The sequence below is a fragment of the Callorhinchus milii genome, unplaced genomic scaffold (genome assembly GCF_018977255.1).
Source record: "Callorhinchus milii isolate IMCB2004 unplaced genomic scaffold, IMCB_Cmil_1.0 Scaffold8, whole genome shotgun sequence".
Taxonomy (NCBI): Eukaryota; Metazoa; Chordata; class Chondrichthyes; order Chimaeriformes; family Callorhinchidae; genus Callorhinchus; species Callorhinchus milii.
Window position 1 is genome coordinate 19,079,992 of NW_024704749.1, and position 140,714 is coordinate 19,220,705.

Sequence of the window (140,714 nt, forward strand, 5' to 3'; positions counted from 1 at the left end):
GAGTGTACACTCCATTCCAGGTAAAGGGAATATTTCCAGGGATAAGTGGTACTCAGTCTGGTTTGGAGACTCCTCAGCATGGCCAAGGGTTTCTGTGTATGTTAGACACCCGGCTGACTAAAAAAAAAAAAAAAAAAAATCAGTTCCTTTGCAACTTGCCAATTTAAAAATATATTTATGTTTACTGTGCCAACCAGACATGGAAATAAAAAAAAAAAAAAACTGGGTTTTCTGGCAAAGCATCAACTGTAATGTGGTCACAGCACTGGCTGCGGCTGTCTGCGGAAATGAAAGAATTAGGCTCTATCAATTCAATGGGATTTATGAAATATTTTACCTGACTGCATCTCCAGGCCGAGCGCCAACGTGGAACAGCCGATCCAGGAGCAGCACACAGCAGGCGGTCTGGTCTGGCCACGAGGCTGCGGCAGGTGCGTTTGAAAAGCCCGCGCTCCGAGGTGCGAGCGACGCAGGCGCAGTGCCTGACAGAGGGCGGGGCGGCGCAGACTCACTGCGCTCCGGGGTAAAGCGGGGAAGGGGGCGCAGGCGCAGTACGTACCCCGGAGCAGCACGAGGAGGAGGAGGAGAGGGGGGGGGCGGGGCCGGAGCGTGTCTGCGCGCGCAGGCGGGTAGGCGGGGCGGGGGCTGGTGGCTGGTGGTTCGGGCGGCGCAGGCGCAGTTCGGGGCGCGGGCGCGGTGCCGCCGGAGGGCGGGAAGGGCTGCGCTGGGCGGGAAGTGCGAAGCGGCGTCAGCTATAAAATGGGGTATGGAGCGTGCGGCCGGCGGCAGCGGCAACGAGCGAGGCTCCGGGACCGGCCCCGCACCTGCGCCCCGGGCAGCCCCAGCGAGTACTCACCTCGTCCGTCAGTCAGTCAGTCAGTCACAGCCGGAGGGGGAAGGCAGGACCCGAGGTACCGGCGGCCATCGTGTCCGGTGGCGCCCACGAGCGGGAACGGTGCGGTGCGCTCGGCGGCCGTGTGTGTGTGTGTGTGTGTGTGAGAGAGAGGGAGTGAGAGAGAGGGAGAGCCGAGTCGCTGCACTGCACTGTCCGGGGATCCAGCGTACAGGTGAGTGCCAGTCGGCTGCTCGCCTTGGCCTCCCCGAGCGGCCCAGGTGTAGCTCAGCGCCCACTGCCCGGTCTGTGCCTCGCGATGGTTCTCTGTCTGTCTGTCTCTTGAGTGTCCTTTACTCCCCTCATCCTCACCCCCTCACCCCCTCCCCCTTATAAGTGCAATTCGCTCCTCGAGTTGAGTGAACGAGGAACGTCGCGATCCTGGAGCTAAATATTGGTACAAACGTGTGTGTACCGGTACTTAAACACACTCTGAAATACAGTGAGAATGTCATAGGCGAATTGTGTTATATGTGTGAAAGACACTGTACACCACCCACCAGCCTCCCCCCCCCACCACCAGCCTCCCCCCCCCCCACCACCAGCCTCCCCCCCCCACCACCAGCCTCCCCCCCCCACCACCAGCCTCCCCCCCCCACCAGCCTCCCCCCCCCACCAGCCTCCCCCCCCCCCACCAGCCTCCCCCCCCCCACCAGCCTCCCCCCCCCCCACCACCAGCCTCCCCCCCCCCCACCACCAGCCTCCCCCCCCCCCCACCACCAGCCCCCCCCCCCCACCACCACCTCCCCCCCCCCCCACCAGCCTCCCCCCCCCCCCCCACCACCCCCCCCCCCACCACCAGCCTCCCCCCCCCCACCACCAGCCTCCCCCCCCCACCACCAGCCTCCCCCCCCCCCACCACCAGCCTCCCCCCCCCCACCACCAGCCTCCCCCCCCCACCACCACCTCCCCCCCCCCCCACCACCTCCCCCCCCCCCACCAGCCTCCCCCCCCACCCCCCCCCCCCCCCCCCCCCACCAGCCTCCCCCCCCCCACCAGCCTCCCCCCCCCACCAGCCTCCCCCCCCCCACCAGCCTCCCCCCCCCCACCAGCCTCCCCCCCCCCACCAGCCTCCCCCCACCACCTCCCCCCCCCCACCAGCCTCCCCCCCCCCAGCCTCCCCCCCCCCCCCCCCCCCCCCCCCCCAGCCTCCCCCCCCCCCAGCCTCCCCCCCCCCCACCAGCCTCCCCCCCCCCACCAGCCTCCCCCCCCCACCACCCCCCCCCCCCACCAGCCTCCCCCCCCCCCCACCCCCCCCCCCCCACCAGCCTCCCCCCCCCCCACCAGCCTCCCCCCCCCCCCACCAGCCTCCCCCCCCCCCACCAGCCTCCCCCCCCCCCACCAGCCTCCCCCCCCCCCACCCCCCCCCCCCACCAGCCTCCCCCCCCCCCCCTCCCCCCCCCCACCAGCCTCCCCCCCCCCACCAGCCTCCCCCCCCACCAGCCTCCCCCCCCCCACCAGCCTCCCCCCCCCCCCACCAGCCTCCCCCCCCCCCACCAGCCTCCCCCACCCCCCCCCACCACCCCCCCCCCCCCACCAGCCTCCCCCCCCCCACCAGCCTCCCCCCCCACCACACATACACATAACTCGAATAAGTTCTCACTGTATTTTAGAGTAATAACTGTTTTGCTCATGGACTCTTTTTTTCACAGGCACCAATGGTCCCAGACCAGTGCAGTACCGTTACACTGCGACTTCTAGTGTTTTGGTTAATGTCCTGGGCGCAATTCTCAAGTGGTATTTTTTTGGTTACAATTACTATTATTACTATGCAGTCGCTGTTTTGCTTAAAGGGTTGCAGGAGCTCTCGACATGTCTGCCCCAGTGGCTTTAAAAATGATGTTCCTCAGCTATTTTTGGCCGACACTGTCCAATTGAGGTTGTAAAACGTTTGTTTTCATTCTTGATTTTATTCCTAGAATGTCTGAATTTAATCAATACCAGGTGCTCGTGTAGTTTTAGCCACCTGCCATCAGGGCTCAGTTGTTGCCAGGAAATCGAGAGTGTTTTACATAAAGCAACCTTATTCTCTTTTTAATAGACTTTTGCACTTATCCACAAAAACTGATTGTAAGAGAAGGGTTGTGTATTATTGCAAAGAGTGGTGCAATGCTGTATTAGATTTTAAAATCGATACCGCATTTTGATATTCCCTCCTATGTAATAGCAGTTTAGTGCTGTTTAAAATATGAATGAAACTTACCGAGTTATCCAATAGCATTTGTTGAAAAAAATAAAGTGAATCCACTCTGAGCAGCAATGTTAGCTGACTCTGCCCTCCCCTCCGAAATAACTGTTCCAAGTAATTTCCTCCATTCTTGTGCTGGAAATGCCCCAAATAGGTTGTGACTGTTCAGGGAGTTGAAGGAAGCAATTAATGACTGGAAGTACAGTAATGAGTTGCTTTCTGCTTTTTGAATTCTTGTCTCGTCTTTTCATTGTGTTGCCTCTCGCACATTGGATACATTTGTTGGTCCTGATAATAACCGTAATTAAAGCAAGAGTCCTCTAATAGGTCTCAGCAGTCGTTGCTCAGACGAGCTGTGTGTCTGTTCCTCTCGTTGCTTGATGGAACAATGGAAAACATAGCTGTGTGGTCCTGATCTAAACCACGCAATGTTACCAGAACAAGGTGCCAAGTGGAAGGGAATGAGATGCATGTATTTCCCACAGAGGGAACAATCTGAGGCTGATTCAATCAGTGCGACTGTCATACAACACTTGTGAGACATTAGTTACCGTGTTCAATTTTATTCCTGATCAATGTAAGTATTGCCAGTTTCTGCTCAATACCGTTTGCTGTGAAGCAAATTGCTGAGCTGGAGTAAGAATGTTCTGTATTTTTGATTTCTTTCCAGTATGACGGTAGCTAAATGGAGTTCCAAAGGTGTTTGCGGCTGGGATGCAGCTATTTACGTGCACTACCTGATCACGGTTGCATTATTTGTTGAAAATCTTGCTGTCATTGCCGTACAAGTAAGTCATTTCTATTTTTGGGATGTGAAAGGCGTTTTACAAATGTAATATTGTAGTTGTTTACGGGGAGATATTGTGCAGTAATGTGTTCTGTTTCTGTGAACTGTTTGTATTAAGACTGAAATGTGCTGCACAATACAGGTGCTGTTCCTTTCTGTGAAAATGTGGTTTATGAAGCCAATGCACAATGTCACAAGATCTCCTGTTTAACTTCTGTCCTGATTTTCTGTAACCACTGCCCCCTCAACTAGAGACCGGAGAGTAAACCTCACTCCACAGTTTTCAGGCTGATTTGCAGATTATTATTAAGGAGCTGGTGACCTGTAGGGCAAGTATTTTCAGATACCTCCACATTGGGGGATATTTTGACTGGATCCTCCACCACTGTGGATGATGTGCTACAACCGTCTGTGCTTTATTGCTGCTTGCTGATGACCTTGTCACCCCATCATGGCATTTTCGAGAAAGATTTTATCCTTTGCTTCAAGATCTTAGTCTTCTGCAAGTTGCATTAATGTGATTTTTTTAAAAAAACCTTAGCAAATTCCAAAATGCAACCTATTCTAATTCTGTCATGCCAAGAATTTGTCTTGTTTTTTTATAAATGAAATTATTGTTTTATTAAGAGTGGGTGTGGGACAGCAACACGTATTTTTTCCTGCTTTAGTGCTTCATGTTGTGTTCACTTTCCTCCATCCCAGTGGGAAGTGCCTCCCAGACAGATGTGGAATTCAGTGTTTGTGGGACAGTACAGGAAAGCTCGCCAGCTGCTTTTATTGAAATTAAAATGAGGCGGTAATCTGCTTACAGTGGGTGGCATGATGGTGACTGGGTTTGTGTCTGGTCCCAGGTCTGTTTATGAGGTTACGTGTTATTGTGAGTGCACTAGTTATTTGGCACAATCTTACCTGCCAAAGTATCCTCACATTCTGCCTGCATAGCGCACTGCCGATTAACACAAAATGGCAAAAGCCCGACATTAATATAACGTGTCCACGATGGGATTCAGTGTTTTTGAAACCAGATCTTTGTTTAGCCTTTGTCTGTAGTTCTATGAGATGCCTAGTTAGATGTCTGCTGAAGTTAGTGTTGTGCATGTCCGTTGGGCACAGTGCCCAGCCCCAGCTGTGCCCTGCGGGACACTTGTTTCTGTTGGTTTTTGCAGACGACTAATAAACAACAATTTTTGCAACTTAATAGAAGGGAGGATGGGCGCAGTCGTCTGGGAGAGTATTTGTTCTTCATGGTGTAACTTTATTTACACTTAATGCAATTTGGTACAAACCAGAAACCGCTTTCATGTTGAACGCCAGAAGCTGTGTGCAGCTAGAGGAGGAATTTGTAGCCATTTGAAAGCTCCTGCAGTTTTTGCTGTCCTCTGTTCCTCACGTGTTTACTGTTCAATGGCTTCTAAAACTGGGGAAGGGATGCTGCTCACTGCCCCCATCTTTGGTACGTGTTAAATTCAGCAAGCACCATTTCCCCCTCATCATCTTGAACATTTCAAAAGATTCACGACGGAATAGGGTTCAAAGGTACTTTCCTCTCAGCAGGAGGCCCAGGCATCCAATAGTTTAGAAGAAGCAGCGGACAACACTGCCTCCTGGTGGGGTGAATGGGCCAAATGGACAGGATGCACCGGACCTGCGGAGGTGGAGTGAAAACGCAAGAAAGGCACTGCTTACGGCAAAGGTAGAGTGTTATAGTATTAGACTGGCACAGTGGGCAGGGGTGGGTTACAGTATAACAGACTGGCTGTAATGGGGCACCTTTCATTGGAGCATCTGTGGGCATGGCCTCTACCTCACAGTTCCAGTGTACTGTATATAGACTTATTTATTCCACACTGGACTGAGACAGCAGGTAGTTTGTTGCCACCCAAATTGTTTCCTTCTCACATTGCATGTTAATGTCTAGTTTGTTCTTTCCCTCCGTACTTAAAATACTACAATCCAGCTCCCCTGCTGTTGGGGAGAAGCGGAAGGGGGGGAGAGAGGAACTCGATGTCTAGCCTCACACATGAGTGGAATGTCCACTTTGTCTAGGTATTTGAGGGTGGCCGAACTGCTCCCAGCATAAGCCAACACCTTCAGCAGAGGAAGGGGAAATTGAAAGGAACAAGCTGAAATAGCAGAATTGACATTTATCCAACTCCGTAACTACAAACTGAAACTTTGTGGTACAATAGAAGAGCTGCACTCTGTCTGAATGTGGACTGTACTGCTTACTGCAGTCACACAGTCTGGAGCTACAAGGGGGCGTTGGCACTTTTCTCTATGCATGACTGAAGGAGAAAGAGGGGGATTGAGGACAGAGAAACTGATAAAGACAAATGTGTTTTAAAAACATAGTGACAAATGTTTATTTGTCCCTGTTTACATAGGGAAACAAAAATGACACACCCCTCCCCCATCCCTCCATTTAGAGAGGAGGGATGGTGAGCAGAAATGCGCCGAGTGTACATTCTAGGGAAAGCGAGAAACCTGACATTAATCCTTGCCAAAAAGATGTCTATCGTGCCAATCATTAATAAATAATTCTTGCATTTGACATGGCGCCTTTCACATTTGGAGGGCACCTAAATTGCTTCACAGGACCTACTGTAAAGTGTAGTTTGAAGTGATTGTACTTTGTAGGCAAACTAACACTGGACACCAGAGATGAAACAAAATTCCTTTTCTCGGCATAAGATGAATCTAGCATATTCTAGGAGAGTTGGCAATTGTGTAATGTTTTTCTTACATGGAAATAAATATTAATATTCTCAGTCACTATGCCCTCTCTCTGGAACTCTCTCTCCCCACCCCAAAAAAAACTCTCCTCTGCTTACAAAACTTTTCCATCTTTTTGACCCTGCCATAGGTCAGCACCATCCTATTCCTGCCCCCAAGTCTCATCTTTTGTTTTGCAGAGAAGTTAGTACGTGGAATACCCTGTCTGGAGCAGTGGTTAAGTGCTTTGGGACGTCCTCCCAATGTGAAAGGCATTCCAGTCCATGTTCTTAGGACCCTCTGGCGTGAAGAGATATTTTATCGTCTTCCCCTTTCACCAGTAGCTCTAATTTTGAAGGTGTTTCTTCTTATCCAGGATTTCCCAACGAGAAGGGAATGGTCACTGACTATTGACTTTGTCAGTGCCCTTCACTATTTTTAAAATCTCAATCTGATCACTGCTCAAATTCCTGAACATGTATTAATCCACCTCTCTTCATTGTCCAGTCATATCATCTTGACAAATTCTCTCTGAATTTCCTCGGGTTGGGTGTGAAGTGGGTGATTTATATTGTGTGTACCAATATGCTACCGATGACCACAAAATCCTTTGATATAATGAATGCTTTGTTTGACAGGAAAACCACTATAACAAGAGCTGGCAACCAGACGTGTACAGGAACAGCCAAAAGATATCAACTCTGCGATGTTCAAGTAGGTGGGGGCACTACTTACTGCTGGAATCTTAAGAAAGTCACTTTGGATTTGGTAATTTGAACTAGCACTGATAAACTAGCCGCAAGACTGTGGTTTTAAAAACCCCACTGGTTCATTAACGTCCTTAACAATGGCCAACAATAATACTTGCATTTATGTAGCGCTCTTCACGCAGCGCATGGTTGACTTTTTGGCAGGGTCAGCTGGGTGTCTGATGCGTGTGGAAACCCATCACCCTTCTTAAAAGTATCCAAACTGAAAAATCCGTGCATTCCACCTACACGAGGAGATTTAAGAGATGTTTGGTGAGCCTGGCGGGGGGCTGCATCGTCTACCTATTGCCACCAAGTGGTGCTGTTACTTTAAAAACGGTGACAAATGGGTCCTGCAGTTCGTGCATTCCTGTTTGAAATACCGGAGATGTACTGAAATCCACTCCAGTGCTGTTTTAAGTTCATTCTAAACAATAGCACAACGACCCTCTGGGTCAGAAAGTTGTGGGTTCCAGCCCCATGTTGGGACTTGGGCTCGCAATCCACACTGGCCCACTCCAGTGCAGTACCAGGGGCTGCTCAGTTTTGTAACGGTGCAGAGGCTTTGTCCACCTGTTTGGCTGTAAATTGTAGACCCCATAATGTTATTGAAAAAGTGATGGGAATTTTCCCCAGTGTCCTGGCTGGCAATTTATTCCTATATATTCCTTATCACACCTGTATTTCTGTTGGTGGGTTGAGGCAGGCTTTGTTTCAGTTACTGGTTAACAGAAGCAATGCAGAGCAAGGTTCCTAGCCAGGGCATTTTAGGACACTCTGGACCTGTTGCCAGCCTTATTATTAGCAGAGTGAAGTTGCTCAAAAATGTACTAATGTTTCCTACTAATGAAACCTGAGTATTGAGCATAAACACAGATTTGACCATTTCATCTAAAATTGTAATAATGGTTTGCCTCTGCCAGCAATACTCCAGTTGCCCTTGTTATTTCAATTCATCTTATTACAAATCTATCAAACAGAATCCAGTTTAGGACACTCTGATCTGTTTCTCTCTCTGTTCCAGGCCTCACTTTTTAAAACCTTGCTTGTGTTTTGGAAGCTGATCTTTGTTTGCATGCAATTAAACTTGTTGCTGAAGGCCATGGCTCATTTAACAGCAGCACAATCACATTGAAGCAACCCCTGATCCAGTGCTGTAGTGCTGTTTGTTGAGATAAACCATTGAAGGATGAGCTGCTTCCACAGAGCTCTGCAATCTGCTCCTGTGGGCCTTACCTCCCTCTGTCATTGTCCTGAGGGAAAGTTCTGTGCCAGACGCTCTCTGATCCTGATTGTTTATTAAGCAAAACTTAATATTCATAAAATGTTTCAGCCTGAAAATGGGCCATTTCACCCATAGAGTATGCGGTGGTGTTTTTCTCCACCTGAGGCCCTTAATCTACTCCCCCTCTCATGTTCGCTTCCTATATTCTTTACTCTTCCTCTCGCATTTGAAAGAATTGATAAGCTTTGTTTTATTTTCTGGGTTGTGGCAGAATTCTAATGTTTCAATTACTCTCTGTGTAAATGTCCATTGAATAACATCCCCTTTAATTATTTTTGTGATTATTCCCTTCGCGCCTGTTTGTGGGACGTTGCAGTGCGTAAATTGGCTGCTGCATTCGCCCACAAAATAGTCACAGCGCTTTACAGTTAATCCTGTAAAATTCTTTGAGACATCCTCCCAATATAAAAGGCAATGTATTAAATGTAAAGTTTGTGCCTCGTGTTGGCTTGCTGCCCAGTGTAAGTTAGTTACTTGCAGTGTACATTATTGAATGGTCCTTTATAATTCTGAAGACTCTTGTCAGGTCATCTTTAACCATCCTTGACTTTCTTGTGAACAAAAATCCCTAATCTCTCTCAACTCAACTGGTCTGTGCTGCTAGCACAGAATTGGATGTGATGTGCATATTTGAAGGGCTGGGCAATGTTTTGTCCTGTAGCATTTTGGTTAGAGTACTCGCCTCGCAAGCGAGAGGACCTGGGTTTGATTCCCAGGCAGGATGAAACCTGAGGCTAGTTTCTTTATTCCACAAGCCTCTGCTTACCTAGAAGTAAATAGGAAAGATTTGAGACGTCTCAACGATGTGATAAGGTGCTATATCAAATGCAAGTATTACTATTATTATTAATACTTGGACAAAATCCTTCTCCCTTCCCAGAAACATAAGGAATTGTTGTACCCCTGGGTAGTTGATCACCTCTGCCTTCTCCAAGCTGCGTGTTATCTCCTCTCCAGCTATTGCTTTTGAAGGAGTTAATCATTGCAGCATTAGCTGCTTTTCCTGAGTCTTCCATCAATTTCCTAGAATCTGTGGGTCTGTATATTTAAGAACCTCAGCAGCGTGAACTTAATGGACCCTTCATTGTAAAACCACAACAAAGAGCCCTATTTTTAGCAATCGGCATATGCTAGACTTTCCTCTTCAGCGCATCTCCAGAATTCTTGCCTACTGACAGCAAGCAAGGCAGAATTGGATGCTAATGGCTTTGATAATATGTGCTGCTGAATAAAATGGCAAAAAGTGCCTGCAGCCCTCATGAGACACAGGTCTCGGCACCCATGTTGACATACTGTGAGGAAACGGAGTCCAGCCAGCTGGTATTCTGTATTCTACGGGAAAGCTTATAAGTCTGTTCTGCACATAAATGAATGTTTTAGACCGTTCGAGACAGTATAATGAAATACTAATAATCCTTACATTTGATGTAGTGCCTTTGATGTTTCAAACAGCTTTACAAAATATACTTTAAAATGGAGTGACTGTGCAGTGTGTGGGCGACTGTATTAGGCAATTTATGCACAACATTGTCCTACAAACAGCTATGAAGTGAATGACTATTTTTATTTGGAGTATTGATGGCCAAGAAACTAGGAAAAATGCTCACTTCTTTCAATCAGTGCCATGGAATCGTTAACATCCACTTGAAAAGGCAGGCAGGACCTCAGTTTAACATGTCATCCATACGGCAGCACCTCCAAGAATCCAGCACACCCCCAGCACTGTACTGGAGTGTTAGCCTAGACTGCATGAGTTTCAACTTCTGACGTGGGGCTTGAATGATTTTGACTTGAATGACCTTCTGACTTTGAAGTGAAAGTGCTATCAACTGAGTCAGGCTGACATGCAAGTAAATGGACAGACACCTCATCCTAGGAAGGAGGGTTTAGAGAAGAATTCATTCAGATGATGCAGGATATGAGATAATATCCATACAGTGAAAGTGTTTAATTCGGGGCTTTTTCCAATGGAGTTGAGTTTGAGAGGGATATGAATTCTAGATATGAATTCTAATTCATTAGAATTCATTGTCACAAATTACTATTGAAGCCAGATCAATAAAATCATTCAAAAGGGAACTTTAAAAGCATTACAGCAGCTAATTATTTAAGGGATATGTGGGAGAAGAGCGGGAAAGTGAGATTAATAATACAGGCACAGTCTGCCACTTTCAGGATGAGTTATCCACAGACATGGGGTCAATTTCCCCATGTAGGCAGATGATGCCCAAAACTACTTCATCTCCTTCAGCTACAACCCTAGGTCCATCATATTCTGTTTACTTCTCGTCAGACATCAAGGGCTGGGTGAACACAAATGTTCTGCCACTGAATGTTGACAAAACAGAAGCAGTCCTCCTTGAGTCCTGTCAATAGCTTCTCACCTGCAGTTCCTACTTCCTCAGCCTTCCTAGCCTATCCCGCTTACCCGTATTCTCCCTATAACTCCACTATCTGCATGAAGGTTATATAAAGGCAAGTTTTGAGTCTGTTATTCATTCACTCTAGTCTGTTATACTCTTGCTCTCAGGACGAGATTGTTAAAACTGTTATATAGTCTCTCTGTATGACACTCAATATACAGGATATCTGCTGATTTAATAATAATTCTGATTTTACACTGGAAACATGATTGTTATGTTACCTGGTTCAGGAGTGTCCACCGAATGGGCGCAGCTTTCGTGATGAGCAGTGTTCATCATTCAACTCCCGTGTGTATAATGGATGGACGTATCAATGGAAACCACTGTACCCAGGTGAGGCGAGGAGCCATTTGTTGCATTGTCGGCGTGCTTTTTTACAGTAAGTAGTAATGCACGAGAAAGCATGCATTTGTGGTGATCTTTAGTGCCTGTGGGACTGCACGAGTACAAGAAGTTGCAGTCCTTTAATTCCCAGAACTCTGAGCTCTTTTGTTCCGTTAACACTTGTGTCAGTTCTCATTGAAATTCTATGTGTTCTGTTGGTTGGGAATCTGAACAAAACGGTGAAAGTGTTGAAAGTCAGCAGCATCTTTTACCTTTGCCCATATTCCAGTAAACTATATTTTTAGCAAGAGGGTTAATTTCCTTACGTTAAATGGGCTGAAGAGCGTTCTTCATATCGCACGTGTGATCCTGGGACATGTTAGAAAGGATAAAGGCTACACAATTATTTCTACACTGTAGATTAATTATTTATTTGAAACCGGTTTTCCTTCTAGTAGTGTTTGCTGTAGACTGTAGAGCTGTTCCACAGCAACTACAAAGTTGCCCAACAACAACAAACTATTTATATAGGACGTCCCCGCAACAGGCAGCACAACACAGGGTTATCGTTTAAGCTCCACTCCTTGCTCCCCACCAGCCCAGGGCTTTGCCTGAAAACTGTCCTTCAGCCCATTGTATTTTGAATGTGAACACTGCACGGTAATGCCAAGTGCAGCTCCGTCAGAGTCGGCGTTCTGTGTTACCGATTATCTTTGAGTTTCAGTTCAAAGGGCAGATTAATTGTGAAGCTATATCAAATGCAAGGATTATTATTATTAAGTCTGAGGTCTGTGGCTTCAGAGAGGGTTATTCTCTGTATTTGCACTCGGCCAACATTGAGAGGAATATCAGAGGTTGAAGTGCCTCTGAAACCAAGTGCATGGTTCAGGTGTCGAGCCATGGCACAATGAAGTGCTGCAGTTCAGACTTGTAGTGTGCAAGATGCGTATGGTAAATTAGTAGGATGTGGTAAAATTAATAGGAACAGGAGGAGGCCATTTGTCCCATTGAGTCTGTCTCACCAGTTTATTTAGATCCCACAGATCTTTTAATCCCACTTCCCTGCCTTTTCTCCAAATCTACTTAATAAGATTACTTTCCAATCTGTTACCCTTTTAAGCTTTCCAATTGATCCCGCCTCTACGGCCTCCTCGCCTCCACATTCTCATCACTCTTTTTTTTTCACGTGTTGTCTTGCAGATGATTATGTGCACATTTCAAGCAAGCCTTGTGACCTTCAGTGTACCACAACGGATGGACAGCGGCAGCTAATGGTTCCAGCACGAGATGGAACGTCTTGTAAATACAAGGCATACCGAGGCGTGTGCGTCACAGGCAGATGTGAGGTTGTGAATGTAATCGCAATACACATTCCTTTTGTCAGTCCTGCGAATACTGTGACCGCTCCTGATACATACCATCTCTGCCCTGCAGCCCATTGGATGCGATGGGGTGCTCTTTTCCACCCAAACGTTGGATAAGTGTGGCGTGTGTGAGGGCAATGGGAGCAGCTGTATACGGATTACCGGCAACTACAGGAAAGGAGCATCTCAACTGGGTAAGAATGCAGCCGTTGCTCTAATTTTAAGCTGAGTGAGTGTACAGTACCCTGCCCGGGTCGGGGATGGGGTCTTTGAGGTTTCTGAGCAGTTCTGTTTTAGAACAACCAGATCTGCCCTATGAGTCTTGTGAGGGCAGACATGAGGGTTTGGTGCTGTGGGTGGGAGAGGGTGCGGGTGGTGCTGTGTTGCTGTGTACCGGGGGAGAGGATGGACGGATGGACAGACTGGCTACATGTCGCTATTTTCAGTTCTCTGTGCTGTAGAGTATTTGGCTTCACTGACTCATGTGAAAATGCATCACCCGGTTTCCTAGGTTACTCCCTCATAACGCACATCCCAGCTGGTGCCACAGATATCCAGATAATCGAGAGAAGGAAATCAGGCGATGTTTTAGGTACGTAGAATTTGTTTCCGCTGTCCAAGTCTGCTGCCTAATCCAATCCGCCCACTCCCCCACGCCAATTACTATTCAAGCATGCTCTTCAAGCTTCGAGCTATTGCCTTTTAAAGGAATCGGTGGGCTCAGCAACACTGAGGCAGACATTCCAACCACCCTCTGTGTAAAGATTTCAAAAACATTTGATGATTATCGTATGATTTGCAGTACTATTTCAGATTGTAACTGTTTCTAGCTTGGCTCCATGACTCTTGTCGGACACTGTTGTGAGCACTTGGCCTCCGAGTTTCGCCCGCAAAATGCAGTCAATCCACTTTACAATAAATTCTGTGAAGCGCTTTATGATGTTTCAGCGACATGATAAGGTGCTATATTAAATGCAAGGATTATTACTATTATTGGATCTTCTTGTAACTGTCGCACTTCATGAGATCACAAGATTGATTTGGATGAAGAAGTCCCTATAGCCCACTGAATCTCTTCCCTTCAGAATACCTACCGTACCGTACTGCCACCAGAGTATCAAGCTGCTTTTTAAACGAGTCTTGGCCTCAACCACCCTTCCTGGCAATCTGTTCAAGTCTAATTACTTGCTGAGTAAAAAAACATCCTGAAATTGCCTTTTTAAACTCTAAAACTGTGTCCTCTTGTTCTGCTGTCTTGGTGCATCCTGGGTTTACTTTACTTTCAATCCAGTTTAACATTTATATACCCTCTATGGGTTACTTTCTATGAAGAATGAAGAGCCCTAGCTTTGGGTCAGAAGTTTGTGGGTTGTTCAAACCCATGTCAGGGATTATGATCTCAGAATCCAACCTGATATTTCAGTGCAGTACTGAGTAGAGCACTAAATTGTTGGAGATGCTGTCCTTCAGATTAGATGTTAAACTGAGTTCCTATCTGTGCCTCTTCAGGTGGATATTAAAGATCTTGTGCTGCTATTGGAATAAAGAGAAGGCCGTTCCTTCCGGGGTGTTGGCCAACAATCCTCCAGATAAAATGGTTATTCACTTCACCTGTTGATGGACCCTTGCTGGAGCATACGGCTGAACATTTGATTCTTAAAAAAACATTTACTGCACTAGTAACAGCAATTAGCTATTAAGTGGTTTGGGATGTTTTAAAGTTCTAGGCAATGTATCAAATATAGTGATTATTAATGTATGTAGCTAGGCAGTATATACATTCTCACCCCTAGATCAGAGTATGCCATTGTTGGTGCTATTCTCATCCATACTTCAGTGTGCCAATAGCTGGAGTGATTTCCATTTTGTTTCCCTTTAACCCATTTGCAGCTATCGCTGACGAGTCCGGTACCTTCTTTGTCAACGGCAATTTTAAAGTAGACGGCCCGAGGAATTTCCACCTGGCTGACACAGTGTTCAAATACAGGCGGCCGACGGACGTTTACGAGACAGGGATTGAATACATCGTCGCTCAAGGGCCCACCAGTCGGGGACTTAACATCCTGGTATACCTTTCACTAACTGCCGAATGTTTCTGCAGTGCCCCAGAGGGTGGTGTGGGATTGCTTTTCCTTTCCTTTACTCTGAGACTGATCATTTGATCTTTTCCTACATTCCTTTATAAGCTTTAAGAAAACATGTAGAGTAACTGTAGCATTGCCACTTGTAAGATCACGTTTAACCCCTCTGTCCAGTTTGATTTTAGAGTTTGTGCCCCATTATTGATTTGTTTTTATTATTTTTTTATTATTCTTTTGTCCTACTTAAACATCAGCCTGTCGACCCACTAGTGGCTAACCAAAAAAAAAGACCAAAAGAATAGTCAGGTACGTTTTGAGATGTTCCTTGAAGGAGGGAGGGAGCGAGCACCTGGAAATGGAGTTCTGGAGAGCTGACACCAAAAGGCTGAATGGTGGTGGGGTCGATTAAAAATACAATTTACATTTCTATAATGCCTTTCACATCAGGGGAACATCTCAAATTCAGTCTTAATTTGGAAGCGGTTTCTTTTAAGAGATACAGAAAAAAGACTTTAAAGGTTTAAAACAGATAGAATTTCAGACTTATGATGCTTTAATTTTCTTTGAAATGTTCTCAGTTCTGCTGCAGTTGGGTTCATTCATTATCTAATCAGCATTGTTTGCATTGCTTTCTTAGTTATTAATTCAAAGTGGGAAGAGACCTTATATTACCTATGAGTTCACAGTCCCTCGGAGCCCTGAATTCAAGCACCTTCAGCCCTCTGTGGATGCCTATTATTACATGCCGGGAGCAGATTCTCACAGCAGTGAAAATGACGGTGAACTCATTGTCGAAGGCTGTGACTTGGAGAGCAATCGGACTTTCAACGGAAAACCATCCAAGGAAATCACAGAGAGCGCTAACCAGGTGCTGGAGAAGATGAGGAGCCTGGATGAGTTTGATGTCAGCAAGTCTCAGGATAGCAATGCCATTTATGGTGAAGCAGAAACTCCAGACAAAGAGCAAGTGGGAGGTATGTAAGCTCTCATTGAGGGTGTAGTAAGCTGTTCCTAATCTGACCGAGTGTCATAAAATACATTCCAGTAGGTTTTACCTTTCTTCCCATCAGTCAGCTTTGCCCACAACGTATACAGTCTATTCACTTTACAGTATATTCAATGAAGTGCTTTGAGATGGCTCCGTGACGTGATAATGTGCTATATCAAATATTATTATAATAAAGTAAAACTATTTCCTTTATCTGGGGAAAAGGAGGGGACCACGGACTCACAATTATTAGCACAGACACAGGACCAAAATGTTTATTTCGATTCCCTCTAGTTTCTTCCTCAATTTAATTTCTCATCTGCGGTGCACTGGCAGCCAAACTTCAGATTATTAACATAAGCCAACATACCTCCCCCACCATCACCAATCAGCATTTATATAGTACCTTTCACATCGGGAGGATGTCCCAAGGCACCAGACAGTTGAGGGTTTCCATCAAATGCAGCACCTGCACAGCCCATTAGCCTGCCTGGCACAGCCTGCAGTAACTTTGATTTTTTTTTGAAAAAAAGGCTTTCTACATTCAAACTTTGCAAAATAGTTGCTCAGCTTTTGTCTGGTTTCAGGCTGTAATGTTTGCAGTTAATGCTGACTCCTCTTCATGCTTTGTCTCAGACACCAGGAACAGCAGCCAGCCCAACAGTGTGGAAGACAGTGATTATACCACTATAGACCTGCTCTCACGGTTTACTTCCCAAGAATATTTATTTATGTCCAAGCATCAGCTGGTAGACGCATTTAAAAATGAACATTCCCCTGGTGTCAAGGGACCCGTTAAAGTGAGTGTTAATGTGAGTGAAAGCTCACTGGCCTCCTCTGCAGAGTCCAGCGCAACACACTTCCTGTTGGATTATGAAGACGGTGAAAGATTGGACCAGTTTAATATAAATGACACACTCTTGGAACTGACTGTTAACAGAGCATTGAACCTGTCAGCAGAGACCCCGTACTCCAATGAAACGCTTGTGCAAGTTATTCAAAGCAACCGGACACAGAAAGTACGGTACGTATCTTTATTTATCGTTTGGAATTTCACATAGTGTTTTTTCTGGATAACAAACGAGCTTAAACTTCTTCAGACATGGAGCGTTATGTGTGGTTTCCATTCAAGGTCACAGAGAGGGTTTGATTTTTGTTTTTTGCCAGCTGGGTATCTTACATACGCAGAAACCCATCACCAATCTTAGGATTCTCCAAACTAGTTGAGAGTTGGGATGAAGTCCCTTTGTGCCATTTTGATCTCGTCTCAAAATTAAACTTGTTTCGTAAATTAGTCCAAAAACCTGGCCTCAACCACCCATAATAACCCATTCCTGTTCATGACCCTCTGTGTTCCTGGTGTCTCTGGGACGCTACCCTGCGTGAGCGGCGCTATATAAATGCAAGTTGTTGTTGCCTGGCCTAAAGTTGCTTTCACACCCCCTAACCCATACCTTTTTGTCCTGCAACCTTGGTGTATTTAAAATGTTTGGTTTACTTTCTCAATCTGCTTGTATACCTCTAAAAGGTCCCTCTGAGGTGCCTTTCTTTTTCTAGCTCACCCCTCTTAACATTGCGCATTGTTGTCATTGCTCTCCTTTGTACTGTCTGTACCCACCCAGGAGAGAGGTAAGCCCAGCAATGGCTCCTGGGTGCGCAATGCTGGGGCTGTCTTGCTGAGTTGATGTTGTTTCTGGACAGTAATGTCAGATTATAGCTGCTTTGCACCTTCATAACGTCATTGAACGTGGATTGCCAGCCCTGGCCTAAGAGCGGGAGATGAGGTTAATAATACACGAGCAGTTTTTTCCCAAGCATTAGAGTTTTTAGGGTAGTTTTGAGGATAGAGTTCAAAATCCTTGTCCTCGCCTTCAAAGCCCTCCATGGCCTTGCTCCTACCTACCTCTGTGACTTGTTAAGTCCCTATACACCTGTCCACTCCCCTCTATTCATCAGACACTGGCCTGCTCCATGTCCCCCACCTGGCCCGCCCACCATCGGCGGTCACGCCTTCAGCCTCTCTGCCTCCACCCTTTGGAACTCCATCTTACAGTACGACGTGCTACACAAATGTAGTTTGTTGTTGTTTTAAAAGACTGGCACGTTGTACAAGTCCTGTGTGCAGCATAGATCAGGTTGCTGTGTGCGTTGCAGAGCAGCAGCAATGTGCGGTTATCTCATGGTGCTTTAACAATACGGTTCATGTCAGAGCTTCTGCTGCCTAGAGATGAGCAGCTGTAACGCTAAACCCACGCAGTAACAACTGGTGTGATCTAATATATGTGGCTGAAATATTTTTCATATTTCAAACAGTTGAAAGACATCTGCACAGAACAGATCATTTGCTGGATGCATGTTGTGTTTCGCCCACAAAATATACAGTCAATTCACTTTACAGTATATTCTGTGAAGCGCTTTGAGACGTCTCAAAGACGTGATAAGGCGCTATTTGAAATGCAAGTATGATTATTATATTTAGCCCAAACCTTTTACATCAAAACGGTTAAAAGTGTGTTTTTAAAAAAAAAATACAAATTGCTTCCTGTTGGGCTGGTGTTTAAATATTGCTATTGGACTTTCTGTCAGCACATGGTGTAACACAAGACATCTGTCTGATACTCAATGCTCTTCTCTTTAAAGCTGGCAATCTTTATTCCATTCTCTCTGTTTCTAGCCAGCTGAAGCTCTGCTTGTAACAAGTCTTGGGATCCTACTTGGTCAGCAGGACAGGTAGGTTTGTAACTAAGCTGTTTGCGCAGAGCTTCACGTGTCTCTCAGCTGCTGGGGGGGGGCCTGAGCTCTTTCCTTGTTGATTTCTTTCAGAAAGCGACTCAAGCTGCTGAGGAAAGGTGTGGTGAGCGCTGCGGACATGTACCGATGGAAGCTGTCCTCTCACGAGCCCTGCAGTTCCACGTGTACAACAGGTGCCTCTTCCCGTTTATTCTGCTGTGCGTCTTGTATCTACAATACATGTGATTTGGGACGGGGTTGGTCCCCTTGTGGAGAGACTGCTCATTCCATTCAAAGTAAAGCAGTTTCCATGCATAGTTGACATGGATGGATAAATAATTCACAATAATAATTTGGTCACTCAATCCGTGACTATTTGTGGGACACTTCTGTGCGCAATTAGCTGCCCAAGTGATGAGGCGCTGTATCAAATGCAAATATTATTATTAAGCCAACGAGTAGTACGATTTCAACTAAGGAGCAGTTAACTGAAAACCACAAGCCCTGACCGAGTGAGTGTCAGCGGTCTCAGTGCGTTGGCCAGTAAATGCCAGCGCCTACCCCCAACACCCTCAAGTGTGGATCGTATGCAGGGGACGGTTCGCTAATAGCAGATAGTTATCTTGTAAAAATGTATCAAGGTTGATAGTATTTGGGACTACGGCTAAAATAGATGACTCCCCTGGGCTGAGGATCGAACGATACACAGGGGCAAAGGAAGAAAAGAGATGAGGGAAGCTGCATCTGGAATTTAACTCTTTCCTTCTCTGCGCAGGAGTAGCCACTACATACGCCTTGTGTGTGCGTTATGATGGTATTGAAGTTGACGATTCGTACTGTGACTCTTTGACACGACCGGAACCAGTTCATGAGTTCTGTGAAGGCAGAGAATGTCAGGCGAGGTAAGCCATTGACTTTTTGTTCAGATTGGTGCTTCAAGGTGTCAGGCTGGCCCAGTTGCTCACACTCTCTTTGGGCCAGAAGATTGCAGGTTCAAGCCCCACGTCAGGACTTTGAGCTCACAATTTAAGATGACATGCCAGCCGAGCTGGGGTGGGGGGTGGGGGAATAGAGGAGGTAGATTGCATTGTTTGAGGTACTGTGCTTCGGTTGAGATGTCTAAACCAAGTTCCCATTTGCCATTTGTTCAGATGGATGAAAAAGAAAAGATGATTTCTCCTGTTTTTTTCGGCCAACAGTCCTCCAGATAAATTTCATATTTACTTCATGGCTGTTTGTTGAGCATTGCTGTGCCTTCACAAGCTGATTTATTTGCCTACAAATACAGTCATTACACTCGGTAGCAATTTCCAGAATTAAGAAGTTTTGAAGTTTATAGACACTATCAATGAAAGGATTATAGATTGAGTATAAACCATTTTATTTTGATTTAAAAGTGCCTCATAAAGCCCTGTAATCTGTCTGGTGAGGCTGACTCATCTCTATGAAGCCCTGTGAAAAAAAACTGCAATGTAAAAATGATCAGAAAGCTCTGCATGAATTTTGAGTGAGAAACTGCATTAAATATTCTGGGGGTTTTGTTTTGTTTTTTAAAGAAAAATAACAATTTGAGATATATGCTGTATAAAGTGCCTGTGGTGTGCAGCTATCTGCTGCGTTGGCGTTGAGGTGTGTGCTGCTCTATTTGCTGTTACCTGTTACAGGTGGGAGACCAGCAGCTGGAGCGAGTGCTCGCGGACCTGTGGGGAAGGGCATCAGTATCGGATTGTGCGGTGCTGGAAGATGATCTCTCCCGGGTTTGACAGCTCGGTGTACAATGAGATGTGTGAATCAGCTGACCTGTACCGACCCGCACAGCGAAAAATCTGCAAAAACCCAGTCTGCGGGCCACAATGGGAGATGTCGGAGTGGTCTGAGGTATGGTTACTGTATCATCGGAGGTGTCGTCCTTCAGATGAGACATTAAACCGAGGTCCCGTCTGCCTGTTGAGGTGGACTTTAAAGATCCTATGGCACAATTCGAAAATTGAAGGGAGTTTCTCTCTCTCTCTGTGTCCTGGCCAACAATCCCTCAAAATAAAATTGGTCACTCACTCCATGTTTGTAGGAACTGCTGTGCGCAACTGGCTACCGTGTTTCACCTACAAAATAGTCCGTCCAGTTTTATTATTGTTATTTAGATGTGTTTGGGGGTGGGGGGGGTGCGAATCCTTTTGTGAAACTGATTTTCAGCCACGGAAATTGCTTCCACCTGCAACTGAGAGTCTTGGAATGTTATGGCACAGGCCATTCAGTCCGTCAACTGTGCACTGGGGAAGCAAGTCACTGAAAAGAGCTTGAAAACAGCAAAACAAGGCAACAATCTGCATCTTCATTTGAAATCTGGCACAACGGAAATGGAGGAAGCCAAAATTAAGCGGAGAGATGTATCACCAAGGTCTAAATTTACTCTGCTCTATTTTTGTTTCATCTCAAGAATTGAGCAAATCTGTCAAATTGTTGAATTCAGTCTTAGCTTTGAAGTCGTCTTTCTGTCGAGTTTCTTAAAAGTACTTGAATTTTAAAAGAATTTGCAACATTTTAAAGTGCTTCATATCTAGGGAGATATTCCCCCTGATTTACTCTTAGCAATGAGCAAAGACTGTATGGTCGTTTAAGGAAGGTCATCAATAGGAAGATTGGAGAACGCTTGGCCCTTTTGCTTAATTTCCCCTTTTCTTGCCCAGTAAAAATTCCCCCTCGTACCTAGAATCGCATTCCTCTTCCCACTGCCTATAGCTTCCCATTGCCCAGCACCGGGGCTGCTCAGTCAGTGAGAGCATGTCCCAGGGTGTGTTCTGCAGAATTGTGATTCACCTCTGGTTTATTCTGCAGATAATGTGCTTTAACGTGTGATGCAATGGGACTAATGGGTTTGCACTCTCCCCAGTGTACAGCAAAGTGTGCGGAAAGGGTGACTGTGACCAGGGAAGTCCGATGTTCTAAAGAAGAATGGTTATGTGATGAGAAAACCAAGCCGCCCTCGGAGAAGGACTGTGTGGGAGCACCTTGTGATCGACAGTGGAGCATTTCAGACTGGGGCCCGGTAAGTGCGACTGCTGCATTCTTCCCGTTTCTCAAAAATAAATGTCAATTTTCTCCTACCTTCATGGCTAACAAAATATGAGGAATCATTTTTAAGTGAGAAAGCTTTCCAGAGATGGATTGTCTGGTCAGAGTGATCCAGAACCTTAGATCACTGTGTACTTGGCTCAAGCTTTGTGTGTGCATGAGCGTGCTCAGATTGTATCTTGGTGCTCAGGGCAATTTTGAGCTGACGCTAAGCTCTCTGTGTGTTTCAGTGCTCAGGCCCGTGTGGACAAGGCAGAATGATCAGACATGTCTACTGCAAAAGCTCTGATGGACGTATAATGCCGGAATCCCAGTGTAACTCTCAGGCCAAACCACTGGCCATTCACCCTTGTGGAGCCAAGCAATGCTCTCCCTATTGGCTAGCCCAGGACTGGGAGCGGGTGAGTAAAGAAACATATAATATTGGCTTCCCAAACGAATGCAGAAATGAATATTTATACTGAACAGTTTCACATCAATTTATCATTCTGGTTTACAGGTTTGAATAATTGCTTTGGGATTTCTGTCAAATCTGTACATGGAACAGTCAATTTGTATTGTGTTGTCCTTCACTCCCTCAACCCAGACTAAAACCCTGCGCAAAACTATTGTATAGCAAAGATTGAGGCTGATGCATGCCTCAAAATTTTCGTGTTCTTAGCCGCAGGCAGTTATCTTAAAATTTTAGATTGTATGGAATTGGGAATTTGTAAAATTCAGCTTTAATCAGTCGTACACTCGTGTCCTCATTTCTCCTGCATAGTGTTCATTCCATTCTGTCTGCATCTCGTCAATACTAAAAGTACAGCTTAAATCATGTGTGCATTGGGCCAGCTGCTAGACTTTAACCAGCTAAAATCGCATAGTTTACCACTGAGAGCACTCTCTGGGAAACTTCCTGCTGCTCGCCTAGCTAGGACCAGTCTTGGCTTACAGGGTTAACAGGCGCTGAGTGGGAAGAATCCCTGATCCCAGTGTCTGTCCCTCCAAGTCCTGCAGCTGAGCCAGGCTGGGAGTGTGAGTTATCAGAGGTTTCTCTACTCAATGTAGGTATTTTGTTGATTGTGCAGCAAACACTTACAACAGACCTTGCAACTAAGCAAAGCTTAGTGATCCCATTACACTTTGAAAAGAGAAGGGAGTCACTCCTGGTGTCCTGGCCAACAGTCCCATGGTAAAATTGGTCATTCACATTGGTGTTGCAAAGTGGCAACTGCACTTGCCTACAAATTAGTCACTACACTTTACAGTAAATCTTGTGAAGCTCTTTGAGATCTTCTGACATGAAAGATACAGTATCAAATGCATGGATTGCTATTATAATTAGGAAACAAGAAACAGATGTTACAGTATTTTGAGACTTTCTAAGTTGTTGTCACCCTGAAGATGTCCAAGTACCATGTTATAATGATTATTAAAGCCGAAAAGCTATTGCCCTAACAAGGTTGCCGTCTGCTCTATTCTCTGTAGTGTAACACCACGTGTGGCCGAGGCACGAAGACGAGGGTGGTGGTGTGCGCTGGCATAGTGAACGGCAAAGTGCAGATGTCCGATGCTCAGGATTGTGATGCTGCTCAGCAGCCAATTGACGAAACCACCTGCTTCGAGCGGCCATGTTTCAAGTGGTTCAGCACTTCCTGGTCTGAGGTAACGGTACCAACCCATTAACTATAATAAATCAGCTTTGGGGTTGTGAGTTCAAGTCCCACAACTGGACTTTTCAGCTCGGTCTGCATTGCCGGAGATGCCGTTCTTCGGATGAGATATTAAAACTGTTGTCTGCCTGTTTGGGTGGAAGTTCAAGAACACGTTCTATTGGAAAACAGAGGGGAGTTTCTCCCAGTGTTCTGGCCAACAATTCCCCAGATAATGTGTTTTATTCACTTCATAGCTATGTGTGGGATATCGTTGGCTACAGTTATACTTGACAGTAATTATCTGTGAAGTGAAGCTTTTGGACTTATATTAGGAAAATAAGCTATTCCAATCATCGAGCCTGTTCCATCAATATGTCAGTTCTGTTAATCCCAATGCCCCGCACTTTCACCATATCCCTTTCTACCGCTACTCCCCAAGTCTCTGTCTGTCTCTAAAATATCTCTATTGGTTTGGATTCTACAGCTTTCTGGGGCAGAGTGTTCCACATCTTCACAACCCTCTATGTGAGGAAATGCTTCCTAATCTCAGTTCTAACTGTTATGTTCTGATTTTGTAACACTCTGTCCCTTGTAATAGATCCTTTTTCCTAGAGGGAAGAGTCGTCCACTATAACCTGTCAATTCCGTTCATTATGCTAAATCCCTCAATTAAAATGACCCCTTACCCTCCTCGGCTTTAGGGAATAAAACTACAGTCTCTCATCATAGCTCAGCCCCTTCAGCCCAGGTATTAATGTAGGGATCGTCCCTGGAAACCATCCAAGGCAGCTTTATCCTTCCTGAGATTGGGTGCCCAAAACTGAACACGCTATCCAAATGATGTCTGACCAGTGCTCTACATAACTGGAGCAGCAACTACTTATTTGTAGATTTCTGACCTCTTGTCATAAGAACCCTTTTCCCTTATCAACAGCTTTTTGCAATGATAAGAGGCTGTAAAAGGGCAAGAGTTCTGGAGCTGATGTCTCACACGATTACAGTTGAGCCATTTGGTACCCAAGCAACCGTCATGTGCCGAGGCAGAGAGTGTTGGCAAACAGTGCACCAGTGGACGGACTGGACATCACAGCCAACTTCTGTTCTGTCCATTCCTACAGGTATTGGATCCCATACAACCCTGAGCACTGACGTATACCCTAATGCTATAGAGCAACGAGTAAAGCAGTGCTGGAGGTTACATTTAATCCCGGCTGCCTCAAGGGCATCTCCAGCCCTCGCCACTCAGTCCGTGCTGCCATCTTGTGGTGCGCCTTGGAGTCACAGCCCAGCTCCGCGCCACCATCATCCAACTCTCGGTTGTCGAGAGTAAAAGTTATTGCAATATTTCAGAAATTGAATACATGTTCTGGTTGGATACCAATATTGCAGCTGCAGAGCATTCCTCTTGAAATGAAATGATGATTTTCAAATATGAAATATTCCAAGATTTTTTTTTCCCCCCCCCTTTGCCTCAGATTTGTGATTTATTTTCGATCTCTTTAAGAAAAGCTGATGATGTTTTGTAACTTTGTGTCCAGTGCACCAAGACCTGTGGTGTGGGGGTGAGAACGAGAGATGTCAAATGTTACCAGGACAAGGAGATCATCCGAGGCTGTGACCCTCTCCTCAAACCTGTGGCCAAGCAAACCTGTGACCTGGAGGAATGCCCTACCCCAGCCCCTGGTAAGGATAATGAGCATGTAACTTGCAATGCGCTGGTGACTGGGACTCTCACTGTTTGAGGCAAGGGCCAAGATAATAATAAATACTGATCTTTGCATCTGATATAGCGCCTCATCACATCTTCAAGATGTCTTAAAGTGCTTCACAGAATATACTGTAAAATTAATTGACTATTTTGTGGGCGAAACGCGGCAGCCAATTGAGCAATTTCAATTTGTAAGATAGTCGGGGGAAGAAGTGAGGGCGAGGGGAGAGGGATGCAACCAAGTGGGAAGAGAGGAGGGAAAAACGAAGGGTGGGATAGTGGAGGAGTGAGGTGAGGGAGGGGTAGTGTTGGGTGGGGGGAGAGAGAGAAGGTGCAAACCAGGTGGTTGGGGGAGAGTTCCAGAGGCGCTGGCTTCTCTCCCACTGTCCTCATCTGTCTGACAAGGTTGCTGCAGCTGCTGAAGCAATCAGAGCCTCTCTAGTGATCTTTCTATTCCTCCTTCACACTTTCCTTTACTGTTCAGCTTGTGCCTGACTGGCCTCTGCCTGGCAGGCATAGTCAGTATTTTCATTGAATCACCTCTTCAAGGCAGACACAAAGTGCCACGTGGGTTTGAAATGTGATTTAAAGTGACCTGAGGTTGCTTGAGCAAACTGACGATCAACATTCTTCATCCACAGATGACGCTTGTCAGGATCAGCTGGGGACAAACTGCGTACTGGCCATAAAGGTCAACCTGTGCTCTCACTGGTACTACAGCAAAGCGTGCTGCCGATCCTGTACCACTGCCCATTCGTAGCAGCGACCGGCCAGGTAACTCCATCTCCCACACATGGACATGGGAATGGTGTTAGGCCATTTAGCTTCCCACCAGGAATCCAGAGACTGCACCCTTTGGGCACTGTGCCTGCTCATGGCACAGCAGTGGGTGCAATGGCAGCAGCAGCCTGTGCTTTGCAGCGAGTTGACCTAGCACATCGAAGCAGTCACCATGTACCTGCTCATGTATAGTGCTCTCTCTCCCGCTGGTGTACAGTTCAGCCAGTCTGTTGTTTCTAAGCTTCAAACTTTCATCTCTTGCAATAAGTAACGTCAAGGTTGCTATGGTGATAGCGCCCTTTAACTTAATGTGACAGTGTGACTGACGTCTTAAACGTTAGACTTTGTACATTGATGTAAAAATCTGCCTGAGTCTTCCTGTGTTAAACACTTGTGCTGTGAATTGTACTGATCGCAAACAATTTTTCGCTTGTAACACAGATAATCTGAGATGCGGAACCCTGTCTCCCAAAAGGTGGTGAGGGGGTAGCGCTAGAGCCTGCCTGTCCATCTCGTCCCCAACCTCAGCTGCTCCTGAGCTGTTTGTACCACCACACCTCCCTCAATCTTAAATTTTAAGCTTAACAACATAGGGTATATATACCAGGTGTCTGTATATCACAGTTTAAACTGTTCCAATTCTAGCAGTATTCCAAAGCACGCTCGGAGGTCTCCAAGCATTGGCTCTTGTCAACATGCTGGACTCTCCAGGGAGAGCATGACCACTCCTCTCTGTACCAGACGGACGGAAACCATTTGCGTGTGCAACTCAGTAGTTCGGTTTGGAGACTCTTAAGCACGGTGATAGGTTTCCGTGTGTGTCAAACACCTAGCCGACCAAAACAAAGTGTTTCGGGGCTTCTCATCTCGAAGTACTCTGTTCCTGTTGTAATTGTGAAAATGCAAAGCGTGGATTGCAGCTGCTCCCGGTAGAATGTCGGATGCAGCTAATTTTTGTGAAGAAAAAACTGTTTGCCTTCTGTATCCTAAATACTGTACAGTCCTGTGTGTCAGCCCCTGCAGCTGAGCACTGCAAATGTTCTTATTGTGCCAGCTTTTATTCATCCCAACTTTTAATTTCATAATGCCATTAATTGTGGACTTTAATTTTGCTGCCAGCTGTGAATGACTGTTCCTACCCCACCTCGAGCATTAGCTGCGGGAAGTGGCTGCAACTAGGAAACGAGAGGTTAATATCGCTGTACAGTTTGTATATACTCTAAATTGTGCCTTTTCTGATGAAATGAAAATACTTGATAAAGAAAAATTTAAACCCCAGTTTGTTCCTCTTTGTCACGGGCACTATTTTACAGGTTTTTTTAAAAATAGTATTTCCTACTTAGTTGATCCAACTCCCTTCTATCCCCTCCTTTTTCTGACCTTGCTCCCACTTTGTGTGAAGTGCTTAAAAACACCCTATGTGAAAGGCACTATAGGCGTGTGAGGTGCTGTTTCCCTCAGAGAGCCTTCTCTTCTGCAGCTCCTTGCTTGCGCTCTGGACTCTAATTCTTACTGCCTTCTAAGATACCCAGCTGCTGGAACATAGATTAGAAATGGGGTTTAATGTTAGAGGAAGGTGTTTTACCGTTAGATCGATCAGTCTGTGTTCAATACAATTAGCCTGTTTCAGTATGTTAGCCTGGCTTAGTTCATAACATTCTCTCCTCTGAATTGAAGGGTTGCGAGTTCAAGTCCAACATTGGGACTTTGAGCTCACAGTCCAGGCTGATGCTCCAGTGTAGTGATGGGGAGCTCTCAATTGTCTTGTTTGGTGGAGACGTTAAAACAAAGTCTTCCTGCTTGTTCAGGTGAATTTTAATGTTCCACCAATGTGATTGGAAAAGAGTTTCTTTTGGTGTCCTGGCAACAATCCTCCACAAACTCCCAGTTCACCCAATCTTCGGTATGAATTGGCTGCTGTGTTCACCTACAAATACAGTTCCTACACTTCAGAGCAATATCCTGCAAAATCCTTTGACATAGTGCAGGGATTTGATTTTATCTTTTAGTACTCAGGGCCCGGCATGTGTCTGAACCATATGTGTGAGCACCAGCCCTGCCTCAGGACATCAAGCAGTGGCTGTGCTGCTCCTGTCACTTCAAGGCACTTTGAGCAATGTCAAAGCGCTTCACAGTAAATTGTTGTGAAGGGACTGTATTGTAGGTGAATTTAATATATATACTTGAGGGATTTATTGACCAGGACACCAGGAACGAGAAACTCTTCTCTTTTTGAATAGTGTTGGGGGATCTTAACACCCACCTGAATAGGCAGATGGAATGGTGTTTATGCTTTTTAAATGAGCAGTGATATCTAGTGAGGGGAGGAGTCTTAACCCTGACAGTATCAGACAAAGGGGGCCTCACACATTAGATGAGGGGAGGGGGAAAAGAGTAGAGTACTACCTTCTCTCTCTGGCCTCCTCTCTCAACGCAGTGCCCAGTTGTGGCTGCTTCGTCGCTCACTCACTGCACGACCTCATGTCTGTCCTCAGGGGCCAGTGACACAGATAGACACGGACACCTCAGGCAGCTGCTGAGCTGGGAAATGATGCTCCAGACGTCTGGTGCTTAACTTTTACCTTTTATTTTTCATTCACAAAACATGATGCAGTTTCAAAGTGAGACGTGATCCATCAACCGAGCTGGGATCGACCCTTAGAACCAACAAATGCAGACAATGACTGGGTGCCAGTAACACCTGCTCCCAACGACATTTGGCAAAACACGTACAAAATGATGCATTTAAAACACAATTTGGCTTGTTTGAATTTTATAAAACCACTTTACAATGTACATTGGGGCACTCTTTAAAAAGATGGGTGCGCTTGAAAACGTCCACTTCATCAAATACCTTGTCTATCAAAAGATTAATAGTGAAATATAAATACATTCAGAATTTCCTTGGTTTCCACCTTTACTTATATTAAATCTATTAAACCTCCTTTGAAATGGAAGCCCACTCACCCCCATACATAAGCCCTCTGATATAGAAACCCATTCCCCCTCCCCAATACAGAAGCCCCCCCCTATACAGTACCCTCCCACCCCCTTCCCCAATAAAGAAGCGACCCCACCCCCCCACCCGATTGGGACAGAATTCCTTCCCTCTATGTATTGATATAGAAAGCCCACCACTCTCTCACCGGTAGAGAAGCCATGTGGCTCTGCCTCTCAGACATCAGTGCTGATGCTCCTGCTGCGGCTGAATGCCTCCCTGGCTGTTCGAGGTCTCCCCAGCGGCAGGCTCTGAAGACTCGGCAGGTTCTGGACACTCAGCAGGTTTAATGGCATCTCCAGGTCCTCCTCGCTCAGCGTGTTGTAGCTGACCCGCTCGCCCCCATTGTGCATCTCTTCCAGTTGATGGAGGAAGTACGGCTGCTCGTAGAAGGAGCAGCTGGCACACAGAGTCCTGGAGTGCAAGTGGTCCCGGGCGTAGGGTGAGGCGAAGATATTAGGTCCGTTGCCTACATTGTAACTGTAGTGACCGGGTGGGAAGCGGGAATGCATGGCAAAGTCTGGCTCTTCCTCATCCTCATCTGACTCCTCTTTCTTGCAGCAGTAATACTATCAATGGAACAGAAAATGACTTTAACACACAGCTCCAGGCTTGTTCCCTCCACAGATCATTATCAGCCTTTTCCTCTTCCCAGCTACAGCTGACACCTCTGGGGATTCCAACATCGTCCAACAGGGTTACACGTAGTTAGTATCAGGAAGAAGTAGACCATTGCTCTGTTTCACTACCCAAGGCTTAAGACATGAGGCAAGGGTGAAGTCATGAGATTGTCTTCAATTCTATATGTTTTAAGTATTGGGTAGGAAATTGCTTGGGAAGCAGGTGACGGATAATAATAATCCTTGCATTTGATATAGTGCCTTATCACATCATTGAGACGTCTCAAAGCGCTTCACAGAACATATTGTAAAGTGCATTGACTGTGTATTTTGTGGGGAAAACACGGGAGCCAATTGCGCACAGCCGTGTCTCACAAACAATTGTGGATTCATTGAGGAATTATTACCCCTGGAAAGCGATCCGCCAATTGACCGGGTTCCTACGTACTGCTAGGTAAATACACAGCCCTGTGGAGTAAGGAAACGTGCCTAAGGTTTCGCCCCACCCGGGAATCGAACCTGGGTCCTCTTACTTAAGAGGCGAGCGTGCAAACCACTACACTACACGGGACTCCAGATAAAAGGGACATTCTCCAATTTGTAGCAGTGACAAGCTGCATCTGCCAGAGACTAGTCCTTGTGCCTGGGGCTTTTCTCCCATAAATATAAATGATCTGAATACAGGAATATAGTACTGTATCAGTGGCAAAAGCCGAGTTCTTCGGGGACCCCAGAGTTACCTTGTTGGGTGGATTGTTGGAGTTGAACCCGCTAAAAAAAAAGAGGAGAGTCCCTTTGCAAACCCTGGCAAGCTTTTTCGTTACTTGTCCAATGAGGACCCCACTATCCATTAGCATGTTGGCTTGCAGGGTTTCTGAAAGGGACAACAGATGAACTGAGGAAGAGTTCCTGGCACTGGGGTCTCAGCACGACACAATGTATGCCCCATGCAGAGGCAGGGAAATCAATTCACTTGCACTCACGTGATGGTGGTGGTTGTATTTTGAAAGCTAGCACCGGCGATGTTTCGCCCTGAGACTCACTCACCTGCAGTCTACAGTAGCACAGCACGGCTATGATACACAGTAGGATCGCTGCCGCCAATATTCCACCTGTGATCACTACGGTGCCGGCTGTCATTCGACCAGTTCTCCATTAACAGCCTGAAAAACAACAGGAGTCATCAGGGACGTCATCACCCATCAACAGTGATCATTCGCAGAGTGAACATTAAGACGCTGTGTGTAACCAGGCACTCCCCACTGAGCCTCTGATCACCCCACTCCCGGCTTGGATTGCGATCAATCACACAACGCCCTTGCTGTCAGCTCCTGGTACTAACAGTTACTTAACAGTTATGCACTTTGCGATAATAACAATCCGTGTATTTGACACAGCATAACGTCAAAACGTCTCAAAAGCATTTTGCAAGGAATTGCTGTCAGTGCGGGATTGTGTATTTTTTATAGGCAGACGTGGCAGCCAATTTGTGAAACAGCCTTGAAGTGAAACGACGAATTCATCTAGAGGTTCAGTGGCCAGGAGCCTGAAAGAATTAGAGTATCCCTCACGCAGGGTAGAGTCTGAGAGTGCTCATGCCATCAGACCCATAGCTGGACACATCTCTCCCATAGCGTCTAGCCCCCGAAGCGAGCAACAGGATAGTGCTGCGGGACGCTACCCCACGTGAAAGGCGCTATATGAATGCAAGTTGTCGTTGATTACGCTCAATGTCTTTGACCTTTGCGAGCAGCACAAAGAACATCTATCTCAGGGGAGCAATGTGGGGTAACGCCTCTGTAATTAGGGGAGTGCTCACACACACACATCAGCCATTACTGATCTTGGAGTGGGAGCAGGAAATATTTCCTACACCTGATAGAACAAGCCACCAGCCTGAGCTAACACAAGGTTCCAATATAATAATAATAATGATCCTTGCATTTGTTATAGCGCCTTATCATGTCTTCTAGACGTCTCAAAGCGCTTCACAGATTATTGCTGTGAAATGAATTGACTGTATTCTGTAGACAAAAACAATTTGGAGAGCGCAATGCTCGTGCTCTCCAAACTGTTTTATTCCTAAGTTCCACCCACTCTTATCCCACAAGACTGTTTTGTCTCAAAATTTAAGATCACGCAGCTTTGACAGAAAATTCCTATTGAATTCGCTTTCAATTTTGAACCCTGTTTCATTTGTTTTTAGGAACTGCGGAAAGCATCCAACAAATCAGCACCAGGATTGATGCATTTTTCTACAATTCTGGACAGACTTGAATTTTAAGACAGAAAAAGAAAAAGTCTCGATGAATTTTAGGGTTTGAGGGTTAACAATACAGAGAGACATCTCTCCAACTATGGTGGTGGTACACCTGAGAGGGAGTGTGTGCAGTCTCTCTCCGCACTCGATCCTGCCTCTCACTGGTACTCAGTCGTTACTCTTGGTGTCATTCACTCCCTCCCTCACATTGTCTCTTTCCTACACTTACAGGTGGCGTTCAGCTTCCAGATCAATGCTTTTCATGCATGTACACGCAAGGCTACTTTAATGCACCGAGCACTCCTTCAGCCTGTCATACTCAGCCAGTCGCCCCCACTTAACACTCATACACACACACACACGCAAGCCCACTCACCATCACACTCATACCACCCCCCTCTCTCCCCACGATCATACTCGCCTGCTCTCGGCTCCACAAGCCTCCCGCATGTTGCTGGGATCCACATTTTCCTTGTTAAAATGCTTTGAGATGTTTTTATGCACTGTTCGCATTCATCTCTCTCTCTGACTGTGCCTATCTGTGTGTGCTTGCGTGCGTCTCTCCCTCATCATGCGTGTCTGTCTGAATCACTGTGTTTGTGTGTATCTCTGTGTGTGTGTTTGTGTATCTGACATTGTGTGTGTGTGTCTCTGTGTAGTGTGTGTCTCTGTGTGTGTCTCTGTATCTGGTGAATCTCTTTCTGTGACTGTGTGTGTTTCTATGCGTATGTGTATGACTCTTTGTATCTGTGTTTCTATGTGTGTGTGTGACGGTGTCTGTGTGTTTCTAAGTGTGTATGTATGTTTCTATGTGTGTGTGTTTTTCGGTGTGTGTGTGTGTGACTCTGGGTGTGTTTCTATGTGTGTGTGACTGTGTGTGTGTGACTGTGTGTGTGCTGCGGCTCCAGAGAGATAAGCGATTAACCTGTGAGTGCGGGATACCCATTGAGCCGGTGACCGCGCACCCGGTGTCGGGGCAGCGGCTAAAGCGCGAGGAAGATGTTTCACTTCTTATCCGGGGCTCCATCCCGCTGTGACCCGGGACAGAGAGGGTGGGGGGAGCCGGAGGGTCCCGGGGGGCTGAGTGGTGGGGGGGCTGAGCCCGGCCAGAGGTCAGAATCTTTACCAGCTCTTAACCTCGGGATTGAATCGTCCTGGGGTCCCAGTGACGCAAATCCCAATCCCTCTCCCGTTAATCAGATTCTCTCCCGGGGGGGAGGGGGCGATCAATTTGGGAAAAGTGCAGTAAAAACGTGAACGGTTCTGTCCAGGTCTGTGGTCAACCCTCCCTCTGCCTCCCCCCTCCCTCCCTCTGCCTTCCCCTCCCCCTCCCCACCACTCTCTCTCTCCCATTCCCCACCTCCCTCCCTCCGAACAGTCAAGGGCAGCAATCAAACTCCAGCCACATAGTCAACAGGCAGGTCAACAGCGCCCTGGATCCCTCTCCCACCTCTGCCCCCAGTCACAACCCCCACCCCCCCCCCACCCACACCCTCCCCAGCACAGAAAAGAGATAAAGCCAGTGGATGTGGATGAGCGCTCTTTCTATCACGACCAGCAACTAACCCACCGATACGCTCAGATAGCAACAATAATAATAAATAATAATAATCCTTGAGTTTGGTACGGAGCCTAATCACGTCGGAAGGACGTCTGAAATAAAGCGCTTCTTGGGATTTCACCCCGTGAGACAAGGGAGCGAGCGTGAGCTTGCCGGCAATCGCAGCTCCACCGTTGCACACCGTTCCCCGCCGAGATAGACTTGACGTGACTGTGTCAAGGCACCGACCCGATCGATCACCCGCCCTCGCTCTCCACATCAATGCAGGGGTTAAAAAGGCTGCTTTCAACTGACCTTAATTTCCATCCACGCCTGGACTTCACGTGAGAGATTTAAATCTTTCCTTCCCTGCAGAGTACACAGGCTGTTTTAATTGCCAGCCGCCCGCTCAGTCTCACCCAGAAGCTAACTCACAAGCTCCATGTGACATTCGCAGCCAGTGACAGTCACTGTTCAACAGTCAGCGGTGGAGACAATTCCCTTTCAAACCTCTTTCTTACTGTGGAGGAGGAATAACAAGTAAACAAGTAAAGACTGTGGGAGTTGCAGTGATGTGTGCGTCGAACACAAGTTTTATGGCCGTTGCGAGACCAAGCGCTTTCTTCCCTCTTCAACCCTCCCATCGCTGTGCTGTGCATTACCTGACTCAGTTAGAGGAAGGTCAGTTCACCGATCTAAAAGTTACACATCTCTCTCTCTCTCTCTTACCCCAGCTGTTATCCCATCGCATGTTCCTCATGTCTCCAATCAGGTCTCTGACAGACCGGACAGGCTGATACTCACCCCCAAGCTAACACATGCATCCAGTTCCTTCCCAAAGTGAAGTAGGCTTTAATCGTATGAATTAATGTATTTCATATAGCCCTGTCGCATCATCAGGAGGTTTCAGATAACTTCACTGTAAAGTGTAGTGACTGTGTATTTGTAGACGAACCAGGCACTCAATTTGTGCACAGCAATGTCCCACAAACAGCCTTGGAGTGAGTGACCAATTTTATTTGGGAGATTGTAGGCCAGGACACCGGGATAAACTCCCTTCTCTTTTTGAATAGCGCCACGGGATCTCGAACCACTTGAACGGGCAGAAGAGATCTCAGTTTAATGTCTCATCCGAAGGACGGCACCTCCGACAATGCGACACACCCTCCCAGCAGTGCATTGGAGTGTTAGCCTAGACTGTGCGATTTGAAGTCTCAACGTGGGGCTTGAATCCACAACCTGCTGACTCCAGAGGCGAGAACAGTCAAAAGTAGGTGTAGCTCATAATCACATCAATATTTTCTCCAGCAGCTCTTCGTTCAGACTTTATCCTTTGTTACAGAAAAACGGGTTCCATTCTAAACAAACGTGACGTGGATTGTGGAGGCAGCACTGACGGACCGAATGTGATGTGCAGTGTTAATAATAACTCACATTTCTCCCCAGCGCGCCTTTCAAATAAAAATAAAGGTCTCGAAGCACTGCACAAGCAAAGTTGATCAGAAATGAACTGAGTGTTTACAGACCCTGCAAGCCAAGGCCTTTATGGGTAAGGTGGTCTTAACCACATGAGCAACGGGAATCTTGCCAGACAGCGCCTTCGATGGCAAGCTATCTGGCTTTAGCCTGGTTAAACTCCAGCTGTTACCCCATCCCAGACTCTGGGGTCCAGCACTGTAGTTAAGCATCAGCCTGGACTGTGAGCTCAAAGTCCCCAACATGAGGTCTTGAACCCACAACCTTTTGACGGAGCGATGAGAGTGCTACCGACTGAACCAGGCCGACACATTTTGCTATGTCTGCCCCTTTAAGTGAAATGAAGGCAATGTAATCTCCAGTCTAAGAAAAGCCTGCTGCTTACACATGCTTACACATAGCTGAGTGTGATTATAACAGAGAATGCTAATAAACACAGGGATATCTGTCAGATTTGTGATCAGTCAACTTCCTTGCACAGAGGAGGATTGAGCATTACTCCAAATGGTTTTGTGCGGCCCACACACTCGATTCGGAATAAGTCATACGGTTATTATTTGGCTCCTTTTAGTCGGTTCCACCGGCTGATAACTGATTCCACTTGGCATTTACTGGGCTGAAGAGCGATGCTTAAAAATTCGCTGTTAATTTGTGCTGCAAAATGCGAGTGCGCTATTCATAGTAAAAGTAGCTTGAACATCGAAATAGCAAAATAGCAGTCCTGAAAACACGATGATTACATCAACTTGCCTCCGTCTGTTCTAAACATCCAACTCAAAGTCAGCTCAAAATAATCCTTGCGTTGGATATAACCCCTTTACCACTTTGAATAGTGAAATGTAGTGACTGTATGTTTGCAGGCAAACACGGCAGCCTTTTGCACACAGCAATGTTCCACAAACAGCCATGAAGCAAATAACCCATTTATCTGGAGGATCGTTGGTCAATTCACCGGGAGAAACTCCCATCTCTTTACCAATAATATCATGGATCTCTAACGTCCACAGGAAGAGCTAGATGCGACAGACCTTGGTTTATTGTCTCATCTGAAGGATGGTACTTCTGAAACTGCATCATTCCCCCGGCACCGCACCAGAGTGTCAACCCAGACCGTGAGCTGCAGGTCTCAATGTGGGACTTGAACCCACAAACTTCAGACCCAGAGGGGAGAGCGATCCAGGCTGACACCATCGCTGATTTCTACAAGCATTTATGTTTATTATTAATTCGACTTTCAGCTATAATTCACTCCCTGCCTTATCAATCATTTGTGAGGAAATTGCTACAGATGTCACACAATAAATACAGTGATCGCTTTTCCCTCGTTCTCCCATTGTCCCTGTCACTAATGGTGTATGTCTCATCCCACGCTCTCTATACCAGCCCCTCTTCACATTTACTCTGTGTCTATCCCATACTATCGCTGACCTGAGAGTGCTGGATGGAGGGTACAGAGGGAGCTTTATCTAATCGATAATAGATTTACAACAACAACTTGCATTTATACAGGACCAGGATTATCACAATGCCTCAAAATGCTTCACAGAAAAATCCTGTGAAGTGCTTTGAGGCATCAGGATAATCTGATAAAAGATGTTGTATCAAATGCAAGGATTATTATTATTATTATTGAGTTGCAAGCCGGTTTATTTGTTAAGACCTGCAGAAAAGCTCCTTCCAAATCAGGTCAGAATTTAAGAAAATGTCTAACATGTCACCAGGTTTCAATTCGGAGACCGGGTTAAGGTAAAATCTTTTATCTTTCAGGATCAGATAATTGCTCTGGCTCCAGGCACTGTGTGAGATGATTAAATTAATAAAGCAGAGTGGCGGAAGGCCTGCCCGCCAATAGTGGGGCGAGCGAGGCGGGGGACGTGAAGCAGACTGGAGCCCGCTCAGCGGAGGGGCCGAGTGAGGTGGTAGGGGGTAAGATAAGCACCAGTAAATGGAGAGGTTAGTGAATTTTTTTNCACACCCAGAGTGGCTAGGTCACTGGGATATGGAATGTCCTCCTGGGAGTGGTGGTTGAGGCAGAATCCGTATTAGCATCCAAGATGTCTGTCCATGTTCAATTGGTGTTTTATTAGTTTATTCCTGATTGAGTATTTCTTGATTGATGGCATGAATCAAGGAATAATCAAGTAAGAAATACTTATTTTGTTGGCCGACCGTAAAGGTTGGCCACCACTGGTGTAGAGGGAGCTTTACTCTGTATCTAACCTGTGCTGTTCAGAAGCATCCCAAAACAGCCAAAGAGGCCAATCGACTAAAGGACTTTTTAAGTTGGATCAGGAAAGGCTGTGGTAACTGATGATCTTATTCCACAATCTTACAGATGCCTTTCACACTGGACTGGAAGGTTAGAGTCACAGTGCTGCCTCCAGCAAGTTCCCATCTTGAGATGAGGGTGTCAGTGGCATATGTGACCTCCTGCTGGGGATGTTATTGTTAGGAATCACATCCCGGGGAGCGAGCGAGTGAGTCAGTCTTTGAACCGAGGCCTGTGCGTGTTTCAGCGAGTTAGAGTCAGTGCAGGGAGCATTGTCAAACCCGTCTTTAGTCCAAAATTCCTCGCAGTTTCAGCCTTTAGAACATGGTTGAAAAAATTCTACCTTGTCCAGAATTCTGGAAAATCCACAGAGTCCTTCATCCATGGTTTTAAAATCTTACTGAAGTCCTAATAAAGATCGTTATCCTGGCTAACAATTCTGTAAACAAAAAATGGTCGTTCGCCTCATGGCTGTTTGTGGGACGTTGCTGCCTGCAAATTGGCTGCTGCGTTCACCTATATAATAATCCACAGTCACTGCACTCTACAGAAAAATCCTGTGAAGTACTTTGAGGCATCGGGATAATCTGATAAAAGATGTTGTATCAAATGCAAGGATTATTGTTATTATTGAGTTGCAAGCCACTTTACGTTTTAAGACCTGCAGTAAAGCTCCTTCCAAATCAGGTCAGAGTTTAAGAAAACGTCTAACATGTCACCAGGTTTCAATTGGGTAACCGGGTTAAAGTAAAACCTTTTGTTTTTCAGGCTCAGATAATTTCTCTGGCTCCAGGTATTGTGTGAGCTGATGGTGAGTTGCCAGGGGCTGGTCACTGTTCAATGTCACAACAAGGAAACCAGATTCACATCCAGCTATCCTCAAGTTTTGTATTTCTCTGCCTTTGACTCAGGCAGAGGCTCTCTCTCCAGCCGCCTTCTCTCTCGTTCCCACCTACCTCGATCCTTCCTTTTTCCCAATCGCTGGCTCTTTCCAATTCCTCAGTTCCCGTTCCGTTTTCTCACCATTCTGGTGTCAGTCTGCGCTCAGCTCAGTCACCTCCGCTGTCACTTACGCAGCCATGTGAGCAATACAAGTGACTCTTTCATGACCCAGACTATCTGGTGCTGGATGTGACTCAAACAGCCATGAAGCATCCGAATAGTTTTATTCGGGGGATTGTTGTCCAGGACAACGGGAGAGAGAAACTCCTTTCTCTTTTTGAATAGAGCCATGGGATCTTCAACGTCCTCCCGAACAGGCAGATGGGACCTCGGTTTAACGTCTAATGTTTAACAAAGGATAGCACCTCCGACAATGCAGTCTTCCTTCCCAGCTTAGACTGTGAGCTCAAAATCCTGCCGCGAGGTTTGGACCCACAACCTTCTGAGTCAGACTCAGAATTTTATTTGGGGAATTGTTGGCCAGGACACCGGGAAAGAGAAACTCCATGTTTATTACAAATGTAATTTGTTGTTGTTAATACAGTGAGAACGTCTCAAAGCGCTTCACATCTCATCCAAACCATGGAGGATGTGGGAGCGAACAGGAGCTGGGCTCCAGGCATTCACTGTGCTCTCTGAGCTGCTGATGGAAGCAACGAGCAAGTCACGTCCGTTCTGAATGATCCTAATCTAAAGCAGTGCCGCTGGCTCTGCAGACGTGCAGCTCTGCTGACGTTAACCCTCCTTCAGATGGATAGCAGTGGCTGTGACTGGTGGCAGCTTGAGGGCTTTGGGACTGGGTAGACAGCTCATTGCCAGCTCCGATTCATTATCTCAGGGGAGGGAAATTGGACATCTCTCATTCAATGATTGTCAATGAATGTCAGCCTGGTTCAGTCACTTACACTCTCGCATCTGAGCCAGACGATTGTGGGTTCAAGCCCCCACTAGGTCAAGGACTTTGAGCTCCCAATCTAGCCTGACTCTCCAGTGCAATGCTGGGGGGAGCAATGCATTGTCAGAGGTGCCGTCCTTCAGAAGAGACATTAAACCAAGGTCCCGTCTGCAGCGGTGGATATTTGTCTTCCAGATTAAATTGATCATTCACCTCTTGGTTATTTCTGGAACATTGCTTCATGCAAATTGGCTACGGCATTTGCCTACAAAATACAGAGTCACTGGGTTTAACAGTAATTACTGTAAAATGCTTTTTTGATGTGATAGGCACTGTATCAAATGCAAGCATTATTATTATTATAATTTGACTGAAAGTAATGAGCAGAGCAGTGGGTGAGATGCAGTATTTGTGTGCCTCGCACCACCCTAAGGGCAAGACAGTCCGTGCAATGAGCTATCAGTCAATAGAGTAAGGAGGAAATCAAATGGAGTGGTTAGAAGGTCAGACAGGCTCTGAGTGTGTGTGTGTTGGGGGGGGGGGGGGGGCGGAGGCGGGGTGGTGGGCGCTGGTGAAATCTAATTTCCAGGCAGATGCAAAATGTCGCTCAGGAGAATAAAGGTAAATTAGATTGGAGAAATTGGACAGAGTTTCAGGGGCGCAGGTTTAAAAGCAGACAGAGCGTGGCACTCCACACCATTCCTACTTCCAGACCGTCTAGGATGAGGGGCTCAGGATGTTTCCCAGCGCTGCGGATGCGCGAGGCTGTGTCCATCTATCTGACACTTGTGTTGGTGGTCCTGGGCATCCTCGTGGCCTCGTTCAAGCCCCCGGTCCCTGAGGAGAGGCCTTTCCCCTACCAGGTGCCCCTGGACCCCCACGGTCGCATGCTCCTGGCCTGGAACGTCAGCTTTTCCCGGGAAACGGTGTGCTTCCAGCTGCTGGTCCGGGAGGTGGGCTTCGGGCTGGTGTTTGGGATGTCGGACAGAGGAGAGGTCAGCAACGCTGATCTGATAGTGCTGTGGAGCGATGAACACGGCTCCTACTTTGGGGTGAGTCTCGGGGGCTGGTGGTGGGGGTGGGGGGAGAGGGAGACACCATCCCAGACATAGCCCCGCGTTGAGGCACGTGTAACGGTGCGTTTGTGGCAATCGTGTGGTGTGCGTGTGTGCCGGGTGCCTGGCGGGCACAGGTGGGGGCTTCAGGGAAGCCAGGCTTGGATGGGGGCGATGGGCTCATGGAGCTTAGTGCAGGAGAGGACACGAGCTGCTGAATTCTGTGAATAACCTGCAGTTTGCGGTGGGAAGAGTTGGGAAGCCCAGCGAGCAGGGAGTTAGCGTAGTCAAGCCTGGACATGATGAAAGCGCGAACACTAGTTACCTGGATATTGGCTAACTCTGCGTGAGGGGCGTTATACAAATGCAACTTGTTGTTGTAGTGACCTGGGTTGTGTGTCTGGGTTAGGATGCCTGGAGTGACGAGCGAGCTCAGGTACACCTGGATGAGCACCAGGATTACCAGCTGCGGGAGGCACTGGATGGCCCTGAAGGCTTCAGCCTCATCTTCTGCAGAAAGTTCGATACTTGTGATGTTCGGGATTACCTTATTGAGGTGATGTCTCTCTCTCTATATATCTCTTTGTGATAACACTCTGTAAAATAGAGCCTCTCTCATTGTAGTAACACTCTCTCTGTGTGATAACTTGCTGTTACAGTATAACACTGTTTTTCTGTAGTAACACGCTCTCTCTTTCGCTGTAGTAACTCGGTCTGTAAATCACTCTCTGTAATAAATCTCTCTGTGATAACACCTAGCAGTTTACCTGAGGGTAAGTTGGAACCCAGTTGTTAGTCGATGGGCTGATTACTTTCCGGGAGTAATAATCCCTTCAAAATGAGATAAATAAATATAGAAATAAAATAATAATTTGGTCACGCAACCCACGACTGTTTGTGGGAAACTGCTGTGTGAAATTAGCTGCTGCGTTTCGCCCACAAAATATCGTCTATTCACTTTACAGTATACTCTGTCAAGCACTTTGAGACGTCTCGACAACGTGATAAGGCGCTGTCTCAAATGCGAGGAATACTGTTTGAGTTGAGCTGACTGTTGCTCTGCCTGCAGGACGGGACGGTCCACCTCCTGTACGGGTTCCTGGAGAGTCCGGTCCCCTCGCTGGCGGCACTGAACCTGGGGGCGGTGGGGGTGGGGGTGCAGCGAGTGCAGCTGCTGAAGGCTGAGATGCCAAAACCCCACCTGCCCCCCGACGTCAAACAGCTGGAGATCCTGGCCCCCAACGTGAACATCCCTGAGCAGGAGACCACCTACTGGTGTTACATCAGCCAGCTGCCACGCCACTTCCCCAAACATCACATCGTCATGGCAAGTACTCGGACCGTTACACAGTACGACAAAGTCCTGTTACCCCCCCCCACACTCCCCACCCCATGCTTTTTTGAGACACCTTCCTGACGTAAAAGGCGCTGGTACCTAATGTAAGGGTTATTCATAGAATCAGGATCTTACAGCACAGAAGGAGGCCATTCAGTCCACCAGTCTGTGCCGGCTCTTTGAAAGAGCTATCCAATTAATCCTACTCCCCCGCTCTTTCCCCATAAATATCCAATTCCCTTGTGAAAGCTACTATCACATCTGCTTCCCCCACCCTTTCAGGCAGCGCATTCCATGTTGCAACTCTCCTCGTCTCCCCTCTGGTTATTTTGTCAATTATCTTAAATCTATGTCTTCTGGTTACTGACCCACCCGCCAGTGAAAACAGTTTCTCCTTATTTGCTCTATCAAAACCCCTCATAATTTTGAACACCTCTATTAAATCTTCCCTTAACCTTCTCTCCTCTAAGGAGAACAATCCCAGCCTCTCTAGTCTCTCCACATAATGGATGTACCCTCAGCCATGGTTATTATTACATTCTGTATCTCAGCCTGAGGCTAAGGATGAGACTGTGCTCATTAGCCGCAGTGAGTTTGGGTGGAAAGCCTTATCCCCAGTATAATAGACACCCACAGGAACATCCCTACACACACGCGCGCACACACACACACACGCACACAAACAGAGGCTTGGGGTGGGTTATATTTTGTAAACCAATTCCGGGGACACATATATTAAAAAAACTGAACTCACCACAATTGCTGAAACTGGCAATACAGTTCCTGGAGAAGCTTGTTGGATTAATGGCTGCATTTCTGTCTTTGATGATCGGATCTGGTTTAGACTGTGATTGTTCTTGCTCAGATGGTCGATGAACTCAAGGCAGGGCAAATTTTGGCCCCAGGGACACAATAGCCCTTCCGGGGAACTGTCCATGGAAATCGGGGATGTATGGTCACCCAAGGCTTGGACTCACTCCCTCACCCACCATTAATCTTTACTCGGGGCATAATTAACAACTGGAACAGAGTTGCCAGGAAGGGTGGTTGAGGCCAGGACACTGGGACTCAATTAAAAAGCAGCTCAACGCTGTGATGGGGGGAACGTTAGGATGGGTGTCTGGAGCGGGGATGAGATCGGATGGGCCGAAGGGCCTCCTTCATCCAGACTGTGGCCCCGTGACCTTGTGAGGTCTTGTTTGCCTTCCTCAGTACGAGCCGGTGGTGGTGAAGGGGAACGAGGCTCTGGTGCACCACATGGAGGTGTTCCAGTGCGCTGCAGAGTTTGACACGATCCCAGCCTACAGTGGGCCGTGCGACTCCAAGATGAAGCCGGGGCGTCTGAACTCCTGTCGTCACGTCCTGGCCGCCTGGGCCATGGGGGCAAAGGTCAGTAATGGGGCGGGCCAAGAGACGTCAAAGGCCAATGCTTTGGTTGGAGCAAGGAGAGGCCAAAGGTCACAGTGATGGAGGAGAGTCTGGGAGGGTCAAAGGTCAGTGACAGCGCATGCAAGGCGGGGGCGGGGGGCAAAGGTCAGCGATGGAGCGGGCAAAGGGGGTTCAAAGGTCAGTGAGAGAGCAGGGAGAGTTAGTGACAAACTGGGTCAGCAACAAAGTGAGAGGGGAACAACAGTCAATGACAGAGTGGGGGAGAGTCAGTGACAGTGTAAGTGACGGGGAGGGTGGGGGTGGTCCGTGATGGGAGTGGTGTGGGGGGGGGGGGGGGGTCACTGATACACTAACCAGTTTCATGGCCGTTGTAGCCGTTTTATTATCCTGCTGAGGCCGGGCTCGTTATCGGTGGGCCGAATTCCTCCCGGTACTTACGTCTGGAGGTTCATTACCACAACCCTCTGCTGCTACGCGGTAAGTCTGTGTGACCCCTGTGTAACGCCTGCGCTGGGCCAGCACCGCGCTCTGCCTATTAACAGCCAGTCTCCCGCCTGCTATGGGACTATGGGACGATGGGAACTCTCTCCTCGTCGGCCTTCCCGGCCCTCCCTCCACACTGCAGGTCATTCAGAACTCTGCAGCTCGTGTACTGTCCCGCACCAGACACCGCGACCACATCACTCCCACCCTCGCTCGCCTCCACTGGCTCCCCATCCCCCAGAGGATCGAATTCAAGATCCTCACCTACAAGGCCATTCACAGCGTCGCTCCCTCCTACCTCTCCGACCTACTATCCCCCTACCTACCTGCCCGTGCCCTCCGTTCCTCTGGCTCCGGTCTGCTCCACATCACCCGCCCCAACCACCCTACCATCGGTGGCCGGGCCTTCAGCCTCTCAGCCCCGAGGCTCTGGAACTCTATCCCCCAGTGCCTTCGCCGCCTCTTCCCTTTCCTCCTTCAAGGCCGGTCTCAAGACCTTTCTCTTTGACCGTGCCTTCAGCTCCACTCTCGACTCTCTACCCCCTCCTCGCTCCCTCCCTTCCCTCCCCTCACCATTTCCCCCCTCCTCTCTCCCTCCCTTCCCTCCCCTCACCCTGACCATTTCCCCCCAATGCTCGGGTCCTGACCCAACTGTACAGCGCCTTGGGACGTCGTCCCGACGTGAAAGGCGCTCAATAAATGGAATCTTGTTGTTGTTGTTGCTGTGTCTTGTTCCCAGGCCGCAGGGACTCCTCTGGGATCCGCCTGCACTACACGCCCACATTACGCCGCTATGACGCGGGCATCATGGAGCTGGGGCTGGTCTACACACCCCTGATGGCAATCCCACCGCACGAGGCTTCCTGGGTGCTGACTGGGTACTGCACAGCACAGTGCACCCAGCAGGTGAGCATTGCCCTGGGTGGGCAGGGCTGGGCTGGGTTGGGTTAGGCTGGGCTAGACTGACACTCCAACGCAGTAATGGAGGTGGGGAGGGGTTTGCATTGTCGGAGGTGCCGTCCTTCAGATGGGACGTTTAACCAAGGTCCTGTCTGCCTTTACAGGTGAACGATAAAGATTCCACGGCACTATTCAATAAAAGAAAGGAGTTTCTCTCTCCCGGTGTCCTGGCTAACAATCCCCCAGATTCAATCAATCAATCAATCAATCAATCACTCACTCACTCACTCACTCACTCACTCACTCACTCACTCACTCACTCACTCACTCACACAGTCACTACACCTTACAGTATATCCTAGGAAGCACTTTGGGACATCCTCCGAACATGAAAGGTGCTATATCAAACACAAGGATTATTTTTATATTATTATTATATATCAAGGCCCCCACCGCCCCTTTTTCAGTGTCACTACAACAACAGCAAATTACATTTGTATTGCACCTTCAGGTCAGGAGGACGTCCCAAGGCAACTGGACAGTCAGGGATTTGGACCCGAGCTGAGGGTTGGGATCAGGAGAAGTGGAGGGCAGGGGGGGTGGGGGCAAGTGAGTGACCCGAAAGCACAGTCGAAAAGAAGTCTTGAGACAGGCCTTGAAGGAGGTAAGGGAGGGGGCGAGGTGAGTTCTGGCGTTTGAGTTACTCAGGCCTTGTTGCTTTGTGCTTTGTTCTCACCAGACTCTCCCGCCATCTGGAATCCACATCTTTGCCTCACAGCTGCACACGCACCTGGCGGGGACGGAGGTGCAGACAGTGCTGGTCCGGAACGGGGTGCAAGTGCAGGTGGTGAACGCCGACACACATTACAGCACCCACTTCCAGGCAGGTCTCCGTAGCCGGTTGTCCTCTCAGCCAGATGCCGGTCAGCGGGCACCAAAAACGAGCCGGAGTCAAAGAGCGCCTTCGCATGGGATATAATAATAATAATCCTGGCACTTGAGATTGTTCCTTATCCACCTTTGAGGTCATTGAGACATCTCAAACGCTTGACAGAATATAATGTAAAGTGGATTGATGGTGTATTTTGTGGGCGAAACACGGCACGCTAACCACTACGCCATAGGTCTCCACAAAGAATAACGTCTCAGAATGGGTCACAAAGACCAGCAAGGGAGAGGAGTGGGGAAGTGACTGTAGGTGCGGTCAAAAAGGTAGGTTTTTAAGCGGGATTTAAAGACAGATAGCGAAAGGCAAGATGGCGGGATGGAGGGAGGGAATTCTGACTCACTGGGATCTGTCACTGGCTGAGATGCCTTGCGCTAAGTAATTGACATTTCTGTTAATCCCCTTTAAGAGGATGATATGAAATCAGTTCCAACACTCGATGCCCTAACTTTACTTCATTTACTTTGCGTTCAGGAGATCCGCATGTTAAAGTCGGAGGTCACAGTCCGTCCGGTGAGTATCACCCGAGCGCCGTGGAGCCTCATCTTTTACACGTTTACCAGCCTTGCACAGCGATATCAATGCCGAGCTATGCAGGTTTAGCTGGTTAGACTCCAGCAGTTATTCCAGCCCACACTCTGGGCTCCCCCAAAGCCTTTGCTCTTGCCAACCTGCGCCTAAGACTTTGCGGAATTAGGTAAACTGGATGCATCCCTCCGGGGGGGGAGAGAGAGAGAGAAAGAGGGAGTGCTCATTCCATTCCAACAATTTATTTTAGGGATTTCCATGTGCAGGATGCGTGGAATTCTCAGTTTGCTTTGGATACTCTTAAGCGTTCACGGTGATGGGTTTCTGCACGTGTCAGACACCCGACTGACCCCAAAACACCCCAGGCCTGCGCTGTACACAATTACCAGCTTTACACGCACACACTCATGCTCTATGGTTACTTCTTGTAAACTAAAGCTGATTTTTCCAGTTTATTGATGTGTGTAACACAGCTCACTGCTCTCTGCTCTCCTCCCCACACCCCCCCACCCATGCTCGCCGGACAGGGAGACGTGCTGATAACATCGTGTACGTACAGCACCAGTGCTCGCACACACATCACCCTGGTAAGGAACCCCCACCCCACTTCGCCCCTCCTGGTCCACAGCTAGTGGGGGAGGAGGCAGGCGCTGAGCCACAGTGGTGTGGGGGGGGCGGGATTTGATGTGGGGATCAAGGTTGGAGTGCTGGTGGGAGTGGGGTTTGGGGAGTGAGCTTGAGGTTGGGGGTGTGGGTGGGTCTTGTACATATAGTTACATCTCCGCTCTGTCTCTGCACTGCGCTTGAGTTGCTGATCTTAGTCGGGGTTGGGGGGATAGGGGGAACAGTAGTTGAGGCTACAGGTGGCCTGAGTGCCCTGAGTGCTTCCCTGCTCCTGGTCTCCTGAGCCTCCCCACCCTGAGAGAGGCTGGCAGTGCGCAGGGGTTGAGGGTCAGTAGATGGGGATAACGTGTCGGGGTTGGGAATCAGGGCTGCGAGTCGGGGGCTGGAGGTCTGATGTGGGGGGTGCGGGGGGTCAGATAGGAGGGATTCAGGATCTGGGATTGGGGCAATGTCACCAGTTTCTCAACCTCTCTCGGCTTCTCTGATTCAGGGCGGTTTTGGGATCCAGGAGGAGATGTGTGTGAATTACGTGCACTACTATCCTCAGAGCAAGCTGGAGTTGTGTAAGAGTGCCGTGGACCCAGACTCGCTGCAAAAATACTTCCGCTTCATCAACAGGTGACGTTAAACCAAGTTCCCTAGCCAACAATCTGCGCCTGTTCAGGTGGACATTAAAGATCCTAGAATCCTAGAATCTTACACCACAGAAAGAGGCCATTCGTCCCATCGTGCCGGTGCCTGCTCTTCGAACAATCCAACCAGTCCCACTCCACCCCCCTCACCACCTTTAACCCCCGTAACCCTGCAAATTGATCCTTTTAAAGTACATATCCAATCCTTTTGAAAGCTACTATGGAATCTGCTTCCTTCAAAGTGATGACTTGTGACCCACTTGAGATATTTTGACGAATAGGCTCACTTCTCATCAGGTCTTCACTGGATCCCAATCTCCTCCAACCCCTTCACCCCACCCAGACTCCAACCAGTCTGTCCCTTGTTCTTCACTCACTCTCTTTCCCAAATTCCCTTTGCCTCGCTCCTCTCTCCCTCTCTCCAAAATCCTATGAAAAAACTTAGGCCACGATTTTGTGGGACTGCCTTTAATCTCTCCTCCCTGCTCGATGCTCCCCATCCTGTCGGAGTCCAGCTCTCAGACCAGTCCCTGCGGGCAGGGAATCCTCCCACTCTGTTCTTGTTAATCCTGCAAGCCAAAGCCCTAACGGGTAAGGTGGTCCGAGCTGGGCAAGCAGTGGGAAAGCTTGCCAGACAATGCTCTCATTGCCACACCATTTTTATCTGGTTAGACTCCAGCAGTTACCTCCAGTGCAAGCTCTGGGGTTCGCAAGCCTTGGCACTTGCCAACTTGCGCCTAAACCTTTGCAGTATGCGTCCCCCCAGGGAAAGAGTGTGCATTTCCATTCCAACAATCTATCTCTGAAACCTCCATGTGTAGGTGGGATGCATGGAATTCTCAGTGTGATTTGGGGACTCTTAATCATGGTGATGAGTTTCCCCGTGTGTCCCAAACTAAATGCTGAGAGGCTGCGTGTTGTGTCCCTGTCCTGCAGTCTGGCTGAGGACAGTGTGTGTAGCTGCCCCTCGGAGCCGGTGTCCCAACAGTTCCAGGCCGTGTCCTGGGATTCCTTCAGCAAACACGTGCTCCGCCTCCTGTATGCCTCCGCCCCCATCTCCATGGACTGCAACCGCTCCTCCGCAGTTCGTTTCCCGGTAAGTGCACGCTCGCTGCTCGTCCCTGCTCACTACTACTCCCTGCTCACTACCCACTCCCCTCCCCGCTCATCACTATCAATTCCCTGCTCACGCCTTCCCCACTCCCCAAGACCTACTAGTCCGTGCCAGCGATTATATTCCACACAAGCCTCCACCCCTCTATTCCCCTTCTCTCCGAATGTCTCAAGTTTCCCCCGAAATACTTTGATGATTTCTGCTTCAACCGTAGCTCTCGGCAGTGAGTTCACATTCTCACCATCACCTTCATTAGTGTGAAGTGTGAAGAAGTTCCTCCTAAACTCCCCGTTAGATCTGCTGCTGTCTCTCGTTTATGTCACCTTCTAACAGAGTCACCAACAAGTAGAAACAACATATTAACATCCACCCATATTCGGAGTGAAATTTGGAGGCAGTTTTTCACCCACAGGGTAATGAAAATCTGGAATTCTCTCCCACAAAAGGCTGTGGATCCTGGATCCATTCACATCTTCAAGACTGAGGTGGATAGATATTTGTTAGGTCAGGGTATTAAGGGATATGGGGCTTGCACTCAAATGGAAAGCACTGCATTGTCAGACGTTCTGGACTTCTGTACTTGGGGAGTGGGGTAGGTGTGAGACATTCAGACGAGGCAATAAACCGAGATCCTCCTATATCTATATATTTAACCCACAAAATACACAGTCACTCCACTTTACAATGTAGTCTGTAAGGACTTTGAGACATCTCAATGACAGGATAAGACGCTATATCAACAACAACAACAAGATTACATTTGTATAGCGCCTTTCACGTCGGGAGGACATCCCAAGGATTATTATTATTATTATATCTGAGTCCAGATCATTTATGAGCACAGTGAACGTTAGCGATCGGTCCTAACTGATCTTGAGGAGAAACTGAGGTTGTATTTTTATTGGAACAGAGAAAGCTGCGAGGAGACCTGGCTGAGGTGTCCAGAACTCTGAGGGTTTGAAACCATGTCAATTTAACAATTGATAATTTAAAGGGTAATAATCCCTGCCAAAAAATAATAATAATTTGGTCACTCAATCCACGACTGTTTGTGGGACGCTGCTGTGCGCAATTGGCTGCCGCGTTTCAACCACACAATGTACAGTTAATTCACTTTCCAGTATATTCTGTGAAGCGCTTTGAGACGCTTCAATGACGTGATAAGGCGCTGTATCAAATGCAAGGATTAGTATTATTATTGTAAACGGAGAAAAGCTTCCTACTGGTCTGTGAGTCGGTGAGATCCCCCTCACACTGAGGACATTTCTCTCTGTGCAGTTTGAGGCTCAGAGGCTTTCCCGTAGGAACAAACTTTAGTTTTCAATTGTTTTCAGGGAAACTGGGAACGGCAGCCTCTGCCGGTGATCTCCTCGGTGCTGCCAGAGCCACGGCCTCTCTGTGCCGCTGCCCCTCGCCCGCCCCCCGCGTCACCAGGCCTGGTCCAGGCCATCAGCCGCACCTTCAGTAACTAAAGGTCTGGAGTCACCGGAGTTCTCAGAGCGACTGGAATACCGGAGCTGCCAGAATTCCCGGAGAGACTGGAATACCGTAGTGAACAGAACACTGGAATGACCGGAATACCAGAGCCATCGGAATTCTCAGAGCGACCGGAATACTGGAGTGACCGGAATACCGGACGCAGCAGGATTTACCGGAACGACTGCAATGACCGGAATCACTGTAGTGACCAGAGCGACTGGAATTACTGAGTGACTGGAATACCGGAATGTCAGGAATGCTCGACTTGTTCCACACTCATTGTGATAATTTCGGAAGCTTCAGTTCGCACTCTGAGAAGACGCTTCGGATTAATGAAGGTTTTAACACAAAGCGAATCACACTGACATTTCCATAGTAACCGTTACACACTCCTGTTCTGTTCTCCACCCAATATTCATCTCGTTCACCCGCTCTGTGTAACAACAAACACAACCAATCCTCCATCTGTGCCTGGGAATCACCAGCACTCACCAAACTGTGCCAGGGAGCAATGGGCAGTCACCAATCTGTGCCGGGAACCCACTCACCGATGTGCCAGTCCTCTCACTTGTGTTTTACCCACCGATCAGCCTGAAATCTCTGTTTCCGATTTGTACGTTGCAAATCCTTTGAAATAAACGTTGAGCTGTGTGCCGAGCCAAGCTGGGAGGCAGTGAGGTGGTTTTACTGTGTGCTATCTCTCCTTTACAACATGCACAGTTACGTTCTTCACCTGAACCCCTTCCCACACAGACACCCACTCACTCACACAAATAGCAACTGAGATTCAGACAGCAAACACTGCACGCAGCTACGCACCACACAGCACGATGACTAATCCAGCAATTTTACTAATCATTCCAACATTCGCAAGCTTCATACAGAACCAGAGAACAGGGAGTGAGCTACAGGCTTGGAGTCTAATCCCAGGGTTTGGAGGTGGGTGGGGAGGGTGGGGGTGTATATAGAATAATGTGTCCCTGGGAAGTGAGTTACAAAATGGAAATTAAACCAGAGGTATGGGGAGAGAAGATTATATGCAACCAGGTATACACACGCATTCACTGAGCCAGTTACACATACACATACACTGCCAGACATTGCCTGGAACATGGAATAAATAAAATCACAATATTATTGTAGTTAAAAGCAGGGTTTATTACATTAATGGGTGTTTATTACATCACTGGGTGTTTATCACATTACCGGGTGTTTTATAACACTGGTTTGGTTTGGGCTGCCATTCAAAAGGGAATGTGTAGTCAATCCATAGTCAGAGGAGGCGTGTGTGACACACCACTGTGACATGGGACCCAGAGGAGGCATGTAACACACAGTGTCTGGTCTCTGACCACTGACTTTCTCCGCACCAGGAGTCTGCGTGAGTCTGACCTGCTAAGATTCCAGGATCCCTGATAACAACAAGAAGATTACACTTGTATAGCGCCTTTCACGTTGGGAGGACCTCAAACCTCATGGAGCAGAGCTCCTCACAGAGCAGTGTGTCAGGACAGTGACTGCAAGAGGCAGTAGGTGATCTGCGTGGAGTAACATATCCAGCCTGGTCACGACAGAACAGCCTCAGCCATGGAGAGAGGGGACAGTGGAGATTGGCTGTGATGAGGCTGATTATGTGTCAGCTTGGCGTGGTGGTAGCACTCTCGCCTCAAGAGTCAGAAGATCATGGGTTCAAGCCCCCACGTCAGAATTTGGAATCACATAGTCTAAGTTAACGCCCCAATGCAGTGCTGGGGAGGGGAGCCCTGCATTGTTGGTCATGTCTGCCTTTGGATGAGACGTTAAACTTAGGTAACATCTCCTCGTTCAGGTGGACGTTAAAGATTCCACGGCGCTATTCGAAAAGAGAAGGAAGTTTCTCTCTCCCGGTGTCCTGGCTAAGAAATCCCCCCCCCCAAAAAAAAACCACGGCAGTCAATTGTATGCAGCAATATCCCACAAAGAGTCGTGGATTGAGTGACCACTTTTTTTTGAAGAGATTATTACTCTCAGAAAGCAATCCGCCAATCAACAAACAACCGGGTTCCTACTTACTGCGTGTGGAGTAAGGAAACTTGCCTAAGGTTTTGTCCAGCCCGAGAATCAAATCCAGGTGCTCAATCTTGCGAGGCAAGTGCTCTAACCACTATTTATTAGCTATGGGACACTGTAGCTATGAGCATCATTATTATTATTAGCTTCTCCGCTTATTAATGATCATTGTGTGGGAGGCTCGCCACACTCCAATCCCTTCCTGCTGCTTTTTGTTTCTGTTAAAGAGTTCAGAATAATATCTGAAAGTGCCTTGTTTCGAATCAGTGCCAAGAGGATGGAAATTGAGGATTATCAGGAGGGTGGAAGGCGGGGGATGGAAGACATGCAAGCATTGTTAGTGCATGGAATCCGTTATCACAAAAGGCACCAGATCTGAGGCTAACACCGTGTTTAAAGGGAAGTTGGATATACTGACATTTAAAAACAGGGAACAGAAAATAAGATTAGAGCCAAGAGCTCCAGTGTGGAGCGACCCCCAGCAAAGACACAATGGGGAAACAGCAGGGAATGGGATTAGAGTAGAGAGCTCCAGTGGGGAGCGACCCCCAGCAAAGACACAATGGGGAAACAGCAGGGAATGGGATTAGAGTAGAGAGCTCCAGTGGGGAGCGACCCCCAGCAAAGACACAATGGGGAAGCAGCAGGGATTGGGATTAGAGTGGAGAGCTCCAGTGTGGAGCGAGCTCCAGCACAGACAGAATGGTTGACTGGCCTCTTGTACTGTACTTTCTAGGATTCAAGGGGGATTCTGGAAGAGATCTCGGGGTGTTAACCGACTCGTCGCTCATTATGTCAAAACATTGTGAGGGCACGCAGGATGCTGGGCTACATTGCTTAATCAGTTGGATAAAGATCCCTAGACGTCAAATTCAACCTGTACAGCTCTGGTCAGGCCGCACATTGAATACTGCACACAGCTCTGGTCAAGGGGGCTGCCCAGGCCTAGAGGTGGTGCAGAGGAGAGCAACGAGGCTGTTCTCCAGTGTTAAGGGGAATGATCTATGAGCAGCGATTAGATAATTGCTGAGCTCTTCAGTCTTGAGAGAAGAGGAGGGTCATACATACATGTATGATACATACATACTATATATAATACATACACTTGACATAATACAGACCTGTGACGTACCATTACACATGGCATAACACACAATGGCACGACTTGTAACCCTGTAACACCCAACGTAAAACACAGTAACAACAAAATGGACCTTTCTAACACCAAACCTAGCGCATTGGCATTACATGCAGTCCTGTAAGACGCCGAGTAACTTGCAATGAAATTACATGCAGCCCCTGCACCAGACCTTGTAACAAACAATGTTATATCCCACGACCCGGCATTCACCTGCACCAGCCTCACGGTAACACATCACGTAACACACAAGACATTGTATAGGTTATAACCCTACTTCAGCGGCTTGGGACGTCCTCCCTATATGAAAGGTTAGATAAATACAATTTGTTATTGACAGACTGACCCGTTATTATATAAAGATCTTCCATTTCTGAATGAACAAATTACAGATGATTGTGTCCAAACCCGAGGCTGGAGAGGGATTTAGGGGCATGGACTCTCTGACGTCTCATTAAAGACAGAGTTCCCATGAAATCAGCACCTGATTTGGTGTAAACATTGAGTCGCTCCCTGGTCCTGAGTGGGAGAGACGGAAATCAGCACCCCATTCCCAGTCCCAGCTATTGGGACCCCATTCCCAGTCCCAGCTATTGGCGAGTCCCTAACCCTAACCTTAACTCTACACAAAACCAGGAGGGAGGGTTGGAATTAAACCTAATTAAACATCCGGACTTTAGCTGCTTCTGGCATTCCCGGATTCCGGATCCCGGAGCAGGAACAGGCCAGGATGGCTTCCTGCTCAGCCTCAGTAAATCCCCTTCACTCGCTTGTTGCTGGGGTCGAAGGGAGACTTGAGATGGGCTTGTGCCGGGTACCGGACCCCCATCCTCTCCAAAGAGTATTCCCCACTCCGAACATAGTCAGGCGTCACCTGGAGAGAAAGCATAGTGTGTGGAGGGGGTGGGGGGTTACGAGAGGCTGCACACACTCCCAACTCCCCCCACATATTCCCCCCCACCCTGCACACACACACACATACACACACATTCACTCCTGCACACACTCACACACATGGGTGCAGTGCAGGAGTGTGGGGTGGGGCAGTGAGAGCGGGGAGAGTGTGGGGTGGGGCAGTGAGAGCGGGGAGAGTGTGGGGTTGGGGCTGGACTCACCACTCCACACTGAGGGTTGCTGATGTATCCGTAACCCAGCGTCTTATCCAGAGCGAAGGCGAAGTCTGCCCTGCGGAGGTGACCCACAGCCTGGCCGTTCCTCCAGATTCCCTCCAGCCCGAACATCGGCACCTTCCTGCACAACCGGTCCCGACAGGTTACCCCATGCCACAGTCAGGTTAGCCCTGGCCTCAACCCCGCACTGCCCCAACCCCACACTGCCCCAATCCCACACTGCCCCAACCCCACACTGCCCCAACCCTGCCCCCATACTGCCCCGCCCGTTAGAAAAGGTTGATTTTAATATAGTTTGTAAAAAGAGCAATAGAAGAATTAATAGTGTGTATATCAATACCCATATATGCATGGCGGTAGGAAACAGGGGAGAAAGAAACTGTTTTACTAACATTTTAGGAATTGGCAGAATAAACCATCCTGGTTCTGAAAAGCCAACGGTCAGTCAGTTGTGATGGTGAGAGAAGGCATAGAACAAGCTTCAAGAAGGGCCCAAGAAATTGGGCTCATTCCATGAGCTCACCTAAGTAAAGCTGCTCAGTATTCTGTGAACATATGCTGATCACGTTAAATGTTTCTACCAGACAGAGACAGGCTCCGGCCTTGGAAGGGAAAAGCACGATGTCCTGTGTTGATAATGAGCAAGCTGCTTTGCCTCAAAAGGGTCTGCTTATCTAGAAGATATGGGTGCAAAGATGTGCAAGGGTCGAGTACGTTGTGTACGTTCTAAGATGCTTGACTGGAGAAGAAGGGGGGAAGATCCTTAGGTGGAAAAAAGTGTAACTATCCTGACTTTAGGCAAATAAGGCAGCAGATCCAGCAGGACAAAGAGGACAGCCACACCAGAGAAGGTGTGCTGAAACCATCGCAACTGACTGACTGCTCCAAAACTGGTAGTATATGTTCTGTTACTTGTCGTGGCAGTATTATTTTACTAGTTTTGTATGTGTTACTTTGATTGATAAATCTCTATTACACCTTAATTGGATTGTCGGGTCATTATTTGAACCTTGGGACCGGAAATCCCAACACCCCCACACTGGCCCGGCCCCCACTTTGCCCCAAACCTGCCTCCACACTGCCCCAACCTCGCCCCCATACTGCCCCAACCCCCCACATTGCCCCGCCCTGCCCCCACTTTGCCCCACTCCACTGCCCCATCCCTGCACTGCTCTGCCCCACAGGGCCCTTCCTACAAAGCCCTGCTGTGGTCGGGTGGTCCTGCAGTTATAGACCCCCCCCCCGCCGCCCCCCCAAACCCTACCCAGATCCTCCCGTTGCCCAGTCCCCTCCCCCACCCAGTAACCCCCCCCCCCCACTTGATCCCCCATACTCACTCGTCGATGGTGAAGCACACAAGCCGCTTGTACAGCCCCGACTCTCGCTGCCTCTGTAGCGCCTCGCGGCCCAGGAACGGCGTCGGGGACTTCAGTTTACAGGTGAAGGCCAGCCCTGCCTCCAGCGGCGTATCGTCAGAGCGAAGGTCAGCGTGCCAGTGTCGGTACCCTGTAACCCAGCACAGCCCGTCACTGCCCCCCACACAGCACAGCCCGCCACTGACCCCCGTACAGCCCAGTCCGCCACTGACCCCCACACAGCACAGCCTGTCACTGCCCCCCACACAGCACAGCCCGCCACTGACCCCCACACAGCCCAGTCCGCCACTGACCCCCACACAGCACAGCCTGTCACTGACCCCCACACAGCACAGCCCGTCACTGCCCCCCACACAGCACAGCCCGCCACTGACCCCACACAGCACAGCCCGTCACTGCCCCCCACACAGCACAGCCCGCCACTGACCCCCACACAGCACAGCCCGCCACTGACCCCCACACAGCACAGCCCGTCACTGCCCCCCACACAGCACAGCCCGTCACTGCCCCCCACACAGCACAGCTCGCCACTGACCCCCGTACAGCCCAGTCCGCCACTGACCCCCACACAGCACAGCCTGTCACTGACCCCCACACAGCACAGCCCGTCACTGACCCCCACACAGCACAGCCTGTCATTGACCCCCACACAGCACAGCCCGTCACTGCCCCCCACACAGCACAGCCCGTCACTGACCCCCACACAGCACAGCCGGTCACTACACCCCACACAGCGCAGCCCGCCACTGCCCCCCACACAGCACAGCCCATTACTGCCCACTCTCCCCAACCGGCCTCACACTCACCCCCATAGACACCTTATCACACACACACACACACACACATATATATTTTAATATAGACTCACACACATCTCACATACAATCTCACAGACTCTTTCACATATACTCACAGACTCACACACAAACACGTACACTCACATGCACATATACACTCACATACTCGCCCGCAGACAAATACACACACGTACAGGCACATACACTCACATACTCACACACAGACACTCTCATTCACTGGGACGGACACACAGACAGACACTATCAGATGGTGTCTGGTGGCCGCATGCCTTTCAGTGCAGGCTGCTGGCTGTATGTAGGGACAGGAAGCCTCACACTTTCATACTCGCTCACTCACTCGCTCACTCGCTCACTCACAGTCTTACCTTTCTCTATGCTGAGGGAGTCGATGGCCCTGTAACCAGCGTTCACGATGCCGTGCTTGGCGCCCGCCTCCATCACTGCGCGGTACACCGGTACGCAGGCTTCCCGGGGAATGTGCAACTCCCAACCCAGTTCCCCCACAAAGGACAGCCTCATAGCTCGCACCTGGGGGAGACACAGCACCATTACTCACTCATCACACTCACAAATGCTCGCACACACCCACACACAGGCTCGCTCACCCACACACAGGCTCGCTCACTCACACACAGGCTCGCTCACCCACACACAGGCTCGCTCACCCACACACAGGCTCGCTCACACACACGCTCACAAATTCTCACATACGCTCACTCACACACAGACACAGTCTCACATACTCATTCACAAACACTCATTTATTCACGAGCACACCCACACACACACACACACACACTTACACACTCTCTCACTCACACGCTCTCACTGACACAGATACACAATCACCCACAGTGTGATATCAGCCCAAAGAACGATGTTGAGTTTGCTCACAGTGAGTTTCCCAGTGTAGAGATACAGGGTCGGGCTGACTCACTGTGTGACGGTGCAAGGTCAGTTTGCTAGTGTTTTCACAAAGTGGGTCCTGACCGACTGCCCAGACAGACGGTCACTCACCATGTGTCACCGTGTGTCACTCACCATGTGCCCGGCGGCTTTGACAAGCTGGTGTGTTGAGAAGGGAAAGGCCTCGTTGCTGAGATCAGTGTCGAGCACCTCCTGCAGCAGCTCCCGGCTGTCAATCAGAGCAGGCGGTCAGAGCCAGAAGCCTCCTCTTTCTGCCCTCACTCTCCCTCACCACAGGCCCTCGCCTCACCGTGCTGCACAGTGCAGTGACTGTGTGTTTCGCAGGCAAACTGTGCCCCAGTCAATCTGCGGCCACAACTTGCCACAACAACAACTTGCATTTATACAGAGCCCGTCACATGGAGCAGCGTCTCGGGGCGCTTAACAGTGGTGGAGCCTGATCCTGAGCTGGGGGGGGGGTGTTGGAGAGGGTGGAGGTGATCCTAAGCACTATAGAAGAGGAAGGTCTTCAGACTTGATCTGAAAATGGGTGTAGGAGGGGGCAAGGCAGAGGGATTGAGGGAGAGAGTTCCAGAGTTTCAGGTTGAAAGCATGGCCGTCGTTGGTGGAGCGGAGGGGATGAGTGACAAGGAGGAAGCTGGAGCCAGCGGAGTGGAGGCGGTGGGTGGTGGACTGGGGTGGGGTGGGGTTTAAGCAGGTTGGAGAGGTAGGGAGGTTCCAGGACATGAAGGGATTTATAGACGAGTGAGAGGATCTTGAAATCGATCCATTCTGTGATAGGGAGCCAGTGGAGCCTGGCGAGGACTGGGGTGTGATGGGCTACAGACATTAACAGCCATGGGGGATGGTGGGGGGTGGGGGTGAACATTAACTGATGTGCAGAGTCAGGCTGCTGGGCGTTTCTCCCATGCTCTGTGCCCTGTGATGAAGGCCTCTTACCTCTTGGGTCCCTGGATGCTGATCATGCCCAGCTCCTCGGAGAAGTCAATCAGCCGGCAGTTATACCCTCTGTCCTGCAGAACACTGGTAATGTGCGACCAGCTGTGCTGGGCCACTGCCCCTCCCACTGCCAGGTAATACCCATCACCTGCACAGATCAAAGACGCCAGAAAAATAATCCTCGCATTTGATATAGCGCCTTATCATGTCGTCAATTATCGTGTCTCCTGTCTCAGCTAACCTCATTTGGGGGCCAGGCTCGGGCTATGGGTAGTCTTAAGGTTCAGCAAATCGATGATAGGCAAACAAAATAATAATAATAATCCTCGCATTTAATATAGCACCTTATCGCGTCATCGAGACATCTCAAAGCTCTTCACAGGATGCACTGTAAAGTGGAGTGACTGTGTATTTTTGTGGGTGAAACCGGCAGCCAGTTTGCGCGCATCAACGTCCCACAAACAACGAGTGAGCGACCAATTTTATTTAGTGGATTGTTGGCCAGGACGTCAGGAGAGAGAGAGAGAGAGACGCCCTTCTATTTTCGAACAGCGCCACGGGATCTTTTAACGTCCACCTGAACAGGCAGACGGGAACCTCGGTTTAACATCTCATCCGAAGGACGGCACCTCCGACAGTGCAGTGCGTCCCCAGCATCGCATTGGAGCGTCAGCTTAGACTATGTGATTCCAAGTCCTGATGCTGGGCTTGAACTCACAACCATCTGACTCGGGAGGTGAGAGAGATACCACTGAGCCAGGGTGCCAGACTCCCTCGCCGTCTCGCCAGGACAAAGTGAGGACCGCGCAGGGGCCTGTCACCGTGTTACTCAGTCTCTCAATGTCGGTGTAACCAGATTACTGGGGGCTAATGGATCTTTAAGAGATGAAAAAGTGAAAGCCAGCCCATTAACTGCGCAGTGGCCTTAGGCCTTCCAGGCGAGAGGCAGCTCAATCGAGTTAGCGTAAGCCCAGCCAGTCCATCACCGGCTGATAACGGAGGCCGTCTTTCTGCCTTAACACAATCAAATCAAATCACTTTTCAGTCTGACCTTCTCCGCCGCCCGGACCCATCTATTACCTGTTCTGCTCATGAGGCCCTGGCTCTCAAGTCCTTAAACAGGCCTCGCCAGGGGAAGTGGGCCTCTCGCTCCCGCTCTGAGCCCCACACATACTGCGTTTACGTGTCATTTAATAGTAATAAATGATCCTTACGTTTGTTGTGGCGCCTTATCACGTCGGGAGGACATCTTCACAGGATGTACTCTAAAGCATAGTGACTGTGTATACATTGGTCACTCACTCCATGGGTGTTTGCGTTTCGCCCACAAAATACAGTCACTACACTTTTTTTACGGTATATGCTGGGAAGCGCTTTGAGACGTCTCAATAATGTGAGAAACGCAAGAATTATTATTTCGTTTGCCGATCATTGGTTTGCTGAACTTAAGACCACCCGCACCTCAGGCCTGCCCTCCACACTGTACCCACCCCCACCAGCTTAACCACCCCCACCACCCTTCCAGCGCCCACTGGAAGGTCAGCCAAGCAGGAGACACTTGGGTTATTAATGGGCAACACTGAAATGGCGGGCTCTGTCCTGTCTCCCACTGCTCGCTGCTCAGTATATGCCTTTGAGTGTGTGACCGATTCCGTGGCTTGATAATTACCTTGGAAGGCGGGGGCCAGTGCCGAGGGCTGTGCCGGGGGCTGGAGGCGGCTGACAGTCAGATCACACTCTGTGCCGCCCCGGCTGTTCAGCATACACGTGTACACCGTGGAACCTAGACACACACACGCACACCAACCCGGTTACTGGCATCACCAGCACACTATCACCCCCCACCTCACCCAAAGCCCCAAACCCCCATTCTGTAACCCCAGACCCCATTCTCACCATCCCCCACCCCCGGCTCCTTGCCACCCCCCACTCCTCCCACCCCCAGACCCAAACACTACAGCCAGCACGCAAAGCCCAGGCCCAGAAACCTCATTTCCCCCACCATTCCCCCCACATTTCCCCTCCATTTCCCCCCCGCCCCGAATTGAGACTCAGTCATTACCTAGAGACTTGCTTACATCGGCAGTAAACAACCAATCGGCCGCTGCCTTGGCATCCGGTCCGACCAGGTAGAATTTCCCGAAATACGACATGTCAAAGACAGCGACAGCCTCGCGGCAGCTCAGGCACTCAGCCCCGACCTGTGACGCAGAGCACACGTCATGTCACATCACATAACATCTTCTCGCTACACACACACACACATGCGCACACACGCGCACACACACACACGCACACGATGGGCTGATCTGCCGAGCTCTGTGCAGAACGTGCCTGTGTAAATGGTAACGATTTTTACACCGGGTTATTCAGTCTGGCGCCGAGAGTGTGTCCTGAAGCCAAGTCCGTGACGTCGTTTATCAGGGATTAGAACACTTAAAATCCCAAACATAAAAAGGGTTTTACGGCACCAGCGCAGACATGATGGGGGAAGAGAGCAGGGGGAATGGGATTAGAGTAGAGTGCTCCAACTGAGTCGCTGTGCAATGCAGTGGGAGGCAAACAGTGTGGAGGTATTTACATCCAAATCCTTCCACAGCCCCACTCTACCTCCATCGTGGAGTCACTCCAACTTGCCTCCCTCCTACTCCCACAATCAATCACCCCGTCCCGTGCAGTTTGTGTGTGTGTGTGTGTGGGGGGGTGGGGGGCGCGGAGGGTGCAGTGGTGAATGATGCTCACCTTGTGGTGGTGGGCTGGGAACTTGAAGGTGTACTCCGCATTGAGCAGCTGTTTGTACTGATAGTCCTTGTGCTGACTGTAGCCATAATTACCGTAGTAATCGTAATCTAAAATCTGAGACACACATCGTTTCACCAACCACTGCAGCCACCCCCCCACCCACCCCCTGCTGCCTCCTCACTCCCCCACACACGAGAGTGAACTGAGAGCGGGAGGGGGAGAGACTGAGGGCCTGAGTGGGAGGAGAGTGAGCAGGGGGAGAGAGAGAGAGAGAGAGAGAGAGAGCGGGGGAGAGAGGGAGCGGGAGTGTGATGGAGTGGGGTGGCAAGAGAGCGGGTAGAGAGGAATAGGGTATTTACATTCAAATCCCTCCACAGCCCCACTCTACCTCCATCCTGGAGTCACTCCAACGTGAACCCCCCCCACCCCCCGCCCGCGCTCCCCCCCACATTCAACCCCAACGGGTCACATATTTAACTTTTCGACTGCGCTTTCCTTTGGAAACCCTCCACCGCGCCCCACCCCCCAGCGCCCCCCGACCGCGCCCCCCCCCCCACCCGGATCAGGTAGCGGGAGGGTTGTTGTGGCTCTCTCGCTGCTACTCACCGGCACGGTCTGGTCTGTGTTAAACCAGCCGGGCCGTTCCCAACCGTGACGCTCCTGGTACACGCAGCCACACCGCAGCAGCTCCTGCAACCACACAGCACATCCCTTACACACCCCGCTCCCCTCAAATACCCCACACCTTATATACTGCAGTGGGGAGAGCTCAGAAACACAGTAAGAATAACCCCCACCCTCTCCTCCCGCTGTCGTTCCCTTCCCCGCCCCCTCCCCCCACCCCCTCCCCTTCGCCCCCACAGCTGTTTTCAGTCGAGACGTTTGAAACGCAATTAAAGTTTAATTTCACTTCATGTCACATTTACCCACAGGCTGCGGTGGGGTCGCTGACCGGCTCCTCGTGCTTCACTTCCCTGCTGTCATCAATCCAGCAGCTTTACGTTACAGTAACGTGGGACTGCAGCGATGCAGCTCCCAACGCAACCCGCAACACTGTCGCCCCCAACACAACCCCGCAGCAATGCAGCGCCCAACTCAATCAGCCGGCAAAGCGGCTCGTGGGGCAACCCGCAACAATGCAGCCGCCAACCCAACCCCGCGGAGGTGCGGCCGCCAACCCAACCCTGCAGCGATGCAGATGCCAGCACAGCCCTGCAGCAGTACAGCTTCCCACACAACCACGCGACAACGCAGCCGCCAACCCAACTCTGCAGCAATGCAGCCGCCAACCCAACCCTGCAGCAATGCAGCTGCCAACGCAGCCCATAACACCGCATCAATCCATTGCAACCCTGCAGCAATCAACAACACATTCAACACCGCAGTTCCACAGCTCCCAAACCGCACCGCACTGCAGATGTGTTGCAGCGAGGGTGGGCGTGGAGGCACTGACCTGGTGCAGAGGGTCTTGCCGCATGTTCCTGCCTGCCAGCGGCTCATCGTGCGGGAAAACGACAGAGTAATTCTTGGCGTAAGACTCGTGACTTCGCTCCCGGATCCAGCGGTTGTTTTGTGTCAGTGAGTGGTGGAACCTCCTGGGAGAGGATGGGTTAAAGGCATCAGAGACCAGTTCACAGCAAATCAACACAGTGGGGGTGGGTGGGGATATGGGGGAGGGGGTCGGAGGAGTGTAAGTGCCGGCGGGAGTGGGGGGACGAGGATGGGGGTTGTGCTGTGTCACCTGATGTCATATCCAAACATGTCCTTCTCTGGGGAGCCGTGAATGATCCAGTGAGCCAACTCCTTCCCACAGCCTCCGCCCAGCATCATTCCTCGGGGAGACAAGAGAGGTTCACACTCCCACCCGCAACACCCCATCCACCCACTCAGGGTCCTCGATCGCCCGATCTTCCCAATTCCAACCCCCTCCCACCAACCCCAGTTCCTCGTCCTTCCCCCAGCACCGCTCCCCCTCACCGGTCTCTCACTGCCCCCCACCCCCCCCACCCCCGGTCCCTCACTGGCCCCCCCAGCCCCTCGTCGGCCCCCCCCAGCCCCTCACCGGCGCTGTTGAAGCCACAGCCCAGGAAGAAGCCTCTCAGTTCGGGCGCCTCCCCCATCAGTGGCTTGTGGTCAGCAGTGAAGGCCTCTGGAAGAGAGACAGGAAAGGGGTCAGTGATGGAGCGGACAGACAGACAGACAGAGCCGACAGCTAACAACAACTTACAGTTACCCACTTGCGGTGATCAATTAAGTAATCAATGAGACAAAAGGGATAATAATAATAATAATCCTTGTGTGTGATATAGCGGCTTATCGCGTCGTTGTTACGTCTTAAAGCACTAAAGGATATACTTTACTGTAAAGTGGATTGACTGTGTATTTTCTGGACGAATGCTGACTTTATTAACAAGTACCCGCCAACAATATCCGCACAAAATCACTCACTTCACCGCTCTGTGTGGGGACGCTGCTGTGCGCAATTGGCTGCCCACAAAACATACAGTCAATTCACTTTACAGTCTATTCTGTGAAGCGCTTTGAGACGTCTCAGTGATGTAATAAGGCGTTATATCAAATGCAAGGATTATTATTATTATTACTAACGCCTCCCCCCCACCCACCCCCATTTGGAAGCCCAGTGATCCTCGGGGGCTGGGGCTGACCTGGGCCACACACAGTGGACTTGACCCCTGCGGTCTCCAACGCAGGGACCCGGTTGATGGCTCCTTCGATGTGCTGCGTAAACACGTCCCAGTCCAGGTCAAAGAGGCTGAAGGCAAAGGAGTCCGAGACCTGACACGCAGAGAGGAGAGAGGTAAACAACACACCAGCTTAGTAACCCCCCCCCCCACTACGCCACCTACACACAGTGCACCACCCCCATATACACACACACACACGTGCACACACACTGCCCCCGTACACACACACAAGCCCCCGCATACGCCACCCCCCACCCTCACCCCCCGCCACACAAACACACAGAGAGCCCCCTTCGGACTGAGATCTCACCTCTTCCCAAAAGATGGGGTTTGCCTCGTAACCGCCGACAGACAGAGCGTCGCCCTGGAGCCTCAGGTAGATGGACGTATCGTGGTCTCGCACATTCGGCATGTTCTGTCACCAGAGACCAGCCCGTCACCCACACACATCCTGTCACCCAACCCCTCCCGTCATCCCTGTCAGCCCCCGCCTGCCACCCACGCGCCCATACCCCCTACCGCCTGTCATTTCGCCACACTCATTAATCCCTCCACCTCCCACATATCTTTCCATCTCCCTTAACAGTCCACCTCACTCTACCTCTCCAGCACTCTCACACGCTCTGTGCGATGAAAACATTTCCCGATCTCACTGCTAAACGAATGAACATTCACATCGCCTCCCCTGGGTCTAATAATAATCCTTGCATCTGATAGAGAGCCTTATCGCCTCGTTGAGACGTCTCAAAGCGCTTCACAGGATATATTGCAAAGTGGATTGACTGTGCATTTTATGGCTGAAACACGGCAGCCAATTGCACACAGCAGAGTCCCACGTACCTGGATTCCCTCGATGTGCTCTGTCACTATGTAAGCGTGATGCATGGCGATGAGAGGCACACTGACCCCAGCCATGGCACCCAGCTTCTGGGCCCACACACCTGAAGGCAACACAACAGCAGCGCAAGTGAGCACCAGAACATTCGGAATGCTTTTCGCCCAGAAATTCACTTTACACTATATTCTGCGAAGCGCTTTAATCCTTGCGTTTGATGCAGCGCCTTATCACCTCTTCGCGACATCATTAGCGTTAGCATTATTAGCCATAAGCTGGCGCGGAATTTTTGGAATGGTCTTCGTTTCTTTCCAAATGGAAAAGTCTCAGCGTTGGGAAATATGTCCTTTTGTAGCCTGGGTGGCGCTGCTGTCTGGTGGACGCCATCTGTTACTGCAGACTGAAAACGTCTGGGGTTCGAGAAATACTTCAGGAAAATCTGCCCCCTCACTTTATTCCAGCAGAACAATAACCAAGGTTCCTGGTAGTGTGGGAACGGGAGTACTGGGAGGGGGTGGGGGGAAACCCTAGTCACTACGCCAGGAGAGGTTAGAGGCAGGTTGGCAAGAGCCAGGGCTTTGGGAACCCCAGATTGTGCGATTATGTGGACTATCCAGCACGCTGCTCACTGAATGTCCAGCTTATACAGGGTTAACAAGGGACCCCGTGGGAAGAATTACAGGTTTCACAACCTCCTCATCAACAGCTTATAATAATAATAATCACATTTGATGCAGCGCCTACAGCATCAAAACATCTCAAAGTGCTTCACAAGGAACTATTGTGGAGTCCCTGTGGCTCAGTGGTTAGAGCACTCGCTTTGCAAGCGAGAGACCTGAGTTCAATTCCAGGCAGAGGGCGAAACCTTGGGCAAGTTTCCTTACTCCACACAGAGCCTAATAACAATCCCTCCAAAAACCAAAAACAAAAATAAAATTGGCATTTTCAATCTACGACTGTTTGCGGGACATTGCTGTGCGCAATTGGCTGCCGCGTTCGCCCACAAATTTACAGTCAATTCAGTTTACAGTGTGTTCTGTGAAGCGCTTTGGGACGTCCTCCCGACGTGAAAAGCGCTATATCAAATGCAAGGATTATTATTATTATTATTGCCTAACCTGTATTTTCGAGACAGGGTTTGGCATCCAATTTGCGCACGACAATGTCCCACAAATAGCCAAGGAGTGTAGAGACCAATTTTATTTGGGGGATTGTTGGCCAGGACATCGGGAGGGAGAAACTCGCTTTTCTTTTCAAATAGTGTCGAGGGATTTTTAACGTCTGCCTGAACTGGGGGGTGGGGGATTTCAGCCGGGTGTCTGACACATGTGGAAACCCATCACCATGCTCACGAATGTCCAACCCAAGCTGAGATTTCCACGCATCCCACCTACACATGGAAATTCTAGAGATAAATGAATGGGATGGAATGCAATCTCCGTCCCTGGAGGGAGACATGCTGCTTAACTAATTGCAGAGAGTATTAGGCGCAGGTTGGCGAGAGCCAAGGCTTGGGGACCCAACGAGACATTGTTGGGAGGCAGGACTGTGCTCTGTGCCACACTCACGCAGAATGTTAGCTACATGGGAAGGAAGTGTGTTTGTCTGAGCACTCACTCACTCACCTGCGCAGTTCACCACACACGGAGTCTGTATTGTGCCGTAAGGTGTCTCCACCCCACACACCCTCCTCACACCCAAATCATCCACCTTCACCTGAATCCCTGTCACTGGGCAGCTCTCAATCACCTGAGCAAACAGTGAACGGACACTGAAAACCGCAGGCACATCACAAGCAGCATCATCCAATAAACTGGGCTCAAACCTCCCTGCTACCCACTCGGTGAGTGTCAGTCACCCCCACCCCCCCAACCCCATCGCCCCTCGACATTCCCTTTCCCCCCCTTCCCCCTCTCCATCTCCTAGTAGACACTATCTAACATGTTGACAACATTCGCCACTCGCAGTGTGTGTCAGCTCCATAAACTGAACGCAGCCGAGGTCTCCGTGGTGGAGAAGACAGAGAGTGTGGGTGCGAGTGGGGATGGGGTGAGTGAGTGAGTGAGTGAGTGAGTGAGTGAGTGAGTGAGTGAGTGAGTGAGTGAGTGAGTGAGTGAGTGAGTGAGTGAGTGAGTGAGTGAGTGAGTGAGTGAGTGAGTGAGTGGGTGGGTGGTTGGGTGAGTGGGGACTCACCGTTGCCCCCCGAGCGGTTGCGGCCCGAGCCAGTGTGGAGCAGGTGCCGGCCGGGTCCATGGTGCCATCGGAGGGGACGTACAGGGTCCCGTACAGATCGTCCACGTTCATCAGCGGGTAAAGTGTTTTCGTCTCTGCCGGCGACAGCACGTGGGACTCGATCCCGTAAACCTTCCCCAACTGCGGAGAGAGAGAGTGTCACACAGACAGAGGGTCACACAGACAGAGGGTCACACAGACATAAAGAGCGTCGAAGACAGAACGTCACAGGCAGAGAGAGAATTACACAGAGAGAGTCACACACAGACAGAGAGAGTCACACACAGACAGAGTCACACACAGAGAGAGATACCCCTGCGCCCCCCTTTTCCTCCAGCCTCAGCCACACACAACGACCCTCCCACAAACCTCCCCTACCCCCAATCAACTCTCCCCGCAAGCTAACCCCCCCCTCCCCACCCACCCCCAGACGTACAGACATGAGGCGTTTATACTCATCCAGACGCTGTTGGTTAGAGGCGATGAAGAGGCCACCATTCTGGATCCAGCCGGTGTTTAAACCCGTCTCCACCTCCAGCTCCTCGCTCACCACCCGCTTGGTGTGGGCCAGCAGCTCGATCTCCACGTCACTGGGCCGTAACTGCCACAGCAGCCCTGAGAGAGACACAGCCACACGCTGAGACACAGACACACACAGACACTGACACACTGAGAGTGACACACACTGACCGTGTGCTTACCCGCTGTGTGCCAGGTGGTGCCTGCGGTCAGCAGGTCTCGCTCGAGCAGCACCACGTTGGTCAGCCCCAGTTTGGCCAAGTGGTAGAGGGTCTGGCAGCCCAGGCTGCCCCCGCCCACCACCACAGCGTCCACGCTGGCCGGCAGGGGTCGGCCGGGCCCTTTGGCGTCCTCCGCGGTGCTCTCCCGTTTCAGGGTCTTGCTGTACGGCACGCTCTTCTCCGTGGTCGTTGCTGGGCCAGTGGTCACGCGCCGCCCGCTGCGGCCCGACAGGAAGCTTTCGGCGCGCTTGCAGAACGTCCATATTCGGAGTGTCGCAGGCAGGTACGCCATGGTGATCTAGCACTACACACACACACACGAGACAACAACAACAACAGATTACGTTCACACACAGCCTTTCAGATCGTGGAGGGGACGTCCCAAGGCGCTGGACGGTCAGAGAGTCGGTCCCGAGCTGGAGGTTGGGATCAGGAAGGCGGTGGAGGTAGAGAGGAGGAGAGTGACCGAAGGCGCAGGCGTAGAGGAGGGCCTTGAGACGGCCCTTGAAGGAGTCGAGGCTGGGGGTGAGGCGAAGAGACCACGGGATAGCGTTCACCGCGAAGAACAATTGCCCGTGTGTGTTTGTAGGCAAACGCGGCAGCTCTAGCGCGTCAGCGTGGATGAGCGTGGCAATGAGTGTCAGTAAGTGAGGGTAGAGGTCAAGGATGGCGTGTGTCAGTGCGAACGTGAGTGGGTGATGCCTAACGAGTGTGTCAGGCAGCGAGTTAGAGGAGTGGCGAGTGTGTGCCCGCGTGTGTAACAAGCGGACAGTGAGCACCAGCGATCGAGCCAGAGCCGCCTGTACCCGGCTGAAGCCTGTCTGAATCACTGTTTCACGGGTCAGTGGCCTCGGGGAAAGTGAAAGGAAAACACTGCCACCCCCAAAACACACACTCACAACAAACTCTCCAAACCCAGGCAGCCCGCGTCGAGGTGTCTCCCGCACAGAGATGGGAAGCAACAACTATAGCGCCATCCACGCAGGGTACCATCTCAGAGCGCTTAACAGTGGCGGAGCCTGACTCTGAGCCGGGGGGGGGGTGCAAGGCAGAGGGGTTAAGGGAGTGTTCCAGAGTTTCGGGGAGTAGCGGTTGAAAGCGGGACCTCCGATGGTGGGGCGATGGGTGCGAGGGACGAGCAGGAGGCCGGTGCCAGTCGAGCAGAGGAGCCGGGTGGTGGACTGGGGAGTGAGGAGGTCGGAGAGGTAGGGAGGTGACAGAGAGTGAATGGATTTGAACACGAGCGTGAGGAGCCCTCAATTAGGGGAGGGTCCCTGAGCTCTTAACAGTTATTTAAAATTCCAGCAGTTGGTTACACTGGGCAGTGGCAGAGCCGGACAGCGTTAGATTCTGTGAACGTTTTACAGGACCCAACGAGGGGCTGCGGATACAGGTACTGATAATAACAATAATAATCCTTGCATTTGATGTAGCGCCTTACTTATCATGTCGTTGAGACGTCTCAAAGCGCCTCACAGCTGTTGTGGGTGAAAGGGAATGAGGGATCGAATTCCTCCAAACCTGGGAAATCCCTGAGCAACAGCGCTAGGACGTTGTGAGACAGCGGGGGGGGGGGTTGTGTGACACAGCCAGGTGCGTTACACGAAATGCGCTCTTCTTACCTGTGGCCGGTGTGGGCTCTGTGCTTTACTGTGGAGCCAGGACACAGGACACTGGGCTTCTCCAGTCCGGGGATGAAGTTGTGGGTTGTTCTGAGCTTTGCTTTGCTTTGCTCTCTCCTGTTCTTGTGGTGAGTGAGTGAGCGAGTGAGTTGGAGCGTGTATTTTGCTGGGATCTGGAGCGCCAGCAGCAGATGTGTTGTGTGTTGTGTGTGTGGAGGGAGAGGGGGAATAAAGCTGACGCAATGGCTCGGAGCAGGAGCTGAGAGGCCGGTCATCACAGGATAACTATATGGGAGGCCTCCTCACAGCCTCAACCCATTGGTTGTGTTTGGGGAAGATAAGGTAACAAGAGCCCCACCTCCCGAATATCCTGTTCTCTGGCTCTCTCTCACACACACACACAAAGCTGTTTACCCTGTGGACAGTGAGCTGTTAGCAGAGCTGTGTCTCCTCCCCACTCCCCACTCTGGGATGGTGGCCAAGTTTAGACAGACCGGTGAGGGAGGAGGCGATGGGGGTGAGGGGAGTGAACGAATGCGTGGAGGGTAGGACATTTCTTGACGTAGAAAGAGAAGAACGAGAAAGAGAGAGAGTTTCTCGATGGAGAGATGGGAGACGGAGAGGGATGGAGAGCGTGCTTTGTGCTGGGATCTCACCGTCGCAACCGCACAGGGAGTGTGGTGACTGTGGCAATGTGGTGGCTCCTCACTGGGACGGACAACAACAACTTGCATTTATATACCACCCTTCACTGGCGACAGCAACTCAAGACACACTGGGCCTGGCGATTTCCGTTGCTGTGTTTGGGCCAAAACGTTCGCCTCGCCCACCTGTCTGACGCCCCACCAACGCAGTCTTCTTCTGGTACATTGATGGCTGCGTTGGTGCTGCTTCCTGCTCCCCACTCCATCGTGGTGGACATGGCTCTCGACCGTATCCGTCCTATTTCCCGCACTTCTGCCCTCACCCCTTTCCCCTCCTCCCAGAACCGTGATAGGGTCCCCCTCGTGCTCACCTTCCACCCCACCAGCCTCTACGTTCAACGGGTAATCCTCCACCATTTCCTCCACCTCCAGCGCCATCCCACCACCAAACACATCTTTCCCTCCGCTCTCAGCATTCCAAAGGGACAGCTCCTCCGTGACTCCCTGATCCACCTCCTCCACCATCACTAACACCTGCTCTCCTCTCCCCCACCCCCCCTTCCCATGCCAGCGCAGGAGATGCCACATCTACTCATCCACCTCCTCCCATACCACTGTCCAGGGCACCAAACACTGCTTCCGGGTGAGACAGCAATTTAGATGGACTTCCACTAACCTAATATATGGTACTCGCTGCTCACAATGTGGTCTCCTCTACATCGGGGAGACCAAGCGTAGATTGGGTGATTGCTTTGCCGAACACCTCCGTTCCGTCTGCAAGTGCAACTCTGAGCTTCCGGTCGCTTGTCACTTTAATTCTCCTTCCCACTCGGACCTCTCGGTGTGTGTGTGTACGCGTGTGTGAGAGGAGTGCGAGTGTGAGAGACACGACTGTTTGCTGGGCACAATTGGCTGCCATCTTTCGCCCGCAAAGTATCCAGTCAATTCACTTTACAGTGAAGTGCTTTGAGACCTCTCGGAGACATGATAAGGTGCTATATCAAAGGCAAGGATTATTGTTATTATAATTAAATGTAGGTTGTGCTGTAACCCCCTTCAGTTCAGGTATTAATGTAGTGACTGTCGTGGGACACCATTCCAACGCTGGTTTATCCTTCCTGTGATTAGAGGCCCAAAACCGAACACGGTATCCAATGAATTCTACCCCGAGGTCTTATATGACTGGGACATCACCTCGTTATTAAAGCCAGAAATCCCATCAACCGTAGTAGTAATAATAATAATAATTCTTGCATTTGATATAGCGCCTTAATCACGTGGTCGAGATGGCAGGGAGCCAAGCTGAGTTGTGGCAAGGCATTGCCTGGTGCGTGTGAAACCTGGAACTCACTGCCCTCAGCTCCTCCGTCAGCACCAGGGAGGCTGGAATGCAGTCGCTGGTCACCCGACAGAGAGGCAGCTCAGTGCAGAAGTGAACACGAGCAGCTTATCTGCCTGCGCTTTGGTGAGAAGTCAGGATTGGTTTCAACATTGTCAGCAGGTCCAAGGTCAGGCTGCCTGTGGCGTAGGGTTCAATGTCAATCTGCTCAAAGGTTGAACAAAAAGTACTGCAGATGCTGGAAAGAACGAAATAAAAATTCTTAGTTGCCGTCAGGTATTCAGTGACTGAGGTTACTCCTCTCGTGTCTCTGTCTGACACTCTCCGCACCACAGCATTCGAGACAACAACACTTCCATTGACTCAAAAATTTTCCCTTTATTTGCTGTTAAACACCCTGCGTGGGAGCATTGTTTGGACGGTCCTGGTCTCTGCGCGCCCACACATGAACCCTTGAGCCCCTTCGCGTGGCACCTGCGCATGTACTCCCAACCCCTCCCTCCCCGCGCTCGCAGAAGGCGCTGTCCACCCGCGCATGAGGTCCGGGGCAGTGAAATTGACTCATCCGAGAACCAAGAGACACAGATCCACACCGCCCTGTGCAGTCCCGCTCCCCAGCACCCCCAACCCCCAGCACCCCCCAACCCCGCACCCTCCCCCTCCCTGCTGTGTGTTAGTGCATTGCCTGACGGGTAAGAATTTACAGTATATCTCATTCTGGAGCACAGTCAGTCATCATTCTGCATCACCCACAATCAACCCAAATATATACACCGGCATCGGCACAGGGCACTTCCCCCACTATTCACATTCACATTGTGGCATTTGTCTTTGTAAAATAATTACAAGTTATTTAGAAAAAAAAACACTCTTCACGGACACGCGCACACACGCATGTTGGCACATTCGTTACATACATATCATGCACACGTACACACGCGCGCGTGCGCACGTCCCCATTTCCCGCAGATACTCCCTCATGCGCGCACGCGCGCACATACGAGGGTCGTGCACACGTGAATACACGCACGCGTCACCCGTGTGCAATCACGCACATCACCACCCGGGCGGTTACCAGGAATTTTGCTGCGATTCAGACTGAACATTCTGGAAAAGGAATTTATATACAACAGAAGGGCTTCCTCGCTCACACCCTCCCTTTCTCCCTCGCACTCTCCCGGGCACCATGCTCAAAACGTTGAAACGAATGTCCGACCATCAAATGTCCGTCTGTCGTGTGGGGAGGTGGTGAGAGGGTGGGGTGTGTGGGTTGAGAAGCAGCGAATTGTCCTCTGGGTCCAGCGTCTCTTGTGCAAACGAAACGTCCTCGCATCCGAGACACAGTCAGCTACTGACCCACCTCTTCATCCACGTAGGTGGAAGGGAACCAGCCAACCTGCACAGAGCCGGGGAGAGGGGACAGCCGTCAGTCACTGCCTTTATACTGGCCCGCACACCAGAGCCACGGACCACCTCAAACCTCAGCCTTTATTCGGACGTTTCCCCCATTGCAGTGCCGTACAGCTAACTGTTTGGAACGCGACACGTGCAAGCAAATGCCAGGATAGTGGAAGGTAAACCGGATAGACATGGTAAACCATGTTGGACGATAGAAGACCCAAAGGTCCATCCGGTTTACCTTATGTTCTCCAGCCCGTCGCTCCCGTCAGTGAATCTCTGAGACCCTCACTGCAGTGACAGGTAAGTAACTAGTTCTCTTGCGATTGTGTTTCTATGCAGCTTATAAATTAGGTTTATTCCTAATGTGATAGTAATGGAGTGAGCTGCCAGGCTATCTGGGTTGTATTACAATATATAATAATAATCCTTGCATTTGATATTGTGCATTATTACATCGTTGAGACGTCTCAAAGTGCTTCACAGGAATATATTGTAAAGTGAATTGCCTGTGTATTTGGTGGGCGAAACGCAGCAGCCAACTGCGCACAGCAAGTGTCCCACAAACCGTCGTGAATTGAGTGACCAAGTTATTATTTCGCTGCGCTAAGCACTACATTAGGGAGAACTCCGCTGCTACCAAGACCAGCCCGTGTTGCTTGCGGTCAGGGATTCCCTGCAGTTTCAGCACTCACTCACCCTGCCGTTTGCTTCTCCTTTCCACCAGCCCTGGTCTCCGCCTATCTTGCTGTAGATTTTCACCGTGTCTCCTTCCCGCAGAGACAGCTCCCGCATGTCCCGGGCGGCAAAGTTATAGCGTGCCGTTGCCATTGCAATGGGGCGGGGAGTGAAAACTGGTCGGAGGTAAAACAAGCAAACCATTAAACTCAACGATATGTGTACATCTGCAGCCTCCAAACCCAACCGAACACTCACCCACACCCCCACATACATACACACACACACACACACACACACACGCAGTGATGGCTCAGCCCTGTGCTCGGCTGTCTTCCCCCCCTCCTCCCTCTTCCCCCCCACTCCAGTTTACACGCTCAGTGAGAGGGAGAACGCAAGCTGTCAGTACCTGACCAGAGAGGAGCTGGAGTGTGAGGCACAGCGTTGAAGGCCTGAGGGCTGAGAAAAGAAAAGTTGTAGCAAGCGGCTGTGGGGGGTTAGAGAGAGGAGCAGGTCAGTCAGTGCACAGTGAGCGGAGAGAGAGGCCAGAGGCACAGTGACAGAAGCAGCAGAGCACAGCGGCAAACTGCAACCCCCTCCCCACCCCACCGCCACCCCCACTCGCAATGTCCTCCCCCCACTCCCACACTGCCCCCCACCTCACATTGATCCCCCCCCAACCCCCCACCATCCACACTGCATCCCTCTCACAATGTCTCCCCCCTCACGATGTCTCCCCCACCGCTGCTCCCCCCCCCTAATGTTCGCCCCCAGACTCCCACGCTGCCCCCACCGCCCCCACACTCCCCAGCCCTGCATACTACCCCCCACTCCCCATGATGTGCACACACTGCCCCTCCCCACAAGCTGACCCCCACCCCGACACTCGCACTGCCCCCCCTGGCCCTGTAGAGCTCCCTCGACACTGTCCGTCCACACTCGCAGGTCAGTGTCAGCGCAGGTTAGAGGCAGCGCGGGTCAGTACCTGAAGCCCGGTTGTTGGATTTCGGCAAGGTGTGGTGTTCTCTGTGCTTGTAGGGGTAACGCAGTGTGGTGTCTAACTGTTTGAAGCTCTCCTTCAGGGAATGTACCTGGTAATATTCCACCAGCTCCTGTCATCAAACAGTTTACAAGTTATCACACAGACACAGCGCGGGGCAAAGACACAAACACAGGGAGAGATACAGACACAGCGAGGGGCACAGACACAGAGGGAGATACAGACACAGCGAAGGAGATACAGACACAGCGAGGGACACAGACACAGAGAGAGAGATACAGACACAGCGAGGGACACAGACACAGAGAGAGAGATACAGACACGGCGAGGGACACAGACACAGAGAGAGAGATACAGACACAGCGAGGGACACAGACACAGAGAGAGAGATACAGACACAGCGAGGGACACAGACACAGAGAGAGAGATACAGACACAGCGAGGGACACAGACACAGAGAGAGAGATACAGACACAGCGAGGGACACAGACACAGAGAGAGAGATACAGACACAGCGAGGGACACAGATAGAGAGGGAGATACAGACACAGCAAGTAGCACAGATACAAACAGTGGCGCAGACACAGACACAGCCACAGCCACAGTCACGTACCAAGAGGCTTTCAAATTTCTTGGCCTCAGTGATGTGGATCCAGTTGTCTTTTTCCACCACTTTAATGTGCTTCACCTCATCGTTGAACCTGCGAAGAGGAGGGTGTGGGTCAGAGGGAAAGCCTTAAACACCCGAACACCAGAGAACCACGAGTTGTGGGCTACGAGACGAGGAGACCTAGGGGGATCAGTCATCAACCCCAGTGTGTGCCCCCCCCACCCCACTTATCGCCCCCCCCACCCCACTGACCTGATGCTGATGGCGAATCTCTCGGCCTCGGCTGTCCTCTCCCGGATCAGGTAAGTGCCACTGATGTGGGCTTTGAGCAACATGTCTGCCTGGCCCCGCTCCAGATTCCCAGCAAACCTGCAGACAACACCCAACACATGGCTCAGTGTGGTCAGGACAGAGGCCGACCACCGACCGACAGACCGACAGGCGATCCTGCTCACTGTATCCTCCAGTGATGGTATAATAAGTCGTCTGCTGCAATCACAACAGCACTGCAGTCACGTGGCCCCCCCACCCCACTCCCCCCACACACATTAGTTTGCTGTACTCTGCGCCAGATGATCGCAAGACCAGCACTTACCAGGAGTAGGCGCTATAGTCAGAGTCCCGCCTGTTAATATGCTGGAGTAAAAGAGAACAGCGATTAGTCTCGAACAACACAGCACCAAACACGCCAGCCACATGCGCTCACACGCACACACACAGACCTCAGACACGCCACATGTGACACATGCCACACACTTGCTGACTCACTTGCTGACCCACAGGGCACGGCTTGACTGCAGAGCTGGGAAAGTAGCCCGTCTTTTTCGTCTGAATCAGTCGTCCCTGGAACAGCAGCAGCGCGACCCGTTACAGCAATCAGTAAAGCTCCCGTTCACACCTCAGACCCCCCCACCCAACTCCCGCCACTGTTACACCCCCACACAGCCCCCAACCCCCATACTCCACCCCCCGTTACAGCCCCAGTCACATAGCACAGGACCCTGACCTCCCACCAGGCAGAGTCGGGGTCTCCCTTCAGCAGCTCGAGCGTGTCTCCGGACTGGAAGCTGAGCGATGATCTCCCAGGCGGCAGGGGTGGGGGGATGCCCTGGTAGCTCCGCAGCGCCACCATTTTAGGTCCTTCAACATAAACAGCAGCAACAATTAGAACAAAAATAACAACTAATGGCCATTCGTGCAGGATAGCGTCTGGGAACGCTGTGCAGAGGCAGGGGTGGACCCCGAGTGTGGGAGAAAGGGAGGGGGAGGTGACCATAGTTGGGGGAGCAAAGAAGTAAGTTTTAAGAAGGGATTTAAAGGCAGATAAAAGGGGGCGAGGCGGCTGGAATGGGGCCAAAGCTCCACAGGTTAGGGATGTAATAATAATAATAATGCTAGTATTTGACACAGCGCCTTATCGCATCATTGAGACGTCTCAAAGCGCTTCACAGAATATACTGTAATGTGATTTGACTGCATATTTTGTGTGCGAAACGCAGCGGCCAATTGTTAGTGTCCCACAAACAGTTGAGGATTGAGTGACCGAACAATAACTTTTTTTTAAACACTGTACACACAGTGTAGTGACTGAAGGCACGGCCGCCGATGGTGGCCCGGAGCAGAGGGGGTGGGGGGGGGGGCACACACTGGCCTGTGTTAGCTGAGCAAAGGGGAGAGCGTGGGGGAGAGGGGTCTGTGCAAGTCAGAGAGGTTGGGAGATGCTGGACTGGACTGTGGCGGTGAGGAGCTTGTTCTCGGTCCCTTCAGAGAGAGAGAGGGGGTCAGTGGAGGCTGGCGAGGATTGGGGTGAGGGACGTGTGGAGACTGGTGCGGGCGAGGACACGGGCTATGAAGTTTCGGCTGAGCTGGAGCGCGTGGACGGTGGAGCGGGGAAGATGGCAAGGGGAGAGTTTGAGAAGGTGACGTGGAGAGGAGACCAGCAGCGAGAGGTGTGAACTTTACACAAAACTTTACAAAGGGAAATCTGGCTCCAACACATCTCACCCACCACCCAAGCCATCTTCGCCCACTCTCACCCCACCCCCCCACCCCAGTCATCTCCTCCCACTCTCACCCCAACCCCCACCCCAACTCCCCACCCCAGCCATCTCCCCCTACTCTCCATCTCCCCAACCCCACCCCAACCCCCCACCCCAGCCATCTCCCCCCAACCCCACCCCAACCCCCACCCCAGCCATCTCCCCCTACTCTCACCCCAACCCCCCACCCCAATCATCTCCTCCCACTCTCACCCCACACCCCCACCCCAGCCATCTCCCCCCACTCTCAACCCATACCCCCACCCCAGCCATCTCCCCCTACTCTCACCCCAACCCCCCACCCCAGCCATCTCCCCCCACTCTCACCCCAGTCATCTCCCCCCAATCTCACCCCTCCCTTCCACCCCAGCCATCTCCACCCACTCTCACCCCCCCAACCCCACAAACCCCCTCGGCACAGAGTCTCCTTCTTACCTTCCGAGGGAGGTTGTCCTCGATCCTGGAGACAAAAGGCAAAGGGTTGTTAGCGGAAATGGCTACTACGTCTCCCCCCACCACTTCCCACCCCCGGCAAGGTTCTTTCTCCACCCACCCCCACCCGCAGAGACCCCCACCCACTTCCCAATGAGACAACCCCCACAGATTGGGTGTAACTTACCTCATCATCTATGGAAGAGTCTGAAAAAAAAACAATTCATTAAATTAAAAGATTCATTAAATTACATGTCTACAAGTCATTAAATTAAACACAGCGAATCACACCCCAGACACAGCCACACACAGACACAGCCACACACAGACACCATGACACAGACATAGCCACACACAGACACCATGACACAGCCACACACAGACACCATGACACAGCCACACACAGACACAGCCATACACAGACACCATGACACAGCCGCAGCCACAGACACACATAGACACAGCCACACAGAGACACACACACATACTGAGATTGCAGTCACACACAGCCACAGCGACAGAGCCACACATCCCAGCCACAGCCACACACAGACACACAGAGACATAGCAACTCGCAACCCAATGGCACTGTGCCCTGGCACATGCCCCAATCGCAGCGCTTGCCCACATTTGCCCCTGGGGATGAGGAGCGAGGCGAGGGTCCGTACATGCCATGCACTGTGCCGTGGTCTCCAGGCATTCCTTGTGTGCCTCAGCTCCGCACTTTGAGCAGATGTATCCCTGGTAAAAGATCCCTCTGCGGAGAGGACAAGACAGGCATCAGAGCTCAGCGACAAAGTCAATCCACCCAGAGCAAGGGCAGCATAGAGAGAGAGACAGACACACACACAAAACAGGCAGCACAGAGTGAGAGAGAGACAGACACACACACAAACACAACAGGCAGCATTGAGAGAGAGACATACACACACACAACAGACAGCACAGAAAAAGAGACACTCACACCTACACACATAGAGAGTTATGCACTGTAACCTGAGCAGCATCGTGCAGGCTTTGCAGTTAGTAAACTTGTCGAAGGTTGACATGTGGAAGTTGTGTGAATTGGCCGTTCCCTTCTCTGGCTTGATGTTCGACCTGAAAAGAAATGGGTTGCACATCACTCCCCCATCACTGGCTCCTCGCCTCGGTCTCCCTTCCCTCGCCTTAGGGATGGGAGGGGAAGGAGAGAGCCCGAGGCAAGGGGAGAGCGAGGCCAAGCTGAGGGGAGCAGAGAGCGAGGGAAGGAGAGGAGAAGGGGAGGACTGAGACTCACAGCGCCATTTCAAAATGTTCCATCCATTTCCTCTTCATCTCCTCTGTTTTACAGAAGAACTGGAAGCCTTGTTTGCCTTGCAGGTGGATCAAGTAAAATGCATACGACCACTGCCAGAGAGAAAGGAGAGAGCCGGCTTATAGAGGGGTCACTGTGCTTGCTGAACCCCAATAACACCACCCCCCCCCCACCTCCAGATAAAGTCATGTGGATATAAACACCAGCATGAGCTAGTTAGCCCTGGCTGCATGGCCTGTTTCCGGGCCATATGATCTGTGTCAATGTATCCATGACATGGAGAACCCCGAAATAACACATGGACCAGTCCTTGACCTCATGTGTCCCGTGATCATCACCCTGTAAACCGCTACTCACCATCTTCCCGTGGGACTTGGGAGGCATGAAACAGAGGAGAGATCAGTCAACACAGCACAGCTCTCAACTTAATCATCTCAGCCACAAGCACTCGGACTCTTGACTTGCTCCTTGGGGGGGGTGGGGGGGTGGGTGTTTCGTAACGGAATGTCAGAATCGAGCCCACCCTCTGTGACAGTCTTGAGCCAGGAGGGTCCCCAGTGTTCAGGGCACCGCTGATGACAGCACAGCACGGCCCAGCCTGGCTCATCGGCGGGACTTGGAAGGGCAGAGCAGTCACTGGGGGCAGAGAGTCATCCCACTCAGCTCCCGTTAACCCTGCCAGCCAAAGCCCTAACAAGTGGGAACGTTTGCCAGACGGCGCTCTCAATGGCAAGCTATGCTGTTTTAGCTGGTCAGACTCCAGCAGTAATCCCAACGCACACTCTGGGCTCCCCCAAGCCTTGGCTCTTGCCAACCTGCTCCTGATACCCACTGGAATTAGGTAAACGGGCTGCGTCCCTCCAGGGAGAGAGAGAGCGCATTCCATTCCAACAAACTATCTCTGGGATTTCCATGGTTAGGTGGGATGCATGGAATTCTGAGTTTGGTTTGGATGGGTTTCCAGATACCCGGCTGACCAAAAAAANCAGCTGCTCACACAGTGCCCAGCCTCTCTGGTTAGTACCTTCCGCACATCCTTGTTGTTCATTGGGTCGTCGCTCATTTTATGTGCCTGCAGGTCAATGATCTCCTTCAGCTCATAGTTATATCCCTTCCGTTTACACACGATCACGGCCTTGTCAAACAGAAAGAGGTACCTGGAGCGGAAACAGTCATCAGCCCAGACACTGAGCCCCACTCCCAACACCGAGCTTCACCCTCAACAGCACCCTGGGACTGAGCCCCACTCCCAGCCCCACCCCAGCACTGAGTCCCGCCCTCAAAGCCCACACCCAACACCGAGCCCCACCTCCAATACCGCCCCAGCACTGAGCCCCAGCCCCAACATCGAGCACCGCCCCCGGCACCAAGCCCCACCCCCAACACCCAGCCCCACCCCAGCACTGAGTTCCGCCCCCAAAGCCCACCCCCAACACTGAGCCTCAACCTCAACACCACCCCGGTACTGAGCCCCAACCCTGAGTCCCGCCCCTGGCACTGCCCCCCCCCATCCCTGAGTCCTACCCCGGCACAAGCCCCGGCCCTGGCACTGAGCCCCGCCCCCTTGGGTGAGGTCCTCACCGGTCCTGTTTGGTCCTGTTGATGATGGAGCAAACTTTCAGTTCCCCGTCAATCTTCGGTCTCCCGTACGTTACCAGCGACGTTTGCTACAGGCAGAGTGGATGTGAGACACCATATGGCCCGGCCCAAAGACCCCCTCCCATCCCAAACATGCCCCACCCTCCCCTCCCCCAACCCGAACCCCACTCTGCTCCAACCACCCCTCCCGCTCAACCCGGCCTCACCCCTCCCCCAACCCAGCCCCAACCCTTCCTACCCCCCAAACCCAGCCCCAAACTCCCCAACCGGCCACAACCGGGTGGGGGGGTCAACTGACCAGATTCTCGATCGAGCACTGGAACTCCCCGATTTTCTTCAAAGTCTCGTTGTCTCGTTTCACCTCATTGATGTACATGGCCAGGTCCTGGTACAGAGAACACGCTCAGCTCCTTGCACACTCAGCCCCTCCCCTCGCACGCTTAGCCCTCCCCTGGTACGCTCACCCTCAGCCCCTCAAACCCGCAGGCCCTCGCGCTCTCAGTCCATCGCACGTTCAGCTACACGTGGTCCTGTTTCTGTCTGAGTGAGACGCAGTCTCTATCAGCCTTCTAGATGGCAATATTTGTACATATCATCGGTGCTAAATAACAACAAGCTTTGCGTTGGATCCATCGCCTCCTCACATCATCGAGATGTCCCAAAGCACTTCCGCAAACAGCCAGAAGGTGAGATACCAATGCTATCTGGAGGATTGTTGACCAGGATACCAGGGGAAAAACTCCTTCCTCTTTCCCTTTTGACCAGACACAGTCAGGACCTCGGTTTAACGCCTCATTCGAAGTACGGCACCTCCAACCAACGCAGAGCTCTCCCCCCCCGCCCCCCCGCGCCATTCAGTCCCAACATGTGCTTCGAACCCTCGCCACGCCTGAGTCAGGTTGACACCTTGTTGAATGTACCGGTCCCGCTCTCGCACGCGTGACCAGTCACACCCTCGCACACGTGGCCAGTCACATCCTCGCACACCCTCACCTCCATGGCCTCCAGTGCCTGTTTCAGCTGCTGCTGCTCCGCTCGCTCCTTCGAGTAGCTCAGCAAGTCCTGAGGGTGCAGAGAGAGAAAGAGAGTGTGAGAGAGAGAGAGAGAGAGACAAACAGCAGGACATTCCCACCTTGAGGTCAATCCACTTTACAATATATTCTATCAAGCGCTTTGAGACGTCTGAACGGCATGATAAGGCGCTATATCAAATGCAAGGAATATAATCATCATTATTATGATGATTACAACCCCCCCCCTCCTGCGCCCCCCCCCCCCCCACCATCATTACCAGATGACGCTGACCCTCACCTTTAACAGCAGGTGGTACTTTAAGACTCTCTGCATCGGCACCACCAGCAGGTCCTGCAGTTTGAACTTACCCTCCTGCACCTTCTTGGTACATTCCTGTAACACACACACGATCACTATCAACACACACACCATCAACACACACACACACACATATACTGTCACCATCAACACACACACACACAGTCACCATCAACACACACACAGTCACCATCAACACAAACACACACACCGTCCACTATCAACACACACACACACATGCAAAACACCTGCCGCAAGGAGTAAAACTTTGGTACGAGTGGATTGCTTAAGTGCTGTAAATCTCTGCAGACACTCACACTCACACACACGCACTGCTCCACCCCCACACCCAGCACCACTTTTCCCTGTTATTTCCAGGTTTTCAACCTCAATTTTGTTTCGAAGCTCCTCCCGAACATTGAGCAGGTGGTCCAGTGTTTTCTGTGAGTTCTCCATCATACTGCAGTACTTGCCGTAAATAAGCAGCCTAGACGTGCGGAGAGAGAGAGGGAAAGAGAGGGGGTGGTGGGGTGTGGTGAGTGAGAGAGAGGAAGGGAGAGGGGAGGCGGGGGGGGGGGAGTGAGAGAGGGGAAGCGAGAGAGAGAAGGGGGGAGAGAGAGAGGGGGTGGGAGAAGAGGGGGTGGGGGGGGGGAGAGCGAGCACGTCAGACATTGAGCAATTCTTCCCCAGCAAAGTTCACTGCACCCCCCACACCGCCCCCACCCCCCCACGTTGAGCAGCCCCCCTTTGCCCCCTGGTTCTCACCGCTCCTTGAAGTCCAGGAAGACTTTGTGCAGCGTGTTGCCCCCGGACATGATGGCCTGATCGATGGCTCGTAGGAAATTCGAGTGAACCTTGATCAGCTCCTGAAATAGACACAACCCTTAGAAGTCAGAGGTCAGTCTCCCCTCCCCTCGCCCCACCCACGACACAGGATGCTGTGACATTACCTCTAGGTTGATAAAGATGCTCTCCATCTCCTGAGGGTTCAGGACACCTTTCAATGGGATCATGTAATTCTGCAATTCACAGAGTGACAGTGTTACAAAGCGGAGGAGAGGAGTGGGGGGGAAGGGGAGGAGAGGATGGGGGGGGAACGAGAGGAGAGTGGAGGTGAGCACTGGGATGGTTGAGGAGGAGGGTGGGGTGTAAAGACAGACGGATCGGGAGAGGACCCTGACCTTTTCAATGTCCTCCAGGGTCTTGTAGTATTTGGCCTCGGTCTCTTGTATCTCCTGGAGGCAGCAATTACGCTTGTCGTCCTCCGTCATTCCCATCTTCTGTAGAGAGTGAGCAGCAATGCGGTCAGCAGCCCGGGCTGTGACAAACTCCGACCCCACTCCAACTCCCTGCCCCCAAAGGCTCACTCGCTAACACTCGCTCACAAACTGACACCCACTCACACTCATACTAACACATTCACTCACTCACTCACGCGCACTCACTCAGACTCACTCACTCAAGCAGACACACTCACTCACACAAACACACTCACTCTCTCAAACACACTCACTCACTCACTAACACTCCCTTACACAAACACACTCACTCACACAAACACACTCACTCACTCGCTCACACTCACTCACTCAAACACACTCACTCACTAACATTCACTTACACAAACACACTCACTCGCGCATTGACACTCACACGCGCTCACTCACACGCACGCACTCACACGCAATCATGCACACGTACAAATGCACTCACACACACACCCACACACGCACACAAGCACAGGGATACACAGAAACAGCACCACGTAACACGAGGACCACATTCAGTGGCAAGTCAGTGTTCCCCTCTTACCTGCATGTAGCGGATCTGCAGCATTCAGAAAGACAAACAGCCTCAGTAAATCACTGCACAACACAGGAGCCCAACACGTGGAGGGGGGGGGGGGGGGGGGCGACAAACAGGCGGGGGTCAGACACACACACACACACACAGGTCTGACACGCGGAGCCGACACGCGGGCCTGTCACATCGCACAGTTACTGCGCTCAGCGCTGCGCTCACCATCGGCTGCCGAACCTCCACCTTGATGATGTCCTCGTAAATATCATCCCCATCGTCGTCGCACTGCACACAGTCATAGATATCCTCCCCCAGGTCGTGCTCACTGCAAAACAGGACAGATCAGAGGCCCGGGGGATGGGAGGGGGTTGGGGGAGTTATAGTTGGGGGGGGGGGGTGGGTGGTCACCAATTTGTGCATCTCAACATCCCACAAACGGCCAAGAAGTGATGGACCTATTTATTTGGGTGGATTGTTAACCAGGAGAGAGAAAGTCCCCTCTCTCACACTGACCACACTGCCATCCCCTCTTCAGCTTCCACGTGAACACACAGACTTTTTGTCAGGAAACGTTTTTAAAAACATTCGGAGAAAAAGCCCGCGGAAAAGTACTCGAAAGAGGAAAAGGATTATGGGGAAAGAGTGGGGCAGTGGGTACCGATCTCTTACAAAGAACCGGCACAGACCCGATGGGCCGAATGGCCTCCTTCTTTGCTGAAATATTCTACGATTCTATTCTATGAGAGGTTGAGACAGAGCAACACCGTGTTAATCTGACACAAGCCACAGAATTAACTGTGACAGACGTGGTCAGAAGTAATTGTTAATCTTCCTTCCACTGCCAGTAAGGAATAATTATTATTTAATGGTGATTTATTTATTACATTACTATTTAATTCAATCCCAGGGTAAAATTGCAGGGCTGGTATCCTCTAAATGCTCCCATCACTTTACAATGACATGAGTTACAGAGTCATTAGCAATCGTACGTGGCATTAGGAACCTGCCTGTCCCATTCTCTGCCTCGTGTGTCTGTACGTAATATTTGAAGCCTGACTGAGGCTGTGACCGGACAGGTCGCCAGGAGTTATTCCTACACTCGTGGGGCTCACACACCCTCCCTGCCCCCTGCTGTAATTATAATAATTAATCCTTGCATTTGATATAGCACCATATCACGTCGTTCACATGTCTCAAAGGGCTTCACAGAATATCATAGATCATTGAATATTACAGCACAGAAGGAGGCCGTTCGGCCCATCGTGCCCGCGCCAGCTCTTTGGAAGAGCTGCCCAAACTGTCCCACTCCCCCATTCTTTCCCGATACCCCTTCAATCGTGTGTGTGTGTGTGTGTGTGTGTGAGCTGGGGCCCAGGGTACATGGAGTCTCAGTTCTGTTTCTGTCAGTAACTAATGAGAATTTACAGGAGTGGGAATCTACAAGTGAAATTTACCAACTGTTTAAAACATCAGTAAACACTCGCTCCCCGGCTGATTTGCGGAGGTCATTTGCCCCGAGAGATGCTCATATCTCGCCCCCCCCCCCCCCCGCACACCTCACACTCCTGCCAGCCCCCCCACCACTCCCCCATGTGGACTCGCTAGGCACTCACTCCGCCAGCTCCTCCAGGCTCCGGTATACATCGTCATCATTCTCCACGGTCTCCTCTGAGGGGAACGGCCTGAGAGCAACACAGCAGCCGTCAAGAGCCCGGCCCCCACCAAATCTCCCCGACCGCCAACGCCCCCCCATGCCAACGGCCCCCCCACGCCAACATGGAACACGCTAACAGGCTGTGTCTCACCTGATCCCTTTGTTCTGGGCGATGCTGTGATGGGAGAGACGGGACACGGCAGAAATAACCTGAAACAATGAAAAGCAATGGGATTTCAGGGGGGCAGCAACCGAGCCATAGATGGGGACAGACAACGGGATGGAGATAGAGAGTATTCAGCACAGGTTGGCGAGAGTCTTGCAGAGTTTCGGTGGAACGGAGAGGATGAGCGACAAGCAGGAGGCCGGAGCCAGTCGAGCAGAGGTGGCGGGTGGTGGATTGGGGAGTAAGCGGCTCGGAGAGGTTGGGAGGTGCCAAGGCGTAAAGGGATTTGATGAGCGTGAGGATCTTAAAATCAATCCATCTGTGCTAGGCAGGTGAGGACTGGGCTGACCAGGGAGCGGGGATGGAGTTTAGGGATAAGGGTGGCAGAAGCTCTGAATTTGTTGGGAGTTTGTGGATAGCGGAGCTGGATAAAGACAGATAACGAGGGGACAAGAAGAGGCAGAGGGAAGGAAGTCCACACATACACACAGATACACACACGCACACACTGATTTACAGTCAGATACACACTGCTGTTTCTGCATCATTCATGAGGAGGGGGGGGGTCTCTGTGACTCTGACCCCTGCATTTCCCTGGCGACGCATTACTTACAGGGCTCTCAGCTACGAATTCAGAATCTGTTTAAGCAGAAAACGAGGTAATGTGTGAGTGAGCCTCACCAGGCTCCCGATGGGGAGCAATGGGGAGACTGAGCTCGGAGAGCGTGTCACTGAATCCCCGAGCATTCAGCCCGACTGGGCTGTCACTCACACAGCACACAGCCTTAAGATCCCACAGCGCAGCCCACTGCCCAGCCCAGCGCCACAGCCCAGCACACAGCAGGCCCGACCCCCCTGTCCCTGGGAGAGCGGCCTGGCCTGGCAATCACACAGGGATGCATGTCAGCCGCTTCACGTAGCGCGTTGCTATAGTGTAAATCAGTAGCGTTCAGAAGCTCTTAGGATTTCTTTGCGCTACTCGTATTAATCACCTCCTAACTCATAACGTCGCCCCCCCCCACCCCCTCCCCACCCCTCCATTACTTCCGCACATACCGGAGGCTTCGAATCGCGGGAAATTACTTCCTGACCCATCGACGCATGGGCAGAAAGAACCTAATTTCCCGCAATTCAATGGGATTCCAACGTCTGCCAGTAAGTGAGGGCACCCGGCGATGGGTGAAGACGCATTGGGTCTCGGGAAATGTAGCCTAAACCCGTCACCGGATGTGCACTTACCGCCTGCGTTAAATTACGCAAACTCAGTGTAGATTACTGATTGAATCGGATTTTCTACGACATTTGACTGCAACTCGGACCTCACTCATATTAAATGTTATGGTCCCGACTGACGTGAGATTTACTGTATAGAGATACACAGCGCTCTGGTCAGGCTGTACCTTAGGCTGTAATTGAAGGACTGGACCAGGTTGCCAGGAAAGTGGGTGAAGGCCAGGACTTGCCCCCCCCCCCCCCCCCCTCCCCAGCTCACAGCCACTTGTGCACAGATGAGCTCTGGTAGGGTTGGGGCCGCCTGGCAGATGGGCTGAGCCATGACATGAACTGGGGGCAGTTGCCGCTGCCAAACACCAACCCCCACAGAGGCCAACGCGGGTTATACCCACTCAAGCTGCTCAAGGTCAGCTCCAATATCACCCGGCCTGCGTGCGGCAGTGCCACAGGCAAAGCGAGTGACCGTCCATGAGTAATCGCTTACATAAACCAATTTGAAGCTACATTTGAGTTCCCTCATCTGCCCTGGAGGCTCTGTGAGCAGCAGCTCCACGTGTAACTGACAGGTACAGGCACTGACACACAGCCTCGCTGTCGGGATGAAATTTGACAACTCGCGCTCACGCAGCTTCGCTCACGTCGGAGAATGCCTCAAAGCACTTTACGGAGATAGAGCGGAGACTGGTTGAGAGGGAGGTGACTGTCAGGGCGATTAAAGATTTGGGTTTTGAAAGCAAAGAGCGATGGGGGGGGGGGCGAGGGGACTTATTATAATAATAACCATTGCACTTTTGTTGAGATATCTCAAAATGCTTCACAGAATATGCTGTAAAGTGAATCGACTCCGTGTATTTTGTGGGCAAAACGTGACGGCCAATTGCAAACACAGCAGTGTCCCACAATCAGTCGTGGATTTATTTTTGAGGGATTATTACCCCCGGAAAGCAATCCAACAATCGACTAACAATCAGGTTCCTATTTTACTGCTGGGTAAACAGAGGCGTGCGGAGTAAGGAAACTTCACAGACTGTCCAACCTGTCTGGCGAAAAAGCCAGGAAACAGTTACACTATTAGTTACTGGGAGCGGCTTTGAATGGGAATGTGGAAATAGTACGGAAAATGCAAATCTGCTCCAGGTCTGAATAAAATCTGTTTCCATCAGGAGCTATACAGTCACCACAATATTCTCTTTTTCCCCTCCCTCAACCCCCCCCCCCCCCCCCCCGCCCCCGCAGCCTGTACCCCCACACCTTACACAGACCAATTGCAGAATAACTCAATTATCTGTGCTCCTGGTTCAGTCCGGATGGGGTGGGATTTGGCGAGTAGGGTGTTGGGGTGGGGGGAGGGAGGGAGAGGAGGGGAGGGGAAGGGGGGAGGGGGGGAGTGGGGTGTTTGGGGTGGTGGGGGGTGTTGAGGATCTGGGATGAACCAGTGAAACGAATCATCGAATGAAAACGCCGAGGCTGCAGTGTGCAGTTGTAGCCACGAGGTGGCGACCAAGTACCGTGACATGTCGATGCCTCCAGTGGCCGCAGCGGATACTACAGTGCAATCCCTGTGAAGAATAGCTCCAATGCTCTCAGAAGGCTGGGTGGGGATTTGCCCCTTCCCCACTCCCTCCCTCCCTCTCTCTGACCCCCTCCCCTCCCCCCCCCCCCCCCCCAGAGGCTGGAGGAGATTGGAATTCAACACCAGCCACTAACCGAGGGTGTGGCACCAGAGCCGGTCAAGGGGGAAACTGGAAAAACAGTCAAAGCGTTGAGGGTTTGGGGAGAAGGGGCCGGAGAGGATGGAATAAAGAATTATTTTTAGAAAAATAAGGAATTCAAGTGGACAAATGGCTTCCTCCTGTGCGGGGGGAGGGAGGGGGGGGGCTGAGGGGGAGGGGGGGCGGTGTAAGGAAGAGGATACGGTGTGTGTCGGGTGGGGTGGGGGGGGTGTAGGATGAGGGTGGGGGTGCGTGGATTTGGGTGGGGGTGTTTGAACCGGTTTCCGGGCCGCTACCCCGCGTGAAGGGCGCCATGTATAAATGCAAGTTGTCGTTATTGGTGTGAGGCTGTAAGGGTGGGGGGCAGTGATGTGTGGGGGGTGAGGGTGTGGGGGTGGTGGGCGCAGGTGGGTGGGTTGAGGCACCAAATGCAGCCCTTTCCCTCCGCATCCAGCGTTACTCAGCAAAGGTCGGGAGTGGGGCTGTGGGGGGTCTCAGAAGCAGTCCTGGCGTCTGTCTGTCCGCCTGTCTCTCTCTGTCTCACACACACACACACACATACCATTGCTCAGAGGGCCCAGACTGCACATCCACTGCTCACTCTGTGAAGAGATCCATCTCGTCAGAAGAGCCTGCCTTTCAGAATGTCTCTCTGGAGCGTCACGAGCCGAGACGCGACACCCTCCCCGAGCCTCACAGGTCTGGACTGGCAGCGAGATGGATGGATGTGTGTGTGTGTGTGTGTGGTCAGACACAGATGCTCTGTAACAAAGAGCTTTGCAGATCCCAGTCCACCCGGCGCCTCCAGCTCAGAAAGTCACAGACCAGTTCAACCCACACACACCTGACTCTCCGCTGCGGTGTTGCGGTGTTGCGGGGGGGATGAACACTGACTTGTCGGAGGTGCTGTCCTCTGCCTGAATCATTATTGTCAACCCGAGATCATGTCTGTACCTCAACTGGTTAAAGGAGCCTGCGGTGCTATTTGCAAGAAGGGAGTTTCTCTTGGTGTCCTGGCCAACAATCCTCCAGATTGATTGCTCATTCACTTCATGGCTGCTTGTGTGTGTGGTGTGTGTGTGTGTGGGGCTATGTATGTGTATGGCTTTTGTGCATATGTAGCTGCGTGTGAAGGACATTGCTCTGTGTGTCTGTGTCTGTGTCGGGGCATTGCTCTACATAAAAATGGCTGCCGCGTTTGCATGCAATAAACAGTCACCACACTTGACTGGAATTGCATTTGAAACGCCTCGGGACATCTTGATGTTACCGGCGCTGTATCAAAGGCAAGAATCTGAATCCCTCCCTCCTCCGCCACACTCCCCCCATCCAGCCTCACTGAGTGGTAGTGCTCTTGCCTCCAGGGTCATGGGTTCAAGGCCCACGTCAGGATCTGGAATCACAACGTCCAGTGCAGTGCTGGGGGAGTGTTGCATTGTCGGTGGTGCCGTCCTTCGGAGGAAACGTTAAACTGAGGACCCACGGCGCTATTTTTGAAAAGAGAAGGGAGATTCTCTCTCTCTCTCTCTCTCTCCTGGTGTCCTGGCCAACAAACCCCACATCAAATTGGTCGCTCACTCTGGCAGTTTGCGGGACACTGCTGTGCTCAAACTCATTGCTGAGTTTCGTCCACAAAATGCACAGTCCATCCATTTTTACAGTAAATCACGTGAAGAGCTTCGAGACATCTTGACAATGTGGTAAGGCGCTATATCAAATGCAAGGATTATTATTATTATCTCGACATCCCGAGAGCACTCTGTCCCCAGCCAACAACTGCTGCACATTCCCTCCTCCCCACCAACAGGATAAAATATTTACAGCCAGAAATAATGATTCTGTTTCCTCATTCACCAAAGGAATCTTTTAAATTGATCTGAGGCGCTTTCTCTCTCTCTCCCTCCTTCACCCTCTCTCATTTCTCTAATTTCCCTCTCTCTCTCTCTTGTTTCCCCTCTCTCACTTGCTCCCCCACCCCCCACTCTCTCTCTCGCTCTCTCATCTCTTTCTCATCTCTCGATCTCTCACGTCCCCATATCAAATCAGCCCCGACTCTCTCATTAGCAAAGAAGCCAAACAACACAAGCTGGTTCTAATAAACCCCAGCGGGCAGGTTGAGAGAGACTGAGATCTGAGCTCGGTGCCTTGGAGCAGGACGAGAGTGAAGGGTAGAGAGGGGCGATGATATCAAGCAGAAATCCACCCCCTCCCCGCTCCCAGCCCCTGATCCAATTAACACAATATCTGACAGAGCTCGGCTCACATTTATGTACATTGATAAATTATTGTCTGGAGACAGTGAAATGTCAGGGCAGCAGTTGTGATCTGTGGCATCACCTCTCTACTCTAATCCCATTCCCTGCTCTTACTCTCTCTCTCTCTCTCCCCCCCCCCCCACCGTGCCTGTGCTGTTGCCTGCTCCCCCCACTGGAGCTCTCTACTCCGAGCAGGGAATGGGATTAGAGAGATCTTGTCGGGAGAGCGAGCATCAGCACAGACATGATGGGGGGGAGAGAGAGAGAGAGAGAGAGAGAGAGCAGGGGAATGGGATAAAGACAGAAGGCACAACTGGATGAGGGTGTATGGTGTACAATGATGAGAATACAGTGGGTTGAATCTCTTCTCCCGCCCACACTCGCTCCAGTCCTGCCCGCTCTCAGTTGCAGTTACACGCTTCGGTTTAAAATAGCAAGTGTGCGGCTTCACACAGGAAACCCGCAAACCACACCAGTGTACAGACTGTCAAAGCAGCGGCACCGTTGGTCGGCGGGGCCGGTAGTGACGGCTACTGATTTCTTCTTGGGATGGAGTGTCTGAGGAATGCTCACTCGAACCCGCTCACAAACCTCACACCTAGAATAAATAATAATCCTTGCATTTGACATAGCGCCTTATCACGCCCGTTGAGACATCTCAAAGCGCTTCACAGGATATACTGTAGAGTGTATTGACTGTATTTTATGGGCCAAGTAATATCGAAATAAGGTATCTCAAAACATTTTACACCATTTGTCTGTAAAGTGCCGTGACTATGTTTTATGGGAACCACAAACTCGGCAGCCAATTTGCACACAGCAAAATCCCAGCCGGGAACTAATGACCAATTTTAACTTTAGTTCATTGGCCAGGACATCGGAGGGAGAGACTGTTGAGCTCAAAGTCCCCGATGTGGGGCTCAAACACACGGCCTTCAAACTCCGAGACACGAATGCAAGCGACTGAGCCAGGCTGACAGCTGTGTTTGTGCTGCTCCCTCGTTTGACGGGGGGGGGGAAAAAGAAACGTGTGGAAAGTGGCGGTGTGGTTTGTAATCAAGAGAGTCCGAGGTGAAAGATAGGGTCCAACGAGGGAACAGTTTTGTCTTTCCAGATTCCCCCACCCTCCCGTCTTCTACACTTCATAGCGTGGCACCAATTGGCTGAACCGTTCACCAACAAATACAAGGTCACTACACTTCATTGTAAATCTATGGAGTCCCGTAGGGTAGATAGTCCACTGTCTCGCCTCGCGAGTGAGAGGAACCAGCCTCTGATTACCTAGGAATCCGGTTGTTGGTTGGTTGGCATATTGCTTTCTGGGTGTAATAGTCCTTCCAAAATAAACAAAATATATGTGCTGACTCAATCCACTATTGTTTGTGGGACTCTGCCGTTTTTCACCTACAAAATACACATTCAATCCACTCTACAGAATATCCTGTGAAGGGCTTTGAGACGGATCGTTGATGTGATAAAGCACTGCATCAAATGCAACGATGTTTATTATATTTGTTATAATCCTGGGAAGGACTCTACAATGTCTAGACGACCTGATAAGGCGCTGTTCAAAGGGCAAGGATTGCAGTTATAATTGCAGGATCGAGCTGCCTTTCTGCTTAGTCCCAGGAATTCGACTCCGGCTGTTAATCTGAAGTTGCTCCTTACACCCTGAACCTGTGTCCTTTTCTCCTCAGCAAACCTGAACGTCTTGCTGGGATTTTATTCTCTATCATTCAGCGCGGCTGCACCAGAGCTGACTCCAGTGTGTCCTCACAATCAGACCAGACTTTGGCGCTCACTGCAGTGAGCAATCCCGCTCGCCATGGTCTAATACAAATGGAGGAACAAGCGTGAGGGGCTGAATGGCCTACACCTGTTCCTATGTGTGTGTGTGTATATATATATATATATATATCCAGAACTCTGCAGCTCGTTTCCTCTCCCGCACCAGGCTCCATGAGCCCATCACCCCCATCCTCACTCTGTTCCACCCCATCCCCCAGAGGACTGAGTTCAAGCTTCTTGGGAGAGATGAGAAGATGTGAGGGTTGGGGGCAATCTGTGACACAGACAAAGTGACTTGGCTGTGCATAGAAAGAAAGAGAGAGAGACAAACACACACCAATAGTCAGAGCAAGCAGACACCGAGGGAGCCGGACACAGAGAACCGGAGAGACACAGAAGACAGAGACACACACGCACACACAGTCTGACGCGGGTGGTGGTGGAAGGAAACAGTGAGTTCACAGGCTGGAGTCAGGGTTTCATGTGATCAGTGATGGCTTTCTGTGTGCGAGCGATTAACCATCACACAACCTCCTCGTGCTGCCTGCCTAGTGTGACCTTTTATCACAGAAGGGCCAGCGGCCATATTCTGTCACTTCTTGAATGTTCCGCACTTACCTGCAAAGTGTCAGCTAACAGGGGCAGCCCTGATCACAGACAAGGCCTTGTGACAGAGCGTCCCCTGTCCAGCTCTCAGACTTACACTCTCAGATGTTATGCATTTGCTCGCACCGTCATGGATTTGCATGCTGTTATTTACAACTCACACACTCAGACTTGCACACTCACAGTTCCGCATACTCACAGACTCGCACGCTTGATGATTTTCAGTGATAACATAATGTGGTAATATGTGAGTGGGTGAGAAGGAGAGAGAGAGAGAGAGAAAGAGAGGGGGGAAGGAGATGGAGCGAGAGATAAAGACACACACATAGTTAGAAGATGCTGCACAGATTGAATCTCGGGCCGTGTTGCAATGCTCTTCCCTTCCTCTTTCTCTCACACCGAGCCCCATTCACACAAAGAAGCTTATCGCAGGCTCAGTGACAGGGAGCCTCTCCCAGAGCTCACTACCCCAGGCTGTATCTCCTGGACGGGGCTGGGGGACAGAGTTCTTCCGGGGCACAACACTGCCGTGAAATGTGTTCCTTCAAGACGGCTGTAGATAGAATTTTGGTAGGTGAGGGTATCAAGGGAAATGGGGCCAAGTTGGAACCCGGTTCTTAGTTCGTTGGCGGATTCCTTTGGGGATAATAGTAACCCCTCTCCCCACCCACAAAAAAAAATGCGGTCACTCAATCCACGGCTGTTTGTGGGATACTGCTGTGCGCAATTGGCTGCTGCGTTTCGCCCACAAAATATACTTCACACCTTCGCGACGTCTCAAAGCACTTCACAGAATATACTGTAAAGTGAACTGACTGTATATTTTAAAGGCAAGTAAATGGAGTTGAGGTACAGATCAGCCGTGATGTAATAGAACGACGGAACAGGCTTGGGTGGTTGAATGGCCCACTCTTGGTCCTATGCTCCTATGACACAAGAGCCTTTGCCCAGGTCACGTCACAGCCAAGCAGTGCCACGGCACCCTGCTCTCTGCCAGTCTTACACCCGTGCCCACCATCAGCTGCTAAACCACACCCTCCAGATTGCCCACAGCGAGCATTCAGCAACATACGAATTGCTAGATGAAAAAAAGACCAAGGCCCATCTTGTTCATCTTCTCCCACTTGCTACAATAACGGAGATGTTGATAGCAATTAATTCTGTACAGGAAATTGGGGAGAGATCAAGCTACTCACTATTCAGTGAGCCGTTAAAGTAACGCTGCAGTGTGAGCAGAATGTAGAAGCTCACCCACACACACACGCTATCTACTCAACAGCAGTAACTCTCAGGGGAGTGGGGTGGGTGGGGGGTGGGAAGTGTAAATGTCTGGGGTTTGGGCTGACAGACAGAGCCCTGGATTTCCCCTAGGCTCTAGGGACACTAACACCCCCATCGCTCATTACAGGAACTCACTTGACGTCATTTACAGTCTGGCTCAGTTACAAATTGTTCAGAGTAAAGCAGATGTGAGAAGCTCAGCCACAGAGGGGGTGAGAGAAAGAGATTGAGTGTGTTACAAAGACACAGGGACAGTGAGGGAGACCCAGGGACAGTGAGGGAGACCCAGGGACAGTGAGGGAGACAGAGAGAGAGACACGGGGACAGTGAGGGAGACCCAGGGACAGTGAGGGAGACCCAGGGACAGTGAGGGAGACAGAGAGAGAGACACAGGGACAGTGAGGGAGACACAGGGACAGTGAGGGAGACACAGGGACAGTGAGGGAGACACAGGGACAGTGAGGGAGACACAGGGACAGTGAGGGAGACACAGGGACAGTGAGGGAGACAGAGAGAGAGACACAGGGACAGTGAGGGAGACAGTGAGAGAGACACGGGGACAGTGAGGGAGACAGTGAGAGAGACACGGGGACAGTGAGGGAGACAGAGAGAGAGACACAGGGACAGTGAGGGAGACAGTGAGAGAGACACGGGGACAGTGAGGGAGACAGTGAGAGAGACACAGGGACAGTGAGGGAGACAGTGAGAGAGGAAGAGGGAGAGCGAAACAGAGATACAAAGAGAGAGAGAGGGAGGGAGACCAAAACAACAAGATTGTAGAGCGCCTTTCACGTCGGGAGGACGTCCCAAGGTGCTGGACAGAGTACAGCATTTCAGCAAAAGAGAGGGAGGGAAGAGAAACAGAGAAACAGAGAAAAAACACCAGAGTCAGAGAGAGTGAGCTATAGAGAGACCGAGAGATACAGAGAGAGAGAGAAGGAAAGGGGGAAATAGAAGGAGGGAAGGAGAATGAGAAAGAGGGAGACACAGAGATAGAGGGAGGAAGGAAGACCGTGTTAGACAGGGGGAGAGAGAGAGGGGGAGAGGGGATGGGGAGCGTGGGAGGAGAGAGGAGGGAGAGAAAGAATAGGGGAGAGAGAGAAAAAGAGACAGAGACGGGATGGGGGGGGGGGGGGGGGGGGGGGGGGGGGGGGGGAGGGAAAGATGGAGAGAAAGAGAAGGATAGAGTGAAAGAGAAGGGGAGAACCCTTGTGCACTGCGAGAATTTCTTTCACAGAGATAGACTGTATTTAGCAGTTTCCTGTCACTGAGCTCTGCTCGTACGAGGGCTCTTCCTGTGCACAATCATTGCCTCACAACATGTGTTGTGTGCAGCTGCTCCCCCCTGCCCCCCATTACGCTGCGCTCACACTGCCCGGCCCGGCCTGGATCAGCACGGTTTATACTCCAAAATCAGGGCTAATTACAGCAACAAAATATTTCTCATCAACCCACCCACCCCCACACACACACACACACACCATCAATAGTTGGCACACACCACGCACAGCCTGGTCAGTAAACAAGTGCAAATACTGGATAACAACAACAACTTGCATTTATATAGCGCCCTTCACACGGGGTAGCGTCCCGGAGACCCTAACAAGAATTGGGGTGGGAGCATTCGGCCACCTGTCCGAAGGGCCTCCAGGCTGCTCGAGGGGCCTGGGCCCAGCTTGACAGCCTTGACAGGCTCTGCCTTTCAGAGCTGTGTTTATTCTGAAAAAAAAGGCTTCTATTTATACCATATTCTTGAAAGTTCATTCGTTGGCTGTCAGGGGATGAGGGACCAGTGGAATCTGCCGTGCTCCGAGCAGGTCGGGATCTGTTCAAGCGTAGCTGGAGCAGTGCTGACAGAATGCCACAACACATTGTCCCACTCCCGGTCTTTAGCTCCAGCCACAGTGAGCAGCGTTACACGCTGATACACGCTGGCCCTTGTCAGATTACACAACCCACTCAGCCACAAAGGAACATTAACACCTCTTCAACCTCTGGGTCTAGATTCCTCTGTTAAAGGTATAGTCCTTGCATTTGATATAGGGCCTTTGTCACGTCGTTGACACGTCTCAAACCGCTTTGCAGGATATACTGTGAGGTGGATTGACGGAGTATTTTGTGGGCGAAACGTGTCAACCAATTGCGCACAGCGGTGTCCCACAAACAGTCGTGGATTGTAGGTGACCGAATTTCCCTCTCTTAGGTGACTGAAAGGAAGGTCGGCCTTTGTGTAATCTGACAAGGAACAGGAGGGCTTTAAAAGTGGGAAGGAACGGGAGCGAGTCGGAGAGACTCGCAGTCACCCATCTCCACCGCTGCCTCACCCCAACGCAGTCCTCGTCCCAAGTCTTCATCACCTCCACACTTTAGCTTCTCCAAAGCCCTTCTCGCTGGGCGTCCCAGCTCCGCCGTCCATGAGCTGCAAATCGCATCCTCTCCTACACCAGGCTTCGCGAAAGGAGAAGGTAGTTTCTCTCTCCCGGTGTCCTGGCCAGTAATTCCCCCAAATAAAATTGTTTTGTTTTTTTATCTGGGGGATTGGCTATTTGTGGGCCATTGCTCTGAACAAACCGGCTGCCCTGTTCGGCCACAAAATACCAAATCGCCCAGTCACTACACTTGACAGTAAAATCCTGGGAAGCGTTCCAAGACATCCTCCCAATGTGAAAGATGCTGTACTAAGTGCACAATCGATTCCGACATTTGGTGATAATCATATCCGTTTGGGAGTCAGTCCAGCTATGAGGAGAGGACATGCTTAACCACGCCCCACCCACCCCCCCGCCCCCAACACAAACATGTATATACACGTGCTGTACCCGGAGCTGCTGTACACACACACGCTCGCTTGCCGTGCGCTGTAGCTGCCACAAGTCCTCTTACCTTCCCAAAGTCTCTGACGTCAAAGAGGTCGAAGGGGTCAAAGAGCTCGCTGTTCCGGAGCCCGAACTTGTCGTGACAAACCTTCAGGAAGGTCCGGATGTTCTTCAGGCAAAGAAACTACAGGCAGAAAAAACACACTGTGTTACACACAATCCCGTAACCTCCTCAGTTCAGTCAGCCAGTCGAGCTTTCAGAACTACGCCCCGAAGCTTTGGAACTCTCTCCCTCAATCCCTCCGTCCCCTGCCTGAAGACCTTCCCCTTTGAACATGCTTACAGTTACCTCCTCCCTCCCCCCAGCATAGTGTTGGACTCCGCCGCAGTTAAGCGCTCGAAAAAGCTCCCTCGTGTGAAGGGTGCTATATAAATGCAAGTTGTTGTTAATACCAGACAGTCCAAAACAGTCTCTTCCCGTCACAGGAACTTGTCTCTCGCCCATCACACGATCTGCCCACAGACTGCTGTGTCTCAACTACACCCCAGCCACCCCCACCTCCCAGTTCTCTTTTCGAATGCTATGGTATCTTTAATATCCACCTGAACAGGCAGACGGGACCTTGGTTTAACAGTTCATCGAAAGGACAGCACCTCCGATAATGCAGCAATCCCACCAGCACTGGAACTAGTCTATACTGTGACCTCAAAGTCCCAACGCGCTGCTTGAACCCACAACGTGCTGACTCCGAGATGAGAGAGTGACTGACGATGGGGTTAAAGAGGAATCTTCAACGTCCCCTGCAGAAGAGAGGCAAGGAATGAACAGTGAGGGGGTGTGAAGGCAAGAGTCCAAAGGCTCCAGGTCACTCAGCAGAGAGCCAGACTGTCTGACGGAAATGACACCCACTGGAGTGTAACACAGGCCAACAAGGTCTCTGCTTCTTGTGCAGGAGCCAAGTGTGTCAGCTTGGCTCAGTCCCTCACACGCTTACCTACAGGTCTGGACATTGTGGGTTCAAGCCCCACACGTCAGGGAATTCCAGCTACCAGTCTTGGCCAACACTTCAGGGCGGAACCAGTGAGAGCGTTGCATTGTTAGAGCTGCTGTTCAGGTGATAACTTAAACCAAGTAAAAATGGACTGAGCCAAATTGGCGATCCAATGCAGTGCTGGGGGTGGTTTCTGTTGTTGGAAGCTCCATCCTGCAGATGAGACACCAAACCGAGGTCCCTTCTGCCCGGTTAGGTGGATGTTAAGGGTCCCACATCCTGATTGGAAAAGTAAAGAGAGTTTCTCTCTCCCTGTGTCTTGGCCGACAACTCCCCAGATTAATGATCGTTCACTCCATGGCTGTGTGTGGGACGTTGCTGTGCGCATAATGGCTGCCGCGTTCGCCTACAAAATACGAGAGTCACTACGCTATACAGCAATTCCCTCCGTGAAACGCTTTGCGACATTTCGGCGTTGGGCACCTATAAAAAGTGTGAGTATTGTACACAGAGCTGTGGAAACAGCAGGAGAGTCTGAGTGAGGGGTGAGCAGTACTCGGGAGTTACAGGGTGGGTGGGGGCTGCCTGGGGGTCTCAGACACCACCCCCACCCCCTACCACCTCCCTCCCCGCCAAACCATCCAGGAATATTCCCACTCAGGGAACAAGACACGTTGCGATTCCATCGCTTGTGAGAAAGCTGGCTGGAGAGACTGTAAGCAGCACCACGAGGGAGCAGAGCTGATATTTCTGTCTTACAATCACATCATGACACCCCTCCTCCTACTCATCTCCTGCAGGAGCCACTGCAATCAAATGTCCTACACCCACAGCGCTAACACAAGCCCCTTAACCCACATTGTGGGTCTCTCAGGGTCAGGGAGAGAACAGCAGAGAGCAGAATGACTGTATCCTGCTCTCTGGCACTGCTCAGATCCCGACATTCCAGGATAACACAGAGCCCCTCTGATGGATCACTCTGAAAATATTCCAGAAAATAAGATTATGAAAAATCAACACTCCGAGAGCGAGAGGCCACAGGCCCGGATTGGAGGCTGAGCTGAGCTGTCCCTGGACACGGACGGATCCATATTTAAACCTATTCCCTCCCGTATGTTTGTCAGTAATCCCAGGGAGATTGGATAAACTAAACCCTGGAGAGCAGACGGCACGGGGTGGGGGAGGGCGGGGGTTGAGGTAGTCTCAGCTGTTTGCAGGGAGCCTCCATTAGGCAGTTGAGTGGAGCTGCTGCGGAGGTGCTGATCTGCACCACATGCCCAGAGCAGAGAGGGCAAGCTGCCCCACTTACCATTAATGCTGAAAATTGCCAGTTATTAGCAATTAGCTCTGGGCTTCTAACGACCCAAATCCCCGACTTAACCAAACGCTCATTCAATTATGGCCTTTATGAAACACAAGAACGTACAGCTGAACGACAGCCCGCGCGTGTGTGAGCCCGCGCCCGTGTGCGAGAGCCCGTGTGCAAGAGCCCGTGTGTGTGTGTGTGAGAGCTTGTGTGGGTGAGCCCGTGTGTGTGTGTGTGGGGGGGGGAAGTGATTACTGATTGACACAGGAAGCTGCCCTGGACAGGGAGAGGCTGTGTAGCTGGCGAGTGGGAATGATGGGTTTACAAGAGGGAAAAATAAGCAATCGAGCCCAGTTCAGCATCACCACCCCTCCCACCCGAAACTCGGCCTGTGGGGTCATCACAGAGAAAGAGAGACTGCTCAAAAGCAAACAGCTGCCCCCCCCCCCCCCCCACACACACACACACACTGGGAGTCCCTGACCTACTACACAACAACAACAACAAATTGCATTTATACAGCGCCTTTCACATTGGGAGGACGTCCCAGGGTGCTGGTCAGTGAAGGGTTTATACCTGAACTGTGGGCTGGAGTTGGCGGGGGGTGTAGGGCAGGGGTGGGGGGTAAGGGGGTTGGTGTTGGGAAGATAACCAAAGGTGCGGTTGAAGAGGAAGGTCTTGAGATGGGTCTTGAAGGAGGACAAGGGAGGGGGCGAGGCAAAAGGGGTCCGGAATGGAATTTCAGAGGGTAGGGGCAGAAAGGCTGAAGGCCCGACCGCCGATGGTGGGGTGGGCATGGCGGGGGATGTGGAGCAGGCTGGTGCCCATCGAGTGGAGGGAGTGGGAATGTTGGTAGGGTTTTAGGAGGTCACAGAGGCAGGGAGGAGCCAAACCATGGAGGGCTTTGAAAGTGAGGACAAGGATCTTAAAACTCAATCCTCTGGGAGGTGGGGAGACAGCGGAGCAGGGTGCGGATAGGGGCGATAGGCTCATGGAGAAGACACGAGCTGCAGAGTCTGAATAATCTACAGCTTGTGGAGGGAAGAGTTGGGTAGCCTAGTGAGCAGGAACTCTGCATTCTCTCTCCCTCACCTCCCAAGGCACCCTCACTAACCCGGGGCCACTGGGGTCTCCTCTCTCCGATCACTCCCCGTAGCCCCCCACCCCGCGCTGAGACCAGTGACAGCCTAGAGCGGGGGTTGGGGCCCAGTGGGAAGCCCAGCTCAGTTATTTATCATTTGCCAGAGCTTGGCCTCTTGTTGGGGGGGGGGGGCGGGGGGGGGGAGGGATGGGGGGAGAAGAAAGCCCCGCAGAATGCAGCTTCAGCCCCGGCCAGCGCCTCCAGGCCCAGACACGGCCCGAGCAGTGAGTCAGGCGTTGTGGGAAGAGGGTGTGGGGAGAGTGGTGTCTGCAGGGAGCCCTGGAGCCGAGCTGGACCTCAAACATTCCTATACATTCGCAGCGACTGCGGCTGACACACCTCCCTGCATTCACACTCGGGTTGAACCCTGGAGCCACCCTCCGAACAAGGCGAACCTTTCTTCCACTTCTCCCAGCAACAGGGAGCTTCGGAGCATCAAATTTGCAGCAGCTGTCGTATCTCTACTTACTGCATCTCACAGCGTGTCACAGCACAGCTAACACATCCCACAGAGTAGCTGTGAGGACTCCCACTCTCTTCTCTCCCCCCCCCCCCCCCCCCCACCTTATTGAGAAGCCTTCAGGTGAGGAAGTGGAAGGAGCTAAGATCATTTTCAACCCCAATAAAATGCAAATTCAAGGTGTCAGCACTTGGGATCTCGCCTCCGAGTCAGAAGGTTCAAGCCCCGCATTTGAGCTCACAGTCCAGGCTCTCACTCCAGTGCAGTGATGGGGGGGGGAATTGCTGCCTTGTCGGAGGCGCCGTCCTTCAAATTAGATGTCAAACTGAGCCCCCCACCACCTGTGCCTGTTCAGGTGTGCGTTAAAGATCCCATGGAGCTGTTGGAAAAGAGAAGGGAGTTCCTCTCTCCTGGTGTTCGGTCCTGGCCGACAAATCCCCGAATAAAATTGGTCCCTCGCTCCATGGCTGCTGCCAAAGTGGCCTACAAACATCCAGTCACTACACGTGACAGCAATTCCTGGTTCGGCACATTTTGAGACATTGACGTTATAAGGTGCCAGATCAAAAGCAGAGATTATTATTGTTATAATCAAAAAACAAACGCTGGAATTATAACTGCCCGGGAGTATGAGTAACGACACAACATGCAAAAGGCATAAACGCAATCTGTGTGATGTCTCAAGGCAACACAGGGCATTCAGCAACTCAGTTCTTCACACACACACACACACACACTCACTCTGCTGCCTCTCACACACACACACACGGACGCACATGTACTGTGGCCTGGCTCAGTCACTCACAGATGCAGTACACGGTCACTACACTTCGCAGAAAAAAAATACTCTATGAAGCAGTTTGAGACACTGCAATGTGACAAGGCTCGAGGGAGATCAAATGCAAGGAATAATAAATCGGTCTTCTTCATTTTCCTCTCCTTCTTCCTTCCCCCCACCCCCTGGTCCCTCCCCTCAGTGAGATCAGTCACCAGGTGCCTGTGTGAACATCAGGGCTATGGCAAGAGGTCAGGCTGTGTGTAAATGCCCGTCTCTTGTTTTGGTTTCCAGTGGCCCCAAGGCAGCTCCTCACTGACGTTTAACGTCAGAACTCACCAGCTCAGCTCATTGCACCGCACCACAGAGCAGCTCCCTCTTAAAATAGATTGCTCAACCTCAGGCTCCCGCTCGCAGTGGGAGTGCTGAGCGGTGCTCTGATCGCTGTATGAATGCAAATTGCCTTGGAACATCCTTCCGACGTGAAAGGCGCAATGTAAATGCGATTCGGTGCTGTTGTTGTCGTTGTTGTTGGATCACCCAAACCACACACACCCCCCACTCGACACTAGACACCAACAGCAACTTGCATTTGTACGGCGTCCTTCACGCAGGGCAGCGTCTCGGAGCGCTTAACGGTGGCGGAGCCTGATGCGAGATACTACGTTGGTGCTGTCTAACCCCGGTCCGGGTCTGGTATAGTGGTTCACAATCCTTCAACAACAGCAGCAAAGTTACATTTGCAAAGTGCCTTTCATGTTGGGAGGACTTCCCAAGGCGCTGAACAGTCAGGATCAGAACCCGAGCATGTGTGGAGGGGTGCAGGATTGAGGAATCAACACTATTTACAAGTAGAGCGAGCTTTTCTTCCTGTGTCCTGCCTACCTCCCCCCCCTCCCCCCCCCCCAACACCACCGCACTGCCCCCCAACCACCCGGGTGTTGGGGCCAGGCTGACATGGCTCACCATATGCTGCCCTGGTTTTTCCCCCAATCTGCAGGATGCTGCTGCTCTCTCGCTCGCACTAAATCAAGCGGACACCCGTCAGCATCGATCAGGGTTCTCGCTGCTCAGCCACACTTCAGGTAACCGCTAGCAAACAGGCTGCACATCGCCACACAGCACGCCAGGCAAGCCAGCTCCTTCATTCATAAAAGTGACTGTATCCAAGCCAGTGCCAGAGTGAGGGACCAGCTGAGCGACCGAGTGAATGATATCCACCCAGGAAGCCGAGGCTGTGGCCAGGGGTCTAGGCTAGGGATGGGGCAATAGCTGAACACAGCCGGGGAGCAGGAGTAAGCCGAGTGTTTCATGCTGGAACCAGGCAGCAGGGAATCAGGGAGAGGTCATTATAATAACAATCCTTGCATTAAATATCGTGCCCTTTCATGTCGTTGAGACTTCTCAAAGCACTTCACAGGATATACTGTAAAGACTCACTTCTCTTTTCAAATACTCCCATGGGATCTTAATGTCCATCTGAACAGGCAGATGGGACCTCAGTTTAACATCTCATCCAAAGGACGGCGCCTCCAACAATGGAACACCCCCCCAGTGCTCCACTGGAGTGTCAACTTAGATTGTGTGATCCAAGTCCCAACATGGGGTTTGAACCCACAAACTGCTGACTCAGAGGCGAGAGTACTACAACTGCGCCAGGCTGACCTACATCATCATCAACAACAACTTGCATTTATGTAGCGTCCTTCAAGCAGAGTAGCGTCTTGGGAGTGCTTGTGGTGGCCCATGATGCCAAGTCAGGGGGAGATGAAGAGTAAGATCTTCAGGCACAATCTGAAAATTGGGAAGGAGGGGGCAAGGCTGAGGGATTGAGGGAGAGTTCCAGAATTTCAGGTGTAGTGGCTGAAAGCGCGGCCACCGGTGGCGGAACAAAGGGGATGGACGAGGGACAAGCAGGAGAACGGGGCCAGGAAACAGAGGCGGCAGGTGGTAGCACAGGGAGTATGTGAAACCAGCCTCTCCATCTCCAACCCACCCTCTCCCTGGTGTCTCCTCTCTCTCCCTCCTCAGCCAGTGATTAGCACAGGACAGCGGGAGAAGAGAGTTGTGCTGTGCGGTTTCCCACCGGTGAGAGCCGTGTGAGTCCAGCTGTTTTGGGGATGCTGTGCACTGAGTGGGTTAATGACTTATATCCAGTTACTGAGACCAGTGATCCGAGTCTGGGACAAACAATCCTTTTTCTTGTGTGGAAGCTTGGCTCTGAGGAGTGACGTCACCAGTTTCCAGTAAAACGACCTTCCCCACAGTCCCAGCGAGAGAAAGCTGCCTCTATTCACACGGTAACTCAGGCCCAGAACAGCCAGGACTGCAAGATACACACTACAGAGAACAAGAACAAATTATATTTGTATAGTGCCTTTTATGTCAGGGTGACGTCCCAAAGTGCTGGCTGGACAGTCAAGGATTTGGACCCGACCTGGGATTGGTTGGGATTAATAATCCACGAATCTGGTATCCATTCACCAAGATGTCTCAAAGCGCTTCACAGGAATTGCTGTAAAACGATGTGTATTTCGGGGGCAAACAAAGCAGCCAATTTGCGCACAGCAATGTCCCACGCACAGCCGTGAAGTGAACGATTGAATTTATCTGGGGAATTGTCAGCCAGGACACCGGGCGAGAGAAACTCCCTTCTCTTTTTATACAGCGCAGTGGGATCTTTAAAGTCCACATGAACAGTCAGACAGGACCTCGGTTTAAATTCTCATACGAAGGACGGCACCTCGGACAACGCAGCATCAGCACTGCACTGGAGTGTCAGTGTGGTCTGTGAGTCTAAAGTCCAAACCCACAACTTCCTTTGTCAGAAATGAGGGTTTGAGTGACCGAGTCAGGCTGTGCACGAGCTCACAGGGAAGAGAGGAATCCTTCTGAGCTGCTGCACTGAGACCTTCGGTTATCATAATCCTTGCGTTTGATGCGACACCAAAAGGTCTCACAGTGCTTCACAGGGAATTGATGTCAAGTGAACGTGTATTTTGGAGGCAAATACAGCAGACAATGTGCATTTAGCAATGTCTGACACACAGCCATGAGGTGAACGACCAATTTATCTGGAGGATTGTCGGCCAGGCCACCGGCAGAAACTCCCTTCTCTTTTACCAATAATGCCACTGGATCTTTAATATCTACCAGATCAGGTTCATCATCCCCAACCTCCTCCCCCCTCCACCATCAGTGGTCAGGCCTTAACTCTCTCTACCACACCTTCTGGAACTCTATCCAGAGCCCCTCTGCCTCACCACCTCGTTTCCTTCAAGGTCCGTCTGAAGGCCTTCCTTTTTGACCACGTGTGAACCCACAACCTGCTTACCCAGAAGCGAGAGCACGAGAACGTATTGGAGATGAACCCAGTAAGCCAGAGACCTGAGACAGCCCTGAAGACTTCATCACAACAGCAAGCTCCAGTTTTAATTCACAAATGTGCCAACTTTGCTCGAGGCAGGCATAGAAATAGAGACAGACATTCACAGGGCACAAAAATACAGTCAGAGACACAGCAGCAAAGGGATGGACACAGTGATATTCACACCCAACTAAAGGTCTCAACGAGATGGAGAAAACAGCGAGTCATTATAATAACAATAATAATCATCTTTGCAGTTGATTATAGCGCCTTATCACGTCTTTGAGACGTCTCAAACAGCTTCACAGAATATACTGGAAAGTGAATTGACTGTATATTTTGTGGGCGAAACGCAGCAGCCAATTGCGCACAGCAGCGTCCCACAAACAGTCGTGGATTGAAGTGACCAATTTATTATAATTTTTTTAAGGAAATATTGGATTTGCACAAACCATACACCTTGGACCATTTGGTCCAATTAGTGGTTGGACCCCAAACAAGCCTTTATCCTTCCTAATTCCCCCCCCCCCACCACCACCACCCTGCCTCTCTATATGTTTCGCCTACAAAGTACACAGTGAATCCACCTTACAATATATTTCGGAAAGCTCTTTGAGATGCCTCAGTAATGTGATAAGGTGCTATATCAAATACAAGGAGTATTATCAATATTATAAAATCAACAACAAAATTATATTTGTATAGCGCCTTTCACATTGGGAGCTGAGAGTCGGGGTGGGGGAGGGCACGGAGGGAAGCGGGGAGATCGAAAGCACGGTCGAAGAGGTGGGTCTTAATGGTAGTGAGGGAGGGGGGCAGGACGGAAGGATTGTGGGATGGAGTTCCAGAGGGTGGGTTAGGGTGGCAGAAGGCCCGCTCACCGATAGTGTAGCAAGCAAGGCAGGGAGAGGGAAGCAGGGAGGGAGGAGGAAGCGAACAGGGTGGTACAAAACGATTTGTTGTGGTGTCAGACCTTTGGACATTGTCCTTCCACCATATGTTGGTGCTCCCCCTAATTTCTATTCCTAGTTCCGTCATTGTGCGACTCCAATGGAATAAAGCCTCACCTGTTTTATTCACAATTCTCTTGGGGACAGCCCTTGGCATTCCTGCTAAGTAATTATTAAACCACTGATGCAGAACGATCGCAGAAGCCGCCCTGTGTCTTTGCGCTTAAATCCCTGCATTGTTTCTTTTAGCACGTAGCACAGAGAAGGGAAGAATAAATAATAATCCTTGCATTTGATATAGCACGTTATCACTTAACACGTCATTCACATGTCTCAAAGCTCTTCACAGAATATATTGTAAAGTGGATTGACTGTGTATTTTGTGGGCGAAACGCGGCAGCCAATTGCGCACAGCAATGTCCCGCAAACAGTCGTGGATTGAGTGAGGGATTATTACCCCCTGAAAGCCATTTGCCAATAGACTAACAACCGGATTTTTACTTACTGCTGCTACAGAGATGTGTGGAGTAAGGCAACTTGCCTAAGGTTTCACCCTGCCCGGGAATCGAACCCTAGCGTGCTAACCACTACACTACAGGACTCCATATATATATATCATACATGCCAATCGGGCTGCCTTCCCGTCGCTCTCCCTGCTGCCTCACTGAGGTGGTTCGCAGAGCGACGGATGGGTCTGGGTGCTAATTGGGAGCCCAGGGCTGAGAGCAACAGCTCATGGTGTAGCTGACAGTGCAGCACAGGCCAACCAGGCTGAACCCCACCCCACAGAGCAATAACTAATTGGCACAGTTACGGGCCGAGAACCCTGTGATGGGGAGGGTGTGCGGTGGGGGGGGGGGGTTTAAGAGTATTGCTTGCACACGTGCCTCCTGATCTCTGACCCCTGCCTGCTCTGACCCTGAAACCTGACGGTATTAAACAGGAGAGGGCGAGACGCTGACTGACTGACTGCATGTTCCCTCCTGTGTCTGAGCCAGGGTAATCCTCACTCCCACTGGAACGCTGGCTCTTTACTCCTCACGGCATCCAGATTCCCGCAGAGCCGGAGCGACGCACACGTGTGTCCACGAACACGTTAACAATGATCTCAGCGCGGAATTCGCCCCAAGACAACCACGACAACAACTTGCATTTGTACAGCGACCTTCGCACAGGCAGCAGTGTTTGGGAGATGCTGGGCGGCTGGAGTCAATGAGGCCGAGAGCGTGAGGCAGCTGGAGGAACCTCAGGAGAGTCAGCCAATGACATTGGGGTTATTCATTCGGGATTCACTGATTTCTCTGGGCTCTGTCCCCTCCCCCAGGGTATAAAGGCTTGTTCCTCTTACATGGTGGCGAGGGGAAGGGCCTGGCTGCGGTGCGAGTGTGTACAGACCATCACTGACCTTCGTCCCTCACAGGAGGCTGTGGGGATGAGATCAGCATCTCACCGGCAGGCAGATGAGTGGCAGGCTGTCCTCTCTTCTGCCAGGCTGCCGGTGACTGCCAGCGTTTAAACAAACACCAGCAACAAACGCTCCATTTGTAACCAGATGAGTCCACGCTGTTTGACACAGCGGAGCTCAGAGACGTGCGGGTGGGTGGAAAGAGACAATGTTTCCGACACATTACAGGATGCTGGCGCAATGGAACCTGTAGCCGTTAAATCAGTGGTGGCAAACCATGGCCCCTGGGGGATGGGAGGGGTGAGGGGGTGGCAAAAATATGTGACCCTCCTTTCCTCCCCCCCCACCCACGAATATTCACACGAGTCTAGGTAAGTCCACGTTCAATCAATAGCGTGGTTCCTGTTTTTTTTCTCAATTGAAGATGTCTTGATTTGCGACATAAATCACAAAAAATATATTGGCATAAATCAAGACTAATATAATAATAATCCTTCCACTTGATATAGCGCCTTCCTTATCGCGTCGTTGTAGATGTCTCAAATTGCTTCCCAGGATATACTGTAAAGTAGATTGACTGCATATTTTATTCATTTGAGAACACTTACTCTGTTGGGGCCGATCAAACAAAAGGTTGGACAACGCTGCTTTAAATGATTCATTTCGGTATGAAAATGCCAGTCATTATTATAAGAATATATATTTAAAAAATCACCAGCCCAGCCTCAGACTAGATCTGCCCCACCCCCACCCTCCCCTCAACCTCACCCCCCCCCACCCCACCCACACTCCCCAGAACAACAACAACAACAAGATTCCATTTATAGAGCGCCTTTCACGTCGGGAGGACGTCCCGAGGCGCTGTACAGTTGGGTCGGGACCCGAGCCTTGGGGGGGGGGAAACGGTCAGGGTGAGGGGAGGGGAGAGAGGGAGCGAGGAGGGGGTAGAAATCACCCCCCCCCCCACTTTCCTCTTCCCCTCTACCACCTCTCCCTCAAGATCACAAAAGACATTGTTCACAACTTATTACTGTCCCCAATGTGTGTGTAAAAAAAACAGATCGAGAGACGTGCATCAAAACAGAGAGAAACCAACATCAACACAACATGAACAGCACATCACCCAGAAAACACAGCAGAGACATCCCTTAACCCCCCCCACCCCCACCCCACCCCCCAATCCAACCTTTTAACCCAATCCAAGTGTTGTAATGGGGGTGGGGTGGGGGTGTCAGTGGGGAGAATCAGAGAGCTATGGGGAGGGGTGGGGGTGGGGGGGAGGATAGACAGGGAAGACAATGAGAGATGGGTAACCTTTACACCCCCCACCCACCCCCTCTCTCTCTCTCTCTCGGGAAGGGGGGGGGGCACAATTTCTATCTCTTTACAAAAAGCAGAGCTGTGCACAAAGCAAAGAGGTGTATGAGTGTGTGTGTGTGTGTGAGTGAGTGATGGAGCCCCTCTGCCCACTCCTCCCCCCCCACCAAAAAAAAAGAGGATTGTGTGCGTGAGATGAGCCCTCTCCTCACCTCCCCCTCCCCATAGGTGTGTGTGTGTGAGAGAGAGAGAGTGTTGGGAGCCTCCCCCCACCCCTCACACCCCAACCCACCACCCCCTCCCCACCCCCACCCACACCCCAACCCCCATCACCTCCCCACCCCACACCCCAACGCCCACTTCCTTCCCACTCACACCCAAACCCACCAACCCCACCACCCCCTCACACCCCAACCCCCACCACTTCCCCCCTCACACCCAACCCCCACCACTTCCCCCCTCACACCCCAACCCCACCACTTCCCCCCTCACACCCCAACCCCCACCTCCTCCCCACTCACACCCAAACCCACCACCCCCTCACACCCCAACCCCCACCCACACCTCCTCCCCACTCACACCCAAACCCACCAACCCCACCCCCTCACACCCCAAACCCCCCCTCCCCTCTCACACCCCAACCCATCCCCCCCCTCACACACCCCAAACCCCCCCTCACACCCCCCCCCTCCGTTACCTGCGACATGTGGGGCCTGAAGTTGACCTCCTTGAGGAGGATGGCGCCGGGGCACAGGTTGTGCAGCAGTTGGCACAGTAGGACGCCGTCCCGCAGAGCCTGAGCCAAGTCAAAGACCTGCGCGGACGGCCACACCACCCGGTGGTTCGGGGGCAGCACTTTGCAGTCGATGAGCCAACGGCCGCACTGCCTCCACTCCGGCATCCCGGGGCCGGGCCGCTCCGGCCTGGGGGAGGGGGGGGGCGGAGAGCGGGGGGGGGGACCGCCCGTCCGGAACATACAGACCCCCTCCTCACGGAGAGGGGGGGGAGAGAGCGCGGAGTGCGGGACCCGCGGACCCGCAGCCCCTTCCTCTCCGCTCTCTCCTCTCCGCTCTCTCTCCGCCGCCGCTACACTGTGTCCCTGTGGCCGCAGTGACAATGACTCCGCACCGCAACTCTGTGGCGAACCGCCCGTCCCGATCCCCTCTCACTCTCACAGTCACTCTCACACACACAGTCACTCACACACACACACAGTCTGACTGACTCTCTCTCACACACACACAGTCTGACTGACTCTCTCTCACACACACACAGTCTGACTGACTCTCTCTCACACACACACAGTCTGACTGACTCTCACACACACAGTCTGACTGACTCTCTCACACACACACACAGTCTGACTGACTCTCTCTCACACACACACACAGTCTGACTGACTCTCTCTCACACACACACACAGTCTGACTGACTCTCTCACACACACACACACACACAGTCTGACTGACTCTCTCTCTCACACACACACAGTCTAGTGACTCTCTCACACACACACAGTGTAGTGACTCTCACACACACAGTGTAGTGACTCTCTCACACACACAGTGTAGTGACTCTCTCTCACACACACAGTGTAGTGACTCTCTCACACACAGTGTAGTGACTCTCTCACACACACAGTGTAGTGACTCTCTCACACACACAGTGTAGTGACTCTCTCACACACACACAGTGTAGTGACTCTCACACACACAGTGTAGTGACTCTCTCACACACACAGTGTAGTGACTCTCTCACACACACAGTGTAGTGACTCTCTCACACACACAGTGTAGTGACTCTCACACACACAGTGTAGTGACTCTCTCACACACACAGTGTAGTGACTCTCTCTCACACACACAGTGTAGTGACTCTCTCACACACACACAGTGTAGTGACTCTCACACACACACACACAGTCTGACTGACTCTCACACACACACACACAGTCTGACTGACTCACACACACACACACACAGTCTGACTGACTCTCTCTCACACACACACAGTCTGACTGTCTCTCTCTCACACATTTACACACACACACACGCGCGTGCCCGCCCCCCCCTCCCCGCCATATCTGCACCAGGCAGAATAATAATAATTATTATTATTATCGTATCCGCACGATTCGTGCCCACCTCTGCAGTGAGAGGAGCAGAAGCGCAGAAACAGGAGGAGGCCATTCAGCCCCTCGAGCCTGTTCCGCCAATCTTTTAAGATTGCGGTTGATCTGTGCCTCAAATCCAATTACCCCCTATCTCTCAATGCCCCGACCTAACAAATATCTATACCGCGTTGGGTGTCAGCCCGGCGGCGTAGGTGGGAACACTCTCAAATCAGAGACAGGAGGCCGTGGGTTCAAGCCGCACAGCAGGAACTTGTATAATTTACGCTGACGCTGAGGTGGGGGGTAGGGAGTGTGGGGGGGGGGTGCAGGGGGTGCATCGTTGGGATAAGATGTTAAACCAAGGTCCCGTCTTTCTGTTGGATGTTAAAGATCCCACTGCACTATTTCGAAAGAGAAGGGAGTGTTCTGGCCAACAAGCCCCGAGATAAAATTGGTAACTCAATTTGATGGTCGTTTGCTGCGTAAAAGTTGGCTGCTGGGTTCACCTACAAAATACGTCACTGCAGTTTACAGTAAAACTTGTGGAGTGATTTGAGATAATAATAATAATAATAATCCTTGCATTTGATATAGCGCTTTTCACGTCGGGAGGACGTCCCAAAGCGCTTCACAGAACACACTGTAAAGTGAATTGACTGTATATTTGTGGGCGAACGCGGCAGCCAATTGCGCACAGCAATGTCCCACAAACAGTCGTAGATTGAAAATGACCAATTTATTATTGTTTTTGGTTTTTGGAGGGATTATTATTAGGCTCTGTGTGGAGTAAGGAAACTTGCCCAAGGTTTCGCCCTCTGCCTGGAATTGAACCCAAGTCTCTCGCTTGCAAAGCGAGTGCTCTAACCACTGAGCTGCAGGACTCCACGATGTTTCCCCCCCTCCCACCCTTTAAGTGAAAGGCACTGAGAGCATTCTTTTTTATTAATATCTGCAGGGTGAGTTTTTTGGACGGCCGGGGGTCTGACACGTCAGTCACTGTGCTTAAGAGTGTCCAAACCAAACTGAGTATCTGATGAATCCCACCTGCACCCGAGAGAGAGACTGTTGGAATGGGACGCGCACTCTTCTCTTCCCCCTGGAGGGGCGGATTCTGCTTACCCAGTTCCGGGAAAGTTTTAGGGCGCAGATCGGCAAGAGCCAAGGCTCGGGGAGCCCCCCCCCCCGAGCGTGCACCGTGGTAACCGTCGGGAGTTTAAACCACCTAAAGCCGCACCGCTTGCCATTTGAGAGCGCTGTCTGGCAAGCTTTCCTGACGATGCTTGCCCTGCTCGGACCACCCTATCAGTTGGAGCTTTGGCTGTCAGGGTTAACAGGAGCTGATCCTCATCCTCACCTACACGGCCATTCACGGCCTCGCTCCCTCCTACCTCTCCGACCTACTATCCCCCTACCTACCCGCCCGTACCCTCCGTTCCTCCGGCTCCGGTCTGCTCCACATCCCCCGCCCCAACCGCCCTACCATCGGTGGTCGGGCCTTCAGCCTCTCAGCCCCGAGGCTCTGGAACTCCATCCCCCAGTGCCTTCGCCTTCGCTTCCTCCCTCTCCTCCTTCAAGGCCGGTCTCAAGACCTTTCTCTTCGACCGTACCTTCAACTCCCCTCACCCTGACCATCTCCCCCCTCCTCGCCCCCTCCCTCCCCTCCCCTCTCCCTGACCATCTCCCCCCTCCTCGCCCCCTCCCTCCCCTCCCCTCACCCTGACCATCTCCCCCCTCCTCGCCCCCTCCCTCCCCTCCCCTCACCCTGACCATCTCCCCCCTCCTCGCCCCCTCCCTCCCCTCCCCTCACCCTGACCATCTCCCCCACACCCCCCCCCAAGGCTCGGGTCCCGACCCAACTGTCCAGCGCCTCGGGACGTCCTCCCGACGTGAGAGGCGCTCTGTAAATGGAATCTTGTTGTTGTTGTTGTTGTTGTCCTCAGCAGTGCCTGAGAGCCCTCAGGGACCGGACGCGAGACCGCCACGGAGGGTGGGCCCGACTCCCACACTCCGGTGCCACACACACCACCTCGGGCGCCAGTGCATCTCCGAGGGGAGACCCCCGTTCGCCTCCCACCGACAGGAGAGTGGAGGAGAGTGTCAGATACCGCCCATCCACACGGTTCAGTGCAGTATCCGCAGTGACAGGGCGGGGGACGCGGCTGTGTGCCGGGGGCGCCCTCTGGCGGCCTGAGCTTACTGCACGCGGGTGGGTGGGTGGGTGGGTGGGTGGGGGGGGCGGGGTTTAGAGCGACCGTTGCCATGGCGGCGGGGGAGGCGGTGATTGATAGGCACTGCCGTGGCGGCGGGACGAGGATTGACAGGCATTGCCATGGCGGCGGGGGCGGGGCGGGGGTGGACGGGACGAGGATTGACAGGCGTTGCCACGGCGGCGGGGGCGGGGGACGAGGATTGACCGGCGTTGCCATGGCGGCGGGGGCGGGGCAGGGGGCGGGGAAGAGGATTGACAGGCGTTGCCATGGCGGCGGGGGCGGGGCAGGGGGCGGGGGACGATGATTGACAGGCGTTGCCATGGCGGCGGGGGCGGGCAGGGGCGGGGACAAGGATTGACAGGCGTTGCCATGGCGGCGGGGGCGGGGCAGGGGGCGGGGGACAAGGATTGACAGGCGTTGCCATGGCGGCGGGGGCGGGGCGGGGCGGACGGGGACGAGGATTGATCGGCGTTGCCATGGCGGCGGCGGGCGGCGGCGGCCCGGCGTTGAGCGAGGAATGAGCGTAGGAGCGGCCGAGCCGCAGCCACAGCCACAGCCGCTGGCGGAGAAGGCGTTGTCCGAGGCCTTCGGGCGGCTGCGGTACCGCGACACGTCGCTGTTGATCTGGCAGCAGCAGCAGCAGCAGCTGGAGAGGCGGGTGCTGGGCGCGGGGCCCGGCCCGGGCCCGAACAGTTACCTGGGCAGGAGCCAGAGCCTGTGGTACCAGCGCTTCGGCAACCAGCCCGTGCTGGTGCGGGACAGAGCGCGTCTGCGGGAGGCCGAGGACCCGGACCCAGAGCTCGACCCCGACCCGGACCCGGTTCCGGGCCGCTCCAGGGTCTGCGCCCTCATGTGACGGCATCCAACCCCCCCCCCCCCCCACCCCGCCGCCCCCACCACTCCACTCGATGCTCCTCACAGCACTGAGAGCCGCTGAGAACTTTATTCAGTGTTAATTATTATCAATACTCATTCCGGACACAGCGGCGCCTGTAACTTGGGAGGCGCCTCAAGTCGCTCCGCGAGGAACCGCTGTGGAGTTTCGGCGGCGCGCGGTGTTCCTCGGTGGGACCTCCCCCACCGCCGGGACGCCGGGACGCACTCTTCTCTTCCCCGATTGCGTCAAAGGATCTTTAACGTTCGCCTGGAAAGGCGCAGATTGGGGGGAACCCGGGTTTCGAGTCTCGTCTGGAGCACGACGCCCCTCTCGACAAGGCGGCGCTCCCCCCCCCCCCCCCAGCACTGCACTGCACTCCCGGGACCGTCAGCCGGCACTGAGCTCGGCAGCCCCGCAAGAGTGGGTCTTGGAACTCGCAACCGTCTTGACCCAGAGGCAAGACCAGCTGGGCCGGGGCTGGCACTGAGCCGCACTGGCACTGAGCCAGGGCTGGCAGTGAGCCAGGGCTGACACTGAGCCGGGCTGACACTGAGCCAGGGCTGACACACTTTATTATCCCGGTTATCTGGCTTCTCTGACCCAACCGCGGTGAAGGTAAACAACAAGGTCACTTTGAAGCTGGCGGAAGAAAGCTGCGGTGGCCTTTAATCCTCTCGCAGAAGCAGCAGCCGTCAGCAGCCGTCAGCAGTCGGTAAATGGAGTTTACTCGCGTTTCGTATTGGAACAGCAACAACGTTTGAACTCACAAGTGAAACTCTACATTTTATTTATTTTCCATGTTACCCGCTGTGTATATTTGCCTATATATAAATATATATTTATGACTAAAACTGTCGCTTTACATGATTCTGCATTGATGTTCACTGCAAAATGTATGAAATGGGTCTCCTGACGCGACTTGTTGACTTGGAGAGCTGAGTGATCCACGTGCAGCTCCATCTCTGTTCAAACATTCATCAAATCAAAGGTGGTCAAGAAGTGTCATTTTTCCTCCAGTAGTGAATGTGTGTTAGGAATTTAAAAACAGATACACGAATAGACAGTTTTCTTAAAAGAAAATAACCTTTCTGGAGCAAACGCTCAAAATAGTCAGTAGCAACTACCAGTTTATTCCCAGGTATTCAATAATGAATCAGCCACCACGTCCCAAAACTGGAACGCTCTCCTTCGATCCCCTTCTTCCTCTTCAATTCGCATCTTAAGACTGTCCTCTTCAACCATACCTATGGTCACTTTCCCCCCCCCCCACCCCGGCATTGTGGTCCATCACTATCAAGGCCTCTGGGATGATCGTTGGTGTCGTGGTCCTGCAACTAAAAATGCACTCTGGTGCTGCTTGAGTCCAAAAGATGTACCAGTCCCTGACCCTAGAAGCAGTTGTAGTTATTGGATGCAATAACTGAAACAAAGGCTGGTGTGCAGTGTGAATTGTCAGTCCAGTTTTGAAGAGCGAGTTGTTGAGTGATGGCTGAATGGTTGTTGCCTCTGGGGAAACCTTTGCTGTGAACTCACAGAAGCAGTTTCTGTTTGCCAGTTCTGGAGTGTGCTGACAGACTGCAGAGCCACAGATTGGCAGGAGCAAGGCTTTAGAGAGTGGTGGTGAGGTAATCTAATAAGTGCACTCCAGATGTCTTTTCTCTTTGATCTCAGCCCATGTGGAAACCACTCTGGGTGCCATGTGTCCCCTGAAGGCTTCTGATCGGTGGACTCGAACCTTTAACATAATAATCATCGTTGCATTTGATATAGCACTTGATCATGTCATTGAGACATCTCAAAGAGCTTCACAGAATATACCGCAAAGTGAATTAATTGACTATATTTTGTGGGTGAATCATGTAACTTTCGGTGCTGCACCTTTCAGCTTCCTGAAAATAGAGATACAGGAGATGCCTGACCTCTATAGCGCAAACACTCGCGGGAAATACTGCATGTCAGAGGCGTGTGTATGTAAAGCGTACGCTTGAAGTTTATTATGAAAACCTGTGCGCCCCACAAGGCAGGCCGCACAAATGCCGGCACATCATTCTCTCGTCAGAATGTCTACACCAAAAAGAACAGGAAAAGATCAAGATACTCATGAGAAGTTCCAGGGCTGCCAGTCCAACTGGTGCACTGCTCCGTATAATAAGCAATCACTACTTCCACTCATGGCTAAAATTTCTATTAACAGTTAAAAATTAAGATAATTGTAAACAGCATTAAAAATATTCAGATTTACTGTAAACCTGCATGCATAAAAGAAAGCTGGAGCACTCCGGCAGACAGCACCGTCAGTCAGTGCCGTGTCCAACACTGGGTCAGTGACTGGCCTTTAACCCTCAGCTGCCGCAGAGCCTGAACAGTACAGCGAATGCGGTGACAAACTGACTGCTTTTTCTTTTTAAAAAAAATTAAAATATAAAAAAATTACTTTCTTATAGCTAAAAGCAACTAAGAAATCGATCAGGAAGGGAATACCTTGGACCAGACAAAATTGGCACCTTCTTTAGCCAGTGTCGGTGTAAAAAATATCTGTTGTTCTGTGCCTCTGATTTCACTTCGGGACCCAGTGGAGGTAGTGAGGAAACTATTCACTATCCTCACTGCTTTTAATTTCTTACCTCCACTTTCTCTGCATTTTCCACCCCTACCCCCCCCCACCCCCCACCCTAAAAGCCCAAACCCATTTCCTCATTTTTTTTTCTCCCCATCACATCAAACCTTCGCCTGCCTCATCCCATACCCCAGTCATTCCTAACCCCATCCGGCATTGTTCCCAATTGCCCTCAGCTCCGCCCTTGCTTTATTTTGCGCCCCCCCCCCCCCTCCCATTACCCCCCTTTCCCCCTAAATCCTTTGCCCCTCCCCCCATTTGCCACCCTCCATCCCTCCCTCCCCATGACCCATCGTAAAGTACAATGTTCCTAAGTAATAAATAGGGAGCCACAGAGACCGGCGTGGTCCCATGAGTGCCACTACGCACTGTGCAGGAGTTGACTGCTCTGATCGCTGCCGCCCACGTCAGAACGCCCCGTGCTCCTCATTACCCGGGATGTCAATAAATTAGGTATTTACACACAAACACGTGGGTCGTGTGACAGGTGATCAATATGGAACGTGCAGCCGGCCTGGGTCTCCGGTTTGGTCCGTGGTTAGGCTGTAAGATCCTGGGAGCAAGCTATAGGCCACGCAGACCTGAGCTCATCACCTCGCAGTACATGTGTACAGGGCTGCTCTGCACCTATTCGGAGTCGCTGGTGTCGGACGTGCTGGACTCGCTGGAAGTGCTGCTTCCTGAGTCCGAGGAGGAGCTGCTGGAAGCACTCAGTCGTGATGGGCCTGCATCTGTCTTTTCCGCTGGGAGACGGGGAGGGAGAAAAAGAGGGAAGATCAGACAATGAATAAGGTCCAGACAGACATCAGTGACCTCCGATAATAACTCATTATGCAATTCTCCCCTGATGGAGCTGGCCAGTGCTAGGAGACACCGCCAGGACCTCACGCAAGTGGTCATTTTACACCCAAGTATTTGTGGAGCGTTTTGGATGGGGAGGAGGAAAGAGCTGAGACAATGATCATTTTACCCAAGCTCAATCCTGTCCTCGCGCTCTCCCTTGAAAGTTCGCTTTACGTTAAGCTTTCTCCAGCTATCTTCAAATCCCTCTTAAAGCCCTTTCTATCTATGCCTTTGGCAACACCCTCAAATGTCTCCCTCTTTTCTACCCTGCTTGGTGATGCATTGTCTTTGCGAAGGACATCAAGATATCCATTGAAAGTGAAAGACACTACAGAATACACGTACACGCTATTAACATCTCAAGGCAGAGCTGTAACAGAGCCTGGGACCTCCCTGGTCCAGCCAGCCTGCTGTACACCCTTGTAAATCTGCCGAAACGTCACCCTGGCCTCCAGTTAGTACCTTTCTTGCTGGGTTTCTTGCTGTGGTTGAGTTGCCCACTCATATCCTGCAGTCTCTTCTCCAGTTCCTTCTTCTTTTCCAGCGCCATCTCCTCCTTCGTTTTTCCGACACTTTTCTTTGATGGTGCAGCTGAATCAGAAAGAGGAGCATTAATTCACTGGGGTCAGCTTGGCACATCCCAAACCGGTTTTGTATTTAAACACAGAGAAAGAGTGAGAGAGACAGAGAGAGAAAGAGGGGGGAAAGATACGTCAGGAGCAGAGACTCACAGTACGGCTTGCGCTGCTTCTTCTGCAGGCAGGACTTGACATATCGCTCAAGCTCTCTCAGGGTGCTCGGCTTCAGGGTCTCAAAGTCTATCTCAATCTCGTCGGGGTTGGAGTCTCGGAGCGAGGGTTCACGGGACTGAATGATGTGCACCACGCGGCCCAGCTTCTCACCCGGCAGCTTGTTTATGTCCAGGCTCAGCTGCCGCTTCTCGTCGTAGGACATCGGCAGAGCATCCTCCTCTTCCTCCTCCTCCTCTTCCTCCTCCCCCGACTCATAGACTGCCACTGCCGCAGGAGCCTTGCCTTTCTTCAGCGGTCTAAACACAAAGAGAAACAGCTAGGTTCACCTTATCTCACCACCCGCCTGGCATCACTGAGCTCTTCACTACCTCAGTACCACAAGGAAGTTGCACAGTCTAGCCTGAAAGTCCAGAGCATTGCTGGTGGGTATCTGCTGCAATAAACCCAGCTCCTGTCTGCCTGTTCAGGTTAATGGCGACTACTCAAAAAGAGAAGAGAATTTCTCTTCGGGAATCCTGGCCAACAATCCCCCAGATAAAATTGGTCATTCACTTCATAGCTTTTTTTTTCACATTGCTGTAAGCGCTGTGGGACACTACTCTGCGTGAGGGCTACGATATAAATGCAAGTGGTTGTTGCGAGGGCATTTAGCTGCCACGTTTGCCTACAAAATACAGTCAACAGATTTTACAGTAATTCCTGTGAAACGCTTTGAGGCGTTCTCCAGACGTGAAAGGTGGTATATCAAATGCAAGGATTATTATTATTATTATTAATAAATGTATCTGGCCAGGCTGTGCTCAGTGCTGTGTAGGCTGTACGTACCTGGACCCGCTGCTGCTGTTGGATTTCTTGCTATTTTGCCGCTTTAATTGGGGAGATTTGAGCCCGGCCGAGGAAGGCTTGACCTTCTCCTCCTCCCCTTTGACCTTTTGTTTCTCTTTCTCCTTCTTTTTCTTCTCCTTCTTCTCTTTCTCCTTCTTCCTCTTGGGTTTGCTGACGGGCGCCTGCGACAGGGCCGCCAACTGTTCGTGGACGGCCTTTAGCTGACGACAGACACATCAACTTCAACATTCTTTTGGTTGGATTTCACCTCTCCTCCCCTTCTCATCCAGCTCGCCCGCTCCCCTCAGCCACATTGGGTATGACTCCACGAGTGCCCCCAGACCCTTCAATCCCTGGACCCTTGGCTCAAATTCAGATGCTGTCCGTCGCCCAGCCCGCACACTATCCCCAGAGATATTGTTCCAATCACTGTCCCGTGGACTCTTCACCCCAATCCATACAATCTCCCTGGAGGAGCCCTCGCCCCATCACTGTTCGAACCCCTCACCCCTAATTGTCACCCACTGTCCCGCGAACTCCTCCATTGGGCCCATGAACCCCTCAGCCCAAATCTGACACCATTTTAAAAAAAGGTGTTTGTCTCAAAATTTTGAAAAGAGAAAATCTAACAGTTGAGACAGAGGGTGGGAACTTTCATCCCTAATTTACTAACATTCTCCAACTATGAGCTGGACACGATTACACACTAGTAGTCTCTATACTGATAATGTATTGGATTGGACATCTGCCACATCGTTTTCCTGTTGTGTGGACAGTAGTTACAGATAGAGATATTGCAAAAGCATTAGTTAAGCAACAGGATGTGTCCTGACCAGCACTGTCTGTTAACTGGCTCTATCTGTGATTCGCATGGAGTGACCAGGACTCACACCATACAGCAAATGCTGCTGTTTGGGCCCCTCTCTGTAGAGATGCTGGAACCCAAATAACTGCAGCGTTTCTTTCTGCGCACAGTCCCTCAACACTCCGCTTTTCAAACAGACCTCTCAGACAAAGGAGAACAGATTGTGGAAGCAGGCTACAAAATTAAGACTTAATTTAAGAATTTTCCAAACTTCTGCGCAATCTTAAATTTTAACACAATTGTCCTGAGGTTGAGACCAGGAGATGTTTATGATCTTGGATGTGCACTTCTGCCTCTGGCAGTATGGGACAGGGCGCAATGACCACAGGCTGGGACTAGGGGGAGGCGCTGCTGTTACATACGGACAAAACAGGTACAAACAATACACATTTTAAATAAGAGAGTTTGATGATATCTACCATTCTCCTTGGAATCGAGGGGTTTCCGCGACCCACCTGCTCCTGCAATTCCGCCAGCCTATTCGCTCGCTCTTCTTCCGAGTCAGAGCTGTTGGAATTGGACGAACTTTCCCGACTGGTGTTGCTCGAGGAGGAGGGTTTTTTGGGGATGGCGGGAGATGGTGGTGGAAGAGGAGCAGGCACCTCCACCAGATCGTCAGGTATCTTAGCAAACTTCATCTCAAAGACATCCTACGTGTGAAACAGAACACAACGAAGGTCAGTTACCAAACCAGAGAATGCAGCTTTGCAACTGCACTACATTCAGATTACAACACAATTCTTGCAATGCCAGTGTCACTGGGCTGTGTAATGATTTTCAATGCACAACACAGGTGTATTAAATAATACCTTTATTTCCTACTCCCAACAATCCAATACTTCAACCATCAACCCACACCGATTGTTCTCCCAGAATTCCTTTTCATACTTCCTGCTCTTCTTTCATTGTTTTCCACTTAATTGTCTATTTACTCTGAAAGAGTTATCGAACATCTTCATAAGTAATTTTTCTTTTCGTTTCCTCTTTCTTCGGTGCCTCAGTCCAGTTCGATCAATTTTTTAAGAATCTTTTTACTGCTCTTCCTGACCTGGTAATTCCTGATGTTTCTGCCACCCCCCAATCTGCTCTTTTTCTTCCTCCGCTGTTCATTGATGGATTTTCAATGACGTTCTTTTATATTCATTTCTTCTTCATTAAACTCATTTCGTTTCTCTTTTTATTTCAAGATCCATTGCTCTTTTTCTGCTTCTTTCTTTGATCTTTTCCCCCCATTTTTCAAACTTTGATCGTTTGATCCTTTACTTGAATAGACCCAGTTCTTTTCAGCTTCATGAACTCTTCACACTCTGACCTCAAAACTCCAGGACTTCTTCCTCTTCTCTCCTCCCTCTGTCTGAGGATCATCGCTTCAATCAAATGCTCGTCTTCCTCATCACTAATAGAGGATTCCTGCTCAGAGATGTTCCAGTATTCCATGTTGCCTTGATCGTACTTAATCTATCTTGTTCTTTGCTGCTTGCTTGTCCTTTTGTAATCTTTCCATCCTGGCAGCCTTTTGTCTTGTGTTCCTCTTGCATTGCTCCTTAAAGGTTCGTATTGTCTACTGCTGCATCGTCTTGCATACACACACACACCACTCCTTTCCTCTGCTGGACATCTCCATAAAGGATGCGGTAACCCACATTTCTCACAGGTATCCTTTACATTTGGTTGCCCTCTAAACCTGTATGTCTTCTGTATTCTATATTCCCCGTCTATGTCCTTACAGCTTCTTTTTCGATCTAGTTCATCAGTTTCTGTGTCTATTTTTACTTCTTTCTAAATGTCTCTTGTGTGTTCTGGACATTTCTTACACACACTTATTATCTGTAGCTCTGTTTGTAGTGTTACAGTCTCATATTTCAGGAACTTGCTGCACATTTTATTATTTTTTATTGATTATAACCTGATCCTTAATCATTCCTTCTCCATATTTGCATGTTTTACTTAAAGATCGTAATACTGCACAGTACTGGTGAAATTATTCCATAGGCCCTTTGCTTCCTTGTTCCAAACTTATACCTTTCTATTGTAACATTGTTTTGTCCATAACATCACTCACATATATATAATAGTCATATCATCCACATGGCATGTTCACATCTCTCTCCAGAGTTGCAAAATATTCTCTTGCATCTTCCCCCGCCACACTCTGGACAATAACAGACTGCTGCCATTGCCGTACATTTGAAGCAATCGGAAAGATTTCAAAATCCCATTGAAACCATTGCCAATTGTGCCTTAAATTGCCTACCAACTTCAATGGTGGCTGTACTTGCACATACCCCTCTGGTATTGCACCCAATTCTGTCTCATCAACATCGAGGCCCTGGATCACTGCAGCTTCTGAACATACTGAAACCTCTCCAAATCTGAAGCCATTAACATTGCAACAGCATTAGGGGAAATTTTATACATTGCAAACTGCCACAGGCACAGGGATGTAACCAATACACGTTCAGAGTGCATCTGTGGGTATAGGGGTTGGGGTTGAGGTGGAGGGGGTCAAAATAAGCACGCACCTGCACTCTGTGCCTCCCGCACCTTGCGTCGGCAGGTGACTGTGCAGGAGGTCTCAGTGCTAAGCTGCATCCTACCCCTCGCAGCATCGTGAGCAGACACAACACTCGCCATCTGTTACAACTCTATTCAATTCCAAGCAATAGTATGAGATCCAATCCATTGTACAGCTACCTAATGGGAGTAAATTGGAAATGGTTTGCACCATGGGAATTCTTGGCTTGGATAAGGCTGTGTTTAGCTGCGTTTACTGAGTCAAAATGAACCAGTCAGCCACAGCACAATAACAACATGCATTTATATAGCGTCCTTCATGCAGTGTAGCATCTTGGAGTGCTTAACAATGGCAGAGCCTGACACCAAGGGGAGGAAGGGAGGAGGTGACCGTAAGCATGGTCGAAGAGGAAGGTCTTCAGACGTAATCTGAACATGGGAAGGAGGGGGAAGGCGGAGGGATTGAGGGAGAATGTTCCAAGGTTTCGAAGTGTAGTGGAGCGGAGGGGACAAGAGACAAGCAGGAGGCCGGAGCTAGCCGTGCAGAGGTGGGGAGTAAGCAGGTCAGAGAGGTAGGGAGGTGCCAGGGCATGAAGGGATTCATATGAATTAGATACAGAGTAAAGCTCCTTTTAGATTTCCTAGCCTCAGTCATCAATTTTGGGCTGAATTCTGAGTAGTTCTGTGTGAAGTGTTGAACCCAGTTTAACAGCAGGGACGGTTCCACAGGCCATTCTTCATGTGTAAATTCAGACGCTGAGTAATGACTGGCTATTCGACATCCAGGACATCACAGTTCAATCCTGTCCTCACCCCACATCCCGACACTGGACAGTGATCAGGAGCAAAAATGTTGCTGGTTTTCACCTCGGTATCTCAGAGATACAAACGCCAATTGAAGTCCCAGGTGGTTTGGCTGATTTGAGCAGTAAATAATAATCATAATAATCGTAATAATAATCCTTACATTTCATATCGCACCTTTCACGTCAGGAGGACATCTCAAGATGCTTCACGGGAATAATAATAATCCTTGCATTTGATGTAGCGCTTTATCACGTTGTTCAGACGCCTCAAAGCGCTTCACAGAATATACTGTAAGTGGATTGACTGCGTATTTTCGGGGCAAAACGCGGCAGCCAATTGCGCACATCAGCGTCACACAAACAGTCCTGAATTGAATGACCAAATAATTTTTTAATAGTGTAAAGTGTCGAGACTGTATTTTGTAGGCAAACGCGGCAGTGAATTGGCACGGGGCTACTCTGGAGCAGGAGTCTGGTAATGAGCAGCAAGTACCTGCAGCTTCCTGGCCATGGCCACCACCTCGTGATCAGGAGGGTTGTATTTGTAGCAGTTGGAAAACATTAAACGGATATCGGCAGCAAAGCCCTGTGCGTCCGGGTACTCCCGGACATCCATCTTCTTCTGCAACAGACACACAAGGCAAGATAAAGACCCGGCAAAGCCCAGAGAGGAATCACATGAGCACAACAACAACTTGACAGTGGTTGAGCAAGATGCGAACTGGGGTCTGTAGGCACGTTCAAAGCAGGACCCAAATTACCACCCAGGGTCGAAGGTCACAGATCAGACCCACAGTAAGTTTTAAGAAAATGCAGTTTCCGAACAATTCAACATTTTAATCTTTTCTTCCACTGTGTTTACCTTCAACACAGGGGGACAAATGGTTGTTTGCCTCCTCCACCCAGTCTCCACTACTGATTGATTCTTCATCTTCTCCCCACCTTGTTTCCAAATGCTAAGTGAGCAATTCGCACCACGCAAAATAATAAATCTTGTATTTGATATTACCTTAACACGAACTGAGAGTTCCGTGCATCCCACCTGCACATGGAAACTCCAGAGATATGAACACATTGAAACATCTCATAACTCTTCAAAGTAATTACTGTTCAGTGTACTGACTGCGTATTTTATAGGGAAACACAGCAGCTAATTTCCACACAGCAAAATCCCACAATAATTTATCTGGAGCACTGTTGGAATCCTCCTAAATAGCTCCCAAACACGGCAGCCAATTGCGTACAGCAGTATCCCACAAACAGTCGTGGATTGAGTGTCCAAAGTATTTTTTTTTTTTTGAAGGGTTTATTACTCCTGGAAAGTGATGTGCCAATCGACTAACAACCAGGTTCCTACTTACTGCTAGGTAAACAGAGACCAATGCGGGGAGAAAGGTGTCTCAGAGGAGAGAGAGAGACTTACTTTCACGGTGCTGAGGTCCATCGGATGTTTGATGATTTCATGATAGTCATGCAGTTCCAGGGCATCTGCGTCCACGGGCTTGTAAAAGGGCCAGGCGTAGGCTGCATGCTTCTTGCTGAGCATTTCCTTCAGGATGACATCACAGTGCCTCAGGTGCTCGCTCAGTTTGCTCTTCTTCCCCGAGAGGTGCTGAGGCTCCACATCCTCCAGGTCCTTCCTGGGCGCTTTTATTGGCCGTCCACTCTCTCGTCGCGAGAGGATCTTGGCTGACCTGCACTCGGACGGTGGGGGGGACTCGTCACTGCCCGCAGCCGTGATTGCCGAGGTGCTCGGTGTCGTCGTGTCAGCTTTCCGTTTCACGCCTTTTTTCTAAAGCAGAGAGAAATGGGTCAGGACACTCACCCTGCTTGCCATGGTTCCAGTGGCTAAGCTCCAGAACCATAGAATTTACAGCACAGGAGCAGGGCATTTGGTCCGGCATGTCTCTGTCAGCTCTGAAAACGCTATCCATTTAGTCCCACTTCCCTACTCTTCCCACCTGTATATTGTTCCATTCACATATTTATCTAATTCTTTTTTGCACCGTTACACACGCACACACACACACCCTGTAACACAAAACACCCTGCAAAAATAATTCATGCTAAATATCCTGCGCCACACAAACACACCCACATTGTAGGCCCATTAACATCTACTGTCTCATACAGACCAGTTCTTGGGTACTTCTTGGTCTCTAGTGTAGGACCGAATACTTCCATGGCATCAACAGCACAAAAACAACAGACATAAGATCGTGCACTTAGTTTTTGAACTCTCTACATCCTCGATGCAGTTGCTAACCTACCTAGTACAGCAAACACCGGCCTCAGAACACCACAGTTACCTTGGTGATGCGCTGTGCCGGAGATGGGATGACTGGCATCAACAGATTTGATGCCTTGGGAGGGAGCGAGGCGATATGGGTAGGAGTGATGGTCGGCGCAGGTGTAGAAGTGATGATGGTCGGCTGTGGTGCATCGGGCACAGAGCTCCGGAACGTGACAGGCTGCGTCGCTGAAGATATGGCTGCAACTTGCTGCATTCCTGCAAAGAAAAGTTAACTGTCACATGCCAGGCACCAAGAGTATTTCTTCTGTATGCCCTTGCCTCTCTTTATGTGAGGGGTGGAAGTTACCTGCACAGGGATATCTACCAAGTGCCATTGGAAGGTGTGAAGAGGAATTCCCTCCCTAGTGACACCCTCCCTCCTCCACCATGATGCTCTCACTAAGATTTGAAAATCTAGAGGTAGATCTTGACCTATCATCTGAAAAACAAAGCATTTTGCTGCGCTGCATACTCATATATAGGGTCATAAAGGGAAGGTGCAGTAGTAAAGACGAGAACAAACAAATATCCATTGCATCCAAAAATCTGTTGCAGGTTCTCTGAAGTTTACCACGTGCAAGACATTTGGTGTACACACCTGCAGGCTTTCGCCCTTTGCCCTTGGGCGCTGACGGCACCAGTTCCACTTCATCCTGAGGCATCTGAGCCACTTTCTGCAGGAAAATCTTCTCCAGTGCCTGGGCCATCAACACAATGTCATCACCGGGCTGCAGGAGAGGAGAGATCAGTAGAATGAGACACAACTCTGCCTACATCTTGTTCAACTCTATAATTGTAGTGGATTGAGTGATCAAGTTTTTAAAAAAAAAACTTTTTTGAGGGATTATTAACCCCGGAAAGCAATCCGCCAATCGATTAACAACCGAGTTCCTACTTACTGCTACTGCTAGGTAAACAGAGGCGTGTGGGGCAAGGAAACCTGCCTATGGTTTCGCCCTGCCCGGAAACCTGGGTCCTCTAGCTTGTGAGGCAAGCGTGTTAACCACTATGCTCAGGGACTCTGTAGATGCAGAGGCAGTACCTTGTTGTAGATGTAGCAGTTGGTGAACATGGTGTTGAAGTCCTGCATGCATTCGTTTGCACTCCAGTAATAGTGGTTCTTCAGTCTTTTCCTGATGGTTCCCATGTCCATCGGCTGCTTGATGATTTTATGGTAGTCCTGCAAACACAAAAAGATTCAGAAAACTGCACTCCTTTAGGAAAGAGGCTCCGGGAGATACAAGATCCAGCAACTAGTTGTACAGTATGTGCCTTTCACATAACAGAACGTGTCTAAAAAATGCTTGTCGAGATCTAGTGGTGGACACCAAGCGATGAATTGATAGAATTGAAGATATTGACCAAACGCAAAGGTAAAGAGATTGTTTTTTTTAATCAGGCTTCTGAAAGCAAAGAGACGACACAGTTTGACTGAGAGTTCCAGAAGACAGGGACAAGTGGCTGAAGGCTTGGCCACCAGTAGTAGAGCGAAGAGCAAGCAATTGATCAGAAATGGAAGACAGAGTGCAATACCCATGGTTAAGAGCAATGGGTCAAGGATTAAAGCTGACACTGCAACGCCAAAACAACAGGATTCTCTGCTGCCGTTTATGCAATGCTCCAGAAGTGTGCGTTTTCTTGACTTGTGTTGTTTTCTCTTGTGCTCTTTCCAACACTTGGGATATCTCTGATACATTCCTGGGTCCGACCACGGTTTCTCAAAACAAAATCAAATTCAGGGTCAGGTTTAATCTGCTCACCAGGTAAATAAAACTCCACAACAGCTGCCCTAAATCCAGTGTTTAGCAGATCAAGCATGTTGCTGGCTTGGAATGGGAATGGGATAGGAAGTATAGGTGGAAGCAGGTTTGGATTGATCTGTTGATGAGTAATGGGGCTTCCTGTCATACACAGGGTGTGAAGACTGACTGGGCACTAAGCTCGGTGTCCTGATCATTACCCAGATTTTTTTTTTAAATAACTGCAGCAACAAGAGGTCCCAAACCATTCAATCAAAGAATTCAATTCCCAGATGTACAAAGTTACCAGTACTGTAGTAAGAAATGAGGGCTTACTGGCAAGTTGAGCTTAACAGCATCAACGGGATGATGGAAGGGCCAGGCGAACTGGTGTTTCCACAGGGTCTTCACCACCCCTTTCTGCATGTATTGGAGCTGGTTTGTCATGCGGCCGGGCTTGCTGGGGTTCATAACCTCTGGGGATGAAGGCGCAGCAATGACAGGAGCAGCAGGCTGGGGAGATGGAGTTGCTGATTGTACAGATGACATTGGTGAACACTCAATCACGTGGTACATCAGCGGTAACGTCCGGGCATCTCTCTTTGCTCCAAGCTCCTCAGATCTGACACCAATCCCATTTCCAACCTCTGCCTCGGACGCTGTGCAAGAAAACATAACATAAGAGGGAAATAATAACCCTTGCATTTAATACAGCGTCTTATCACGTCATTGAGACGTCCCAAAGTGCTTCACAGAATTTCATGGAGATTGGATTGACTGTTTATTTTGTGGGCAAAACTCAGCAGTTAATTGTGCACCACTTTAAAATTTTGCGAGCCAAAAAACATACCCTTCATCAATTAATTGACATCAATCACTGGGTGCAAAAAGCATGGGACAGGGTTATGTTTGTGAGTGTATTGAGGAGGTGTGAGAAGATAAGGCAAATTCTAATTAGGATACTAACAGCACGCAGTTGTCAGCCTGGCTGAGTTGAAGGATTCTCGCCTCTGAATCAGAAAGTGATAGATTCAAGACCCACGTTGGGACTTTGAGCTCATAGTCTAAGTTGACCCTCCAGTGCAATATGGAGTCCTGTAGCTCCGTGGTTAAGAGCACTCGCCTTGCAAGCAAGACACCTGGGTTCAATTCCACGCAGGGGGAAACGTTAGGCAAGATTCCTCACTCCACACGCCTAATAATAATCCCTCCAATAAAACAAAAACATTAATAAATTGGTCATTTTCAATCCACGACTGTTTGTGGGACACTGCTGTGCGCAATTGGCTGCCACGTTTCGCCCACAAATATATGGTCAATTCACTTTGCAGCATAATCTGTGAAGCGCTTTGAGATGTCTAGAAGACGTGAAAAGCGCTAGATCAAACGCAAGAATTATTATTATTATAATTAATGTTGGGGGAGTGCTGCATTGTCACTCATTCGGATGAAACTTTAAACCGAAGCATTCAGGCGGACATTAGAGATCCCATGGCACTACACAAAAAGAAATGGGAGTTTCTCCTCGTGTCCTGGGCAACAATCCACCAGATAAAATTGTTCATTCACTTTATGAATGAACGTGAGACATTGCTGTGCACAAATCGGCTGCTGCGCTCACCTACAAATACTCAGTTACTGCACTTTACAAGAAATTCTGTGAAGTGCCTTGAGATGTTTCAACAATATAATATTTGACAGCACGATACATAAAATGCAAGGATTATTATTATTATTAAATCAGGAAACTGAGTACAGACACAAATTAACACCTCAACAAATATCCTGACTCAGGGCAGCAACTCAGCCAGAGATTTTCTGATCTGCCCCACCAGCTCAGCGGGGATGGGTGGCAATTCTGAAGGGAAATATCGCATTGCTTGACAGCACAAACACATCACATCACTTGGTGTCACAGAAATGACACAAAACACAACTCTCAGCACAGACAGGTCTCTCGGCGTCTCGTGCGTTTGCAAACACTCAGGGTTCGGGTAGGGAAGGAAGCGCTTAGGAAAACAAAGCCTGAGGTTGTGCGTGTGTGTGTGTGTGTGGGGGGGTGTGTGGGTGTGGGTGTGTGGGGTGTGTGTGGGGGGTTGTGTGTGTGTGGGGGGGTGTGTGGGGGTGTGTGTGGGGGGTGGGGTGTGTGTGTGTGGGGTGTGTGTGTCTGTTGGTGGGTGTGTGGGGTGTGTGTGTGGGGGGGGGTGTGTGTGTGTGTGGCTGGGTGTGTGTGTGGGTGTGTGTGTGTGCGTGTGGCTGGGTGTGTGTGTGGGGGTGTGGGGGTGGCTGTGTGTGTGTGAGAGATGTGTGTGTGGGTGTGTGTGTGTGGGGGGGTGTGTGTGGGGAGGGTCTGTGTGTGTGGGGGTGTGTGTGGGGTGTGTGTGTGTGGGGGTGTGTGGGGGGGTATGTGTGTGGGGGGGTCTGTGTGTGGGGGGGTCTGTGTGTGGGGGGGGTGTGGGGGGGTCTGTGTGTGTGTGTGGGGGGTGTGTGGGGGGTCTGTGTGTGTGGGGGGTTGTGTGTGTGTGGGGGGGTCTGTGTGTGTGTGGTGTGTGTGTGGGGGGGGGTCTGTGTGTGTGTGTGGGTGGGTGTGTGTGTGTGGGGTGTGTGTGTGTGTGGGGGGGGTCTGTGTGTGGGGTGTGTGTGTGGGGGGGGTGTGTGTGTGGTGTGTGTGGGGTCTGTGTGTGTGTGGGGTCTGTGTGTGGGGTCTGTGTGTGTGGGGTGTGTGTGTGTGTGGGGGGTGGTCTGTGTGTGGGGTGTGTGTGTGGGGGGGGTGTGTGTGTGTGTGGGTGTGTGTGGGGTCTGTGTGTGTGTGTGTGGGTGGGGGGTCTGTGTGTGTGTGTGTGTGGGGGGGGGGGGGGGGGGGGAGACCAGCTCAAACATCAGGAAGTACAGTTTACTCGAGTGGTAACACGGAGGCGGGGAGTGGAGGGGAATGTAGATTCGCCCGCTCTCTGCCTCCTGACAGGAAACCGCTGGCTCCCCGGTCAGTGAGCACCACAACAACAACAAGCCCTCGGCGCCCCCCGCCCCCCCCCGCCCGGCCCGGCCCCCCCGGCCCGGCCCGGCCCGCGCTCTCAGAGCAGAGGGGGAATCGGTGGAAAGACCCCGCCCGCACTATCCGCGCTGTCAAACTCCGGGGCGCCCCGCGGAAGAAACTTTTATTATTGAGTGATAACGACTGACTGGAGGGGAGAGAGAGGGCAGATCGGCGGCTATGGACGGGCGCGGGGAGACTGCAGCTCGCGTACCCCAGTCTGGGGTCCGCTGGAGGGGGAGAGGTCCCGATGGGAGAGACTCCCACCTATTCCCGCCAATGAGCCCCGGACCTTTCTTTCCATTCATTCATTGGGAGCGCGGGGGCAGCGGGCGGGCGGGCGGGCGGGTCGGTAGGCGGGAGGGGAGGCCCCGGCCTGAGCTCGGGCCCTGGCGCCGAGTCTGACAGACACAATGCAGCGGTCGCTTATGTTAACAGCGCTTAAGATACCGCGAGGGCCCGGGCCTGGCGCGGCGGCCGCTCCTCGGGCTGGGCCTCGGCCCGGGCCCGGGCAGCGCCGCGAAGGTGAAGCAGGTAAAATCCCTACTTGGCCGCCGCTCGGCTCGGCTCGGCTCGGGCTCCGCGCGCGCTCTCCTCTCGGCTCCTGCCTCGGCTCTCCCGCGCTTGCGCGGCGCCCGGGGCGGGCCGGGAGCTGTAGTTCTGACGGGTGGGTGGGGGCGCGGAGCACGCCGGGAGCTGCAGTTCCCCGCGGCGGCGCTCAGTCTTCGGCGCCGCGGCCTGCGGACTCCGGCCCCCAGCCTGCCCCGCGCGCGCGCAGGCGCAGGCGCACCGCTCCGGTCGGCCAGGTGAACGCCGAAGAAGAGGCGCGCGGGAAAAGGTGGAGAGGGAGGGGTTCGGGTGGGGGGGAAGCAGCAAAATGCAGAAACACGCCCGCGTTGCCGCCCGCTGCTGCATGCAATCGGGTCGGAGCGGCGCTTCGGTGTTTGTGCATGTGTCCCGGCCCGTGCCTCCGACCGCCTTCGGCGAGTTCGGCATTTGCTTGAGGTTGGGTTGTGCGCCCGGAAGGAGGAGGAGGAATTCCTGTGACTTTTTCTGTTCTGTTACCCCCTCCCCATCCTTTGCTGGTTTTGCTCCCCGTCGCTTTGTCTTTAGGTTTTGTTTTAAATGCCGGGTATTTGCACGGGTCAGGCCCGGGCCCGGAGGCGAATCATCCGTCCGGTGCTTTTGACGTGTGCAGATTGCATCAGGGCGGCCCCTTAAAAGGTGGTGCTTTTTTTTTTTCCGGTTTGAGGGGGTCGAGGGGGGAAATGAACCTAAAAGAGAGCAACGCTTCAGCATCTGGGAAATGAGGAAGATCCGATGGGCCTTCACAGCAAATCTTGTTAAAAGTCCTGGTTACTGGGGGGAGATTCTGTCTTTTACTTTCTGGCACAGCTCTGCATCATCATCATCATCATCATAATAATAATAATAGTCTTTGCACGTGTTCCTTACAAGACAGTCACTACACCTTCCATGGAATAATAATCCTTGGCACGGTGTCTTTTAATGTCTGGAGGATGCCTCGCAGGATATACCGTAAAGGTTAGCGCCCACTCTGTGGGCAAAGGTGGCAGCTAGTGTTTCGCACAGCGCTGGTCCACGGATTGTCGGGAGGGACACTCGGGAGGCGGAAACTCGCTTCTCTTTTCGAACAGTGACACGGGATCTTTAACATCCACCAGAACAGGCAGACACAACCTTGTTTTAAAGGGTCATCCAAAGGATGCGTCTCCCAACAATGCAGCGCATTCCCAGCCGTCCACTGAAGTGTCAGCCTAGACTTGTGAGTTCAAAGCACCAACGTGGGGCTTAATAAATAATAATAATAATACTCGCATTTGGTACAGCGTTTTTCACGTCGGGAGGACGTCCGAAAGCGCTTCACAGAACACACTGTAAAGTGAATTGACTATATTTGTGGGCGAACGCGGCAGCCAATCGCGCACAGCAATGTCCCACAAACAGTCGTAGATTGAAAATGACCAATTTATTACTGTTTTGTTTTGGAGGATTATTATTAGGCTCTGTGTGGAGTAAGGAAACTTGCCCAAGGTTTCGCCCTCTGCCTGGGATTGAACTCGGGTCTCTCACTTGCAAAGCGAGTGCTCTAACCACTGAGCTACAGGACTCCACGCTTAACCTGAGTCAGAGGTGAGAGTGATACCAAATCAGCCGACTGATACTTTGTTGAGGCTTGCCACCTAAATCCTGTGGAGGAAACACTTTGAGATGTCCTGACATGAAAGGTGCTGTAATTAGACACAGGGATTATCGTTGTTATATATCCCTCTGTAATGTTTCTAAACGCTTCCCAGGATTTTATTCAGAACAAATCTGCGGAAACACTACTTCAGTGAGCGAGTAGTAAACTTATGGTCAGGCTCCCCTAGGGAGATGGTGGAAGCAGAAAGTGTTGTTTGTTTCAAGAACAAATTAGATGATTTCTGCTAGAAAATAATATCTTGGGATACAGTTTATAGTTTGGAACACAATACAAGGCAAACTCGGTAGACCGTGGTCTTTTACCTTGCAAATTCTTCTTATGTGTTGTGCTGAATTTGCTGTTCAACTGCAACAAACGTCGAGGAGTTTGCAGTGGCTCCTGTTGTTGGTTCTGCCCTTTGTAAGGGGTAGTTAAATTCATGACCCTATGGTGAAGTGAGGACTGACAAATGTTGTACAATTAATCAAGGTTTATTAATTCAGATTAATAATGGTGATACATAATTAAAAGAATACATCCTTTAATTACTTGGTTTGCGACTCCCAAGTTCCAATTTCTTTATTTCTTCTTCCCATTCTTTCTTCTGATTCTCTTTTTGAATTGATTTCCGTTTATACAGTTAGGTAGGTAACCTTTCACCTATTGTCTTTTGCAAGACGGTTCTTTTTTTAAAAAAAATGCAACACAGTTCTCTCCCATGTTAAAACAGCTGCAGACTATTTTTCGATGAGAAAATGACTGATAAGGAATGAAAACAGTTTGTTGTTTATAAACAGTCTTTCATTTCTCACCCTTGAGAAAGGATCTCCTGCGAAGCTAATCAGAACCGGGTCCCATCATATCTTCTGAGATTGGTTATAAGTCTCAAAAATATAAACATGACAAATATAATTTGAGATATTTAACACGTTATTTACAGAATCCTATACCTTTCCATTTTAGTTTTTTTTAAATAAGATCCTACTGTATCTGCTACCCTGATCAGAGGGAATACAGTTTTATTTATCAGGCAAAAAAGCACAAAATTCAAATGCTAGCAAGCTTTAACATTTTTTTTGGTCAGATGAATAATGTGGAAACCCATCACCATGCTTAAGAGTACCCAAATCAGATTCAGAGTTCCACATATGCCTGCACCCTGCACATGGAAATTGCCCTGTGTCTGGAAAGGAATGTGCTCTATTCCTTGAGAGTATTTAGTGCAAGTTAGCAAGAGCAAGGCTTGAGGACTCCAGAGTATGTGTTATAGTAATGCTGGAGTTCAACTAAATCACATAGCCTACCAATGAGATCACTGTCTGGCAAGCTTCCCGCTTCTTGTACAGTTAGGACCACCCCTACCAATTAGAGCTTTGGCTTGCAGGGTTAACAGGCAGTGAGTGGGAAGAATCCCTGCTCTCAGCGGTATCCACCTCCAAATCCTGCTGATGAACCAGTCTGGCTTGTCTGGAGTCTCGCCTGGCTCAGGAACCAGACGACTGAGACTGTCATAGAGGATTGTCTAAATTCTAAGTGACTGGATTTGCCCCTCCAACTCCTGCTGGACTGTTATTAGCAGTGCGGACCACCCAGGCTTACTAACTGTATACCAAGACTGCCTCAGAGGATCGACTCGATTCTGACATTTCATTACTGAGCACATCACTCCGGCGCCAGTTCAGCTAAGGAGCTTATTTGTCACCCAATAAGTGCAGGTGTGAGGCCTCACAAGGTGGAATTGCAAGTGCGAGGAACATCCATTGGCGCTTCCCGGTGAGCGGCGCAGCTCAGCACGAAATCCGTGAGAGCACTGCTTGCTGTGCAGCTGCGTGCAATTGGCCGCCGCATTTCTCCCACAAAATATACAGTCCGCTCGCTGTGTACGGTGTATTCCGTGAAGCACTTTGAGACGTCCCTAAGACGTTTGATAAGGCGCTACATCAAATGGAAGGATTATTATTATCATCATCATCATCATCTTCCTGCCCGCAGCTCGGAACGCACGTCCCTACCCAGCGAGCGACGATTCCGCCTGTTGGAACAGCGCAGCTTGAGGTAGCCGCTGCTTAGGTGGGACCTTCCAACGGCCTCGGATATTTCCTCGTCGGGTGACCTGATGGACGCGGGCCTTCAGCGTGGCCAGGGGGACCCTTACAGGGCAGCTTGTGACCTTGAGTGTTGTGGAGGTTAAGCCCAATGCCCTGTGCCAGGCTTACTCAGCGCCAGTTGCTTAATCCAGGTCCTCCTGCCATTGGCAAACAGACATGTCCGACATGACACCGACACTGCCTCCAGGGTCAGCTGTCTCTCTGCACTGAGCCGCCCTCTGGGGGGATGGCGCTGTGAGTATGAGGAGACGCCACTGGGGGGTGTGTGAGTGTCTGTGTGTGTGTGTGGAGCCGCCGCCGCCACCACTTGGTGGCGCTGTGACCGTGTGCGGAGCCGCTGGGCGGTGAGGTCGCTCTTGTCCGCGCGGTGGCTCGTCGGGCCGGGCTGTGCGCATGTGTAGTCGCCGCTCCCGCCACATCCCCGCCGAGCGGCCACTGAGCGAAAGCGGCCCCGGGGCCCCGCGTAGGCCCAGGCCCGACACCAGCAGCGGCACCAGGTAACGCCGCGCCGAGCCGAGCCGCGCCGGGTAAGGGGAGACGCTTCGCTCTGACCGAACCGGAGAACCGCCCTCTTTTTCCCGGCGCTTGTAGCCGGGGCCTGGGCCCCGCCTCAGTTACAGTGCGAGGCCCTGTGCAGGGCGCCGGGCGTGGGTGAGAGGCCCAGGCCTCCTCCTGCCTCCTCTCCCGGTTAGGCTGCGGCGCGGCCTCCGGGGGGCCCCGGGGGGCTGGTCCCCGGCAGCTCATTTCGGATGAAGTCTGGGCTGTGGGCTGTGGGCTGTGCTGACGCCCCGGCCTCACGGTAACCCGCTGCGGTAGTGCTTTGTGTGTGAGGTTTGGGTATTGCAGCCCCTATTGCAGCTGCAGCGTTTCGGGGGGGGACCTGGTTTCACAATAAAAGCCATTCCGTAAGGTGAAGCCCTTCGCGAAGCTTCTGTTGGGTGTAGTGACTGTGCCTTACGCCGGTGAGAGCCCAGCACACCACACCCCCACTGTGGAAATCAATGACCAGTTGTGTCTGGTAGATTGGTGGCCCGGGGGTGGGGTGGGGTGGGGGGGGAACTCCCATCGCTTTTCAAACGGTGCCACGGGATGTTTAATGACCGCCTGAACATCCACGAGACTGGACACTGGTTTAGCGGAGCGCTGCATTGGAGTGCCGGCTTGGTCTGTGGACTCGTAAAGTCTTGGCGTTCACCTGAAGTCCACAAAACTCTTTCTTTTCCAGCAAACGCCATGGTTAGTAATAGTGGGAGTCCTGTCGCAAGGAGTTGTCGCTCCTTGCGCAGTAATAATCATAATAATCCTCGCATTTGATATAGCGCTTTTCACGTCGGGAGGACGTCCCAAAGCGCTTCACAGAACACACTGTAAAGTGAATTGACTGTATATTTGTGGGCGAACGCGGCAGCCAATTGCGCACAGCAATGTCCCACAAACAGTCATGGATTGAAAATGACCAATTTTTATTATTGTTTTGTTTTTTTGGAGGGATTATTATTAGGCTCTGTGTGGAGTAAGGAAACTTGCCCAAGGTTTCGCCCTCTGCCTGGAATTGAACTCAGGTCTCTCACTTGCAAAGCGAGTGCTCCAACCACTACGCTTAAACCCATGCAGCATCTGTTAAAACGTCTTGTGGCGGTGATTTGATTTTGTTGTGTTTATTCTTCAAATCTACGTGGGTTTGTATCACAAACTTGAGTTGGCACAAAAGGGTCCCAGCAACTCGACGAAGTTGCTACAGGGCACACAGCCACACAGGGCTGAAGAGGGACACCAAGTGAAAAGCAAAATTCAACCAATTCCGAGCGTTTCCCGGCTCACAGTTGAACCTTGAGTAGTAACCTACGTCCCAGTGACTGTTCAACGTGAGCCTAAGCAGGCGTATTGATGAGCTGTGGGAGTTAACGTTAGAAGTAATTGGTAAACTCTTTGATAGAATGGTAATTCTGGCTTTTTAGAACCCCACCCTTCCATAGCCCAGCAACACTGAGGCCTGCTCTGCCTGTGAGGGAAGCTCCATTCACCTGAAATTAGCTTTGCATTTTCTGTGCCCAGGAGCTTCAGGAAATAATGTTTCCAGCTGTTTGAGTGTTGCTGGCTGTGCACAGAGGAAATCCTGGGATGGACAAGAATGTGTGTAAACGCTGGCTTTGGGCACATTCTGATCAATACAAGAACAACAACAACAAAATTACATTTGTATAGCGCCTTTCACATCAGGAGGACGTCCTAAAGCGCTGGACAGACTGAAGTCAGCATGAGGTAGACACTCCAGGAACAGCAAGCTCAAGGAACAGCACCTCATCTATCTGCTAGGGACCTTACAGCCCTTATGACCAATTATTGTTTTGTTTTTGGAGGAATTATTATTAGGCGTGTGGAGTAAGGAAACTTGCCCAAGGTTTCGCTTTCCCCTTCCTCCTCTTCTGTGACCATTAGCACATCATCTGGGTCCCAGACACACTTTTTCTCTCTAGTCTGCCTCTGCTGCCCATCATTGTTTTGCATCATTAACACCTCTATAACTCATCATCCCCTGTCCTCCACCTCATTTTCTTCATCTTTCTTGCCCCGCCTCCCCTCTCTGTTAGTCCTTAAAACCTCTCCCTCCCAACATCCCCCAGTTCTGACAAAGGGTCATGGACCCGAAATGTTGACCCACTTTCCTTTTTCCATAGATGCTGGCTGACTTGCTAAGTGTTCCCAGCGATCTCTGTTTTTGCTCCAGGGACAGTGCTGCTTCCAATTCCACATCTGCCCATGTTGGTTTAAAGATCCAACAGATTAACTTTTTGTTCATTTTCATTAGTCATTTATATTGAGCTGCCACTCAAGGGTAGTTAATTAAGCTGTGTTCAGATGTTAGTTGCTTTGCAATTGAATAACATTACAGCACAGAAGCTGGCCATTTAGTTCATCAAGCCTGGAATGGAGTTTTTCTGTTTGAACCACCTATTTTCACTGAACTCCTCACTTCACTCGTACCCTTAGTATTCCACGTTTTCAAACATCTGATTTTTATTTAAACCAATTTATGGATTTAACAATGTTGGAGGTGGGCAATAGAGGTGGAAGAAGGCGGTCCTGGTCACGGACCAGATGTGGGGAAGGAAGAACAGTTGTGGGTCGAACGGTAAACTCCTTTGCTGTTAAAGGTGTATAAATGTAAACTGTTGTTGGAAGTTTTTGGCCACATGAAGTCTGAATGGCTGTTTTTCTTTGGCAGATTGACTTGCAGCTGCAGTGTCTGCTGAAAGACCCAGCGCCTCTCACCAGGCAGCTTGGCAGCAATGGCGACGGAAGAGAAGAAAGGAGAGTCCGAGCCTACGAAAGGGCAGTCCACACCCTGCTCTTCCACCAATCAAAGCAAGGTGCTGCACATATAGAACTGCCCGTGTGTGGTCCCTGGCCTGTCATGCGTGGCGTGTGGTCTCTGATCTACTTGTGCATTCTTTCTATGCCCTGTGCACCTGTGTGGTCTTTGCCCTGGCTCCTTGTAGCAGTGAAATCTGCTGTATATAACTCAACCGGTGTGCGAATAGCCTGTATTAACATGTTCTATCAGAGGACCAAGGTGACGTTAATTTCAGGCTGTAGCTTGTTCCTATTCTGGGCATACATCTGGTGAGAAGCTCCTCAAATTCTTAGCCAGTTTTTCCAATAAATAACTTGCAACCAGCAGCCCTGAGTAGGGAGTGAAAATAAGTTAGAGTTTCTGCTTCCAATCTCTCTCCGGAGACCGTGACTGGGAGTTTGCATTGGGATGAGGACACGATTTTGCTTGGCTGTGATGTGGCCCCATAACCTTGCTCTGTCTGGGAGAAATAAGTGTATGATGTGTGGAACTGTCCCGAGTATATAGAAATAATTGGAACATTTTCAAGACAAGGTTATCACACTATTATGTCACTCGAGCAGTTGAGATATAAACTTTTGAGGAATATAAATTAGTGAAGATAGCTACAGTGGGGGGGAAGGGGGAGTGCTAACACCAGCTGAGGCCCAGTATAGCTGAATATCCATCTCCAGTAATTTCTCGAGGTGGGTGGAAGGAAGATTGGTGAAAGAGAAATATATTAAATCAGATTGGATGTGAGCAGGGAAAGATGAACATAATCTGGCACAGCAGATGGCGAGCTCATTCAGAGGGACAGACAATCAAGATAGATGCCTTTTTTCAGACGATTAACCAAATAAGGTGCCTATGGTCTTGGAGACTGGTGCAGCAGGGCTGAGGCCACAGTCGAGGAAAAAATTGGACATTTGTAGCCAGCCTGTGTTTTTTGTGTATGTATAGAATTGATATAGCTGACTCCTGTTAGTCCTTGTCGACAGCAACAGTACCATGACATGTCACGTGTCCACACTTGCTGTTTGTTAACCAGCTATGGTGCTGAATGGTGCAATCGGCTTACTGTTACAGATTCAGATCTGAACTGTGTTCATTAAGTGGGTAGAATTACCCGCTTTGTTTAACTAAAATCTCTTCCTTATGTTTGCACAGCCGTCTGCTGTAAAACCCAATTATACCTTGAAGTTCACGCTCGCTGGCCACACAAAGGCCGTCTCTTCTGTGAAGTTCAGCCCAAATGGCGAGTGGTTAGCCAGTTCCTGTAAGTAGTCCTGTGTGTCTGTCTGGTCAATATTCTGATTTGTTTAATCAGCAGCTATTTGTGAATGGATTTGACTTTATACTTGCAATAGGTGTCAGATCTGCCGCAATCCTAAATGTCTTCCTTATTTAGAGAATAACATTAAAATACATTTTGAAATACTAATAACTTGCATTTATATAGCGTCATTCATGTAAAATAAGTGTCTTGGAGCTCTTTACAAAAATATATTTAATTAGAAACAAAGTGAATGTTATTTAGTCAAATGTGGTAGCAAATTTTACAATGAGCAAAAATAAGATGGGGAGGTGATTTATTTGCATTTTGGGCTTAATCTGAATGAGGAAAGGAATATTAGCTTTGCTGTGTCATTAAACAATAATAATAATCCCTGTGTTTGACATCATGTCAGGAGGATGTCTTAAAGCTTCATGGGATTTACTGGAAATTTGCCTTTTATAAGTGAACATGGCAGCCAACTTGTGCATAGCATATTTTTTATTATAAATAAAAAAACTTGTATTACAAAAAAACTCCATCTCACTCCTGTAGCATGAAACCCTTTAAAACTGCTATCCATTATCTGAAAGGAATGGAGTATTTTATAAAGTCCGTCACTGGATACCTGTGAGATTTGTACACAGAGCCAAGTTCATAGATTTCTTTCTTACATTTGTAGCTGCTGATAAATTGATTAAAATATGGGGTGCGTACGATGGCAAGTTTGAGAAGACCATATCAGGACACAAACTGGTAAGTGCTGGAAATTCTGTTCTCTCCATCCCCAGCGTCCATCCTCATTCTGTGCTGTTACTGATCTCATTGGGTCTACAATTAGTTTCAGTGCCCCTGGGTTGGGGAGGTGGGGAATCAGCCAGGGTTCATGTTCCTGATCATTAACCAATTCTCCTGTGTCTTCCCCCTCACCCCAGTTGTGTGCATGGACACGATTGAGCTAATACCTCTGCTGTTGAATTGCATAATATCAGGAAACACCAGCCATGGGTAGTCAGGCTGTTATGGTTAGACTGGGTTATGCTGCTGTATTGGTATTGCTCTGTGATGTTATGTATGAATTTTTCCTTTTAATAGGGAATATCTGACGTTGCCTGGTCCACAGATTCAAACCTGCTTGTATCAGCTTCAGATGACAAAACTCTCAAAATCTGGGACGTGAACTCGGTAAGATGAGTCTGGCATTTTACTTTAGGAGCTCGGGCTTCCGAGTGAGCTGGTGCCACATAGTCCCTAATTCCTGAGCCACTTCCCTGGTTCTCTGAGACTGATACCCTGAGACATCAGTGATAATTTGCTGGAATAACATCTGGGATGAAGGTGCTAAACTATTACTAGAAACTTGAGTAGATTTGAGTTATATTCCCTGGAGCTGGGGAGGGGAGTGCTGCCAAGGGATAATCTTATTGTCTGCGGTGCTAAAATAATAGAGGGAATTGACAAGCTAGATAGTGGATGACTCTTCTCTCTAATGAAGAGATCCAAAATGAGGGGATACAATCTTAAAATGAGGGCTAGGATATTTTGCAGTGAGGATCGTGTGTCGGCTTGACTTAGTGGTAACACTCGCCTCTGAGTCAGAAGGTTGGGGTGGTGAGGAGGTTGTTCAAAATCCCATGTCGGGACTTGAACTCGCATCGTCTAAGCTGACACTGCAATGCAGTGCTGTGAGCCTGTTGCATTGTCAAGAGGTGCTGTGGTTTGGATCAGACATTAAACCAACTCACATTGAATAGCACCTATCCATGGTGCTATTCGAAAAGAGAAGGTAGTTGCTCCCAGCCAACAATTACCCAAGTACAATTGGTAACTCACTCCATGGCAGTTTGTGGGAAGTTGTTGTGCGCAAACTGGCTGCTGCTTTTGTCGACAAAATACAGTTACTCTTATGGTGACGTAAAGCTGTGCTAACTAGCTTTGGTTCTGATTGCAGGGCAAGTGTTTGAAGACACTGAAAGGCCACAGCAACTATGTTTTTTGCTGTAATTTCAACCCGCAGTCCAACCTTATTGTTTCCGGATCGGTAAGTGAATATCCTGGAGAATTTGTCTTGAGAATTACAGGGTATATTCGGTTTGAGTCCAGCTAGAGTGACACGTGTGGGGATTAAACCCCTACAATTTATATGCTTTTGTTTCCTGTAGTTTGACGAGAGTGTGCGGATTTGGGACGTAAAGACTGGGAAGTGCCTGAAGACTCTGCCAGCACATTCAGACCCTGTTTCTGCTGTAAGTTCAACAACAAAACAGTTACTTCAATTTACTGTATATCCTGTGACGAGCTTTGAGACATTTTCTCAACATGAAAGGTTCTCCCATCAGATGTATGGATTATTATGGATTATTCTAAGCACCAAAAAACGTTTGTTATTGTCAAGCTTGAGGACTGTTTTTGCATGACTTGTTAAAAAGGAAGTGTGCAGATGGGGGGAGCAGG

The 140,714-nt window shown here is 50.6% G+C and overlaps 8 protein-coding genes across 17 annotated transcripts in view; 4 read left to right on the top strand and 4 right to left on the bottom strand.

The window, feature by feature from the left end:
• The first annotated feature begins 710 nt into the window (after positions 1–710).
• On the top strand, positions 711–26,992 carry adamtsl2 (ADAMTS-like 2). The gene is given in 20 exon segments (XM_007900174.2): positions 711–1,067; positions 3,751–3,868; positions 5,422–5,503; positions 5,506–5,560; positions 7,218–7,293; positions 11,267–11,369; positions 12,561–12,706; positions 12,795–12,918; positions 13,236–13,316; positions 14,615–14,790; positions 15,443–15,779; positions 16,430–16,817; positions 18,617–18,717; positions 19,299–19,425; positions 20,188–20,401; positions 21,414–21,569; positions 21,826–21,996; positions 23,066–23,242; positions 24,771–24,915; positions 25,582–26,992. Coding segments are annotated over 19 exon segments (2,895 nt in total). The 5' UTR covers positions 711–1,067; position 3,751; the 3' UTR covers positions 25,701–26,992.
• A 1,837-nt stretch (positions 26,993–28,829) lies between these two features.
• On the bottom strand, positions 28,830–50,027 carry fam163ba (family with sequence similarity 163 member B, genome duplicate a). 2 transcript variants are annotated; one of them, XM_007900172.2, is made up of 3 exons: positions 49,755–50,027; positions 30,386–30,501; positions 28,830–29,287 (listed from the first exon to the last, which is right to left on the bottom strand). In XM_007900172.2, the coding sequence occupies exons 2-3, from the start codon at positions 30,476–30,478 to the stop codon at positions 28,895–28,897; spliced, it is 486 nt and encodes a 161-aa protein (XP_007898363.1). In that variant the 5' UTR covers positions 30,479–30,501; positions 49,755–50,027; the 3' UTR covers positions 28,830–28,894. The 2 variants fall into 2 exon arrangements, with proteins under 2 accessions (XP_007898363.1, XP_007898362.1); XM_007900171.2 differs by lacking the exon at positions 49,755–50,027 and adding an exon at positions 33,454–33,656.
• On the top strand, positions 39,470–49,209 carry dbh (dopamine beta-hydroxylase (dopamine beta-monooxygenase)). The gene is made up of 12 exons (XM_007900173.2): positions 39,470–39,772; positions 40,185–40,331; positions 40,845–41,102; positions 42,324–42,500; positions 42,875–42,977; positions 43,723–43,889; positions 44,623–44,766; positions 45,304–45,342; positions 45,885–45,944; positions 46,472–46,599; positions 47,550–47,709; positions 49,062–49,209. The coding sequence occupies exons 1-12, from the start codon at positions 39,476–39,478 to the stop codon at positions 49,197–49,199; spliced, it is 1,818 nt and encodes a 605-aa protein (XP_007898364.2). The 5' UTR covers positions 39,470–39,475; the 3' UTR covers positions 49,200–49,209.
• A 316-nt stretch (positions 50,028–50,343) lies between the features above and the next one.
• sardh (sarcosine dehydrogenase) lies at positions 50,344–68,802 on the bottom strand. The gene is made up of 21 exons (XM_042337598.1): positions 68,460–68,802; positions 66,799–67,141; positions 66,534–66,712; positions 66,059–66,238; positions 65,491–65,614; positions 63,871–63,971; positions 63,341–63,445; positions 62,992–63,121; positions 62,388–62,474; positions 62,067–62,157; positions 61,779–61,920; positions 60,932–61,015; positions 60,326–60,439; positions 59,646–59,784; positions 59,253–59,366; positions 57,584–57,731; positions 56,759–56,852; positions 56,083–56,245; positions 54,861–55,029; positions 53,509–53,644; positions 50,344–53,267 (listed from the first exon to the last, which is right to left on the bottom strand). The coding sequence occupies exons 2-21, from the start codon at positions 67,127–67,129 to the stop codon at positions 53,142–53,144; spliced, it is 2,757 nt and encodes a 918-aa protein (XP_042193532.1). The 5' UTR covers positions 67,130–67,141; positions 68,460–68,802; the 3' UTR covers positions 50,344–53,141.
• Positions 68,803–70,800: 1,998 nt separating this feature from the next.
• Positions 70,801–108,749, bottom strand: vav2 (vav 2 guanine nucleotide exchange factor). 8 transcript variants are annotated; one of them, XM_042337509.1, is made up of 30 exons: positions 108,546–108,749; positions 96,203–96,319; positions 84,430–84,488; positions 84,238–84,306; positions 82,847–82,949; positions 82,637–82,651; positions 82,006–82,101; positions 81,775–81,843; positions 81,590–81,690; positions 81,212–81,311; positions 80,804–80,899; positions 80,486–80,554; positions 79,791–79,877; positions 79,475–79,560; positions 78,918–79,050; positions 78,251–78,265; positions 77,876–77,985; positions 77,596–77,697; positions 77,268–77,356; positions 76,787–76,806; positions 76,603–76,627; positions 75,135–75,268; positions 74,897–74,971; positions 74,724–74,764; positions 74,381–74,497; positions 74,132–74,219; positions 73,504–73,630; positions 72,928–73,005; positions 72,540–72,694; positions 70,801–71,838 (listed from the first exon to the last, which is right to left on the bottom strand). In XM_042337509.1, exons 1-30 carry the CDS (start codon positions 108,747–108,749, stop codon positions 71,791–71,793), a joined length of 2,628 nt encoding a protein of 875 aa, XP_042193443.1. In that variant the 3' UTR covers positions 70,801–71,790. The 8 variants fall into 8 exon arrangements, with proteins under 8 accessions (XP_042193443.1, XP_042193442.1, XP_042193446.1 ...); XM_042337508.1 differs by having other exon boundaries at positions 82,006–82,104; XM_042337512.1 differs by lacking the exon at positions 82,637–82,651.
• Positions 108,750–112,688: 3,939 nt separating this feature from the next.
• Positions 112,689–113,027, top strand: LOC121849566 (putative uncharacterized protein BRD3OS). Its single transcript, XM_042337416.1, has one exon. The coding sequence runs from the start codon at positions 112,689–112,691 to the stop codon at positions 113,025–113,027; it is 339 nt and encodes a 112-aa protein (XP_042193350.1).
• Positions 113,028–115,918: 2,891 nt separating this feature from the next.
• Positions 115,919–129,925, bottom strand: LOC103182967 (bromodomain-containing protein 3). 2 transcript variants are annotated; one of them, XM_042337437.1, is made up of 12 exons: positions 129,884–129,925; positions 126,639–126,961; positions 125,606–125,743; positions 125,162–125,291; positions 124,580–124,779; positions 123,694–124,062; positions 122,764–122,892; positions 119,370–119,600; positions 118,086–118,306; positions 117,411–117,556; positions 116,971–117,099; positions 115,919–116,408 (listed from the first exon to the last, which is right to left on the bottom strand). In XM_042337437.1, exons 2-12 carry the CDS (start codon positions 126,876–126,878, stop codon positions 116,293–116,295), a joined length of 2,049 nt encoding a protein of 682 aa, XP_042193371.1. In that variant the 5' UTR covers positions 126,879–126,961; positions 129,884–129,925; the 3' UTR covers positions 115,919–116,292. The 2 variants fall into 2 exon arrangements, with proteins under 2 accessions (XP_042193371.1, XP_042193370.1); XM_042337436.1 differs by having other exon boundaries at positions 117,240–117,556.
• A 4,109-nt stretch (positions 129,926–134,034) lies between these two features.
• The window catches only part of wdr5 (WD repeat domain 5), an 11,842-nt gene continuing 5,162 nt past the window's right edge, over positions 134,035–140,714 (top strand). The window contains exons 1-7 of the mRNA XM_007900168.2: positions 134,035–134,147; positions 136,877–137,021; positions 138,155–138,263; positions 138,943–139,016; positions 139,356–139,445; positions 140,212–140,301; positions 140,423–140,506. Of these exons, the coding sequence (XP_007898359.1) occupies positions 136,941–137,021; positions 138,155–138,263; positions 138,943–139,016; positions 139,356–139,445; positions 140,212–140,301; positions 140,423–140,506 (528 nt within the window). The 5' untranslated portion in view covers positions 134,035–134,147; positions 136,877–136,940. The remainder of the gene's footprint in view (positions 134,148–136,876; positions 137,022–138,154; positions 138,264–138,942; positions 139,017–139,355; positions 139,446–140,211; positions 140,302–140,422; positions 140,507–140,714) is intronic.

What these genes read in the sequence shown, in the direction of transcription:
- fam163ba (XM_007900172.2), bottom strand. Translation starts at nt 30,478, where the DNA reads ATGACAGCCGGCACCGTAGTGATCACAGGTGGAATATTGGCGGCAGCG. An exon ending in TGTGCTACTGTAGACTGCAG is followed by an intron (nt 29,288 to 30,385) that starts GTGAGTGAGTCT and finishes TTCCATTGATAG; the next exon opens with TATTACTGCTGCAAGAAAGA.
- dbh (XM_007900173.2), top strand. Translation starts at nt 39,476, where the DNA reads ATGCGCGAGGCTGTGTCCATCTATCTGACACTTGTGTTGGTGGTCCTG. An exon ending in CAGCACAGTGCACCCAGCAG is followed by an intron (nt 43,890 to 44,622) that starts GTGAGCATTGCC and finishes TGTTCTCACCAG; the next exon opens with ACTCTCCCGCCATCTGGAAT. An exon ending in ATTACAGCACCCACTTCCAG is followed by an intron (nt 44,767 to 45,303) that starts GCAGGTCTCCGT and finishes CTTTGCGTTCAG; the next exon opens with GAGATCCGCATGTTAAAGTC.
- sardh (XM_042337598.1), bottom strand. Translation starts at nt 67,129, where the DNA reads ATGGCGTACCTGCCTGCGACACTCCGAATATGGACGTTCTGCAAGCGC. An exon ending in CACCACCTGGCACACAGCGG is followed by an intron (nt 66,713 to 66,798) that starts GTAAGCACACGG and finishes TGTCTCTCTCAG; the next exon opens with GGCTGCTGTGGCAGTTACGG. An exon ending in CTGTGGCTTCAACAGCGCCG is followed by an intron (nt 62,158 to 62,387) that starts GTGAGGGGCTGG and finishes TGTCTCCCCGAG; the next exon opens with GAATGATGCTGGGCGGAGGC.
- vav2 (XM_042337508.1), bottom strand. Translation starts at nt 108,749, where the DNA reads ATGCCGGAGTGGAGGCAGTGCGGCCGTTGGCTCATCGACTGCAAAGTG. An exon ending in TTCCTGGACTTCAAGGAGCG is followed by an intron (nt 81,312 to 81,589) that starts GTGAGAACCAGG and finishes CCGCACGTCTAG; the next exon opens with GCTGCTTATTTACGGCAAGT. An exon ending in AAGGAGAAGCAAACGGCAGG is followed by an intron (nt 71,839 to 72,539) that starts GTGAGTGAGTGC and finishes GGCTCTGTGCAG; the next exon opens with GTTGGCTGGTTCCCTTCCAC.
- LOC121849566 (XM_042337416.1), top strand. Translation starts at nt 112,689, where the DNA reads ATGAGCGTAGGAGCGGCCGAGCCGCAGCCACAGCCACAGCCGCTGGCG.
- LOC103182967 (XM_042337436.1), bottom strand. Translation starts at nt 126,878, where the DNA reads ATGTACCACGTGATTGAGTGTTCACCAATGTCATCTGTACAATCAGCA. An exon ending in CTGTTAAGCTCAACTTGCCA is followed by an intron (nt 125,744 to 126,638) that starts GTAAGCCCTCAT and finishes TTGTGTTTGCAG; the next exon opens with GACTACCATAAAATCATCAA. An exon ending in CGGCACAGCGCATCACCAAG is followed by an intron (nt 124,063 to 124,579) that starts GTAACTGTGGTG and finishes TCTCTGCTTTAG; the next exon opens with AAAAAAGGCGTGAAACGGAA.